The sequence below is a fragment of the Indicator indicator genome, chromosome 22 (assembly GCF_027791375.1).
Source record: "Indicator indicator isolate 239-I01 chromosome 22, UM_Iind_1.1, whole genome shotgun sequence".
Taxonomy (NCBI): domain Eukaryota; kingdom Metazoa; phylum Chordata; class Aves; order Piciformes; family Indicatoridae; genus Indicator; species Indicator indicator.
Genome location: NC_072031.1, coordinates 8824592 through 8968770, shown reverse-complemented (window position 1 = coordinate 8968770; position 144179 = coordinate 8824592). Strand labels below are relative to the sequence as shown.

The 144179-nt window shown below is 40.5% G+C and overlaps 5 protein-coding genes across 8 annotated transcripts; 2 read left to right on the top strand and 3 right to left on the bottom strand.

The window, feature by feature from the left end:
- The first annotated feature begins 16120 nt into the window (after window positions 1-16120).
- GPRC5B (G protein-coupled receptor class C group 5 member B) lies at window positions 16121-23231 on the top strand. Its single transcript, XM_054391253.1, has 3 exons — window positions 16121-17141; window positions 21688-21800; window positions 23187-23231. The coding sequence occupies exons 1-3, from the start codon at window positions 16136-16138 to the stop codon at window positions 23229-23231; spliced, it is 1164 nt and encodes a 387-aa protein (XP_054247228.1). The 5' UTR covers window positions 16121-16135.
- A 13864-nt stretch (window positions 23232-37095) lies between these two features.
- On the bottom strand, window positions 37096-65288 carry IQCK (IQ motif containing K). Its single transcript, XM_054391313.1, has 10 exons — window positions 65240-65288; window positions 63807-63862; window positions 62622-62760; window positions 60669-60766; window positions 55189-55241; window positions 54983-55060; window positions 47828-47912; window positions 41903-42014; window positions 39082-39095; window positions 37096-37167 (listed from the first exon to the last, which is right to left on the bottom strand). Exons 1-10 carry the CDS (start codon window positions 65286-65288, stop codon window positions 37096-37098), a joined length of 756 nt encoding a protein of 251 aa, XP_054247288.1.
- Window positions 65289-66015: 727 nt separating this feature from the next.
- On the top strand, window positions 66016-74580 carry KNOP1 (lysine rich nucleolar protein 1). Its single transcript, XM_054391227.1, has 5 exons — window positions 66016-66036; window positions 66510-67896; window positions 71517-71585; window positions 72053-72130; window positions 74266-74580. The coding sequence occupies exons 2-5, from the start codon at window positions 66511-66513 to the stop codon at window positions 74578-74580; spliced, it is 1848 nt and encodes a 615-aa protein (XP_054247202.1). The 5' UTR covers window positions 66016-66036; window position 66510.
- A 3169-nt stretch (window positions 74581-77749) lies between these two features.
- On the bottom strand, window positions 77750-126327 carry VPS35L (VPS35 endosomal protein sorting factor like). Of its 4 annotated transcripts, XM_054390938.1 has the most exons (31): window positions 126311-126327; window positions 124041-124140; window positions 122963-123127; window positions 122438-122560; window positions 122067-122091; window positions 120963-121039; window positions 120569-120697; window positions 116350-116434; window positions 115341-115400; window positions 113090-113186; window positions 112643-112690; window positions 111478-111571; window positions 111161-111238; window positions 110704-110826; window positions 109979-110025; window positions 107542-107653; window positions 107224-107340; window positions 106840-106893; window positions 106406-106486; window positions 105511-105573; window positions 104411-104496; window positions 103282-103362; window positions 100741-100804; window positions 98460-98558; window positions 97644-97721; window positions 96324-96438; window positions 86216-86355; window positions 85243-85408; window positions 83352-83470; window positions 79033-79179; window positions 77750-78471 (listed from the first exon to the last, which is right to left on the bottom strand). In XM_054390938.1, exons 1-31 carry the CDS (start codon window positions 126325-126327, stop codon window positions 78373-78375), a joined length of 2889 nt encoding a protein of 962 aa, XP_054246913.1. In that variant the 3' UTR covers window positions 77750-78372. The 4 variants fall into 4 exon arrangements, with proteins under 4 accessions (XP_054246913.1, XP_054246914.1, XP_054246915.1 ...); XM_054390939.1 differs by lacking the exon at window positions 97644-97721; XM_054390940.1 differs by lacking the exons at window positions 110704-110826; window positions 111161-111238.
- Window positions 126328-128292: 1965 nt separating this feature from the next.
- On the bottom strand, window positions 128293-141101 carry CCP110 (centriolar coiled-coil protein 110). The gene is made up of 14 exons (XM_054390960.1): window positions 140955-141101; window positions 139513-139641; window positions 136544-138188; window positions 135961-136085; window positions 135634-135817; window positions 134866-135002; window positions 134384-134500; window positions 134029-134130; window positions 133635-133751; window positions 133066-133145; window positions 132417-132479; window positions 131814-131873; window positions 131159-131241; window positions 128293-128651 (listed from the first exon to the last, which is right to left on the bottom strand). Exons 1-14 carry the CDS (start codon window positions 141099-141101, stop codon window positions 128599-128601), a joined length of 3042 nt encoding a protein of 1013 aa, XP_054246935.1. The 3' UTR covers window positions 128293-128598.
- Window positions 141102-144179: the final 3078 nt, after the last annotated feature.

Sequence of the window (144179 nt, the reverse complement as noted above, 5' to 3'; positions counted from 1 at the left end):
CAGTCAGAGTTTGAGAATATGTGAAATGCCATGATCCCTAAAGAACTCACACATGATCCCTAAAGAACTGTATAAATATCTGCACAATCAAGATACCTTCAATGCATTTAAAGATTCTGATCTACCAGATCATGACAGCCCAGCTCCTGCCCTGATGCAGGGCTCCTGGTGCTGCCTGCAAACTGAAAGCAGACTGAGACTGGAGCAACAAACACCTGCCTTCCAGGGATGCTACAGAAGCTGTCTGTGTGCACACATTTGATTTCAACCAGAGACATTCTGCATGTGCACCCCCTGTTTGGATACCATTCTTTAAGGCCAAGAAGTTCACGAAACTCAGTATTTCTAAAACTAAGTTAATAATCTTTTTCCTGTTCATCTTCATCTTCTTAGATCCCAAAGATGGAAAGGCCCTTTCATTCCTCCCTCCTGCAACATAAAGCCCAAGGGAGACTAGAAACCAGAAAGAGCCTGGAAGAATGTGGTCCTCAATGATCAGGACCCTCAGAAACATCAGATATCCTCCAAAGCCCCTTTGAACACCAGACAGATTTCCAGCCTGAGCTCAAACCTTAACAAAATCAAAATTCTCTGTACCATGCAGGAGGAAGAGCAGCTGGCTAAGGAGAGGAGGAAGAGGAAAAGGCCACATTTGACAGGATGCTTTGCTGTGTTTGACAGGTAGCTCTGCTAACAATGATTTCATAAATAGCCTCACCAGTCTGGCTGTGTCTGGTGGGACTGAGTGACACTTCAGAAGCTCCTATCTCCTTGCAGGCGGACTTAGAACTTTATTGAGTGGCTGCAGCAAAGGACATCCTGTCCTACCATAACTCCAGGGGAGGCAGAGGAAGGACCAGTAAGTCCTACTCAGGAAGCAGGAGGGAGCACTCTTGGGCCACCTCTTGCCAGCAGGGTGGTGGCTCTTATAAAGGCTTCCTGCCAAACGAATGTCTCTGATCTTTCACTGCCTTTGAGAGTGTGACAGCAGTGGCATCCTGCACAAAAAAAAAAAAAAAAAAAAAAAGGGAGTGGTATGTCCAAAGTTTTGAATTAGGCACACCTAAAGTTCTCCCCCCTTGGTGTGCTCCCTGAAGAAGATCAAAAAGCTTCTGACCTTGAACCACCAGGCTTTACCTGGAGGGATAAAAAAGAAAAAGACACTTAACTTTCTAAACAAATCCAAAGTCAAACTCTCAGTGACTGAACATGCAGCTCTCTACTTACCCTATTTCAAGGCTTGGCTGCAAGTCAGTGACTTTTTGAGCTGCAGCCAGCTGTGCCTGTCCAAGCCAATCCCTGGGGAGCCCCAAGCCTGGCTGCCTTCTGCTCACTTCTCTGCAGTGCCTTGATCTCTGTATCTGAGCTGTTCCAGCTCCTAGGCTGTGCTCCCTGTCTTCAGTCCCCTGCCTACATCTCAGATCTTTCCTCTGAGTATGCTCAGCACCCCAGAGAAAGGGCAGCCTACTTCTGCTTCTGGAGGTAACACCTGATCCAGACCCTACCCTAAGGAATGCAAATATAATTGGGGTTTAAAAAACAAAAGGGAAAAAATATACTGCCTGTGACAAAGGGCAAGAAAGATCCCCCTCTGAATCTCATGACTTCTCCTGCACTCCACTGCAGTCCAGTCCCAATCATGATGTGAGATGGAGGTGACTTCTAACAATGGTGGATGCTCTGCTGCACATTCCCAGGCATGGCTGATTTTGTCCAGCAGACAGCAGCTTCTTCCAAGCTGCACAGCTCACCTCCTGTGGTTTCCCACTCTCCTCCCCAGCCTAAGGCAACACTCCCAAGGGCATCTGCAAATGGATCATCCTGCATCCCACAGAGGTGCTGCCATAGCACAGGAGCTTCTCTCTCCTTCCTTAACAACCTCAGTCAAAAATGCTTTGCCTTGTGACCAACTCCCAACAACAACTGTGTCAGCTGCAAGCAGTGAGCAAATGTTCATCATCATAACACTGAAATATGAGAGCCAGGAGGGAGTCCTGTTAACCCCAGGATAGCTTTTTGAGGGCAGGGACAAGAGCAGGATCCACTCTTCTCACTGTGGTGGACCTGTCAACAGAAATATCACTCAGTCCAGACAAGCTTCAGGTGACAGAAACTCTATCGCAGCACAAGGAATTTCTTTTTGACCTCCAATTCTCCCTTTGGCTGAGATACATCATTGCATTTGCACAGCTTGAGCAGTCTCTGTTCACTGGATCCATTTGAGACACATCATGTTTTTGCCCAAACTCCATTTCCTTCCTTCCAAAGCAGTAAGATCTGCTTATGACTCAGCCTTCAATAAAACACACAGCAAGGACCATTAAAATGAATGTGCAGTGCAGGGATTAAAATCAGTGTCTACATTTTTTAGGCTAGAATCTTCATTGCCCTTTATTTACCCTCAAACCCAGTATTAACTCATATGTTATGTCTCAGTGGAAAGTAAATCTACCAGCAAAACACCAGTTGTAAAGGGAATCTTTTCTCCAGTGATGAGAGAGTCTCTCCATCTGGTAATAAAGTGATAGACAGGACTGGAGAGCCCACACTCCCAAGCTCCCACTTACAGGGACAACACTCCCCCAACAATCTTCTGCCTGAATAAAGATCCCACCAGCTGCAAGGCAGTGAACTGAGAAGTGTGGGTGGGTATCAGAGAAAGAAGCCAGAGGGTTGTTTCCTTTTTTCCTAGTTTTGCATTCACAGATTTGCAAAGAGCATTTCAGGCAAAGCCTTGTGTTCTCAGGGAAGCTGGAAGGGCTGTGGCTTCTCCCCATTGATGGTTGTGAGAGCTGGCCCAGGGTCTACCTAGCTGTGAAGCAGAGGTTTCCAAATCCTCTTGACACTGAATGGCCTTGAAGTGTTTTCCTCTTTTCCAAGAGTGCACAAGAAGTGAGTAGTGAAGTAACCTAGAGGGGAGGAAAATAGCATTATCCTTCCTGTACACTGGAGGGGACTGAGACTCAGCATCCTACGTGAATCCACCACTCCAAAGCCTTTCATGAAATGCATTTGAAATCTGATCCTAAATTCTTTGCAATGACCTTTTTCCCTGAATTTAGTGGAATTTCACACGGACTCTAATCTCTCTGGTTTTCTTTGTAACCAGCCACCTTCCTTCACAAGAGAGACATCCAGGCACCCACTGTTCTCTGACAACAATGAAAGCTTGTAGCTCTCCAAGCACAGGAACGAAGTGAAGGGAAATAAAGGGAAATGATGTATCCATTTAACACACACACAAAGACAAAAAGAAATAAAAATATGGCCAGTTTGCATATATTTAGTGCTAGGAATTGACTCCAGACACAGTCAAAAAGTATTTCTGAAGTACATGAAATCTTTGTGATGTGAAGTTAAGGGGCATATGAAAAACATCCATTAAAAAAAAAATTCTCCTCTTTAAAGTTTCAGTACAACACACAGCAGTGAGCTTGAGGGTTACTTCAGATGTGCTTTTAGGCAGCAATACCCTTGTGTAACAGCAAGTGAGCTGAGGATACTTGTCATGAAACAACCTCTGTGGCACTGGCTTTCCTTTCCTATCAGCAATCTTGCTGAACACCAGTCATACAGTATACAGTAATACAGCTCCATTACAGAGAAGGAAAACCCCAGATTTTAGGGAGAGTTATAGAAAGTGATGCTCCACTGGGTAAAAAAACAAAAAAAAAAAAAAAAAAAAACCAACACAACACCCCCACACAAACAAAAAAACACACAAAACAAACAAACCAACTAAACAGGAAAGATGCAGTTTTGCATTTCAGCACCAGTTGTACAGCTCAGCTACTCATTTCTGTGTTTTAAACAGAAACAAACAAACAAAAACCAAAACAAAACCAAACCAAACCCCAAAATCACAGCTGAACAGTACAGTTCAGGCAGGACATTAACCTCTCAGGTCTGGGGAAACTCTCCTTGCAATGGGGAGAATAAACCCACCACATTCTAGCTCTGAACTCAGACTTCCTCTTGTGTACAGTGATTGAGGTTCTGGCCCAAAGACTGGCAGAAAATGAGCTAGCAGTGACAACAGATGTGAGGGCAGAACAAGGGCTGTGCTGAAAGAGATTTTTAGAGCAATTCTTCTCCTTTCCTGTAAAAGCTGTAGTATAGATCTCCCGTAAAGGTCCTTTGATTCCTAATGAGCTCTCTTGGTCAATAATAGGTGGCCCTTTCTTAAGGTCATCTTGTATCCACAGCCTCACATGATGAAAATGCACCAGAGAGAGAATGAATAGCTGGTCTTTCCCCCCTCTTTCTTTTCCCCCTCCTTTCTCTTGAGTATTGGTTATGGCTTATTTTGCTCTTGTTAAGCTTACATATTGCCACTGTGATGAGATCTTGATTTCCTTTGCATTACAACTCCATGAAATCTGGACCTTTTACAAATGATGAAGGCTTTCTGGATTCCTGATCTACCTCCATTTACAGTTGCCACCTTGTTTGCAGTTAGATAAGCCAGGAACATGTCAATGGTGTAATTTCTAAAGGCAAAGCTGAAGAGAGGTAGATAATCAAGGATCTTTTATGCCTTTTCTGATCAAAACACTTCTGTGGGTCTGTGATTCTGTGAATATTTGATTAATAACTTTGTTCCTGAGCCCCTGGTGAGCTGCTCCATGGCCAGCAGGTGACAGTCTCAGCAACAGAAAAACCCAGGCAGCTCCCAAAGAGGGGGTTTGTTCTGTGCTCTGCCACGATGTAAACGTTATTTATTTGGTTTTAGACACATAGACAGTCCAGAACAGGGGCCAAGATTTTTCACTGTACATGCCAATAAAGAGGAGGGGCAGCAAAGTTCCTGAGTGTGGCTTCCCACCTCGTTACAAATGAGGACATTAACATTACTGCACTAAAGAGGTAGCAGCACGATTCTCAGCAGCATTCAGAAAAGAAAAAAAGAAACTTTACATCTCAGTGTAGGAGTGAAACCAGCAGACACAAACAGAAGCACTTCTAAATCAAGCCCATCTGAAAGGGAAGCACGCTCAAGCATGGCAGTTACACTGGCTGATACTTTCGATGTCTCAAGGAGAGAACAGGATGTAGAAAATCTCCATCTGTGCTTTAGGTGATTGCAACATTTTCCTTGCAGCAGCCCTAGCCAGGGCTGTGTGCAAAGCCTGGGGCACAAGTGCTGCCTGTGAACACAGGTGTGTGCTTACAGCAGGACTGCGTGGGATGGCCAAGGCGACCTTTGCAGGAAGAGCCAAGAAAACATTTTCCTTCCTTCATCCAGATGCCTGTTACTGACACAGCTCCATCTTGTTTCAAGTCAAAAGGATTGAGTAGATCAGTTGGGACCAGGAGGGTGATTTAAGGAAAAAAATGAGAGCTCACAGTGGCTAGAGGGAGTTTTTCTACTCCATAACCATATCATGTTATTCCCCACCATAAGGCTGTCACTGCAAAACACTTCACTGCACCCACTGCCATCCATAGCTGCTCACTAAACAAGGCTTTAGGTTCTCAGGCAGAAGTTGCCAGGCTCAGCCAGGCTCACCAGCTCCCAATACACATAGATTTTAGGAAATGTTCACATGACAAGGAACAGGAAGCCACAAGCCTGATCCATTTCATTTAAACCCACTTGGGACTTTTCCTGAGCGAAGGTCAAGTATAAACATTTAAAACTGCAATGGTTTGGGAGGTATGTAGCTAGCTAGAGCCTCAGAGAGTGAGCAGCAATAATTCAGTAAGTCACACAGAGGCTGATTTAAGTATCTCTGATGGCTTTCCTTGTGAAATGAGGATTGGAAGGTGTGCAAATTCCCACTCATAAGAATTTCAATCACGTGTGCCCTCTGTCACAGACCATCTTGATACAAATTTGGTTCTAATCAGATTCCACTGCCTGCCTTAGATCTGAGAACATGACCAAGTTTCACTGCAGTTTAAAGCACTTATGCCTTAAGAGTGTGTTAAAGAAATGCATTGAGAAAAAATGAGCCTCACATTGGCTGCACTGTGAACCTTGCCTGCATTGCTGCTCTCGTGTCCTGGTGTGGAGAGCTGTGACTGGTAGTGGAGAAGACTCGTTGCCTTTCCATATATGTCAAGACAGGTGATGGAGTGAACCAGAAGAGAGATTTTATTTATTAGCAAATAGTCAAAGAGTTACCAGTTGGTACAGTGATATAAAAGATGTGTTCTTACCTTGGTTTGTCTAACCCAAGTTGAAAACTAGTTATGATCTGGATCGGGACACTGATGTGGTGTTGAACACTATGGCAGCTTACCCACACTATCCATCCTGAGAGCACCATTCTGCTGTGCCACAGATGCCAGTTCTTCTGAATTACATTGCTCCTTAATGTTTCAGTAATTCTTCCTTTCTCTCCCCTCCATATATCCACCTCCTTCCTGCCATCCATCTTTTGCTTCATATCGATTTCAAGACTCTTTCCTTCTTTCATTTCCCCTTCTCCCCTTCTCCTCACTAACCACAGTTGGCCACTCAGAACGATTTAAGAGAGTTCTGTGGAGAGTGGGCTCTGCCTTTGGCAGTGCAAGGAGCAACGTGTGAAACTGCAACGACAGAGAAACCATCTTGCAGTGGTCACACAAATCTCACCATCTCCTTGATGCTGCCAGCCAATGGGGGCACCAGGATTTGTGTCCTATCCTGAGAAAAAGCAGGGCAAGTATTAGGCAAACTAATCACGCTGCAGGGATTTGTGTAACAAAAAGTGCCTCCAACTGGGGGTCAGAATGGGGTAAATGACCACACACCACTGCTTGGGGCAAAGTCATCTCCTGTCTCCTTATTCTCCTGTCATGTCCTTATCAGGCATCTAGGCAGCAATACAACAGCCTGGTCACTCAACAACTCAGGCACATGGTTTGTCTCAGGGTATTCTTTCAGAGGCTGCTGGACAACAAACTGGTTTACAGACTGCACTGCCTGCATCAGGGCTGGCTTCATCTTGCACCCTGCAGTCCTGTCTCTGCCCAGGGCCTCTGTGTGATGCCTAATACAAATGACAGCAATGCAGGTTTCATAATCGCTGTCATTTCCATGTGCCTACCACTGACCTCTTAATTAAATATTCTGTTTAAATTGCATTGGCACAAGCACAGTCCCATGCTGGCAGGAGGTGTAAAACCAGTCTATGAAGTGAAAAGGTTCTGCAGGACCTGCCCTACAATAGGAAAGCTGTTGGGGAAACACCGTTTGACAGTTTTGCTGCTTGCTCCTGCAGTAAGCATGACACCTCCCTGGCACCCTGAAGGGAAAGAAGAGAACAGAGGATGGAAATTGCCTTTATCTCAGAAAAATCTGAGATGAGGATGACAGTCTGTGGCAATGTGGATTTGGCATTTGTTGATGGGTGAGTGCTATCCACCCAGGGCTGCTGTGATGTGCTGGCTCTCTGCTGTCAAACCCTGCTAGGAGGGCTGCTGCAGAAGGAAAAAAACTGGGGACATGCAGCATGAAAATAGACTCTTTGTTTATATATTGTAAACCAAAAACTGAAAAAAATGCTAAAAAATCTGTTCAATGGCCAAATGTGTGCTGTAGGACATAGAAAGAGTAAAACTTCTGAAAAGTGGTGGGGTTTTAAAGTTAAGCATACTATATGGCCAATCTGAAATAGCTAACATGTATTCTTCACTGGTTTAGAGGTGAACAAAAGCACTGAGCTTACATCTCTTAGAGTCATCAGCTCTGGGCAGTACTGCATGGCAGAAGCAGAGTTCTCTAAATTTCACCTTTCCTTTGGCTTTGCACACCTTGCTCCTTCCCCAGTCTCCTCCAAGCAGTGCTCACATGCTGGCAGTCACTGGCTGCAGCTGCAGCAGAGTCACAGAAAGGGTAGCAGGAGCTGGGAGCACCATGTAAAATCAGGGAATTCACACAGTCCACCTGGGTCATAGCACCTGCTCCCACCAGCGCTCTCCATGTGAGGAAACACTTAAGTTGCTGGTGAGTCAGTGGTTGACTGAGGGAAATAATTTTCCCTTTAATAAAAACATATTTTCTGAGCATATCTTCAAAGTTAAGTACCAAAAAAGTATAATGGAATGGGAGCTGTAACTTAGGCCAGCTACTCTACAAAGTCCTCCTATAATTTCCTGATGATTCTGTGTTCTGTCCTACACATTTTCATGGTGGCTAACACTAAAAACTGCTTCATCAGGACAGAAATCAACCTTATTCAGTAATGGTTCAGAGGGGCATTATCTTCCCCATTCTAGCACTAAAAGGCAAAGGAGCAGGCCATTTCCTTTACTGGTGCCACGGGGTTGTGTTAGAGACACACAGAAGGAAGGGAACAATGACCAAGATTTGCATTTGCTGAAGGGCTCAGTACATTGCTCCGTTGTGAGCGGGCCAAGACCTTCAGCACATGAATTCTTGTGATTCATCCCTCCCTCTGGTCTACCTCTCTGTATCCAGTGCGGTACAGAGAACTCTATGTGTTTATTTATACACAAAAAGGTCTTTGCTTGTTGCTGTAGTATTTGGGTGCTTGGCTCAGAGTCTGAAGCTGGAGGGGAGGTACAGACTGATCCGGTGAATCGGTATTTTTTACTCTCCTGCTAGACTGCTGAGTGACCTTGGGCAGCTCACAGCTGCTTCACCTCTCAGTTTCTGTAAAATTATCCTGTTTTACTTGGAATAGCACATACATATTGACTGATGCAAGGGCAGGGTATTATTGCTTACGTGTGACTCAAATAAAGCCATTGTGTAAAATCCAGAATCAGCAAGGCAGTGAAACTGAGAGTGAAAAGAGCAGAAATGTGAAATTGTCCCTCTGCCTCAGCTGTTCTCCCACAGCTGTCCTGCCTAAACACAGGCAATTACAGCCTGACCACACCAGCCCAGCTCCTCCATGCCAGCCACACGGAGAAGTTCAGGCAGCCCCCCCAAGGCATAAGAAATGACATCTAAATAGGGCCACACACTTTCCATGAGTCTGTGTAAAGGTTACAGTTCTGCGCTGAGGACTGCAGATGTTTCTCCTTGCAAGGCTCTGGATAGGGAAACCTGGCAGGCAGGCAGTGTGCTGCCTGTGTTCAGGAAGGGCAGGCAGCAGGCACTCCCCACCAACACTGCCATGCCAGCTGTAGCTGCCCAGGTTCTCTTCAGCAGTTGAGGTGAAAGCATAAACCCATGGATGCACCACGCAGTGTGGCTGCTGGCCACTGCTGTGTCACACAGATGTACTCTCACCGGGTGACAAAGCAAACAAGTTTCTGCTTCTCATGAACATCATGTGCTGAAGCCAACTGTCTTTCCCTGCTACAAATTAACTCCTGCAGTAGGTAGGAAGCCCTATCCTGTGCACAAGGGTTGCGACTGTGTCAAAGTTAACTGTGGAGAAGCTGGAATGTGGGAGATGAGCTGCATGCTGGGAGGTGCAAGGCAGGTAGATGGGTTACTACCACCACCTTTTCAGGGCCTCGTGCGATTCCAGAGCCTCCTCCTCAATTTTGCTGCATAAGCGGACTGTAAAATGTCACTTCCACAATAAAGAGGCACTTTACGTTCTCTCTTCCAAATGTTTAGCTGCTGTCTGAGGCACCGCAGCTAGGCACATTCATTCAGGGGAGAGGTGGAGAAGGATTCCAGCCCATTGCAAAATCTCCACTGTCACAGGGCTGGCAAAACCTCTCACCTCCCAAAGCCCCGAATGGGCCATAGCGTGCAGCTCCCGTGCCCACACTGCTCGCATGTCTCTCGCACTCACCTGTGCAGCACAGGCGCACCGCGGGTGCCCGAACGCCTGTGTGCTGCTCACGCCTGTCTGTGTGTCCTGCGCTCACGTAGAGCTGCGACCCTCCGTGTGTCCGGCTGTGGCAGGCTACGCGGATAGCGCAGACGTGCCGCGCCGCACACGCCGCTGTCTACGCGCACCCTTGCTCGGCGGGAGCTCCTCTCCCGGGACAAGCCGGGTGCCAGGACACCCCGGTGCTGGAGGCTGCGCCCAGAGCACGCCCGCCCACCCCACAGTCCGAGCCCGCTGCCCCAGGCTGAGCCGAGCCGAGCCGGGGCGGGGCGGTGGGAGGGGGCTGGTCGCTGGGCCGTAGCGCAGCGGGGCGGGGGGCGCAGAGCTCGGCGGGCAGTGTACGGCACAGTACAGCAGCGCTCCGCGCACCGGAGCCAGTCGCTTCATGAGCCGCCGCCGCCGCGGGGGTTCTCGGCGCTGCGCTCGCTCCCCACCGCGGAGCCGCCGCGCCGCCGGTGTCGGGATGTGACTTGCGGCGGGCTGGCGGACAGAGCTGCCCCGCCGCCCTCAGCCGCGGCAGCCAGCGGGTGAGTGAGAGAACAGACGGGCGGGGGAAACGGCCCCAGATCCCGGCTCGGCGGAGCCCCCCTTGGAGCCGCCTGCCCGGCTCCGCTCCGAGCGCTGCCCGCAGAATTATCCTGGTGGCCGCGGACAGACGACAGGCTGGATATAGGAGTGCGGGGGGGGATTAGACGGGATATAGGGCAGGACGGGGGGGCTGGAGCAGGGGGCTGCGCACCGCGGCGGCGACCGTGGAAGAAACCTGGCGAGGGGGGCAGAGGAATTCGGAGGCAGGCTGGGGAAGGAGAGCGGGGACAGGCTGGGAAGAAGACACTGGAAAAAGAAACTGGCGAGAGAAACGAGTGGAGGGACAAAAGAGAGGAAGGCTGGAGCAGGACAGACACCGTACGCGAGGAGGAAGAGGAGATGGCGGGCAGATTAGGGGAGACCGGAGAAGCGGCAGCCGTGTACCGGCTGAGGGGAGGGCATTGCTTGGCTTCGCACCGTTGCTCCAACGCGGCCCCGCGGTAGCTGCAGGAAAGCCAGGCACTGCTGGACGGGAGTGCAACGGCGGTGGGGCTAGAACCCTGTGTCGGTCCCGCAGTGCTGTTGGCTGGTCCCGGGGTCGGCGGGAGGTAGGAGCTCCGGCCGGGGAGGTGGGTGCGCGGCACTGGGCGCGGTGCAGCCCGCAGAAGGGCTGCGCTGCCGTAGCAGTTCTCTCTCCAGTTGATACAAGAGCCGTGTCTCTGTACTGCTTCTTCCAAAGCCAAAGAGCTTAGTACTTAGGTGAACCCTTTGTTTATACCTGACATAATGTTTATCCGAGAGCTAACAGGATTTCCTGCCTGCTGAACCTAAACACCTAGGCTTGCTCTAACCGCTTGTAGCACTCCGTGTCTGTTTGCGGGTGGATACACTTGCAGCTTACCAGCAGTGAGTATCGGCGCTGAGGTGTTCTCTCGCTGCATCAAAAGAAATCAGGTGAAGGAAGCCCATCTGTCGTGAAGCTGTGACATGAACAGAAACAGTCTGAGAATTAGCAAAGAAAAGAAAACCATCGATTGCTATCAGTAGTGCAATCAATGAACATCAGGCATTACAGTCAGAAGTGTTTAGGCACAGGCAATACACGGAATCTGACTGAAGGAAATTGTGAGTACCTAGAACATGAGTAAGATCATTTTGTATATTCAGCATTGCAAACTATTTGTGAATGAAATCAGTACTGTTCCTGCATGTTCTATTTGGAGTGGGGTCTTGCTGTCTTTAGCCGTGCAGCTGCACACAGCATGATGTGCATGATTGTCATGCAGGGGATGTCTAAATCACTGCTGAGTCTTTGCATAGAGAGCACAACTGCACTATTAATTATCATTCTGGAAATACATCTCCTGAGTAGTCTGATGTCAGCTTGGCTGTTGCTGCTCTATTATCAGTCCTGAAGCTCATTCTTTAGATCTGATCAGAAGGAGCTGGCAGAGATCCCGTGCTGTGATTAATTCCTCACTCACTAGCATCTCTCCACAACACTTCGTGGTGGGGGGTGGTTTTCTTTTGGAAATTGTAAAGTGAACCAGTCTTATGTCTGACAGAGCAGGTTACTATTTGTCCTACTATTGCTTTTATTTACTAGACTGTTTTTCTATTCTGTGGTTGGATGTATCATCCCCTATCAGTTGACTAACAGTAGGACTCTAAAAAGGGGAGCAGATATACATCTAACCATGAATAACCTTAAATCTTTGCATGGTTACAGGTTTATTCTTTATATTTTTTCACTAGCTGCATACAGCAGTACTCTTTTGACCAGATAAAAGATAGTTGCAATCTTTGCTCAGAAGACCATAGCTATTGAAAGCCTCATTGATTTTTAACTTTTCGATAACAACTGTGAGATTTTCTGTTTCTGCTTAGTTGCTTGTAATTGTACTTCATAACCTCCTGGGGCAGCTTTGCGTCTACTCCTTCTGTAGTGATTCCACATCAGATAATGTAGGGGACTGACTTTATTGAAAACAGAGGAGTTATTATTGTTGTCATTGAGAGCAGGTTTTGGATCAAAAACTGAGGACTAGATTTGGAAGCTGTCCTGCTAATTGTTTGCTGCTTTTGCCTGAAGTGTGTAAGGCTTATTTGATTCACTTCAAGTGCTCATAATTGCTCTGGGTTCAGGTATGTCAGCTTGGTAGTTTTAATGAAATGCAATTTTAAACGGAGATCTGGGGAAAATAAACCAAATTTCAAAGTTGATTTCCTTCTGTATGAACAGTTCCATTCAACTATGCAAGGATATATCATTGCCACTTACTACATCTGTGCTGGAGTATTTCTATGCCATTTCTCTACTACTAGTGCTGTAGCTCTGGTAATAGAAGTGAAGTGCCAGTCAATCACAGTGCTATTGTTACTGCCATGAGGTTGTATAACTTTGCTAAGAGCTAATACAGACATAAAGAGGTAAAAATACTATTTCTCTACTTGCTGACTTAAGTAACTGCTGGCAGTGATGTGCAGTAATGTGTGTACTACAAAATCTTGAGAGACGCAGGGTTCTGCCATTTTAGCTACAGCACAGGTTTAATAATTAAACAAAACCAAAAAAACCCATATTAATAGATTGCTGTTTTCCAAAACAACTTTCTGGCAAAAAGACTTCATAGTAGGTTTTTTTTTCCTTATGTTTATTGAATCTATGGTTTCAGCTGAAGTTGTGGAATTCCTTTCCCAAACTTGTATGTTGTAATGCTGTACTGTCCCTTGTCTATGCAACTGTCTGAGCTCAGTGCCAAATACCAGTGCTAAAAAGAGGATGTTGGGTGGTATCTTCCCAGAGGATTGATTATTAATATTGCCAGGTTTTCACCCAGTCAGGCAGAAATACATAGTGAACAGATTGCAAACATGGCTATATTAACAGCAGTGGTGAGTTAAAGATTCCTTGTTTGGAGATCTGGAGCCCTGCTTTGCAGGCTTTGGTGTGGACAGGATCTAGTGCTTAGCAAGACACTGGTAGGAAAATGGTTTCACAACAAGAATACCTTTCAGCAGTCTTAGGGATTTCGTGGTCAATATACAGCTGTCTAGGAGCTTTCCAAGAGAACCACTCCATCAGTTCTCCCAAAAATAACTTCACAAATGGAAGTAACTTGGGAAAAGTTCCCAAGTGGAACATCTCTGCGTTTCTCTTCTTATTTTATCTGAATTCTCAACATATTTTGTCACTGCTTAATTCTTCCTTTCCAAAAGAAACTACTTCTTCATGGAAGGGGGAAATACTCTAAATTCATTAACCCCACTTCCCGCCTCCCAAACACTTCCAAAGAGGAAGAGGAAACAAATGATGGGCTGACAGTATGGCTGCTTACCCATGCAGCACAATCTCCATGGAAACAGACTGTCCTAGAATAGCTCAATCACATGAGGGTTACATGACATGAATAAAGTAACCAGAAAACTGGAAAATATCTTAGAACTGGAGATACTTGCACGTAATTCATTACCCTCCAGGTCTGTGAAGAGTAGCTACCAAACAACATGAGTATTGGAACCAATTTAGTACATGCATATCATATAATTTGTAAGTGATAGGATAGTGGAAAATTAATATGATCCTCACTTGAGGGCTGTTAATTGTTTCCAGTTTGGGTGGCATATAGAATGAATTTTGAACAATTTTCCATCTGACCTTCTTTTTTAAAAATTGGCTGCAATGCCTTAGCAGATTCTAGTGGATTTCCTCCCTTTACGTCAGCTGCCACTGACCATTTCACACTTTTTAGGACATTCAGGATACTCTAAAGAGTAACTGGTAGAAGTAGGAAGTGCCTATTCATAGAAGGAATTGCAAAACTACCTTCAGAATGCTTCCTTCTAGTTAGCTATGTACTCATAGGGCAAAGAGATTTATTGAGTGTAACTGTATTCAATACAAACATGAATATATTTAACTGATGATTAGTTTTCTGTCTGCAAATCAGTGTTTTTAACATGCTGTGACACAGACATTGAGAAACCTGTTATCCAAATCTGATATAAACAAGTAAATATTTTACCAATTCACCATAATTACAGCTAGGTAGAAAAATAAGTGAAATCATTAATCATTAGCTGCAGGTCACTGCACTGTTAGAACAGTGCAGCCCTCTCAACAGTGCAAGGATGCTGTCATTTCTGTGTACAGGCAAAGATTATTGATTGCCCTTTTCCTGTTAGTCCAGTCCCAGATTACATTATCTGTCACAGCTTCCACCTATGATATGAAGTTTTGTGGTGAGCTTTTTTTAATCTGTTGTATGAATGAAGACCATCAAGTCATTACGCATTTATATTAGCACATTTGCTGTCTTGGAGCCTAATGGGAAGTAGCATAATTTCTATCATCTGTCTCCTGCTAGAGGCCAAAAATGGGCATCAGTGAAAGGGGAAGGAATGTTAGTTTGAAGACTGAGATCCTCAAGATTTAGCTTTGATCATTACAGGACTGTAATACAGAGGAAGAAAACGCACAGATCTCAGCTGTAAGAGACTCTGCTGTTTTGGGCAGCCTGTGCAAATAGGTTATGACTGGTCACCTTCACTCCAACACCATTGCAATGGGACTCTAAACCTTTTCCAACTGTCTTTAAACTTTCCAATGTTCCCATTAAAGACATTTCTGATTTATGAGATAGCTTTAGATAGGTAATCATTTAGGGCTGTTTGTCCAGCTTACAAAGGAGCTATTGCTATGTTCTCTGCCTCTCGCTGTATACTTAGGCACGTCACAGGAACTCTGTGACTGCTATTGCCTGTTGGCTTGGTGCTTTTCTGCTCTATGGTCATACAATACAAATGGAAATCTTACTCTGAACATTTTCATGCAAGTGAAGGTTAACAGCATCAGGTTTCATATCTGGTGCATGTAGTGTTTACTTTAGACTGCCCTTACAGGGCAGCTTTCACTGGGGCAGGCTGTTCATTTAATGGTTATATTTTTAACAATCTCCTTTGCCCTGCTTTGCTCAATAAAGCAAATGCCATAAGATGCAACGTTGAAAAGCACCTAACCCATGGTCTTGTGAAAACTGAAGTTGGGATTTGTCCAGGTTTTTGGTCCCAGTGGTGGAGTGGGATGTGTTGTGTTCCTAGAGTTTACCATTGTTCACTGTCTGGATCCAGGAAAGCGATGCTCTGGGTTTTGTTGTTTGTTTCCTTTGCATGGCTTCACACTTGCTAAGAAGCACAATGAGTCATTTATTTTTGATAAGTTGATTGATGACACTCCATGTGTACACTATTGTCACAGAAGATGAGATTTTTCTGGCCAACCATTCCCATTTGCAAATGCTATCTAATACCTGGAGTTTGGAAGGGGATGACAGGAATGAATGTTATAACTGCCCATTGGCTGAGCATGGTAAAAAGAATTTTTTTTCTTTAAAAACCCCCACAACGCTTAAAAAAAAAAAAAAAAAAAGTGATTTTGATTCTGCCTTTATTTCAGTAAAAGGAGCAAGGCTGTCAAACAGTCTGATATATTTGTATCAGGCCTAGTGCATATTTCTATATATTTCCATATACTTTAAGCACCTGAATTTGAACAATAAAGTACTGTAGGTCAGGTATTATTTTGCAACAGGATACATGATTTCTTCTGGTTGTGTTTTAGGACATTTGCAGGGACAGTATTTGGAACACAAAAATGAGTCGGTTTGCATTGTGAGTACAACAGGCAAAAGCAGCTGAGAGGGCAGCACAGGGCACTTAGGGGTAGACTCTGCCAGCTGCAAATCCAGTGCAAAAAACCCAGTAAGCATGGGCTGTTGAAACAAGCCCTGCTTCCACTTGCTGTGAAATCCTCCACAGTGCACTGTGGCTAAACAAACAAATATTTTGTTATCTCAGACAGAAAAATGAAAACCTACCCAGCCATCGGTTTCTTCCTCCTCTTCGTGATCAGCTATGGCTCTTCTGAAAACTCCAGTACCTCTCGAGGGTGTGGACTGGATCTTCTCCCTCAGTACGTTTACCTGTGCGACCTGGATGCCATCTGGGGGATAGTCGTGGAAGCCATTGCAGGGGCAGGTGCGCTGACCACGTTACTGCTGATGTTGATTCTGCTGGTGAGGTTGCCCTTCATCAAGGACAAGGAGAAGAAAAGCCCCCTGGGAATGCATTTTCTCTTTCTGTTTGGGACTCTGGGACTGTTTGGGCTGACGTTTGCTTTCATCATACAAGAAGATGAAATGGTGTGCTCTACCCGAAGGTTCCTGTGGGGAGTTATCTTTGCTTTGTGTTTCTCGTGTTTGCTAGCTCAAGCCTGGAGACTTCGTAGACTAGTTCGACATGGGAAGAGTCCATCTGGCTGGCATCTAGCTGGTGTGGCAATCTGCCTGATGCTCGTTCAGGTCATTATTGCAACTGAGTGGTTAATATTAACAATTGTCAGAGATAACAAGTTGGCCTGCAGCTACGAACCGATGGATTTTGCTATGGCTTTGATTTATGTTATGTTCCTGATGGTATTTACCATGGGATTTTCCCTTTTCACTCTCTGTGGAAAGTTTAAGAAATGGAAGAAAAATGGAGTATGCCTCATTATAACACTTTTTTTTTCCATTCTGATTTGGGTAGCCTGGATGACTATGTACCTCTTTGGTAATGCTGAGCTAAAGAGAAGAGACAAATGGAGTGATCCCACTCTTGCTATTGCACTGGTGTCCAGTGGTTGGGTGTTTGTTATTTTTCATGCCATCCCAGAGGTCCACTGTGCCATCCTTCCATCACAGCAGGAAAACACTCCCAATTATTTTGACACTTCACAGCCAAGGATGCGTGAAACTGCTTTTGAGGAAGATATACAGCTTCCTCGGAGCTACATGGAGAATAAAGCCTTTTCAATGGATGAACATAATGCAGGTAAGAATTTATTGTAGAGGACTATATTTTTCTGTAATAGCCAAGAAAATAACCTGTATGAGACATTTTTCAGGTGTTCAAAACAAGGGTCACTACAAATACCATATTCTGCACACTAAGCATTGCTCCCCTTTACAGTTTTCATTCACATATTGCCTAGGGGAGGGGGAGGGGAAGTGGAAAAGAATGCAATACAGAGAAGATGTGTTTCGTTAAAATGATTCTTCTGCATTTTGGTATTTCATTGAAAAACTGAACAGTTTCAAATGCAAAACCAACACTGAAAGCCAAAAAAAATTCACTGGGGAAAATCTACTCTCTATTTGACTTTTCTTTTGTCATTACAGTTAACAACTTTTAATATGAAATATTTTTCAAGAACTCAAGAAGAAAAAAAAATGCTTAGCTTCCTGAACAACAAAATAATTATCAACTATATTTCCATTCCAATGGGATTTGGTGCCACTTCATGACACCGTGGGTGAAAAAAAAATGCTAAGTGGCATATAGAGAAGTTGAAAGGCAGGCTTTGTTCTGAAGGCTTCAGCCTCTGAACAGAGTATGCACAGACTTGAGTTTTCAGGTGATGACTGCTTTCCTTGTCAGGGCTGTTTGGTGACATAGAACACCGTGTGGTGACACATCATTAAAATCTGCAATGGAAATGGGTTTGAGTGATTACTGAAAGGGCCAGCAACAACTGCTTGCTTAAGAGATCCAGAGTGGTGCGGCATGCTTAGCCCATATCAGAAAACACACAGGGATGCCTGCGTGGCCAGTGGTGGGAAGCAGGAGCCTGCTGGTGCTCTGTAGTGCAGGTTGCAGTCTGGTGCTGCCCCACAGTTGGCTAAACGATTTCATTACTGGTCACACTGCTTTTTATTCACTTTGAGAACAGGCCTTTGGTATCCCAGCCAAATAGTTGCCATGTTGCTTTGTCCGGGCACTTCACCTTTCTATTCATTTTTATGTATCTTTGATTTCCTTTGGGTTTGATGTTTCCTCTGGATCTAGAGCAGACAGGGAGGAAAATAGCACTCTTGTTTGGCACAGTGTCAGGTCAGGAAGGCATTTTTCCATGAAGCATTTTAGCAGGAACTTTAAAGGTCTCCTTTTAGTACGGAAGCTTTGAAAAGAAAGCAGTTAAGTTCTGTAAGAATATACCAAAGGCAGTGGTAAAACACAAAAATCACATGCTATAGGAATGGTTATTACTGATGTTCCAGAGCAGCAGAGGCAGCTTCACCATGGACTGTTACAGCAGTCATATTTTATTTTTTTTACTGTCTTCCATCCCCCATTACATTAATTTCATAGTAAGGAAACTGCAGTATGCTTCAGTGGAGCTGTTTCTGACTAAGGCAGACCCAAGAACAAAACTGGACCTTTCCCTCTGTATTATTCCCATTCATACACACCTTTTAAAAAAGAACTAGAAGCTCCTTTTTGATTTAACCAGTGGTTAAATGTTTTAGTGAAATGGATAGATATGTGATAGCTATAAAATCATTTTAGTGTCTATTATAGTGCAATTTATATTCTGGTTTAATCCAGCTGAATCTTGCACAGTACAATACAAAACAGATTTCCTTATCTGATGCCCTGATTAATATTTATTGTAATAAATGCACACTATTCCTATGGCATGTGGGAGAAGCATACATAGCACTCTTAATAAATCAAAACAGATGGATTTTTCCTTTGCATTGGTTCTGCAAGTACAGACAATAAGGTTTGGAGACAAAACTTATTAGCATGGTAGAGACTTCAAGTAAATACAGGTAATATTCAAGTCACATATTGTGGCTGCTCAGGTGTTAATTTAAGTCAGATCACAGTAGTGATGGCTGCCAGTGGCTAAGCACCTGCAGTCTGTCAGCAATTGTTCTCTGCAGGTATGCAGAGAATGTTCTTTTTTTTTTTTCTTTTCATTTAATTAACCCCAATTTGAGAATTGATCAGTAAGAGTTTAGAAATTAAAGGAAGGGGACTTTTTTCAATTATAGTAATGAATGATGTAATACTAATGAATGTAAGCTGTAGCAGTTGTAAAATGTTGGAAGTCATGCTAACCAGGAAGCACCTCTTAGTTCTCTGACTATAATGTTGGTTTTAGTAAGCAGTCAGCTTTAAATAAAAAACATACCTGCATAAATGTATTTTCCATTAATTCTTGTTATTTCCATTAATATTTGCATAAAGTAATTTTGTAATTTTACTCTTCTTTTTGTTTGGTTGTTTTTTAAGATCTTTAAGCAGCGTTTTAAGAGTCTGAACACCCTTTAAACTATGTTCTAGTCCCTGTCTTTCTTAGCAAAATGTAGCTCCAAGTTACACATTATCAACAAGAGCTCTTCTGTTCCAGGAATATCATTAAGCATTAATAAAGCCAAACTATTCTAAAGTCAGGTATTTAAGCATCATTTAAACAACATGCTGATCTGGGAGTTCAGTATTCATATGATAGATAAGTTGAAATCATCTACTTAAAGATGTTGTTTTCACACCTGTACCTTGTGAAAATGTTAGTGAAGTATTTAGAGACCCTAGAAAAGGGGCAAATGGAATGAGTTCTCAGTGCCCTCTGGCAGTGCAACACACACTAGTAGGGCATCTTCTGTAAGGCAAAGAGGATTTGAAAAATATGTATGTGAAATGTAGAATGCTACAGCTGTCAAGAAGCCCAAGCTTCAGCAGCTCTGGTACTCACTGAATTTCCTGGAATAACTTTAAGTACTACAAGTCAGGCTTGGAATCAGTGCCTAAACCCAAGGGTAACAAAATTTGAGGGGGGGGGGTGTGTGTGTTAAAAGGAGACTTTGACATGACATTGGCTCAAATCTTCTTGGCACTATTTTTTTTTAACCTATACATACTCTACCTAAGTAGATGCATTTAATAGTAATGGGAAAAGTACAAGGAAAAATGGTAAAACTGGTATGAGAGAAAAAAAATCCCCAAATGAGTATTTTTGTCTCTTGATTCTTGTGTTAAAATAATCTTAGACTTAGTGCAAACATGGAAGGGAAATTTAGCAATATGAAACTGAACTTCCTGGCTCTTTAAGACAACTTTGACAAGACCATGCAAATCTTGTGTAAATATTTTGACAGTAGGATGCATTAGATTGTGTACTGACTATTATGATGTGTACTAGCAAATGCCAGTGCAATATCATTTGTGTTTAACACACAGTGAGAAGCCAAACTACAAAGAAAGAATACTGCAGCCCCTGAGATGGTTAAATACAAAATTAAAAAATGACATCATTCTAGTTGATGCTTTTTCATCTTTTGTTCTCCCACTGTTCTGCAAAAATCTCTAGCTTTAAAATATAGAGAAAGTCAACAGCTGAGCATTTGCAGGGGTGGATTTCTAAATTTCTGTGCTAAATCAATACTGTTCATCTCCGTGCACAGCTCCCAAAGAGTGGAGTAGCAGTGGATAGAGGACAGGATATAGCAGTAGGATCCATTTAAATCTTGTTCCACACAGTGCAACTATATTGCATCCTGGCCTCGTTAAAGTCTGTGCTGAAATTTTTGTAAACTTCATTTTGTTCATGATTTCAGCCAGAGAGTGCAGAATTGTAATTTGCATTAATGTAGAGAAGTTCTTGCCCCAGGTGCCTGAAGTAGGGGTGTTTCTGTTTACCAGCTCACAGATGAGAACTGCCCGTTGTAACCAGGCAAGTCACATGGATAAATGAGCTCTGTTCCCTGGCCACATCTGAATTCAGTGAAGCTGTTATTTACTCCCAAAGTAAAAGGGAAGTTTGTATTTTCCAGTCCCTGGACTGGTTTAGAGAGAACCAAGCATATCCCTAACTATGCATAGCTCTCACTCAGGATATACATCTTGAATGCAAACTTGTGCTAAAATGAATGGAGAGTGTGATGTATTTCTGATCCAACCATTCAGAAGGACACTCAGTATCTTTGGTCATTTGCCATGGTTTAGCTATTTGCAAGCAATATTTACTTTGTATTTCTGGCTTCTCAGAGTAAATATAATCTGAAACATCTGGGAAATGCTTATATGCTGGTCACGCTGAAGTAATGCTCAGGGGAGGAGTAAGCATGCTTACTGGCTCAAGCAGTGTTTTGGATCCATGTCCTCTGAAGTTGATAGAAAGCAAAATACAGGATCCTTTCACTTAACCCCACAGTACCCAGCCCAGCACTGCCAGCACTTTGCAAAATACATCACGCACAACACCTCAGACGCTCAGTGACTGAGGAAGTTTAGCTCCTGTTGAAATGAGACTAAGCAAATATCAAATATTTGCTTCAAATATTTCCCCCTCCACCCCCCTACTCCACAGCAAACAGCTAATTTTATGTAAAAATAACTCTTCTGAGAACCATCCCCAGCTGTGTATGAGAAACCGGTGCTCAAAAGAAATGCGAGAGCTGCAGTGGCAGTGTGAAAGTTAAAATCAATGGCAAAGTTGGCAATAAGCAAAGTGGAAGGGAGGTGCTGGAGATGCTGTTGTGCTTCCCCAGGCAATGTGTTCCTAAGAATGCCCTCTCTTCTCTCAACGCAGCACTAAGGACGGCAGGATTTCGGAACGGCAATTTGGGAAGCAGACCCAGCGCTCCTTTTAGAAGCAATGTTTATCAGCCAACTGAGATGGCAGTTGTGCTAAATGGTGGGACTGTAAGTATCAAAAAGTGATGATTTAAGAAAGCTTTGATATGCACTGATATATGCAACCACTACTGATTGGGGCAAAAAAAAACTCAAACCCCTGCTTTTAGCTTCTTCACAGCAGGGGGGAAGCTATAAATGAGAATTCAGGCAGCAAATATGCATGCAAGGCTTCAGTTCCCTCTAGAAAAGCTGTAATTACAAAGTTTTTTGCATTTCTTTTCTTGGCCATTCACATTTTGCAGTATAGCTTGAGTGAACCAAGTTCTTTGGTGAGACTTACATATTCGATGGACCTTTCAAATTCAATTCGTATTAAGGTATACAAGATAACTGCTAAGTGACTCAATTTCTAACTTTTTTTTTTTTCAAGATGATTTGAGCCACAAATGTTTACAGACCAGTACCTTAAGTAAGAACCATTGATGCAGACAGTGGTGGTCTCTCACTTATCTTCCATGTTATTACTAAAGGTCTGTAATTTGTGAGCAATTTACAGATGTGTACACCTCTGGGAAAAGGATTCTTAAAATAGGAATACAGAATATTGACTTTTCCTTCTTAGCCAATACTTTGGCATGCCATTTTTTGACAGACCCATTTCTTTCTGCAGCCTGGTTGTTGGCGTAGTGATCTGATGCCAAACAGACTTTTTCTCAGTGTTTTTCACGTGATGTGTAATTTGCACTTGAAGACATTTCATACAGCAGGTACATGGTTGAAAAAGAAGATTTTTTCATCCCCATATTTTTCATGCATACCTACATGCTTCTTAAAAACCTACCCATGAGCCAGTTTATCCTCATGTGAGTTGGGCTTCCTTTATTTTGAATCATGAGCTGATTTCATAACTCAACCTCTACTTTTAAAACCAAATAACATGAACTGGTTTCAGGTCTCTTTCACTTTTTAAGACAAATTTTGGTTGATTTTCATGAACAAGAGTGACTAGGTAAGAGGATTCTCCAGTGTGAGTAAGACAGTGGGAAACACCTGCTTGAATAAAACCAAAAGGCCAGTGCTTTGCTGTCAGTAATGAACAGCATCCTTCTGATATTTGGATTCATCCATGCCTATGCTTTCTGATACCAGTATATGCAGCTCAGGGAAAAGGCAGTTTAAGGATGAGAAGCTGGAGAATTTGTTTGGGGGTCGTTTGTCTGTTTTCCTTTGTTTTGAGGTGGATACAATGGAGAACATCAGATGGTAAATGAGAGATGAATTGTGCATATATAGTCGTGGTAAAGGTACTGTGTGGGTGGAAGATGAGTTGCTTTGTATGACTTTGCTCTGGACCTGCTGTCTGGCAAGGTGTGATGTACATGTTAGCATGCTAACACTGCTTTTTGAACAGATTAGATCTCTCAGTTATGGGTTTGTTATCCTTGTTTCCAGATACCAACTGCTCCGCCAAGTTACACTGGACGACACCTCTGGTGAAAGGCTGTAGGCTGTAGAGAATAAGAATCCTTGTTGCAGATGTTGTTCCCTGGCAGTGTGTCTTTGAGGGAGGAATCCATAACAGTACCAGATCAAAGCAGCGAAACATCCAGGAGCTTTTGAAATCCTACAGAGGATTTTGTCTAAATGTGAACACCATTGAAATGATAATTGTAAAAAACAAAATCGGAAAACTGAAGCTGAATCTAACTTAAGGCAGAAGCAGGCACACCTTAAATTGGAAGAGGAGGATATTGTATTCTGAAATGGAAGATATTCTCTTGTCTGTAACTAGCGTGTGAGGCAAGCCTGATTTTGCTGGTTGCCAGTTGCTTGCAAAATACCCTCCTCTCACCTAAACTTAATGTTGCCACAAGAGATTGCCACTCCAATGTGAAAACATGCAGGATTTCTTTCCATTGTGCTCCTTTTCCCTTCATTTCAAACGTCATGAGAAGTACCTTGTTTGCTTCATTTCCTAGCTGCACTGTAGAGTCACGTAGCACCACGGGTAGCCAAGCATCCTCACTCTGTGGCAACTAACCGACCATTACACTGTAGGCTGATACTCTTTAGAGAGCTGGTGTAGGAAATGCAGTTCTGGAGGGATGAAAGGTCTGTGCACCTTTTGTGTGAGTTATGGAGCTTCTTGAGGCAGAGAGAAGCAGCAGAGGTCCAGCACAGAGGCAGCTCTCCTCAGCTGCCTAGGATCGATTCCCTGTTATTCCAGCCTCACCCCCGGGTGTGAGCCAAGAGCCACGTGCTCTCATGGCTCCAAGAGATGAAGCCATGGAGTGAAGCTTTGGAGTGATACACTCTTGAAAAGACTTAGCTGGGGAGAAAACCTGACATGAGTTTGCCAGAAGGAGTTTGTTGTGGTTGTGGTTTAAAGGCAATCCCCCGTAGTGCCCAAGCCAGAGGGTTCTGTTGGGCTAATCTTGCCAAGCAGGAGAGTGGTGGCAGCTAAGTGCTGACCACCTTCCAGGAGAAACTCACTCAGCAGGAGATGGGGTCAAGACCTCCCTTTCTAATCCCTTTTTCATATGAGTAGTCCCCTTGACTGCAGATGTTTGTGCATTTAAACGTGGTTGTGCATTTTAGTGCCTAGCTAGTAGAATCTCCATGCTGGAGGTGATTTGTTGTTGTTTTTTGGGGTTTTAAGGTGGTTTCTTCCCTACTTCTCCCCTCCTTTTTTTTCTTTTTTTTTTTTTTTGAGTTGATGTAAGGCAGACTTTCTCAAAGCTTTTTATCTTTGTTTTCTCCAAGTTATTTAAAAGATTCCCATTGCCCATTGTTTGTGCCATGGTTTTTCATCATGTTTAAGCAATCATTCCTTCAGTTAACATTTAATACATATCGGACATTGAAACCATCATTGTGTCCTCACTGTTTGGCCAACGTTAACCTTAGTTTCTCCTTGATACTAAAAGCTAATTGTTTTTACTTGAGGGCATAGAAAACATATAACAATTAAACTTTGCATATGCTGTAATAATAATAATAAATATATATTTTCAAACTTAAAAAAAAAGTAACATACAAATAACTGAGTAGCTTAGTAGCTTCACAGAAAGAAGTTACTTGCTGCATACTGCAAAAGAAAGACAAGCTTTTTATTTTTCAAGAATCTTCCTGATTCTTCATGTACCTCCATTTCTACTGAATTAGGAACCTAGTCCTGCAGACTTGTACTCTCATGAGCAGTCCCATCAACACTCCTAAGTACAGAGGCTGCAAGACAAGTCCCTAAGTGTTGCACATAGATAGAGATGTGTATATATATATATATATATATAGGGGGGAAAAAAGTATATATTGCCATTCTTGCCATGATCATCTTACAGGGTTTTATTTGCAAGCCCTTCTTTTCCAGAAGCACTGTTTTTCTGCCATGCATGAGTAAAGGAGCATGTTAGCTCCCCCCTGCTCTTGCCTCCTTGAGGCAAAGGAAGCATGTGCTTGTTTTAGGGATTGCTTATTTTATTTTGTAAGTAACTAGATGGCCTTAGTAACCAAATAGGGTAGGGGTGGGTGTTGCATGCTAGCCAGAGACTTAGAAATAAATTCTGCTTGTTTTAAGCAAAGCTGTGATCAAACAAAAATAGTATTTAAGATCATGCTAGTTCCCCAGAAGATGCATCGCTTGAAACAATAAAAAAACCTATTACCATCAGTTGCCTGCAGAATTTTGCTTTTAAAAACTAATGAAAAAAACCTACCCCCTCATAAAGTTACTGTAAAATCACCTAAGATGACCATGGCATAAATGGTAGGACAGTTTTCTTTTAAGAAGTTTATCATGCTACAACCAAGATGGATGAACTGTAATACATATTTTACAGACCTTGGACAAAATCTGTACAAGATACAGTTATCTTAAGAAACAGTTTTATTTTTTCTTTTCCTAGATGTGATCGAATTGCTAAATAGAGTTCCCAATCCTGCTGCTGCTGAAGCTGTTTGTAATTTGAGGCTTTAAGCAATGCTATGGCCAGATCCTACAAACTGCTACTCACATGACTGGTCTCATTGGGTCAGTCATGTGGACTGTTCACAAAATTAAAACCTAGCAGGATTGGGTTTAATTTGTGGTGGTGAAGGTGTGGCAATAGATTAGGAGGGTCTTTATTTTCCAACTTTATACAATTAGTAATACGCAATTTTTTTATTTACCTTAATTTTTTTTTGTAAGTCACTAGTTTGTGATGTAAAATGCCCCAAATCAAACTGTAATTGCAGAAAGGCACCTTTATGTTAACTTACATTTTTGTTTCAGTAAACAACTTGTTTACTTTTGCCTTTTATGAAAGTTACCTAGAATGTAGAGCATCTGTGAACAACATCAGTAAGCAAGCACAAGCCTTTCGGAGTTCAGTTAATTAGAATTAGCTTTTAATCTATAAAAGCTACTATGTTGTCCCTTGATGGTTATGTGCTCATGGTGTTTCCATGCAGAAAAATTAAATTGTAAAGCATGTGAAAAAAAAAAAAACAACCCAAACTATTAGAGGACAAGATTTATAATAACTGGCTTTTGATCAATGGCTGGAGAAAAGTTCAAAGCCATGCTTTACAGACCCTGCTTTCAGATGAGTTGAGGGTGTTAGGCACTTGCCAGAAAATATATAGCATCTTCAGAAGAACACTCTCAATACACAGAGTTGTTCCTCTAAGCAAGGTACAAGAAATACCACAGAACTAGAGGATTCTGTTCTTAGTCTAAACACAGGCATCTCGGTCGGTTTTGAGCTTAATGCCTTGGGTCTAACCAAAGGCTCTAATGCAAAAGGGAGCATTGTAGCTTTTATAATGAAACAATTGGACTAGTCTGCCAACTGACAGGATTACAAAGCAGGTGCTTTTTATTAATTGATGAGAGCTAAAGCTCATTTTTGATAGATTATCTATATTTATTAAACGTATTAATGTGTGTTTTATAACGTGCCCTTTTTTCCGCTGACTGTTGCATACTGGTATCTTACTGAGTACATCTTCGAAGGGTTTTCAAGACAATCAATGTGTACCATGAGGACTGTACAGGAGTATACAGAACTACAAAGGTTGTAAAGCATGGGCAAATGTTTTATTTTCAAAATGCTGTTCTTAACGAGAATAAAGGCTTTACTATTTACTTACAATGTTTGTGTTAACTTGCTGTTAAAGTCCACCTAAAATTCTTTCCATTACAGTAACCAAGTGGTGCTCCAGACAGCAGTGCCCTGTGGGGTGATACTGAGGGGGCAATTCTGCAATATAAGCTAAGCTAAACTAAAGGAAACCAGCTCCTTGAGGCTAGGGCCACATTCCTCCACCTTTGAACACACTCCCATTCTTACTCTCAGCTCTGGCACCTATCAAACCCACAGTGAGCCAGTCAAGGAGCTGAGCAGCCAAGCTCTTATTACTACAAGTGATTTTTTTTTTTGTTTTCTTTCTTCTTTCCAGTTGGCTCAGCAGTTTCCTTTACTGGCTCAAGTACTAGTGTGTATGGAAAGGAGGGGACAGGATCACACAGCTGGGGTTGAAGAGTGCAGTTTGGGAGTTTTTGTCTTTAAAGGGTTTGATGTTCCTGATCCGGTACAACAAACAGCATCACCAACAGGGAGAAAAAGAGTGGGTACTGGTGTAAAGACAAAGTCTGTGTAAGTGATGGAAGACATCCATGTTGAACCATAAGAAGAGCAGGAAGATGTCCATGTTGCATCACACTTTCATTCAGAACAATTAGACCTTTGTTTGACTTGTATGGAACGAGTAGTAGAACTGCAAATACTTTCTCTAATTGTGAAATTATAAAGCCTAAATAGGCCTATGCACATGAAGACTGAGTTAAAAACATGATGAGGGCTCCCAGGCAGGAGGGCCAAATCTGATTTTGTGTTCTGCTTGCACCTTATGTAGGTGAGTACACATCCACAACATCACTGAAAATGCTATCAGTGTGATCTTAATTTTACACTTTCTCAGCACATGTGCTAAGTGGTAACAAAAGGGTCTTTGACTTTTATCCCTTGCAGAAATGCAGAGCAACCCTGCCTTCAGCTGGACTTGCAGAGGCACAGCATTTCTGAAAATCAGTCTGCTGGGAACAGGGTTTTGTGTAAATTGTCAGGGTCAGTGAAGCTTTTCCAGCTTGTCCTAAGTGAAGATTTTTGCCTTGGTTTTAACACTTGCCTACATGGGAGTGTTACCCCCTTTATTTTATCCAGAGTTTTGTTTCTGTCAGGAAAAGCTTGCAAGTGAGCATTCAGGAATACAAGATAAACACAGCCACAGAATTCCATCTGTTTTAACAGAATTGTGCTCATTTAAACTACAAAGTAATTTTCTTTTGGCAGGCCGGGACCTTATGTAATCTCCCTTTGCTTTACAACACTTCACATGTAAAACTGTAATGCTAGAGTGATACTAAATGAGTACCACAAAGTTTGGTCCATGAGCTCTGTTTTGTGATATTAGTGAGAAAACTAAAATCAAGACCTTGAACGCTTTTATATACTTTCATTCAAATCTTCCCATTTGCTTCCCACTGCAACCACACAAAACAAAATATGAAATACTTCACTTGGCAAAACATCCACTGAAACAAAAAGTAAAAGGACCATACTTCCACTGCAAACACTCTGTTGTTCAATAAATAAATACATGAAGCTCCCCCACCCAACCTGAAAGACCTGTTAATCCTTTTTGCTTTGACACAGCTTCAGCACTCAGTTCTCAGTGCCATCTGTGGGAGTTGTGCATGTGTAGCTGAGAGCACAGTTGTTTGCTAGTGAGAAGTTATTGGATTGCTCAACAACAACCAAAAAAATTTTAAAAATAATTTTTACAAAGAAAGCAGCTCCTTGAGATTTTTGCTTTGAAGAATTTTTCAATTACAAGTCAGCAATGAAGTCATCCAGTTCACCTGGTGCAGAAATATATTCCTATCATCTAGGACAACAAGCAAGGTCAATAAAGAACAGTTTTTCTGTGTCTCAGTGGAAAGAAGAATGTTATCCATGTGATTGCAAAGGGGCTGCCAAATGGGAAAAATCAGGCAAACAAAGAGCAGAGGGTTGCTTGCTGAAGTAAACAATTCTAAATGAACAAAAGCTCTACATAAAAGTACAATGTCCCACCCCCTAGTGAAAGCTGTTTTCAAAGCTCTGTATTCTTTCAGAGTGCTGTAATACAGATTAACCTAATGTTTTTCTTCTGCTGATACAACAGGCTGGGTCCTCACACTGTTTCTGTGATTTCAGCTGTCCTGTTCTATTCTTACTAATTTACAAACTGCCTTTTAACTTATAAAAATGTGATTTTCTACTCCTGGTGCACTTCAGAAGATGCATCTGCACTGTGCGCCTCACACACCAAGCAATGTGTATTAACAAGTTGTGCTAAAGGCAAAGAAAGCCAAATAAGCCCCCCCCAAAAAATCCCATTTTGCACATAAGGTTCAGGAGAGCTGAATTAGCCTTCCAAGGCATGCAACTGAAAACCAGCAAACAAAATCCTCTTGGGACATACCCAGAATACCAAGCTGCAACAGGCCCCTGTGCTAATTTAAGGTGCTCCATGTGCTGCCAACCTGGAAGATCTCAGCTCATAGAATGCAGACAGGAACAGTAATGGATGATGTTGAGGAATACAGACAATCCCTTAGAAACCCAAAACACATCTGCAGGGGCAGGATATGCCTTATGTTCTACAATGGTCAAGGCTGTGTGTGTCCAGTGCCTCCCTGGCACAAGAGTGTTTCAGGGCTTTTGTTTTTACAGCTGGTAAGGAGAAAAATCAGAGTGGATTAAACATCCCACATCACTATGTAAATCCCATATACAAAATGCTAACTATTGTCTTGAACTTTATCTAATATCCCTTGATGGGATGAGGCTGGCCTTTGTAAATACCTCATAAAAATGGTAACAAGTTCCAAACTTGCAGGGCTCACACACAGTGTTTCACACACTACTCAAAGGAGTAGGTGTTTTGGGTAGCTGCTAGCAGTGCTTTTAGTCAAGAGTGCCCATGTCTTACCATAACCTGTGTTACTGAAGCATAACAATTCCAAATCACATCACACTAACCAGGAAGCACAGGTTGTCAGCATGAATCTGGATTGCAGGCAGTTATTGAAATAGTTTTTGACATATACTTGCTTCCTATGCAGACAGAAAAGTAAGATGTCCTCAGGATTCAGATATGCTGAAGGGATGTGGGAAGAAGCTGCCTGCCTAAGTCTGTTCACTAGAAATTTCCATTGGAAAAATGTATTTTTCAGACTGTGATACCTCAGACTGAAGTGATGTGCTCAAAACCTTTTGCAGTGTCTAAGGATGATGTTAATTTGTGTATTAGCATAGCTCCCATGAAGTTCAGAGCAACCTATACCAGCTGCTAATCTCCCCCCCCCCATTTCTCTCAGGCAACACCTATCTGAAAGCAATGAATGGTGTAAATGTCAGCATGAACAACCAGGTTACAACCTTGCCTTTCATAAGCTGAATTTTAACAACATCACTCTGAGCATTTGTTCTACAGAGCAAAAGAAAGATCCATTTCTATTTCCAGTTGCATTAAAAGAAACAATAATAATAGAAGTTGAACTTTCATAGCACAAATCCCATTTTACCCCTCTATGTCTCAGGTCACCATGTGCAGTTCTGCTGGCAGATTCCTATGGTTGCAGAACTGTGATTTTCCTGCAAGGCAGATCATTTCTTCTCCCTTGCAGAGATTTCCTACATGCTGGGGAAAGGCGTATGGACACAACCAGGCAGAACAAACTGCCCCAGGATGCCAGTTAGGCAGCAGATATTGCAACTGTGCACTGCTGGCAGTCTCAGGGTAGTGCCAAGAAAACCACTCACAGGAGGCTTGGATTCAGCTCCCATGAAAATTACAAACACCTTAAAAACTCCAAAATGTTTGTGCAAGAGAAAGTGTGAAAAACACCTGCAGAGAATGCATAATCACTGGCTTAGGGAGGGGCAAGATAAGATTTAAATAGAAGTCAGACAATCGTGATCACGGGCAGCACAGTCACAGTATTTCATGTAGTTTTAAAACATCAGCTCCCATTTAAGTCCTGAGATGCAGAAGAACTGAGGCCCTTAAGTGCTATCACAATGTAAGTTCAAAAAAAAAAAGACCTCCCATCTCATTTATTTCCAATATTGCAGCTCCTATCTCTGTAGGATGTATGGGGGTTTGTAATTCAGAGCTAACATGATTAAACTGGGGTTTAGCCACATGCATGTTCTAAATCATAGGACACTATAACCATCACTGCAATAATAAACACCAGTGGAGCCTGGTGATGAATTTCCTTGGAAGAGAGGTGGGGATTGCTCTGAAGTGGTTAGCACAACTGTTAACTGTCGGGTTTGACTTGCTGCTACAATGAAGTTCTTAGTTTCTCTGCCATTTTCCTTGGAAATGCTGCTCACCTGACATAGTTTATTATGCGTGTGCTGCAGTGTTGAGGCACAGGGGATGGCTAAAGGAAGCTCTGGATGTGAATGTGCTTGGGTTTCCTGCTGCAATTAGCTCCTGTGAGGGCAAACTCCAAAATCTGCAAAACTCCCATTGGACATTTGAGGATTTGCCTTCATTCTATTTGTATATGCATTAAGTTCAAACATCTTTACCATCTATTTTGGATAATAGACACAATTTTCCCTCATTTTAATGCACATTTTGGCTTGAGACATGGTTTTCAGCATAACAGCGAGCCAACCATGACCTACTTTATACACTACTGTATAACACAACTGGTTTGTGACAGTAGCTTATGAAAGGTTTATACACCCACACTACTCTGTTTAAATCATAAGAACTATGAGAATTACATTTAGTAATTTAAACAGTTGAAAAGAGTAATGAAAAATACCACAGACTCGGACTATAAGAAGATGAAAATCCATTAAAGAAAATCTATTGGAATAACTTATTAGCAGGGGCTTAGAGTAAAAAATATATATAGAAAGGAGTTTCACCCTAGCCTCCCAATGAAATGCCAAAGAAGCCTGAACATGAAACTGGAGCCACCAGCAATCTTTCTGAAATAAGATCTGACTTTTAAAGAGACAGTTCTTTATAAAGTGTGTGTAATTTTAGCCTCTTAATATTGGAAGTCAGCATGTCTGCTGTTATTAGTGAAACTTTTCTCTTCAGGAAATCTTCAGTCAGTACTGATAAGAAAATTATGCACTGTGGGAATAAAAAGATATATTAAGCAAACAATCACATAATAAACCAGAAAATATGCCCATAGACATCTCTGCTGCTCATGAACCTGAAATGGATCTGCCAGAGGATCACTCATCAGCAAAGGCTTCTTCAAGATGGTTATATAAAAAATTGACAGGGCAAACCTAATTCTCCAAATCAGCAACAGAGTTCATGAAACACTTAGTCTTGCCTCCATGACTTTAGACAACAACGTCAGGATACTTTTTAATTCACTTAGGATCAAATTAGGGAAGCAAGAGCTGACATACAGGAGAATCCCAAACACCAACATGCAGTAACAGAGATGGGGAAAAAAGGGCTGGAGGATGTCTAGCAGAGGTGTTTGTGCAGTGCACCATGCTCTCCTAGGATTTTGACAGAAAGATTAAGAATTCATCTGGACATATCTGGGTGGCATTTTTTACAATTCAAGGTGCACAAAGAGAAAAGAAGTACTGGAAGGTACAAACATTAGACTAGATGAACAACTGGCATCAACACCTGAGTTTAGGAGAGAGCAAACTACACAGAAGTGCTGGAGGCCCTATTGCTACTGATGATCCAGGTGTCTTCCAAATCATTCAATGGACTGAGATTCATGACGAGACAGCCACAGAAAGGCAGCACCTTAGGGAAAGAAAGGAACCAGCACACCTTTGGTGCATCTGATTAATGCAGGCTTTTCCATGTAAATAGTAATTACACAAAAAGGGAATGGTGAACATACAGCTGACCAGAAATGGAGAAAAATCATTCTGGTGGGGCAGGTTCCCATTAAAAAGCTTTTTGGGATTTACAGGCAGAAGCCAACACAGACACAAAACTGGAATGCCAGATTTGCTGGGCAGCTTCATGAAAACTACACTGCCACCCATTTGCCCCTCTTATTTCTGAACTGTTTCCTACTTGCAAAATGTGACAGGCTCTGTAAAGTCACCAAATTTCAACTGTTACACAGACTAAAACAAATGATCAGGTGGGGTAAAAAAAAAATCCAAGACAATTACATTGAAAAAGATTCCAAGTGACTAATGCCACAGTCTGGGTTTAAAGGGAAGCCTGGGGCAAGTAGCTGGTATGCTCTGCAATGTCACCCACTTCTTGCTAATCTCTGAATCGTATTTTAAGTAAGTCTCCACTAACAGTTCATGGTCTTTCTTTCCTTACCCTCCCTTCCCCTTTTTTTCTTTTCAACCAAGAGTCTCCAGTCCCATTTTGCTACAGGTCTATTTGGAAGTTTTACATTTTAACCAGTGACAGTCTTCTCTCCAGGCTTTTACCACACCTCACAGCTACAAATAGAAATCCTGGCTTTGCCTATCTAAATGACTAACAAAAAACACCAACAGAATGTTCAATTAAAAAGCTCCCCATTTTGTCCCTGCTATCTTGCAAAAGGCTGAAAGAAACAGAAGAAGGGAAACCAAAACAAACAAAAAACCTCAACCAACCAAAAAGCCAACCCACAGTGAAACAGAACACGAAAGAATTTCTCCTCTCCTTAAAAACAGAAAAACAAACAAAGTGGTTATATAACCGAGAAAGATCACCAAATTGCAGTTGTGTTTTGGGGTTTTTTTTCCCATTACAAATCATTATTAACAACTGCAGAGTGAAGGGTAAAAATACAGCTCTGGTACTGGCAGATCAGTTCAGGCTTGTGCTAGCTCATAGACTGCTGTTCTGTGTGAGCACAATTCAGAAGATCACATCTTTTGTAGCTTATCTAAATGATCATCTTTCCTTTTTCTCCTTTTTTTTCCTTTTCAAACATTCCCAAGGTAGCTGCAGAAATCAAATGTTACTGTAATCTTTATCACTGTAATCTTTATCACTCTTCAAAGACGTCTGAGTCTGGGGTGTGGACCAAAAAAGCAGAATCTGCATCATGAGTCTTATGACTTTTATCACTACATTCTCAGCTGTTGGTGCCAAGATTAAACTTTCAGAAACATCTCAAGCATCTTGAATTAGGCTTGATGAAAACCACCACATACCCAGCTATCGGCACTGCTTTGTTCTTTCATTTTCTGTTTTTCTTTCTTTTTTGTTTTTTTTTTTTAAGAAGAAATTTGAAGGTCTTTTGTGTAACTGAAACCTTCTATATGTGCTTTTAAATCAAAAGCAATCACATGTGTGAATCCATTTGGACTGTAGCACTTTTGTTTCCAGAAGCAACAAACCAAATAGCTGTAAATACAGTAACGTTTGGTAAAAAAAAAAAAAGCAGAGTTGAATTCTTTTAATTGCAGTGTCCAGCTGACAGCCTTCCACTTTAAGCTTGTTTGCACAGCTCAGTTTGAAAGAAAATGGTTTGAGGAAATACCTTCAACATGTCAGATCTTCACATCTCTGTGTATATAGATGATAGATTTTATAACAGGTATCTAGACAGTGTAAAACCACAGAATGTGGGGAGGTCACCACATAACAGGAGCTCTGCAGGGAGATTAATTAAAGAACCACAGCCTGAGTAAAAGGAGGGCAGTTGAAATTAGAAACAAATTATTTTGTTTAAAATTTTCCTAAAACATGACTACATTTCAACCACCCTTGGTGTAAGTGGGAGGCTGGGGGAAGAAACTCTCTTATAGAAAAACCTGATTAATTCCTTATTGTTTACTGAGCTGAATTTTCCTAAATAAACCACAGAGGAGCAGTCTTTAAGGAATCCATTAACTATTCAGAACTAAGGCTTTTCCTAATCCAGCATTCTTACCTACAGTATATTTTAGATATGTTTTTTAAGTGTCAAATGTCCCATTTATATAAATCCCCTCATCAGTACTTCCCTTGGGAAACTCCTCAGGCCTGCAAACACGCATGGGGTTGCAGCTTCATTTACAGCCCCATTCATAAGGGTTCGTTAGAGCACAGGACTATACTCAGCTTTATTTGTTCATGGAATGATAGCCCTTTTTTTTTTTCTTTCCCTTTTTTTCTCTGGGTACTGAATTTAACATTTACCTTCCTCAGTTCATTCTGCTCTGATGTGATATGACTGTTTTTCCTTCTCTGGAGACATTCAAAACCCATCTGGATGCATTCCTGTGCAGCCTGCCCTAGGTGATCCTGCTCTGGCAGGGGGGTTGGTCTGGATGATTTCTGGAGGGCCCTTCTAACCCCTGACATTCAGTGATTCTGTGGTATACCATGCAGCCATCCCTCAAAAGGAGGCAGACTCAATTTCTCCTGCCCGACTTAGCTTGGTAAGCATATTTAGCTTCCAAATCCTTTCTCATAATTCAGGTGCAGGCACACCACAGCTGTGTAAGGAGTGACTGCCTGCATTTCCTTGCTCCTTGACAGCATGCATCTGTTCCTGCTCTAGCACTCCTGAAACATGCAGCCTGTTCTGTCCTTTATCTGCAATCTTCTTTCATACTTTCAAGGATTTTCCAGTGTCAGAACACCCACGTTTGAAGTTCCTCAGCATGTTGCTGGTTGCATCTTCCCAAGGGAAAAGATTTTTTCCATGAGAGAAGAATTTTTTTAATCTCTCCATAGAGGTGAATAGTAACTTCTACTGCCAAAGGAGAAATCCAGCTCGAAAAACAAATGGAATGTAAAGGAATATTCCCTCCTGTATCTGGAGGTCAATCCCCCACCTGCTGTGAAGATTACTTTTTGTCTCAGCTTGGTTTAACTGGATTTTCCACACACTCTGTACATTCAGTGCTACAGAAGTACCTTGCAAAGCCAAGGCTCTGGTTGATCTGCAAGCACTGCCAACTAATAGGGTCACAACTTTTGACAAAAAGCCAGGAATATGTATTTCTTTTACCATTTTCCATAAGAAGGATGCAGTTTAGAAGTAAAATTTTACAAATTTTCTGCAAGTATGAAGAAGAAAAGAAAGAAATAAAAGAAATCCATTAGGAAATAAACCATCTGAAAGTACCAGACAGTGTATACAGAACCAATGGTCTTTCCACCAGCACACCAGCAGAGGAATAACCAATGGGCAGTGGTTTTAAATTAGGGAAGAGTAGATTTAGACTGGGTGTTAGAAACAAGTTCTTTACCATGGAGGTGATGGAACACTGGAACAGGTTGCCTGGGGAGGTGGTTGAAGCCCCATCCCTGGAGATATTCAAGATCAGGGTCAGCAAGGCTCTGAGCAACCTGATCTAGTGGACAATGTCCCTGGTGACTGCAGGGACTGGATGACCTTTGGTAGTCCATTTCATTTAGGTGTGTTCAGAAAAAAGCCCAACTGTTTTCAAATTCCTTTCATTGTAATCCAGACAGCTTTTCATTTTCCCTGATGTCTGATCAGTAGTGCATCTTCATGGAAATATTAAAGCAAAACCATGACTAGAGCTGTGTGGCATACCAGCTAGAAAACAAGAAGATGCAGCACATCATGTTCTGTTTCAAATGGATGCTGTAGGCTGCAGATATTGACAAAACAGATATGGACAGCCATAGATAAATACACTCTGGGAAAAGAAGTTCTCCTAAACCATCACTCTCACGGTAGAACATCAGCCTCATGAAACCAAAATCAGGTGTTGCTATGGGTGTGCCACACCCTGCTAAACGTGATCTCAAATAACATGTAGCTTGTTAAATCATCCATTGAAATACATTGACATTAAAGTCATTTCAGTAAATTGGAATAATAAAGTCTGAAAGGAATAATCATATTTTTAAAGAAGTTAAATAAGTAAGAAGCCCCAGCTTGTCTGCTGTTCACTCACACCCTCTGGAGGCTGGGGTTTTATTAGCTGCACTTTCTGCAGGCAATATTTATGGTTTTTTATTCTGTAAAACACTCTGGAACAAATTTATCCCATCAGTTGTCCTATACTGGGGACAATTCTCTTTCTCCCTACAAGTCTAAAGCTGTCAGCCACTAAACTGAGCCCTGAGTGCTCTGCATCTCTCCACATTTTCAGTCTGAAAGCAGAAACTGTTAGGAGTAAGGACTATGACACGTTAAAGACAGCTCATTTGGTGGAATGTGGCCTTGCAGCAGTGCAGCAGTACAGCAAACAAAATGTCAGCTAGGAATGCTGCATCTTTATGAGCTTGGGCAAAGGCTGAAAGAAACACACCTTTTTCTTTGCACTCAAGAAATTTAGCATTAAAAGGGGTCAATAATCATTTATAAAGTGATTTTCATGCAAAGTTTTCCCACTTTCTATCCTAGCACACTTTGAAAACTAGCAATACAGAGTGTAAGAGTGATAGTGAAAGAAGAAGGAGGAATTCCCTGCAAAGGTAAACACAACAAAAAAAAAAAACCAAAAACAAAAGCCAAACAAGACTCTTTAAACATGTTGTGAAGCAGGAGAACCAGTGGTTTATATGAGGCTACACTACAGCCTGGCCTAGCAGAGCAAGCAGAGACACCTTGCAGGGTATGGTCTCACATGACACAGCAGGCAGAGGAACAGATTAGCTGATCTAAAAGCAAGCAGCCATCACGAACGGCCAGTTTCCCTTCCCTCTGTTACTGTTGCACCATTTCCCTTACCCTGGATGCAAGGATTGTGCCACTCCTGGGCATCTCAGTCTGTCAGACTGATCCAGCAGAAAACTAACCCGAGGGGCAGCAGAACAGAGCTGCTCCTTTGTCAGATCAGCCAGCTGAAGCAGTGCACCGTGATCGCTAGTGCCAAGAGATGGAAAGGATGGCAGGAGCCTTGGCCAAGGAAGCACAGGACTGCCTTTTTAACAGGGAAGTTGCTGGGCTGCTTTAGCTGCCCCATAAAAATCAGACTTTTGGTCCCTATTAGAAAAAAGCCTTCAACAGTGTTTCATTCCGGATTGGAAGAAACCTCCCAAAGCATTTCATTCTGAATTAAGTTCTAATGAAAACTAAAACTTTGCTGTTGCAGTACCTATGAACATGTTCTAACACACTTCCTGAAACTTGAAAAATAAATTAAGAATAAATTAAGAATACTTTGGCATTTTTTAATTACAACCAGCCTGCATTTCTAACTTCCTCTTCATATCCCATTTAAGTATCATGCTGGTCAAGATTACACAACCACACTTTGATAAAATGATCGTCTTTGCCTGAAACACCCTTGAAATAAGTTAGACACAGCTTTGTGCTGAGAGCCACAACAAAGCAGAATCTGTTAGCTCACATTAACCAAGTCTCTGGCTGATATTTCCATGGAAGGTATGCTGATCTTTCTGGTAGTGTCATCAATAGAATCACATTACTGCTCGAGTCAGCATTTTCTGAAAGCTGTTTGGCAGCTCCCCCTTCATCCCCTACAGCTAGATTCAACACTGTTTACAGCAGCTAATAGATAGGATTAGAGTCATATACAAGTTTAAGAGCTACTCCATTGTTGTCCTTAATGTAGTTCACTTTGTAGTAAATTGTTGTGTCTATTTAAAAATGGTTTTCCTCTTTTTCTTTTGATCATGATGCTGACGCTTTATTGGTGACATCTGGAGTTTTAGTAACAATAACTGCTTTGTCTGCTTGATGAGAAAGCTCAGTGGTTTAATTAAAGGGGATTAATTGAATTAAAGGAATTATTTAATTGAGTTAAACTAAACAAACAGCAAGACAAGGTTAAGAAGCAGTTGTGTTATGCTGTTTGTTATTGCACGAGGGCAAAGTCAGCTGGGTTAGACTGAATCACTGGCAAAAGCAGTTTGACCTAACCTTGCTGACTTCACAGTGAAATAGGGTTGAACAATATTAATAAACAGCAGAACAGTACCAGCAGAAATGAGAGCAGCTGGAGCCCTAACAAAATTAATTATGGCATCACAGATGAGACAGATAATGAAAACCCCTGGACAGTAACTTCTCAAACTAGTACAGCTGTTTGCAGACAGCCATCTGTCTGGGCCCCAAGGCTGTTTCATGTATGGACACTCTTAAATTAACTTAGCAGAGCTGAGTTAAGGAATCACAAAATCAATGTGATAATATTGAAAGCTAATGTGATCTGGGCAATACAAACTTGTACTGATTTAAGAAAAAACATGTTGAAAAGGGGCAATTTTACAACTTTCCTTGAAGTGATGAAACAGCCATGTGTCCTAGAGTCCTAAAATCATCCATTTGATGACAGGAAAGCTCCAGGAGAGTGATTAAAAGGAAATTTGTTTTGCCTTTTGAGACAATTGGCAAAGAAGGCAAAGGAAATCTTACCACTATGTTACTCTCTAGAACAACAAAAACATAGTTTATGGAAAGATTGAATTTCTACAGAGACTGGAGTTTTTTAATCAGTTCAGCTGCCAAATCACACAGTCAACTCCACCCTTAGCCTCTGCTTTTCTTCACTGCAACATTTTGAAAATGGCTTCACCTTATCCTCTGAAAATGCACTTGGGATTTTCACCTCAAAGATTTCACAGGCATGAAGACTGTGAACTATGATTGTCTAATCATCTGATACAATGTAGGTGTTTTTCCTTACAGTGGTATGTTGTAAACACACAGGTTTATTTCTTAGAAACAAGTGGGAGATGCATGCATTTGTGTGAAACAAAACATGCCTTGAGATGATGTACATGCTAAAAGCCCCTGAAAACAGAGAGTCCAAACCACAAACATTAAACTGCAATCATTTAAAACAAATTATCAAGCCTGCTAGGTCAGCTTCTATCAGCACCTTCAGGAATGCAATTGTTCACCAATTACCACTGACAGAATTAAACACCTATTACAAAGAGAAAAATTTGGCTATTTTTTTTTAATTTATAATGAGATTATTTTTATCATAGCAAATACAAATCCACTGTTTTCAGAGCTTCAAAACCAGATCTATTTATGCCTTCTTAACAGGAAAAAAAAAAAAGCCTATTTTTTTTTCAAAGTAAACTCCTAATAAACCATAGTAAATAGGCTAAGACTTGAAGAAAACCTTAGTTGCTCTGCCACGTTTTCTTTACATATCAGTCAGGTTTGCTGGAAGACAACTGATGTCTCATGGGTTTTATTTTTCATAACTGTTGTACACTGTTACTACTTTGTTTAATCTTCTAGCTCTAAGCTACTAAAGCCAAGAATTCTACTTCACTTGCTGCATATGAACACCCCATATCTATATACACATAGAAATGCAGTTTTTCCCCTGCTGTGATGTACGATTTTGCTTCTCAGAATGAATTCTTTTCAGCTATAAAATATTCCTTAGGCAATTGCATGGGGTTAGTAAATAAATCCTGATCTTCTGCAATGTAAATATGAATAAATGTTTGGAAAATCAATGTAGCCCTTGTAACAAGCTATCACCAGAAAAAAAAAAATCATGACAGTCTTCCAGTTGTGGTATTTGTACTATAATGTATGCTGCCCTGGAGAAAATTCCTCTTGTTCTGAACATTTCATAATTCAGTGAAGCAGTGATCAAAAGGTCCTGCACATAGCACAGTGCAGACACAGAAAGGTGTCAGCTCATAACACCTTGCAATATACAATATTGTAATGGCAAGGCAACTGAGGAGGCCATGATACATAAAGGTAGGGTTTGAAAACAGTATCTTTTCAAAAAGCTATTCTTTTGTGACAGCTTTGATATCAGCTGATAGCTACCCATCTTTCGACTGAAAAAAATTATACCCTGAGAATCCTGCAGACTGAATTCATGCTTAAGCTCACTGATTCTAAACCCTCTCACCCTGCAGGGATACAGATGTCTTTCCTTTCCCAGTGATGTCCTACAAAACTGAGGGCACAGACAGATGTGCTTTCATGTACTGAGCTGAAGAGGTCTAAGCCATTACTTGCCCCTGGCTTTTAATTCCTGCCAATCACTTGGAGATTGGCACTTCCTCAGCCATGAACAGTAATCAGATCTGAGCACATCTCATATTCTGCTCATTTTAACCAAGCTGAAAGTCATTACCTCCCCAGTTCACTTCCTCCTTTGTGTAAGACACAGCAATCATGTGGCAACAATGCTGTGGAAGATTAACCTGCCCCATACCAAAACTCCTCACAGATCCAAACCCGTGGTGCAGTTACACAATCATTAAACCTGCTGCAAGAGCAGCAGAATGAGGTCAGCTCTTTTGGCAGCTCCCAGTTTGATCCTACTGACTGTATGAAGCTGCACCCTGAATGCTCTCATGTAGTGCAGGGCAAAGACTGGCCATTTGAGAAGACATCTGCAACAGTGCCATCAGGCTGAAGTACCATGCAATGCTGACTGGCAGAAGATAATTCTTCCTCCCTTCAACACGTGAACAACATTGCTGAACAACCTCTTCTCACCTCCATCTGTTGGTGTGGTAACTCACACCCCTATGTGTATCACGTTTGAGTATAGCCCACAGAGGCTGACAAAACACAGACTGGATGAGGAGCTAGTGAACCCTCCTGCATTAGCAGACAAAGAGCCTGGGAGAAAAACCATAATTACACCACTGTGCCTGAGTTAAGTGAATGATAGCTTCGCCCCTCTCAGTAAAGCTTAGTCCCCAACCAGGGCAAATGGGAAATGTACTGCAGTGTCTGTTCTTAAAGCAATCTGGACTCATTTCCCTTGAAAATTATACTGAGTTGTTTGAGAGTTATTGTTTTTTTTTTCCCCTCTTTTTAGAACTGCAGAGGCCAGAGGAACTTCTATAAGTAAGTACAGGAAAATGCCAGTAGAACGTTTGCCAGATAGCAATCCCACAGTTCAGAAACAAACAATGCTACAACTCACCTGGTAAATTCAGCATTAAGATGTTGTGTAGCTGGTAGAGGTCTGACCCTGCCCTAGGAACTATTATGCCAGGACATTGTCATAGTTCTCTGAAATTATTGAGTTTTGGCCCTGTGCTGTATTTTTATTTGCCCCTTTCAGATATATAGGTAACAGAGTAAGCAGAGACTGTAAAGAAACAGACAGGGATTCCACCAGCCAGTCTCTTCTCACTCAGGATTAGTGTCCTACTGGGTGTCCTATTTTTTAAACACAACTCAACACAATATTACAGAGAAAAATAATAAATTAAAATACATAATTTAATTCACTTACCTTTGGCTTCCTGCTTAGCCCAGAATTCTTCCACTACCTTAGTGATGTTTTTGACCTCTCTCAGTTGCTTTTGCCACTGCCGTAGCTCTTGTATTTCACTGCCACAGCGGACCTGGGAAAGGGATAACAGAAAATGCAGCTCAAATGATGAGACATTCCTGTTACCAAGATGACCATACAATTTTTTCCCTGGGGCTGTGGCTGGGCAAATACATGGCATCCATCCTTTTTGCTGGGCCTGATCTTAAAGCACAGCCCCAAAGGTTTACAGTACAACTTCTCCAGAAATAAACCCCAGATAATTGACAAACCCTGTGGAGAACATAAATATGCCAATTAGGGGATCATTTTGACTACCAAGGGACTCCTGAGAATGTAATTGCAGTGAGATGCCTATTCTTTGAGTTAATTAAAATCTCAAACATTATGCTGAAGGGTGTTAGTGCCTTTAGAAAACCACAGTGCTACAAAACCAACCCCCTGACCAACATAATAGAGCAGAAGAGGAGCGTGAAGGCTCATACAGCAGGAAATTTATTCCAGCAAACTGATTCACACCTGCTCTCAGCTGCAAATAGGCTTACTGGCAACCCCAGCCACACAATTTTCACAAACAGGAGAGCCATTAATCTGTTATTTAAAGTAATTGGACTGCATTACATGATATCTATTCTTTGTCAGTCAGTAGCCCCTCTGAAGGGTATAATTCTGCTTCCACACAAAATGATAACAGGCACAGGCCTTGCCTCCATTTAAGATTTAAACTGAATCCTTCTATGATTTCTTTGGCACTGGTGTGGTTCCTACCAACATAAGAAAGAGCTCATTTCGCATCAGCAGCCTTCACTACACTGCTACTTAAACTTGTTCTAAGCAGGATTTGATTAATTAGCAGCATGTTGCCAGTTGCCTATCTCAGCATTCACACAATTATTATCTCCAGTGCTAGAGCAGAAATCCAGAATAAATTCCATCCTTCTGACAAGAGCAGGAAGGGGACATGCCAGTATTAGCTTAGAGACTGCTCAGTGATTATTCTCTTAGAGTCATATTCAAGCCAGAAGAGAATTACTAAAAATGGAGTTCCTGTTTTTTTCTATAAAATGCCATTATGTTTTAAGACTTCATGTCCTAATAATTCAGGTTGAAGTTGAATAACATGGTAGAAACAAGCAGCAACAAGCTGGGTTTTCCCTGGATACATTTTAGCTTTCATAAAGATGACTACTCAGTTTTCTAGAAAATTTCTTGTATTTATTTTATTCTTACATGATATGGTAATAAATTTACTCTGTGATTTGAACTCTTTTACTCCATTACACTCTGGTTTTCCCCCACTTTCCTGGGATGCATTAAGAACAAAAGAGCAAGACTTAGTTTTCCAGTCATTAAAAAAAAAAATTAAAGAAAGCAATCTAAATTATTTATCAAATGTATTCTTTCCACCCAGAATTTCTCCTTATAGTGCAGCTAAGGATGTAACAGCCAGTAGCTGAATTCCCACAGCACTTCTCAATCCTCTTAGGGAAGGATAACTTGCTGTAGTTCAGATAGTGCATTGGCAGAGCAGAAATACAATACAAGGTTACAAGATCAATAAAGACAGGCAAGACTTTTACTCAGTGACTTGACATCAGATACCCCCTGGGCCTCTAATAATACCCCATTATACTAATATAGTTCTATATTATTTTCTCTGAAAGTTAGAAGGAGTTCTTAGAAGGCTGATAGGAAATGGTAAAAATTGTTTATCGAGAAGTTGCTGTTTCTAGTGACCTTTGCAGCTATACAAAACCAAATCAAAACCATTTTCTATTAAACCCATCCATTTTCAAAAACTAAAATATAATCCCAAACATGAGATAGTTTCTTTAGGCTTGCAAGAGACATCTTTTTCTTTTACACTGCCATATATCCTTTCATAACACACATCAGTCCTGTTAGGTGGAGGGAGTTTATTGAATGCTTATGGGACATAAACAAGGCAGGAAGACAGAGAAATTACTACCTCTATGTCTAAAAATAAATTTACAAGCATCCATTTACAACTGCAGCTCTGCAAGACCTGTATTTTTGTCTGTCATAGTGCCACAGTGATCTCTGCATGCTGAAAATGAGAATTCTTATCAGTCAAAAGGTAAGAGCAAGTATAGTAGGCTCTGTGTACTCTCCCTAGATAAATAGAACAGTGGAAGTATAGTGAAATGCACAGCACAATGCAGGGTTTGGAGATAAAGGCACAATACTCAAGTAATCCAAAGTGCAGCATTAAATCCAAGCAGTGAGCAGAGCTCCCAGAACAAAGGGACTTTTCAGAAAGTGAAAGAAAAAGGACACAGATATGCCACCTGCAGTAAAACAGGTTAACATGGACTGAAAATACTATCAACATGTTCCAAATCTGCTTAGTAGATGATACTTCAGCATAGTTGTGCTAAGTTCTCAGAAAGCAGGGTATTTTGTAATCAGAGTGCAATTCTGGATTAAAAAGCCATGACCTTGCAGCAAAATCTCCAGCCAAACAATCAAAGAGTCAGAGGTTTTGTCCAAACAACTGATGGGTCTCTTCTGCAGACCAGAAATGCATGAAGCACTGAAGGGGTCTTAACTTTGATTGAATCTGCACTTGCTGTAAACAACAGCAAATATTCGTGTGACCTGCTGGGTCTGAGCCTTTGCTAGCAGCCACAGCTTGCTGGAAAGAAATAGAAATTGTGATAGCAAGAGCACAGCAACACTTTGTCAAACACAAAGATAGAAGTGCCTAAATTCTGATTTAACTTTTGCTCAAACAGTATTTACGTATAAAAATCGCACTGAACATGTACATCGTGCTGTCCAATTTAAAGTCCAGTATTACAAGATTTAGCCACAATAAACTGCTTCCAATGCTAGGTGAGAACATGTTGTGCAACAGTGGAAAGGTAACACTAAAGCTCTGTCCAGAGACATCAGAGAAAATTGGATTCATGCAAAATCCCTTCAGTCTGGAACAGTTATGCAAATTGCAAAGATCAAAAAGACCCCATAAAACAAATGGCACTAAGCAGAGATTCTGCAGTAGAGGGGTGAATATATCATGTCTTATTGGAAAAGCACCTGGAAATTTGATATCTGCCCATGAAGGGCTTTTGTCAGATACTGAAAACTGCCTTGGCCCATGACAGGTGACTGGAAGCTCTCAATAAAAATAGATGGTGAGAAGTGAAGAGAAAGAGTTCTGATGACAGCGCTATGTCAAGTCTTATTTGGATGCTACTCCTTGCTCTCAAAGAGACCTCTCAAGATGACATCTTCCTTTCTGATCTCCTTAGAGTACTCAGCAGTTGTACCTTCCAGTGCTGTTTGTTCTGGAATTTAAATCCTGATTAAACGTGAAATAATTTTCAGAGCACTCATCAACGTCTTGGCATGAAAGACTGTAGCAAGGACTCTGTTGATGGCAGCCATTAATTATTACTACCAAAACAAGTATTCTTCTGAAGTCTGCTTCAGATAAAGATGAATGCTTTGATCAAGCTTTATTACCAAAAAGTTTTCAATATTCTGTACCTATAGCTTTTTTTTTTCCCCTTTACATAGAAAACCCTTTACTTCCTGATCCATTGTTGCTGTTTGCCATATGGTTTTGGCCCTGGCACAGTGAGATGATAGCTAGATGTGGCAGAAACCAGTGAATATCATGGGAAGCCAGGATGCTCAGTCAGTTAAATAACTAGACAGAACACAGTCACAGATCATATCACTACACCTAATATGGCCCTGACCAATATGGTTAACAAAGTATCTCGAAAATGGTCTGAGTCCACAAAAGAGAATTCTTAGAAAAATATCTTGCAGGAGTTTCTCAGACTTTATTTGACATGGTTTAAGAATAAAAAACTTAACAAGGTTCAGATTTAGGATAGCATTGTTAAAGACAAAACTATCCTGCCCACATTTCTGAGCCTTTTATTTTCCTGAAATCCAACAGTGTGTCCACCTTTCAAGCAAGCACCTATGGCATGTGATTTTATGTCCTTTAAAGTGTATCTTGAGAAGAGCAGTGCTGAAGTACATTGGTTCTTTATCACAATGCCATACAAAGTATGTCCATGTGCTTGTGTTCAACCATCACCATGGTATGTAACTTTTTATTTCAAGAACAGTATTGTAAAGTTCCAAATTCTGTGAATTATGAAACACGGTTTAATGAAAAACATCAGAAAGGAGTTTAAAATACTAACACCATAATTTCTGTAGAATGCAAATGGGCATTATTTGTAAGTGTCAGGTTATTAGCACAATAAATCAGCATTAGCTGACAGAGCTGTTTATTTTAAAAGGAAGTCATCTGGATTCTTTGGTAAATGGAATCCTATTTAAGCTTGGAGCTCTCTTCATTCACAAGCCCAAGTTTAATACATTAACCTATGTAGTAACTTATTATTAATGATTTTTATGTTCTGATTTCAATTTAAATTTAATTTTTTCTAAACTCCATGTTCTTTCAGCTCTAATAAGATAAAACATGTAACAGCAAATGTTATAGTCTGAATTATTTTGCATGTCTCCTAGTTTTTACAAGGACAGTTTCTCTTTCATTCCTGGGAACTGGTTCGGAATAATAAATCATGGTGTGAAAATTTTGAAGCTTATTAGCTTCAGTACACAGTAAGGAGGGACAGTGCCCCTCAGAAGCTTTGGTGGGAGCAAAAGGTATCTGAGCAACCTTGCACTGTTCAACAAACATCACTGTTATTGGATAATGGCTGCCTTTGCAATACTCCACTGTAAAGATGCCTGCAGTGATACTGTCACTGCTATTTAGTGTGAGTGCCAATGCCGTTTAAAAACAGAAAAATAAGGAAAGGCAACAAACAGAAAGCATCACAAAAATCTGTCAGTCAAGAAGAGCATTTCAAAGTATTTCATCATTTTTGGCTGCAGAGCATGTTACAGTAACCACTGATATATGCATGCCTGTAAACAGTAGTAAGGAAGAAATGAACAGAGTGTTTTATATCGACTCTTATTTAAAGAACACCTGAGGTACAGAGAGAGGTGTCTCACTGTCCATCACAATGAGATTACTGCTCTGTCTGGAGGCTATTTACAAGCTTAAACTTTGATAAAGGCAGTCAGAGTCATTTATTTGTCACCCAAGTCATCTGAATTTCAAGGCCATTTCTTTCCAAGGCCTGAAGGTGTTAGAGCCTTTCAAAGAAATATTTAACAGAATCTGTTCAGGATTTTCAAAATAACCTATTTTGTACCCTAGAGTTAGCATGGCTGCTAGCCTTCAAAATAACAGTATTAGCCAATTTGCTTTGTATTTATTTTAGGTGCCTTGCTTTTCCCCCTTAAATTGGGGGTTGTGTTAGTGTTGTATTACTAGTACAGCTTGCAACATCTGCTTACCATTCCCCCCCTCCCCTTTTCCTGAGTAACAGCCTTCATGCCTCTCCTACATCTTCTGCCTTGTTCTGGTCTCAGTTTTTTTGTCCTTTTTTTCATACGTTTAAATTTTCTAACAGACCAGTTCTCCTTGTGCATCTCTACACTCCCTCATATAGCCCTGCATGAAGCAAAAGAGCACTGCATCCTCTAGCAACTAGCCAAAGACGACTAAAAAAGCCCCTAAAATTAAAAACAGAAATTCAAAATGTTCATTGGTAATTTGGTAATTGTACTTCTGAAAATCAGATTGCTGTGGATTGTTTGTTGTTGAGGAAAACGGTGAGACTACATCAGTGTAAATGCCTGTGAAAAGAATTGTACTCACTAGGCATAAGGCAGAGCAACATCCAAAAGCCAGTGAACCATGGGGGTCTCAGCAGCTATTTATAGTATCCCCTACTTAAAATTTATGTAAGGATTTTCCTTGGGGCCTTCACAGTCCTACGGTTTTCAACATCAAGCAAAATAATTATAGATTACTCTTACCCGATAGCCTCTCCAGAAGGACTGAATTACTATGCTTGCTTCTTCTTCTGACAGACGGAGAGACAGGGGAGTTGGGGGCCTAGGACTTTCAAAAAATGAAAATGTTTTGTAAGCAGACAGCCTATAAAGTTAAAATACTTTCTTCCCTAACAGAATAGCTTATACATAGAAAAGAGGAAGTTTGTTCAGGAGCTTGAAAATTACCATTTCTTATTGCTCCAAAGATAAAATGTGCCAAGTATCTCCTTTAGAAATATTTTCTATGCTATGTACTCTACAATCAGTTCTTCTTTAGAACAATAACATACAAATGGATATCAAGCACAGAAATCTTTCTTATTTTTCTTCATGGATTTCAAAGTCCCACTATTATGGTAAGGTTTGAGGAGGTGGAAGAGAGAAACAGGCGACAGAAGTATTTGTATAGCAGAGGAGGTTTTAGTGTGCCTGCAAGAATGAACAGACTTTGGACAAATGCTTATAACAATGAGGAAATATTCAATGTAAATATACTTTAGTACATTGATTTAAATCATGATTTCACTTAAAATTTAATTGTAGTGAAAAAAGTAATGCTTGTCATAGCTGCATAAGCATGGATCCACATTTAGAAATGTCTAAACAAGTTCCTCAAATGTTGCTATCTCCCTTTTGATAGCATATGCTCCCTGTTCAGTGGAAAAGTAATACAGACATGGAGTCAGTCATTTTCAAGCAAAATGAACAGTACTTTGAAAGCATGCTTGGGAATTCTGTTGCTACCAATTTGAATGGGAAAGAATGTAAACTACCATTATAATTCAGCTGCCACTAACAAAAAGTCAAATCACTGTATCAAATGCTGCTTTCCAAAAGTGACTTCCTGTGGATGTCGATTTATTTCTCACACACAGTGAGAAGAAAGGACAAGACAACATTCATTTACATAGTTTCTTTTACAATATATGTAATTTAAAGCCAATGAACTACAAGGCAATAATATTGCAACTCATGAAAACACCATTGAGAAACAGTAGATTTGGCTCAGTGTTAGAATGGCTGCTAAGAGCCACTTTGCCTGCATGAGCCACAGATTGAACACAGCTTTCACCTGGAAGACCACAGGATTATAAAATTGGATGCATCTACAGACACACGCAACCCATGCAGGGTCATTATTTAATAGTATTTATACTATAAAAACCAGATATACCGCAAAGAACAGCAATTAACAAGCTCTTTATGCAATCTTTCATTTTCTGGCTAAAACATTACTTCTGCCATTTCTTTTGCAAATGTATTTTACAGTATATCACAGCTCAGGCTAGGAGGCTTTGACAGCTTACATTTTCCTTTCACTTAATTTCATTCATATTAGCCTCTGCCCTAGTAAGCTTCCTATGCTCTCTGACGTCTTTCTCTTAGGGCTTGTCTTCACTGCAGGAGCATTTCAACTTGGAGCACAATCTTAGCTGTTATCTAATGGTACACTGCCTGCCCCCTTTTAGTCTGTGTACTCAGCTCAATTGGTCTCATCATCATGTCAGCAGACTCTGGGCCTACATTTATTTTAATGTAAAAGAAAACCTCCTGGAGGAGGAGAAATAAGACAGAAATAAAAATGAAAAGAAGTCTCTCCCTTAAATGACACAGTTTTAGCTCTGTGAACATTGATTAGCATTTTTACTGCCCAAGGGAAATCCTAAGTCCTGGACAAGAAAGGCTTCCCGAGCTAACAGCTTCCGATAATCAGACCTCAAAAGATGAAGTTGGACTGTGCTGGTTTGGCCGATAGGCTTTCATCCTCTCTTCTATTGTTGATCTTTTTGAAACCCAAAATTTAGAGTGGAAAAAAATAATGAAAAAAACCTATATATTTTACAGCACTTCTATCAAAGACATTGAACTTCCTCTAAGAAGGAGCACAGCTCCTAGCCTGCAAGGACTCCTGCATTTATTTGCTTTCCTTTTCAGATTATCAAAATGTCTACTTTGTAATGCAACACTAAATTTGAGAAACTAATCTAAAAAAAACAAGCAAGACAAGGACTTAAATTTCAGTATGACAACCACTGGCAAATATTAACCATTTCAACAGGGCAACTTTAAAGAAGAGAAGTCAAGCCAGGTCCAGCTTTGTCTGAAAGAATGTACTGGCTTTGGGTCAAACAAAAATAGACTCTGAGCAAAGGCAATCACCCCTCAGCAGTGAACTAGAGTATGTCATTTGTGGCTTCCAAGAAGATTAAAACTGACAGTAAAACGTACACCAAGTACATTCTGCTTATTTGGTCTTTGATTATGCACCATCTTAAAAGCTCACACATTAAATAGATAGATAGATACTCTGAGATATATGTCAGATACAGTTTACTTAAGTTGCACCTGTAAAAAAAAGCATCAGTACATTTTTTTCCCTTAAGTATTCTATTTTACCAAATCTGAATAAAGCAGCCCCTGACCAAAGGAAAGATAAATTCTAGAAAGGTGTTTCTTGCTTTCTGAGCAAACCTGTGCAGATCCTGCTGATTTGTGATACTTACTATTTATATTATATTATGTAGATGTAATTTGGCACCCAGAAGATGTAAATCAGGCTTGCATTAAATGAATGTGTGAAGCACTGAAAAACATTCCAGTTGAAGAGGTCTATCTGATTCCCTCAAGGACAGAAGCTGTGTTTCTCAATGAAATCTCAAGAAGATGAATAAAGGTCCTCCATTACCATTAAGATCATTTACCCCCACCCCACCCCCAAAAAAAAAAAAAAAACAACAAAAAAAGAGGTTGTTCATAAACAATAAGTCACCTGTGGGACCTGACCTAGGTGATTCTGCTTGGCAGGGGGCTTGGACTCGATCTCCAGAGGTCCCTTCCAACCACTACTGTTCTATGATTTATCTGATGTGGTATTTAAATCTGATTAGTTACATTAAACACATAGTGCACTACCACTGTAGGAGCCTCACAGGTTCAGAGGGAAGTACTCCCACAGACACTTTGACATTGAACATTTTCACAGGTCAAACTGAGCATGAACTGAGACCTTAAAGCTCAAAACTCAAATTCTTAAGGCAAATGAAAGAAAAAAACATACTGCAAACCAAACATACCCTAAACATGGCTGGTTTAGAGACAAAGCAGTGAAACAGAGCAGTGTGCAGAACGCAAAGCCTGTAGAAACTGGGCACATTATGGAAAGAAAGAACCCAGTCACCCATGCAAAATTACCCCTATTGGCCATCTGAGAACTGACAATGAAGTCAACTGTAAAGGCAGCTGAGACCAGCAGACCTCACCTAATTAGAATACTGGGGGGAGGGAGAAAAAAGTAATCATGGTCTATGTATCCATACACAGAAATTTGGCAGAGAGACACAATTTCAGATTCTCTAGCAATTTATGGACATATTTATCTATTCCTGTCTGTCTGTCTGAGCTGCCTGCCCACTTCATTAAAGCCATGATCAATTTATTTCCTCTGTACTTGCACATTTCTTCTGGGGGGACACAGATAGATCAAACCAGGAAACATGTCCTGCTGAACTGAGTATCAAACAAATACCCTCTGCAGAGAAAATGAGAACGTGCAGATAAAGAGGTTCCTGTGAATTTATGTTTATTTATAAAACACATCTTCAGTTCCTGTAGCCCCTGCAAAATATGCACACACAGACTGATCTTCCACAGCCATGTTACTGTCATATTCTTAAATTCATGTGACAGTAGACTATTAGGATTTCAGCATTTTTGAGAGCATGGGACTTTTAAATTGTTTTCTTTGTATTTCTTTCATTGATCAGCTGAAGAAGGAGGTTGGGTAATGGTACACCTCTGACACTCAGAATAAAGACTCAGCCTATCTCTGCCAGAGGAGTGAAATTGAAGGGAGCTCAGGCTATAAACATAGCTCCCACTCTTTCCCTGTCCCTGATTCACTACATGAAGCTTAGCTACTTGTGACTGAGCTTCCCTGCTATTCAACCAGAAACACCACTGGAAAATGCTGACAAAAGGCAACTGTGTTGCTCGTTAGCATATTTATAGAAGTACAAAACATTCGAGGCTCTAATTCTGTTTACTTGGCTCTATCAGCAGTCTTGAATGCAGGAATAGGGGCATCAGTAAGTATCTCAGCAAGTTTCCAAAAACTTTTGTTAGTCTCTTGCTAAAGCTCCAGTTTCCTGTCCACTGAAAGGTGCAGCTGTCCTTTAAGGCAACAGAAATGTTTTGTGTTCTCCTGGATCTGAAGCAGACAGTGCTGAGGCTGCTCCTTCAATTGCTTTGGAAATCTGCCTCAGGAACCAAGAATTCCTAATGGATATAATATTTTGTCAGTGCCACTGATAATATGCATAGAAAAACAAGGTAACTATATTGAGGCTTTTATTTACTGATGTCCCAGCAATTTCTGTAAATACTAAAGCTGCAAACAAATTCCAATTCCACAAGCTCCTTCAGCTACAGTAACCAGTAGTTGGAGAAGGTACATCGTTGGCATTCAGAGTTCAAGAAACTGATACAACACTTGGGTCTCCTTATCAAGGAAAAGTAGGCTGCAAGCTCTCATTTAGGAAAACATCACACAGAGAGTGAGGCTCCTGAGACAGTGGTTTTGACTACTCTGAAAAAGAATTGATCTTCAAAGAAAAAAAAATGGAGGCACTGGACTAGAGCCAAAAAGTCATAGCCAGATATGGAACATATTTTAAAAGCTGGATCTTTGATAGAACAAACATTTTTGCCTCAGATTTTCTGGTTGGGTTTTTATTTGTTTTTTATGCATAAAGACTGCTTTGCACTGAACCCTATTTTAACCTAGTATAGAGTTGTAGTCCTATTTACCAGGCCTTTCAGGAGGCTCTCCTGACAATTTAGACAAGTATCTGAAAAGAACACCACAACAGTTTACCCCTTGAATTTGCAGCAACACTTTCTACTTCATGATACCATCTAAACAGCTGGGATGAGGATTGTTTCCCATCAAAATCTGACCATTACTTTTTCTCATCTCTTATGGATTCATAAATCCTGGTAAAAAATGAAAGCTCCTTTACCAATAAAAGCAGAAATTATAATTAAAAAGCACAGAATCAATTCCATTTAAAATGTGATATCTGGCAGCATATAGTAACAAACCATGTAAGACATATCCAGAAGGACTTAATAATTAATTCTCTCTTATTTAATATTGGAGTCTTTCACTTCTCTCCAATGATTACTTCATATGCAATATTTGTTAAGAAATCTGTAATTTTAATATTAAGTTCACCCCAAGAATTTGGTTTTAATAATCACTTTCATAGTTATTATTTTAAAGGCCCACTTGTTTAGAGGATTAAAGATCAAGTGTGTATCAGCTTAAGTAGGACTTTGACACTTCAGTGTCCTTGTGGAGCTGTCACTACATTATTTAGGAGCACAAGCACTAACAGAAGCTATGAGTCATTCAGGCTGTGATTCCACAGTGTATTTCTCTTGTTGGCAAAGCTGACTTAAGCAGTTCCTGCCACCACCTCTACATCTTACCAGCTCATTTGCTCTCCTCACCTTGCCCTGAGCCCTGCATTTTAATCCTTTCTTTGTGCCAACACAGAAGTTTGTCAGGCTCCTGGGTGAACCAGTCTGAAGACATTATCTGTGTTCTAAACAGCTATACAAACCCTCCTCTCACATTTTGGCAGGGAGATTTCCAACCTGGAGGAGGTCCCTGATCAGAATAACCAAGCATCGCACCAAACAGACAGGGTCATATTAGGTCATCTGCAAGCAGGGGGTTGAAAAACAGGAGAGAGCAGGGAACCAGTCAGGTCAGCCTTGCTTCCAAGACAGACAGTGACCAAATGTGATCTCAGATATTTATCTGAGGCACAAATAACCATCCTCACAATTCCATGGTACCAAAACTTACCAACTGATGGCTCTTCAGTATGCTGAAGAATGAGGATGACAGCCTCACTGCGGGTCATAATCACTTTCCAAACTACAAAATTCCCTGCTTTATATGGGAATCTCATTGGCATCACCTAGCGCTCTACAGAAGGAACCTTCTAAGTGTCCCACCAGTGGCAGATCTGAACAGCAGCTGGGCAGTTAGATGCAGCAGCAGGTACCTGAAGGTATTGGAGCTGATGAAATGGGTCACTCTGTGAAGATGTCCATCTCTTACTGCAGAAATCTCCTACACAACTTTGACCGACTGACTGCCTCTAAGACAAAGTTAGCTGTCCATGCCACAAACACCAGCTTTTCTCCAAAGGCCTGTGAATGTCAAGGGGCTTTCCTCTTGCCAGATCAGTGACTCAAAGGTTCTAAGTTCCACATGACACAGAGTCTGAGAAAGCTCAATTTCCTCTTAATGCAACAAAGTAAACATACCTCCAGAGATATCATGAAACGGTCTGGGTTGGAAGGGACCCCCAAAGGTCATCTAGTCCAACTCCCCTGCAGTAAGCAGGGGCATCCTCAACTAGATCAATCTCTAAGTTTTCACTGACCACCAACCTAGCCTCCAATTACATTCTGAAATTGAAAATTTTGTTTAAAATCTGAAATTTTCTTCTTCTGTCACTGAGTCTAACACTTCTCTGCTTTTCCTCATACAACAGCTACATTGTAAAACAAACTGCAGCCTCAAGGACAGTAACATTGCTTTCAAAACTACTGTGTAGCTTGGTTCTACAGGAGTAATGAGAACTGTGGCAGTGAGGCTGCCAAAACAAGTGTTCATTTCTCAGATGCATAGCCACAAATGTCTGTAAAAATGCAAAAATGCACCCTGATGCCAAGGATCATTACAGGTATTTTTAAAACAGATGCTTACAGTCAGAAGAAGAAATTTCTAGACTGTATATCCTCAATGATATCCATAGCAGGAAGCAGCACTGAAAATACTGCTTTACCTCTTAGTACAAAGATACTCAGAATACTGCCAGCCTATTTGAATGCCTTGCACTCTATCTCTCTGTGAATAACTCTGGTACAAAATACCTTGTAACTAATACCCCAACCAAGTTAGAAAGCACCACCTACTTCTTTGTTGCACACAGTAAAGGGCATTTAGAAAGCACAATGGTAACATGTTGAAGCTCTGTTAATTCTTTTTTTGGAATAGCAGGGGAAAAAAAAAGAAGTAGAAAAGGAGAAAAGTTTACTCTTAGGATTGCAACAACTTACTGGTCCTTCAGCCAGTCTCTAACAAAAGGAATGGAAAAGAATTCTGTGAATGACTCGTCTTTCCTCTTTGGGTTCTTGCTGCAACAACAACAACAACAACAACAACGAAAAGACAACAACTTAATTAAAATTTCAGCTATTCTATTTATAAATTAATGTCTTTGAATCATTGTGTACAATTAATAGTAAAGCCATGATTAACTTACTTGTATAACCACTCTGTTAGGAAATCACAGGCAATAAATTTGGTCCTTTTTCTCTAAAGACAGAAGATAGTTTCAAATTACTTATTATCTCTGGATTGATCACATATTTCTACTACTGGAGAGGAACAGAAGCTAAACTGACTGCTCTTATTAAATAAAATATACAGTAAATTTCTCTGTCTACTTTAATATTGCCACTGCCAACAACCAGTGGCTCAGCCAAACTTTTAGAAATATTGTGAAGTGCTTTCAAGTTGAGTCAAAAAAATGAGTGAGGAAAGTTAATGTGCATTATCTTGATATTTGCTGCAGTATAGCCATAATAAATACCTCTGAATGGTGTTCTAAGTTGTATTGGTTCAAGCTGGATGCACAGTTGAGGATCGGTGCTTATTCTGCTTATCACAAACCACACTAACTATGACACAAAGAACAGAATGGAAACTTCAAAGTAAAGTAATAGAAGAGTTTGACTGAACTCCTCTTACCTTAGATGTATTATGGATGTACACAGCCAAAGAGTGAATACTAACACACATGAAGCCCCTGCAGAATAAACAGCAGCTATGTACCTAAGAGAAAGCCTAGCTCCCAGCCTGAAGGCAATCCTTGCCCTGCCAAAGGGAGATTCAACTGCAATGATTATTGTTTAGGAAAACAATTCAAACTAGTCAAACACATTTGTGAAATTGCTAAATGTCATGAAAGAGGTTGGAGTCTTGATTAAAATGTAAGAAATGAAGGTATTACTACCAAGTACTTGCTAAGAGAAACACAATAGGTAGGTAATTAGAAACATAAAGCATGCCAGATTACTTTGCCTCTTATCCTCACCAGTCATGTTTCACAAGAATATGATGCAAAAAGGGCTGGGAGATGCAGACAGTGAGGCAGAAAAAAGTGCTCTACTTGATGCAATTCTTTCAAAGTTTGGGGGAATTAGCACATGGCATAATTTGGAGGTCAGTGTATTACTTCAGCCACAAGTGAAGTGGAAGAGGAACATGACCCAAGATGCTGACTGCCCAGTGAAGAATAAAGGGCAGTCACTTAGCCACGGGGTGACAAATGTGAATTTTAGAGTTAGACTGCATTGCATTGTGACATGATACTTGGAAAGCTTTTACTTTTCTAAGTAAATTTCATTCTTGGGAGACATATACTCTGACTCCCACAGAAAACAAAGAGAACTTCTTTAGAGAAAGAAATTAAAAAAAAAAAAAGGCAAGCAAAAGAAAAGAAAAAGAGAATACTGCAAAATAATTATCAGTCCTGAACCCCATGTGCCTTTATGGTGTGTTTCATGGCAACAAAAGTTTTGGGGTTCATGGAGTGCTCCCTTAGAGTCCTTGGCTGTGAAGCAACTTCAATTTCTCCTTAAGGAATTTTCACACCTGTCATGCTCATACCAGTCACTGTTTTGAGAAGCCAAATACCTAAGCTTCCAGAGAGCAACACTACTGGAGAGCTTTCTACAGGTAAGTTCAGATATTAAATGGGCAATTCTTGACTTGAACAGTATCTGAAAACAAATAGCAGAGTCTGGTCATCTCTGTAGAGCTATTCTCATTCATAGGATGAAACTGGGTCCTATTACTTAGTGAATTGTTTCAGAGAATAAATTCTATACTTTGACAACAAAATTCAATTTAATCTAGCAGTTGTAATTTAACCTCTTTTAAGTAAATTGCTTTTCCTTTGCAGTGAGAAAGAACAATCAGAAAAACAGTGCTGTCAAAACAGTTATCACCAAAGGAATCAAATTCATCTTGCTTTCTCCTTGTTAGATCCAGTGAACTTCTCAGGGAGGAATTTGGTCAAGCTGAATATTTTTTATTATTATTCTGTTTGATTTTTTTTTTGCCAGGAAATGGTTCACTTTGCTAGTGAATTAAATCATTAGTTGCACAGCAGTCAGCATTCATAAAAGGGGAAAAAAATGACATAAATTGACCTGCCTTTGACACATCCCTCCTATGCTACACGAATCAGGATAAACACAGGAAATATCTGCACAATGTGCATTGTTCACTTGCAGATGCGTTCATAAACTACTCATACTCAAAATTAATTTTCCATTTTTTCAGTTTAAATATGATGTGCTTGGGAATAACCATGCAAAAATACTGATGATCAGGAGATGGCAGAGTCATTAGGAAACCTTCCATTCACTTTCTCTGATCTATCATACTTCTATATACAACACGTTCAATGGCAGAGTCTGATACAGCAGCCTCCTGCAACAGCTAATCAGAAAGAGAAATCAGTTATGCTAATAAAAACATTTAAATGTCATTCAGTTTTAATGCTGATTTAAGAAAACAAGTCTTTCCCTTGGAGACATTTGACAGCAGATAGGATAAAGTGCAGGAGAAGTTATGGTAGGGGGGAAAAAAGCCAGCAAGGGAATACATTGGGCAACCTAATAGGTTTCTTTCATCTCTAATTTAAAAATGAGGCTTCTGTAAACTGTTCTCATATTTCTGTCAGTTTGAAGTCTGCAGACATAGCCAACAGCTGGTGGGTTTTCTAGGTTTGGGCTGTTCAGAGTGTTCTTAGGCACTACACAGTGCAAGAGAGACTATTTTAAAGGAAATCAGTGTTAAGCTGTTACGTTTCTGTATCACCTTCCAAATAAGATCTTGCCAATTTCTTTCCTACACAAGTGACTACTTTCAGCACAGCTATCTCCCTTTCCTGACCTTCCCATCTGATTCTTCAGTTCTGCCTTTCCAGACATGGACGAGTACTTCTGGATCTCTTCCTTGAATTCCTTCCTTGGTCCCACGATCTGATCTCTCCCCAATTTCAGTTGCTAAACAAATCTACTTAATTTTTCATTCTCTTCTCATTCATCTTCATTCTCCTTCAAAACATGAAAACCTTTAGGGACTCTCATCTGAACCCCACTCTTCCTTCTCCCTGGCAATTCCCTCTCTCTTCTCCCAGGCTCATTCAACATTGATTGCAGTGAGTTTGTTCCTCTTCTGCTTCTTCCATTAATCTTCCACTGGTTTATTCTGTTGGAGCTGCCCTTTACAGGCTTTAATGACTCATGTCTAGCCAAAACCCAAACCCAGTATTCTGTTCTCATTCTTCATGATTTCAGTTAGTTTAATCACAATTAATCATGTTCCTCATCTGTTCTCTCATTAATTCCATGAATCTTTCTACTCCATGTCCTCATCCTATTTTTTGAAGCTGTCTTCTGGTGTGTTTATCATAGGATCCTTTCTCCTTGCCCCTAACTATCTCTGGGTTTCTAAAGGCTCTGGTTTTGATGACACTAACTGGAACTGATTTTTAGGATCAAAACCAGGGCCTTCAGAAAATCACTAACTATTTTAATGCTAATTATAGCTTTTTTTTTAACTCCTCCAAATCCATGTGGAACACCACATTCCTTATGAAACAGAAGCACAATTAGCAATTACATATTTAAGTCAGATAAGAAAACAGAATGTCCAAGTACAAACACCTGGACACTGATGGGAAAGAACACAAATATTCAGTCATGTGGCAAGCAAAAAGAGCTATTGTTTTACCAGCTATTGTTCAACAAGAGGAAAAATGATATCACAGTGGAAAATGATCATCTGGCATAAGCTTGCTTTCCTAAACTTCCTTCCCCAATAGCAAGAGTATTCTCCAAAGAAGAACTAAAATCACTTAATGTCTTTTTGATAAGATGTACTGATTTTTATGAAGTTTCCATGCACTAGAAAAGAATTGGGTTTATTAGTTCACTATAAAACAACAGACTCAGACAAAACCCACGTTCAGAACAGATACTTTCTAATTTATATACCACTGAAACTCTGCAAACATTTCTTGGATTAAAAATAGATGAAATAACCTTAGATTTGTCCAGAGTTCAAAACTGAACTATTTTTAAAGGAATTATCATATTTTTCTGTTAAGTGCTGGTTTATTGCCCTCAGAAATACATAACATCTATCAGGGTCTGTATTTTAATCCAGCTTTAAGGCATGCCTTTTCCTTTTCCTCTTAAAGGGTATGTGCTACCTTTAAACAAAATATCAATATAAATGTCATTAAAAGTGGGATGAATAATATATATGTTTCATCTGTTCTTGGCTAGGTCATGTAAATATGATGGCAGGAGTGGTGTACAGGGATGCCATGCCACCATGACATGTAAATGAACCATCTTACTGTTCCCCCCATACTAACCACAGACTAGAAATACATACACACCTATATAAATCAATTTATAGGCACACAAGTTTAGTGAACACTGAACAAAATTTGATGTAAGTCCCTGTTATTAACTGTACAGGCTGGGATTTGAAATGCAGTGCTGGGGTGTCCACTCAGGCATGGTATGCTTTGTGTGTTCCTAGCTGTGCCAGGCAGGTAAAGGTCAGGGGCAAAGAGCACAGGAGGTGTTGTGACCAATTGTTCCACAATGTCTGCTCTCAGAATGTCTGCAACAGGAAGTCAGTGTCAGTAGCTGGAGAGGAAGCAGATCGAGACCCGAGATGGTTAATAACCACCTAGCAACACCAAATGCTCCTCACTTCACTGTCATTTTAATCTAGAACATTTTAATCTGCAACCCTAAAAGCACAAACTGTGTTGCTCAGGTGTGTATCACGTATAGAAATGGAGATGTTTTCATTGTCATTTATACGTCATTGTGAAGATGAAGGTAACAGAAAGTTCAGCTGCAGCATAAAAAAAAAAAAAAAAGTTTTACATTGCAAAGTGTGGGTGACAGGCAGAAATGAGGAAAGAAATAGAAAGGAAAAACAGCAGAAATGATGGAAAACCCCACAACTCCCAGCACCTGGGGTTCTGTGAGTTAGGCATTGGTGACACAATGAGCTTTATTTTGCACCAGTTGTAATGCTTTTCTTTTAAGCATTCCCCCCCACACAATGAGGAATGTCTCTCTAGATGTGTTTACACACACATACACTGAAAACAAATGCATACAAATATATGCAGCAAACAATGATTTTTTAAATGTACAGTTTTTATAAGCTCATTAATGCTGAATACTCTGCTTTCCCATTAAATGGAATTTACACAGAGCATTAAAAATCTAAAATACAAAATACACCTCTATGAGGACGGCAAGCCCAGCAAAGGAAATTGAATGGTGAAGTAAAATTCCAGTTCTTTATGGCACCCTCAGATGAGTGATGGGCATAAATCTGAAAGGAAGCCTGTTTCTCTAAAATACAACACTATTTAGGCTAGAAACAACTGCATATTTAAGGAGGATTTGTTGTGAGCTGGAGATTGGCATAATGATTAAATGTGTGCAGTACACAATCTGTTCTGAATTACTGGAGAAAACAACATTTAAGACCAGATCAAAAACAACTCAAGATATATTATTTCATATTACTGTGGTTGGTTTTGTTGCAAAAGATCAAATAAAGAAATACAGCCTGTGAAATAAAAGGCTGCAACTTCCTGCCAATGGTTTGAAATGAGAGCTAAAAACTAACCTCAAAACACTTTTCTTTCTTTGCCCGATGCAGAAGCTCAGCCATTCCAGGTAAGAGCACTGGGAATATGAAATACTCTAAGTATTCTCCAGGAGAACCTGAGCAAAAGAGTACAGCCTTCACTTACAGGTAAGCACTGAGATCTCACCAAACTGTCTTTTTTTGAAACAAAAAAATTCACAAAAATCTAACAGGCATTAGATTCCATACACTATATAGCAGTCATTCTACCAATACCAGCACAGCTTGAACAGATTCACTCAGTTCAGATAGAGCCAGGGATGTGTCTTCTCTTCAGCCTAGACAACATAAACTTGAGTAAATTCGAAACTGAAGGTGCATCAGCACTACAAACTGCAGTGTGCCTCAGAGATGTCAGACTTCACTTTAAACAAGTGAACTTGGACACTAGAAGCAGTTTAGCCATGGAAACAAAAAGCAGTGTGTACTAATTTACCCTGAGAGAAAGGAAAGGAAATGAGCCTGCACTGAACTCAGTGCTGTTACAGTCAGACCACTCCTGGTACCTACCGTCATGCCCTTTGCCAGCTGCAGTAACAGAGTTGGTCATAAAACTGAATTTCTAGACGGAAGGAAAACCAAAGATTATATTCCAGTGGTGCTGTGATTTCTGTCTCATACTTACTTCCTACTTGCCAGATCCCTCAGAAATTTGAACATGACTCCATACACCAATTTTTTTCTACCTGGGAAGGGCTGTCTGGGTTGACATCTCTCTCATGTTTGACTGCACTGCCCTCACATAAGGTCTACACCATACTACCCATCTGCTCACATACACTGGCATCACTGATTTCATTGCAGAAGAAAGCAGCTGCAGTCAGCATCAACAAGGCCCAGCAGTGCTATTGCACATGCTCCACATACAGCCTAATAGCTACATGCTTGCTCAGCTGGGAGGCATAAGCTGTTTCCTTCTCAGCATTTCCTCACATCTCCACTTTTCCTAACAGGACTTTTCACCATCAACTTACAGACTGGGGGAAGTGGAGGGCCTTCTGCCCCTTCCAGTGAAGACACTGCACATGGAAGAACTCAGGTTCACTGGGCTAGAGGGAAAAGGGAGCATGACCCTGAACAAAACCATAAGAGCATGTCCCTCAGAAAGGTGAGCAAAACAAAACCTATTAGGACCCTAGACAAGCAGGAGTGGTCAGCAGGTGAAGTGCTGTCCTTGATTTAAAGCCAGGCTGCCTGCCATGCAGTAAGTATGCAGGTTTTGGTGTGGCAAGTGAAGATTAAATCATAGAAGAGTTCTCTTTTGGCAACACCCCTGAAGCACGGAAATTTCTCTCTGCTTTCTACCTTTAATTGGTTCATATGCTGCCAGACAGTGTTCATAACTGGAAGGACACTACTTCCATACATATATATATATATATATTCCAAGGCTAACCAGCAACAGGAATTCTTAATGTGCAAGAATGAACGGAAGACAAAAAAAAAAAAGCTGAAATACATAATCAAAATTTATAAAATTCACCACCTAGCAATGTAAAGTATAGAAATTGATAAAAATGGAAGGACAAAACTTTAGAGCCATTTCCATTCTAATATGCAATCAGCTGGGCAGAGATAACTTTGCGAAAGCAGTTTTCAAACCCAATTGTCTATTTAGTCTATTGATCCTTGTTTTGCATCATTAAATTAGAGGAAGAAATGCTTGCCTCTCTGATTTAAGTGACTAAATAGAAGTCCTTTATTCAGAGGGGAACTACCTTAACAGCTAGACAATGCTGCTGATTTGTAATGCACCAGCTGAGCTTTCTCACACTGACCAAGTGGCCAAGCCGGTACCTTCTTTACAAACTAGGGGACTAATCATGCAAACTCCACTTAAGAAAAGCTGCTAACAGTTAAAATTCAACAAACCCTTGCCAAGTGCAACAAAAACGATCACAGGAGGATTCCAGATAATATGCTCCTACTTACATGTTTTGGGATCAGGTGGTTCTGGAAGTAGGGCTGCTTGGGGTATGGGGAGCAACTGTTGGATAACAGTATCAGCTTCAGGAGCTGAATGAAATTGTTCCATATGTGAGGGCTGCAATATTCCTGCTTCTAAAGATACCTGTTCAAGATAAATGTAACCCACATAAATACCTCTGCAAAAATGCAGAAGCCAATCCAACAGGAAAAATTCTAAGGTTAGTTAAACAAAGGAATTGTGATTTCTAATTAAATTATTAAAATATTTTAGTGTTTTCTAAGTGCTTTAAAATAAATAATTACACCTTTAAAAAAAATCTGCAATTTCCAGCATAATAAAAACACCCAAACCTAACAGAAGGTATATAGACTTTGCTCAGACTAATATCCCAAGCAGAGTTCACTACTCCAATTTAATAACAGCCTGTAATGAAGACAGTTTCATTTGTGGAAACAGGATAGGTCTAAACAGGCCAACTGTCTGACAATTTAAACTACAACCTCTTAAAATGCTTTTAAAACAACAAAGTATTTGAATAAGATAACACATCTATAAAAATGCCTAATTTAAATGAAGATATGTAGTTTGGGCCTTAACTCTAATGCCCAAAATAATTAATTCTGCTAATCCTAGAACTGCTGAGAATAAAAGTTTAAAAGTGGTTTGTCTTCCTTCAGTTTTTATATCTGCCACAGATCTTCCAAGACTTAACTCATTTGGTCATAATTAGACTTCAAGCAACTCTGATAAGGTTCAATTCCACTGGTCTCAATGGTCACACTAAAGTGATCTATCACAGGTGAAATTGAGGCATAACTCCTTTGCTGCACTTGCTCCCTGCTCCTGCCTATGTCCCTGCCCAGTCTGCTACCCACACCACCCAAAGAAGATCCTTGCAGGCTTCAGAGCCCTGCCTGTGAAGCAGTTGCAGCAAAAACCCAGTGAGATGTACAAGCCAAACACAGCTGGCAATCTATTTTTGGGATAGCACTACCCAAGCTGCTTTAAATAAATGCAGTGATTTGGAATATTACATTTGCTGATTCACAGGAGCTGTTTGCAAAATGGAGTTTTGTTTTCATTTTATGAATAAGCCAACTCTGTGGGTACCTAATTTTGCCATTTAGCTACTTCAAATCTTTTAAAACCAGCCCTAAGCAGATTTTTTTTACTTGAACTATACTCACAGATCCATGTTTGGATTCACGAACATCTGGAAATTGAGGCTGTTCTGCTTCATACTCTAAAAGTAAAAAGTACAACATTTATCTAGAAGACTTTAAAAACCTATTTGTTTTCCTCCTACATGAATATTATTTCCTAAAGGTACTTATTCTAGTTTGAAGCAACACAAAACGTACATAGCAAATATTTGTTTAACGTGAAATCTAGTATCAAAAAACAAATGAGAACTTTAGAGCCTCTTGTCTTGGCTTTACATCTAGTTCAAGGTTCCCAGTGACAGAAGAACCTTTCACTGGGAAGATTTTAAAATAATAAATTCTTTTTAATGTAAGTAAAATGCAGATGCTCGTCCAGAATTAACCATTGATTTAAGTAGCATGTAATACTGCTTTTCAACTTGAATTCCTCTATAAGCAATTAAATCCCCAGGACATTGCCAAGTAGTACTGTCTCCAAAAGCAAAAGCAGTACGTGACCCACATAGATTATGGAGTGAAAAATAAAGGAGGGCGTTAGACCTGATACAAAAATTATTTACAGATTACACAATGCAGAAAATTCCTACAGCCAAACCCAGCAGGTTTGCCCTTCTACCACTGTAATTAGGAGATTTACTGGCATTCCTACTTCTATGTGTAGTACAGGTGCCTCAGCTGAATCATATAAGCACCACTAAAAATGGCCATTTTAACAGAAAATACCTCCTTTGAGGCACTATAAAGTTCTACGTGAGGAGAGCCTCATTTGAGCACCATAAAACTACAGAGCTGGTCGCAGCTTCCCATACAGCCGCAGCGCTCTCAGATGTTAGGAAAAGAGCAGGACTTTTGCTGTTAGAATGGGACTCTGAGAACAGAGGTTCTTTATCCGCTGCATTTGCCTAGCATCAGCAACACTGTCACCGCTCTCCTCTCCCAAGGCAATAACCGACGCCCCTACCAGGAGAACCCCCGAAGCTACACCCAGGCAGGGTACGGATTACTGCGGGGTGCACCAGAGTCCGTGGCACACCGCAGGAAGCAGCACCACACACGAAACTTCGTTTCTCTCAGAAGATGACGGTAATCAGAAGCGGCGTGAGGCGAGCGAGCGGATACGCTCCGAGCCTCACTCGGGGAAGAAGGGAGGCTTTTTAGCACCCGTTGCGGATAGATGCAGCCAACCCGATCCGCCCCTTAGGGCCGGCTTCGCCCCCCAGCTCCACAGCGACGGCAGGGCAACGGGTGCGCCCACGGCTGCACAGGCAGCAGTGAAGGGCAGCCCTGAAAGGCCCCAAGTGATCGAGACGAAGGACGGCACCGGCTACCCGGCTGGGGGGCCTCTGCCCGCGAGGGCGCAGAGCCCAGTCAGAGCGGGGGCCACCCCCACAGAGCCCGCGGCCCGCTCAGGACAGAGCCTCCCCTTCCGCTGGCTGCGGCGGGACAAGCGCTCCCACCTGCGCACACCCGCTCCCACAGGCCCGGCGCCCTCCCGCCCGCCGCCATGCCGCGCCGCGTTGCCGTAGCAACCGCTCGGCGAGTGGCGGCGAGGGGCGGGCGCGGCCGCGTTCCCCTTCCGGGTCGCGGGGTGGCGAGGGCTGCACGTGGGCCGCAGCAGGTAAGCGGCGGTAGGGCGGCCTGAGGGAACGGTCCGCCCGGCCTAGGCGCTCTCGGGGCTCCCTCCGGGCGGCCGCCGCTGGCCGGGGGTGTTGGGGCCAAGCCGGGCGGCGTCTGTGCGTGGTGGTAACGAAGTGTTGCCGCTGCGCCCTGCTCCTTGCATCGAATGAGGCCTGAGCGATCTCCTCCGCTCCCCGCGCCTGGCTGCGCGGCGCTGAGGCGGGGGAAGGTGATGGGGTGGTGGTGTCCCTGAAACTGGGATCAGTCGGCGGGTCCGGCCGCTTCCCTGGGGGCCGGTCTGGCACCGCTGGGCCCAGCGAAGGGCAGGAGCGCACACACCTGGGCTGGCTTTGTGTGCAAGCCCTGAGCAGCGTGCAGATAACAGAGCTACGCTATGGCACGCTTTGGTTTTTATAAAGGGTTCTGACAGGGTGTAGTGCAAGAGGCACTCACACAAATCCTGTGGATAAAACATTACAAGATGATAAATAACTATGAATAAATACGCCTGAGCAAAGTCAGGCAGCGTCACCGGATCGGTACCAAAGGCTTCACTGCTGTAACCTGTTCATAGGCATAAGTGTCCTGAGAAGGGAATCGGCAAGGATGAGAAACTGCAAGCAGAAGCAAATTCAAGGTAATAAATGAGGTACCTTAAAACATCTTCACGTTATGTAGGCAATAAAGTGAAGTTCAGTGTTGCATAAGAGAAAAGTTGTACCCATGTAGAAAAGCACTTTATACAAATACATAAATCCATAAATGTATGTCTTCTCATTTAGGAAAGATTTTTAGAGGGAAGATATTTCAGTGAAAATGTCATGGTTACCAGCTGTCAAAAAGACAAACAGAAAGTGACAAACTAGGACAGCACTTAAGAACAGGACAAAAAATGGCCCCATGAGCACTCCAGTAGGCTGTACTTATAGTGCTGTGTGCAGTTCTGCTTCTCCGTCATGGAAAGCAGATTGTTAAATTGGAAAAAGAGTGCTGGGGACAAGGAGAGGTATGGGGTAGTTTCAGAATAAAGGGAGACAAAATGGGGTAGGACTTGTGTCATCTGTGTGAAGCACAGTGTGAAGCACTAACAACTCCATTTCACTTTTTTAGAATGATAGTAAAGAAAAAGAGAAAAGGTCATGAGGAACCGGTACAGAAGAAGAGAAAGGTGAAAAGCAGTAGGAGCCAGACTATCATTAAAATTGAGAAAGATGTTCAAATTGTCATTAAAACTGAGGATGATGACCAACTTCAGACAAAAACAAAGGTGAAGAAGAAGGAAAAGTTTAAAGAAGATGAATGTTTAGACCAATTAGAACTGAAGAGGAAGAAGAAGAAAAAGAAAAACAAAAAAAAATTTGATTCTGAATTACTGAAAGAAACACGTTCAGAAAGCTTTAAGCATTTGGAAGGCCATCTGGATACAGAACCTCAAGAGGCATCAGAGGAACAAATTAAAATTCTCAAAAAAAAAAAGAAGAAAGTGCATTGTCAGTCCCCCTTATCATTGGAGAATAATCAGAGCGGTGATGTGGAGCTGTCAAGTCATCATACAGATGGTACTAAAGAAAATGAATTTGCTTATAAAAAAAGCAGAAAGAAGGCTGATTTCAGTTTGGATGGTGAAGAAACTAAGAAAAAAAAGAAGAAAGTTTTTTTCTTTGATTTTTCATTAGAGGGCACCCAGGACAGTGAACAGAAACAGTCTGAAAATGTTTGTCAAAAAACACACCAATGTATTTCACAAGAAAAAGCTTTTATGGGCCCAAACTGTGCAACAGCTATGATCCAGAACGATGGGGAGAGTTATGTGAGAAGAAAGAAAAAGAAGAAAAGGAAAGATAAGTCTGACTGCATTTCACCACTAGCAGATAATCAGTACAGTATCTGTGAAGTTCCTGATGGCACCATAAAATTAAGTGACAGAAGAAAAAGGCAAAGAACATTTACAAATAGAGAGGAAGAAGACACTGCTCAGAACTCTACAAGTATTAGAGAGGCCAAGAGGGAAAAGAAGAGAAGCAAAGATGTTTCTTCCATAACATATGAAGATAATCCAGAGTACAGTCACAGAGGTGCTGGTAAGCATCTCCCAGCACAGCAAAAAGTGGAGCTGGAGGAAGAAAAGCTTTCTGGAAAAAAAAGCAGGAAGAATATCAAGGATAATACAGTCAGCAAGAAAAAAAAGAAGAAGATGGAGAAAGAGGAGGAGGAAACAACATACTCAAAAGTTTATTTAACCAATGACAGTGCATTTAAAAGACAAAAAACAACAGTATTAGAAAGCAATAAAAAGGATAAAGAGAGTGAAATGAAGCAAGCCCAATATGTCACAGGGGACACTGTAGATGGGCTATTATGCAATAGTAATCATATGGTCTGTGACAGGAAAAGCAAAAAAAGAAGAAAAGAAGCACCACAGGACTGTGCTAAAGAGCCAGGTTCAAATGCAAATACAAAAAAGATTAAAAAAGAAGACATGGGAAATGAGACACTGGTAAGTTGTAAAGAAGAGGGCATCTTTGCACCCTCCTGCTAAGGAACTGAAGGTTTTTCAGGTCAGCAGTTTCCTATTTTACAGGTTGTTCTGCCTGTTCAGACCCTTAGGTTGTATTTAGGTCAATAGAGGTTTTCTCTGAGTTTTGAGGAGCAGAATCATCTGATTTCAGCATGTAATAGCTGTGAATCATGGCAAAGTACTTTTGAATGCTGCAGTGATCTAGTGTTTAAATTGTGAAAATACAAATATTACAGCTAACAGCAAATCTTGGCACAAAAGCTAATGCATACAGTCATAAATGTTCTCTACCCCTCCTTCACTTGCTCTCAGCAAAGTGGCAACACTCCTACCATGTCATTTAACCTGAGCAAGTTGATGACATGGGCAGCATGAGTGCATCTAACTGTGTCTGTCAGGCTTTTGCTGGAGCTTTTGCTGCTGTTAGTGCTGGAATTGCATCGTGTTAGAAACAAGGGAGGGATTTAGCCAAAGCCTGTTGTCTAACTTGGACTAAACTTTAGGGAAAATCCCAAGAATCCTAACTGTAGACTAGGCCTTTTGCATTGATGTATCAGTTCTGATAGAAAAATAGTAGAGAACAACCTAAACAAATCCTTACTTAAACAAATAAATCCATGCAAGACAGATACGAGAGCCATGCAGATTATACCTGAAGGTAACTGGAACTGTATCCAGCCTGACTCTAAAGGAAATCCCATCCCAGAGTCTTGCAGTATTGCCATTCCTGAAACAAACATGGAGAGGAACTGATGAAAGATTTGGAATATTCCTTGATGTTTGTTTTTTTTTTAATTAAGGCTGTTAAAATTTGGCTTTACTGCTTTAACACACCCCCCCCCTTTTTTTTTTTTATTCCAGTGTTTTAAAGCTATTTAAGTGCCCAAGTTAGTGCCTACATGCCTAACCTCTGCTATCATTGGGAATTAAGCTGTAAGATGCATAGAAATTCAGTAGGTATCTAGCTGCATTTTTATCTGCTTCAACAACTTTGAAAACAGTTTATTGGAAGTCGTTAGGGGCTTGGGTTTATTTTCAAAGCTAATGGGAAACTGCACTCCAGTTTTTTATCAAGCATTTTGAATGCTTGGCTTCTTTAAAAGTCAGACAGCACTTAATGAAGCATCACTGAAGATTTTTGTAAACTAGGGCTAGCTTATAAAGTAGGAGCCCATAGCACTAGCTGCCTCTCAAGCACACTTTGCTTTGTTGGCACTCGTGTGCAGTGCCTTGATTTGCTGTGGAAACAGGGCGTTTTCTGGTGCTGAGTGCTAATAATTAAATACATACTTAAGCTTTCCTGGAGACCCAGGCACAGGCTTTTCCCATAAAGGTTTGAGTCTGGAGTCTCTGTGTGCTCATCAGACATTAGGTGAACAGATGTTTGGGGCTTTGTTCTTAGGTTTCTCCTTCTGACCTTTCGAAGGACACGGTGGTTTTATTACTGGGATTACTTTCTAATTAAATTGACATCACCTTTGAGACTGTCAGACATTATTGAGATTCTTGCAGCTGCTCCACATTCTGTGGAGGCAAGATAAGCCTAGCATTGACAAGTAAACTTGTATGACCCTTTACAATGGAAAACACAGCAAACAGCTTGCAAACAACTGAGGAGAAGGTCATAGGGTGATGCATGTTGTGTTTCTCTATTTGTATCCACCTCTGTCCTTTAATAATAAAAGGTACTTCAGAGACATCTTTCTGAAGATGGAGAAGTCTGGATAAATCAGTTCTATAGAAACCTTGTCCAGGCCAAAAGACACTGCTGCAGTGAATGGCTGATGTCAGTCTTGCATTTAACTGTGCCATAGTCATGGAACATTTTCTAGTCTGTGATGTGACACACTGCCATGTGCCTTGAAAAATTTCTCTTGGGCTTGTGCAGCAAGCACGAGAGTAAGTTCTTAAAACCAGTGTGGAAGTGACACCCACTTCCTATCAGTGATTGAGTATTCTTCTCATTGGATGCCATTACAGTCAACTTGGACAGAGTGAGGAGGAGTAAGAACTCAGCTTTCTTCTTTGAAGGTCTTTGCCTGCAGGTATCATAATATGCTGCCCTCCCATGAAGTGGGGGAAGACTACACTTTCAGAGGGGGTGATTTGCACCATGCAGTAGCCTTCAGCAGGTCAGTGACTTGCAAGGATGGGGGTGCACCCTTCCTCCTTCCTTGTCTGCCACTTAACCTTCCAGCTAGAATAACCAAAATGCTGCAGCTGTTTGCAGAATCCTGTCACAACAGCTCTCCCACTTGTGTTAATAGATCTGAAAAGACAGTACCAGGCCATCTAGAAGTAAATTGGGATGGGTTTTTATGTTGTTTTTTCTTTTCATCCAAGAGAATGAGCTCTCCTTACTGCAGACAAGTGTTCTTGCATTTTAATGGTCCGTGTATGCCTCTGTGTGTGAAATCAGTGTATAAAAGGTAGCTTTGGAAAACAAGGTCAATCATTCATGGCTTTAAATGAAACTGTAAACCCTCAGAAAAGTAACAGCAGCTTCTGCTGACAGAAGTATGTTACAAATCTTTTCTTTGTCTTAGTGTTCCCTGGCTATTTCATGCTTGGGTTACTATGTTAGCTCTATCAATAGATCTTCCCTTTGGCCACCTCTTCCAGGCTGGTCTAAAGCTTGTGGCTCTGATTTACCACTATGCTGGACTTCTTACTTATCCTGTTGCAGTGGATGCCCCAAAATCTTATTTTCATTAGAAATTTCGGAAAAAAAAGCTGAGGGGAATGATCTAGAAATGCCAGTCAGTGGGACCAAAAGCTGATGAAGGGCTGCACTTTGTGGAAGAGTTGTCAGTGTCTGGCTGCTTGTGGACTCTGCTACTAGGTTTCCTCTTGCCATCCTGCCCATCCATTCCCACCCTAGCTGCTCTGCCTCTTCACATCAGGTCCCCTGATCCTTGCTCTCAATGTGGAGCTAACATTCTGTTTGCTGCCACTGCAGGAGATACTTTATGTATGTGTCACACCTCTCCTTGTGCTCTTGGAAGACTAAGAGCTCCATGAGACCATCATCTACTCTGCATTTGTACAAGATAGCACAATGCAGTTCTCTCAGTAGGGGTTTTCCCTTATTGGTTTGTTTAGGGTTTTTTAAGTGGCAAGTGCATCAACATGCCTCAAGCTTATCCTGTGCCTTTATCTTACTACCAATTTTAAAATTTTTAACTTCTTTTAACTTTTGCTCTTTCTGTCCCTTATTTCAAGTATAAATTGAAACTTCTATGAACTGGTTTAATTTGAAATGACCCTGTCTGCAAATGTTACTGTATGTGCCAGTCAGGTTGTGAGGTCCATTTCAATGTGTGGATTTCAAAAAATGCCTTATCCCTTGTTTAAAAAAGAAAAAACAAACAAAAACAACCTCTTCCTTGGGGAAAAAAAGTCTCTCCATAGAAAACACAGGTTTAATTGGCATTTCTACCATAGACCTGACTATTTCTTCTTGCCCCAGAACAGTACTACTGTACTGCTTAGTGGTTTTTCATAGGCAGAGCTGTGTAAATTCTAATTAACCAGAATGGATAAAAATACTCAGACAAGTTAGAGTGGTGGTTTTTTTTCTTTTTTTTGCTGTTTTACAGGGACATGTGGATGATGTAACAATTGTGCAGGAAAAAAAAGGAAACTGTGATGAAGTTAACATAGACAAGGTATGGTTTGCATTCACTGTGCAAGATTTACAGCAAGTCAGCATTCAATGTAGGCATAGAATTTGCCACCAAATCCCTGCTTTGTTGCTTGTCTATGCCAAGATTTCCCTAAATAGAGCTCTGCTTAAAATGTGCTTTACCTTCCATTGGTTAAGTCCGAAATGTACAGCTCCAGTCACAGTCTGAAGCTGCTAAGTAGTGTATTAGGTTAAACACAGGTTTCTTTGCCTCTCATCAATGTTGGCTGTTACAGTGTAGCTGCTGCCTACAGTCAGAAGATTAAACTTACCTGATACGGCAAAATACTCATTTAAAACACTGCTAGAAAAACCACAGTTCTTGTGTTGAAGGTGTAAAAGGAGCACATGCAAAACTCTGAACATTCTCTGAGCACTATCCTTTCCTCCATTTTCCATTCATTTAACACATGAAAGATAGTGGTTTGTGCTGTCTTCTCTGCATGCTAGGTGAGGCGGCAGGCTCTGCAAGAAGAAATTGATAGAGAATCTGGCAAAACAAAGGCGTTCAGCCCCAAAGTGGAACGGGTATGTATGAGCTTGGAACTTGACCTTATGGACATACTGGGTCACACAGCAGGCTGCTGAAAAAAGCACTGCACTGCCTTTTTGTATGTGGCTAGGGTACGTGGCTTGGCACAACAGCCTTCCTTCTGACTGTAAAGCTAAGGCTGTGCTATAGAGCAAGTTAGTAAAATCCCCAGAGTCGATGAGCTGAACAGTGAACTCCAACATCTGGCATTGTGCAGTGCTCTAACTCCCATCATCACTCCTCTAAAGCAGCATTTTCTCAAGTTCCTCTGGAGAAGGAGCCACAACAAATTGCTACAGAAGCATTTTCTGCTTGCTGTGTTGCTTTTTCATCCTAGTCAGCCAGCCTCCTGACAGGTTTACAGTAAGGCAGTGGAAACTGTTGCAGTAGTGTTTAGCAGGGGTAGTAAGATTCAGGAGAGGAAGCTCTGCTAGTAATCCAGAGTTCTTAGTTGTTTTGCAAAAACACCAGTATACCCAGAAATTTAGAATATACCTCAGGTTCCAGAAGCAGCTGGTGTAGGCTTTTACATAGCAGGAAGCAGACTGCAATAGCTCTGGACCTGCAGCTATCCTGTAGTTTCTAAAGCCATTGAGAAAAGTGTCGTCCTTGGCAGAGGATCTCAGTGCTTTGGTGCTGATCTGTTTCTGTCCAGTAGTATGCAGAAGAATAGAAGCTATGTGAAGCTGATGAATTAGTTTCCAAAGAACGAGCTGGAAGTGCTGCAGCAAAAGCTATGTATAGTGCCTGCCAGCAATTCACTTAAAACAATTTGCAGGGTTTGACAAGCCATAATTATTTTTGCATCTGTGCAGATGTCTCCCATTGCAAAGGGAGGACATATTTCTCTGTGTGTGTGTGTGTGTGCATAAATCTGTGCAACAGACCTGGGCTTACACAGCAGCTTGTCTTAGAGCAATTTAAAAATACTAAAGTACTATGGATAGCTTTCTTTTAATAGCAGGTGTTCTGGCTTCTGATAGGCAGTGACACTCCAGCCGTGCTTTTTTGTTTTGTTTTGTTTTTTACCTTTATCTGCTACAGCTTGCCTGCAATACTGGCTAGCATGCTATGTGTCATGTTGGCTGTGTAGTAGAGAACGACAGTTTCATGCAAGCTGCAACTGTTGAGTTGGAAGGAATTCTGGCTTACATAAGCATACCACTGAATCTACTTTTTTTTTTTCCCCTTTGATGTAGCCACCTCAGTCTATTTCATTAATGATCAAACATTATTCCATCTAATATCACCTCCAATTTTAAAGAAAAAATGGGAAGTAGCAGTCCTGCCAAGAATAGTTATAAATGGCTGCACAGCTCCTAGCTGTAGCTCAGAAGTCAAGAGCCTTAGATAATGAAGCCAAAATTTCATAAACTGTGAATCATATGATATATCTTGGATTATCCACAACCAGCTGGATTCTGATTTTACTTGGACACTGCCTCCACTCTCAAAGGAAACAGGCAAAAGAAAAATTTTGAAGAAATGAGCTAGTTCAAAGATACAGTGAAAGGTGAATATAGTAAATACAAGAACACAGAAAACTGCGAGGGAGGGGAAGTTTTAACTATTATATTTAGCCCTGTTAGATAAGAGCGTGGCCTCAGTTTTGTACCCTTGCAAATGTTACTTAAAGCATATGAGCCAGATTGAAGACTCTTCAAAACTAACACAAAAACCTTGCTCAAAACAGCAGCTACCTAACTAGGCAACCAGAACACAGAAAGATAACTGTTTAAAGTGACAGAGTGAAAGAGAGAGAGGATTAAGCCTGAGAGTTGTCTTACAATATGGGAAATGATTGGGCAATGTCTGGCTCTCTGAGCTAGGTAAATATTATCCAGAGAGCAGAAAAGCCAAGACTCCTAAAGACAGAGGGAAAAGAGATTCTGACAGTGAATTCAGCCCTCTCTCCAGGTTATATGAACTGAAATACTAATGAAGACGCATTCATGCAGGGTTATGTCACTTTTTTCACCATGAGAGGTGCTACCCATGGAATAGCTGCTTCCCAGCTGTCAACCCTGTGGCGTTTTGTAGCTGATTCTGTTCTCATGGTACATGGCTAGAAACTGTCTTCCTTGGTCTTGGTATTATTTAATTTTATCATTAACCTTGTTTTGCTTCACAGGATCCAATATTGGGCCAGTGGAGCACAGCTACTTTTCAAAGCTCCGAAAAAGAAATGAAGTTTTTTAGACTGATGGGTGGCTTGAAAAGGGGCTCTTCTGTGCCTATGCAAAATCTCTCAGCAACTACAAACAAAGCAAACATGGCTCTGAACAAGGAAGGGGAAGAGAAGTTACAGCAGGCTCTGAAGATGGAATTTGATAAAGCAATGAACTTGAAGCAACATAGAGGAGCTGGTCTTGGATTTCAACCTACTGCCAACAAAAAAGTACACATAGACAAATATACAACTAGATCTATAAAGTTTGAAGATTAAAACTCTGAGGTAATAAAAGGAATGGAAATTTAGCAGGGACTTTTTTTTTTTTACTTTCCACATCTTTTTACTTGAAATAAAATGTAAAGTGTTTAAGAAATTTGATTTATGAGGCACTTTTAGTACAAGTCTGCAACAGCATACACCAGAGTGTGTGGAGCTGGGTCCTCACTTCAGCTAAACAGGAAGTTTTTGAAACCTTGACAATACTTTCTACAAGGCAAAAGACAGCCTCCTTCAAAGACTGAAGTGGGCAATGCCTGCAACAAGCTGATAGTAAATTTTTTTTAAATGTTGATTTCAGAAACTTGGTTTTAGCAACATGTCAGGGATTCAAAAGGATTTTGGTGTTCTGTAAAGCCTTCCTATTTTCACACTCAGTGAGTGGTACAAAGTGATGGTGTTTTACTTGGAAGAAACACTACAGGTATACCTACAAGTTTGATGAGGGTAAGCTTTTAACTCAAAGCAGTTTCTTCAGTATTGACACCTTCATTGTACTAATGAACAGCACTGAACATCCACTATATTTTAACTGTGCTCTGGCAGTTGTATTTTCAAGCAGCAGCTATTACCTGTAAATTAAGGTAAATGCTTTCTGGATAAAGTACTAAATAGATGGATCTAGACTTCCCAAATTATAAAATGCAAGGTGATTGTAATAATTGGGTTCATTATACATCAGTGTGGATGAAATTTGTAGCCTTTGGCTCCTCAGACCATGTGCGCTTTGTACATTTTGTGCACCAGGCATTTTAAACAGAGTACAAAATGAGGCTGCATTTGTGTGAGTCACCTTCAGACTTCAAGGCTGCAAAGAAGTCTCTTGCTTGAAGTTACCAGAAGAATAGTTGAAAACCTGTCAGGTACATTATTCCTGGCTGTGCCATTTGTTAGGGGAGCCAGTGGTGCTAAGCTGTAGTGTAGCTCTGAAGCAGAAGGAGGCCTTATGTCCATGCCTGCTGTAGTGTAGTAGTGGCTGCCAAGCAGGGGAGCCCCTCAAAATTAGGTCACCATCTTGACTTCCCCAGCTCATTGTTTTTCCACCAAGTCACCTCTGGTTTGATAAGATCATTCTGACTGAACTACTAAATTTCTTGCTCTTTTTAAGGCAACCTCACTCAGCACCATACTCTTCTCCAGTGGATTCCACTGCCCGAACATAAGCTGCCTCTAGCAGAAGACAACAGAACAGCAGCTGAGTCCAATGTATTTGGGCAGCTCCTGAGGGGAAGTGAAAATTATGCAGAGGTCCCATCTTAAGGGACTACCATGAATCTGCTCCCATAATTGGGATAAGAGAGAGATGTTGAACCACGTCCTGCAGGGTCTGAACTTGTCTTTGAGGAAAGCATTTATTTCCTTTAAAGTGTCATTTAAAAGCATTACCTTGAGGTGAGTCTCTCCTGCACAAGTGCTCTCAAAGCTCACTTCAGGACATGGTTTAATGGCCATGGTGGTTGACATTTGGACTCAATGATTGTACAGGTTGTTTCCAACTGGCTTCAGGTGGCCCTTCTGGGCTTCAGCTGTTGCTTTACTTAAATTCAAGTAGTGGAAGTTCTAGTTTCAATACTGATTTAAGACAGTGAATTCAGGGCCTCAGCTACTTGCTTGTCAAAAAAGTGAGTTAAAGGATCAGGTAGAAAAATGTCAACTAATGACTTCATTTAGGGGAGGGACAGCATCTACAGCTTCCTGCTGCAGAGCCACTCATATAGGTAGTGACTTGTTTGCACTGCCCCTGACAAGACATGCCTAAGGTGATACTGGTCCTAGCTTTGCCTTTGGATAAGGACTCTTCCATTTAGATCTGCATAATGGCTACCTGTATGTGCTCAACTCTAGCTTTGTGGATGGCCTGGCACCTTGCTCCTGATAACAGCATGCATGTGAAAATGTTGTAGTTTGAAAAACAAGACATACCTGAGAAGAAGCAGCTTTTTTCAAGCAGCTAAAGTTGGCCTGGCCTGCGTAGTTGCTGTATACAGAAGAAAGAGGAGGTCTAGAGTAAGTGATTTAACTAATTTTGCTCTAACATGGAAGTCAGCCAAAAGCAGTTTATTAGAGTGGCTGTGTTAGCTTCTAAGCTAGATGTTTACAGTTTGCTCCTGATAACTAACCAGAGCTATTTTTGCACTAATAAAAACAGTGGTGAAATATTTAAAAACATTTCTCATGGTGGTCTTGCATCAATAAAGAAACCAAAGTTATACTGTGCTCAAAAGACAACAGGCAGAACTTGGTGTCTGCATGGGGAGGGGGAGTGGTTGTGAGATATGTAAGCCTGCTGTAAGAGTTTCCATTTCACAGAATCTGGAACACCTCCACACTGGGTTTAGAGCAGGACATTTGCCCTCAGAAGGCAATTTCTGCCATACCACAGCTGCTTAGTGTGACCCACTTGGTTCAGAGAGCTCAAGAGTTTAATCCCACTTACCCAGTTTGTGGTTTATGTTTCCAAGACCAACAGGAAGAATCATCTACGTGGTGGTGTTTTGTACGGCTGCAGCAAGAAGGAAAGCTGAATTAAAAGTGGGATGTGATAACATGTGCAGCATTCTTATTTCATTATCTATGTACACTTTAGACAATTATTTAAGGAAAGTCAGTGTAATTAAAATAGCAATGTACTAAGGGTTGGAAAGGTTCTGTATCAAGTTGATAACACTTCATAATTCTCTTGTATTCCTACAATTTTTCTCAGCTAACGCAGTTAGTCTGAGCAGCACTAAAGGGTCCTAGTTCAGTTCTGTACAAATTTAACACAAAATACATATTTAAGATGTACCCTGCTTCAGTAACCAATGAGGAGATAAAAACATGCAACAAGAATGGTTTCATAATGTGAGTGGTATTTGTTTTCAGCTTGCTAACTCCTTAAATACATGGTTCTAGCAAAACTAATTACTTGTTTAGCTTAACAAAACCTGAATATCTCTTAATATCCACATAAGGATTTAGCTTATTAAAATACTTACCACAAAGCAAAAGCAGCAAGGTCTCAACATGGTTCCTTACCATGGGACAGAAGAGGTGAAAGTGACATTTTATTGGGTGTAATAGCAGTGCAGGTAACTGAATTCCACAAGGGTAAGGTGATAAATTTGTATACACAAACTGCCCCAGAACCACCAGATGAACTGTAGTTTGCTTTATTCAGTGACAGTGTACTTTGCATACATTTCCATTTTCCTTTGCAAATAGCACTTAAAGATCCCTTCCATTTTTCAAAACACCACTGAACTCAAATGAAAACATAAAACACGTCTGTGAAAATTCTCTGTAGACATTAGAACAGTAACACCTTGGCCATTTTTCTCTTCTACAAGAACTGACCAAACAAATGTTGGCAACATCCCAAAGCAGAAAGGTGCCTTAAAGGGATTGTTATATTGAAGTGCTGCTTTCCACACAGGAGAAAAGACTGTTCTGCCACTGGGATGTAGTTTGGAGGCTGGGAACTGATCCATGCAGATTATCTTCTTTTGTTACTAAAATGATAACACATTAGATTTTGAAAGGCTTTTGCAAGCACAGAGGTTCAAAATAGCCTTTACTGAATCTAAGCCAGCATTTAAAGTAAGATTATAGTGGTAAAACTGGAACCAGAAACTCAGGTTAAATTATTGCACTCAGAACAGTTTTACCTTTACCTGTGTCCTAGTAAATCTGTCACACTAAGTAAAATAAAACTACACTGAACTCCTCCAGTCAGAATCTAGATCAGTGACTTTTGGCCTTGGCTACATGCTCTCTTGTACAGATGACTGCTTGGAAAAGAGAAGTCCATCAGGTCCTGGACTGCAGAGGAAGCCGAAGGGCCAAGTCTGTGAAGTGACCCATTTCAGGTTGCTTGCTTCGCCTCTTGATGTACTCTAGCGTTTTCACCTGGGTATGAAGAAAAGGTATTTTGAGATTTCTAGTGTCTTTGTCTTTTCTCATTTCATAGACCATCATTTAGTCTATGTGAAGCTGTTCTGATAGACACTATCATGATTCTCCCCTAAATTTCACTGGCTGCATGAGCACTTGTATTTCTTACTCCAGAGCTCATTATGACATAGATCTTAAAGCCTCTAGAGTGCCCACTTTCCATGCTTACACCATGCAGTTCCTCCACTAAATAAAACCCACTGTATTTCTCTTAAAGATAGCTTTCTGTACTGAAAACAGGCTACAGCACTCAACATTTCCAGCTTTTTTAATGTATGAAATGCATTTAAAAGTGACAGAAAGATACAGAGCGCTTGAAATAAGCTGCTTATTCATTAAGCAGCATTTAAAACAATTAAGGGGTTATTTTTAAGCTCATTAAATTATTAATTTTAAGAAAGCAACTTGTAAAGATGTTGGATTTATTCAGATCAGGAAAACGTTGCCTTTTCCCAAATGAGGAGTTGTAAAATATGTCAAGGACTAAAATTTCTCTGCATGATTTGTTTTCCATACCATGGTCTTGGTGTCAGCAAAGCCATGCTTCTGAGCAAGATTCCAGAGATTGACTGCAAGCTGGTTTAGTTTGTTGTTTCGTAGATCCCCATGAGCTAGAATAGTGTTAAAGAAGTAGAGTGCCAGCTGGCTCTGTCGCTTTAGGGTCTGGAATGAAAAAGAAATTGCCTATATTACCACACAGTCATCCCAAACCAGGCTGTACTCACTTTGTAATACACAGCAATAATTACAGACACAAGAGCACAGGCACGTCTTCATGTTCCATTCTAACTGCAACAAGCAATGACTAACTGCAACAAGCAATGACAGTCATCAACCAACCCAAGTTGCTGTAAATAAAATAATTCCTCAAGACTCCTACATCTCACCCCACTGGGGCAGAGCTCTGACACATTTTTAACTCAAGACTCCCTACAATCGCAAAGAAATCACCCTCCCACCAACCAACCTCGCACTGACATCACCATAGCTGTGTATATTTCTTTTCATGTCTAGAGTAATGCAACTTTAAAGCTTTTTCCAGCAGTCTATTCTGCTTTTATTTATCTAACTAAAGATGTTTTTCTCTGCTATTTTTTTCCCTTGAAACTTTGGTTATACCAATATATTTGTGCTATATTTGCAGCTACTTTCCCCAAAATTGCTGAAGAGAGACCACGAGGAGGAGTCTTTCTTCATGGTAATCCACCATGGAGGTGCACCTTCAGCCTCTGTGGAGGAGTTCTGGGGCACCAGTGATCCTACATTAAGCTTAGAGGGTTCTACCATCCTGATTTGGGTAAGCAGAAAGCAGAAGTAACTAAAACGCACCTGCAGATTCTGCCTATTCCTACAGAGTAAATTGTAAAGGGCTAAAAGGATGACTTATTATTAGATGTATCCAAGACATAGTATTTGGTTATACTGCTGTGCTGCAGCTGTCCTTTGGTTTTTGCTTAAACCATAACTGCATCTTACACACACAGAACCCAGAGTGGCAGAGGAGTAATTAACACACAGCTGCCAGATGAACACTTTGGTTAATGAACTTAATGCTTCACTTCAGCCCTTTCAGTTCAAGACTTGCCAGGGTAGCTAACAGACAGCACTCAGGTACAAAGTTACAGGAAGAACGAGGCAGAGATTAGCAGAAGTGTAGTGATCACTGACTTGTGTGCTCCTGACAGGATACCAATGGAGTCATGCAGCCTCTGCCCTTTCCCTAAGGGACTGAAAGTGAATTAATTTCCATTCTCAGTGCCAGCAGAAGAGAGGTCAGGTGCCATTAATCAAAAATGGCACACACTGAGCAATCAGTCTTCCAAATAAATATGGAAAAGGAAACAGCCACACCATGAAAAGAATTGGCTAACTAGAAAAGAGGACCACAGCATGCCCCAAACTGGAAGCATCAGACTGCTACTGTACCTATGTGACACACAGAGGAGATTTATACATGCAGAAAAAAATCTGGCACATCAGAAACCATGCAGATGCAATGCTGAAAGCTGCTCATGGCCCCAGGAGAAGTTCCCTTAAGCACTAAATTAATCACACAAAATTAGTAAGGTGACAGCCTGTGCTATACAGCTACATTAGCAATTTCCATCCCTGTAGCTCCAAAAGCTGTTTGTAGGCTAAAACTCCAACTGTCATTTGGGAGTGTTGAACTGTACTCCCTACCATCTCAGTCTAGTGGTAAGACAACGAGCAGGAATACCACAATAAAAGCTTAAATGCCTAAATATTACTCTAAGTATTCCTCTTGTGTCTTCTGCTGAACACAAACTTCAAAAGAGGTTCCTGGGAATTGCTTGGAGATTTAGGCTCAAGAAGTGGCCCAGTTCAATTATTGGGCAGGATGCAAAAGCAGCAGTAGTTCAGTTTGAGTATTAACTGGTGAGGTTTCCCAGGCAGTACCAATGCACATACAAAATCCAGTCTTTAAAATCAGGCTGATGTTTGACTTGTTTGAAACATATGCACTTCAGAAAGGATCATACTTCAAAAAATGTCTAGAAAGACATTCAAAAGCTGGGAAAATGAGATGCACACTAACTCTCATTGTATTAGAGTAGGTCTAACAGACAGAACTTTGGCATCTAGTCATCAGTTACACAATGCAAAGGGAAGAGAGAGGTAGGCTCAGCTATGTAGTAAATCCCACATCTGAACATGAACACAAACAGTCAAACAAGACTTCATATGTTGAACAGGAATGTTTGTGTAACATGGCACTGACCTCCAACCCAAGGGAGGTATCTATGCCAGCATGCTGCCAAGCCTGCTGACATGACTGAGACTGAATTGTGGGTGGCACTCCAACTCACAGGATATATTCACAGGCAGCAAGGAGAATGCAATAGCTCAGCTATTTGGCAGCCACATCTATCATGGGACTAGCAATTCCCACACCAAAAAGAATTGCCAGCCTTCTAGACAGCACGTTTTCCATGATCTTTGGAAAAAGGCTGATAATAATGAAACAAAGAACAAACTACATCAGCCCCAAACATGACCCCCTTGTGTCCTAGCCCCTCCACCAAAGTGCAGAGCAATGCCCACATTTCATACAGTGTAACAGAAAACCCAGCATCTTTCATACAATGGGTCACAAAATTCTGGCTAGCAATTCCAATGGTCATCCTTTTCCAGACACCTACATCATAAGGATGCCTTGAGCCTTCTGTTAGAAAAGCATTTGTGCATTTAGATAGGCTGCTTCTCTGAAGATGCACCTAGCCTGCTGCTGTTCCCATGTATGGCTTTGAGTAACTGGCTCTGATCCCTAAGAGTCCACCTGTAGCAGCACAGAGCTCAGCATGGCCTGTAAGGCTGCTCCAAGGCACTAAACAGATCAGTCTCAGCCAAGTCTCCATGCTGATACTGTTTGCTAGTACTACATGAACTATCTAGCCCAAAATTAATTCCAGTGCTACTGTGATGATGCTGGCTACATCCTTAAGACCCAAATCTAGGCATTCCTCAAGAAGGGCAGCTTTGCCTTTCCATAAAAGTTCTCACATAAACCCTTTGGGAGCCTTTTAACATCTGCTAGTTGACTGGAAAAGATCACAAGCTGCATGGGGCACAGCAGGTGCTCAACATTCATTACACAACTGTCCTAACAAGGGATAATGAAACATCTAGAACAGCAGCTGATGCAAATTCATTTATAATAAAAAGAAACAGTGATTTGAGAAAGGAAATAATATCTGAGAAAACAGCAAGAATTAAGCTGAAGCTGGGAGCTCACATACCACCCAGAGAATCTGTTTTCAACACTCCACTCAACACAGCAAGATGGTCAGAAAGTGCTTTCTTTTGGATACAGTCCTTGAAAGAGTAGTCCAAAACCTGCCTCTAGAGTACTCAGTCTCAGTGACAGCTTCTGTTGGCTCAGAGTGCAGGAACACACCTGTAGTTACAAGCAGGCTGAAACATTTTACTCCTAGCTCTATACTGGCACTATGGGAGGTTAATCTCTATTTCAAACTCCTTAATGTATTTTTAAAGCTTTCAGTATTCATAGTGCTGCCTGCATCAGTTTGATTTTAGCTCTAAAATTAATCCCACAAAGATGTGCTCCATGTGGAACCTGTGGTTCATGGAGGTCCAGACTATACTTTCCAAAGCCATACTCAATAATCTTGCTGTAGGCCATTAGCAGAATTCAGATTTATTTATTTTGGTTTCCACCACTTACCAAGTATCTTACAAACATGCAGAAACAATGTTCCAAATTAAACTGTTTCTAGTCTTTAAACTCCACCATCACACCAGAGACAATGGTGTAACAAAATGATTCATCTGGGAGTTATCCCACACTGAATTTCCACAACCAAATGCCCTCAGTTAATTGAAAGCTAACTCTATCCTCACAGAGCATCCTGTTTCCATAACCACACTACACCAGGCCTCAGGGTGGTTAACTTCAAGCTAACTCTCACCTCACTCTGCTGCTCTGCTGTCGTCATCCTGTACTGCAGCAGAGGCACCTCCTTTGGTGCACTGCCACAGTCGCTAGCACTGAGCACACCAGAGGAGCTTCCACTGCTTGTCAGTTCTCTCAGACTATCCATGTACAGCAAACAGCTAAGAGGGGAACTTTACCTGCATCTTAAAAATGCATTACAGTTGCTACGGGATCTCTTGTGCATCGCTAGGTCTCTCCACCACAGGCCTGCCTATGTGACTGACTCACCTTTTAAACAAGTAAAATTACCTCATTTCCTCTTGTTTTAAGGTTCATGGAGTGCCTGGTCAAGAAGGTGGTCCATTTATTCAACTCCAAGCACTTTCAGTTTTGTATTGAATCAAGCTGAGTTGCAACATACCTCTTCTTTCCCAAGGGTTTTCAGATGATCCAGGATCTGTGCTATCACTGTTTCACACAGCTTATTAATTTCTGCCAGGAACTTGGAGTCTCCACCATACAGAGCATCATTGGAATCAACTGCAGAGATGAATTCAAGCTTAGGTCTGGCTAAAGAGCTCTGCATTTGATTGCTACTGAAAACACCAGCTATTGACAGCAGACTAGATTTGAAAGTTGTAAAATTACTCTCCTCCATGAAACACAAACAGAACAATCTTCTTTTAAGTGCCCACCACTTGGTTGCCTACCATGTCCTCTTGAATTTAGGAATAAAAACACTGAAAAGAATCTTCTAGCTTAAGGCCAGTCTTGTATTCCCAGATGGAGCCAGGTTCAAGATGTCTGCCACAATTAAATGCAGATTAACATATAATGCCAATTTGTACTTTTTTCCACAGAGGCAAGACTCCCTGCTCCCATCAGTTTAGAAGAGTATGGGCACCATCCTCAATGGCAGCAGCAGGACTGGGCCAGTTTGTGTTTTACTTAGGGAAAACAATAAGAGTTTCCAAGGAAAATGCATTTTTTTTTTCTTCCCAAAAGTAAAACCTCGATTACCTCAAATTCCTGGAGGGAAATTCAGGAAGTATATTTTTAGTTTCAAAGACCTTGAAGGTTTTTTGGAAGGAGGAAGTTCTTGAAGTTTTTAGAGCTTATATATAATTGTGATTTTAAACAGGTATATTGGTTTAGTTTACAATGTTTACAAGAAATTTGCAAGTTTAAGTGTAGTTTGAGTAAATTAGAGCACATATAGGATAAAAATGGTTCCCCTGTTTCCAAGTAAACTTCATTTTAAGAAGCTAAGGTACCATGGTCCACCTAGAAAAAAAAACCATCATCATCATCCAACTATAGGGGAATAGTTGCTTATAGCTCCATGCTTCTCTCATTAAAATCTAATTCATTTAAATTTCTCAGCTTGGGATTATGCAGCTATTTTGGTCATAGGAAAAAGAGTGAAAGGAAAGCAGCTAACCCACATTTCCTTGCAGAATTTGAACAGCAGATTTACTACAGAGTAGTTGTTCAACTGACAGGCATTTTCTGTGCTGCTAACTGCAGGAGATATTGTGTCATGGTTGGTAACTCTGACAGACTATTCACCAGAAGAACTGCAGGATATATTTCAGCCTTCCTCTTTGTGAAAGCCCTGTGCAACTAATAGAGAAAGCCAAAATAGCTTGGCCTCTCAGACTATACTAATCTTGCCAGCATGCTTTAGAAGCCTTAATTAATACTCTACCTTAATTTAGTAACCTTTCTATAATAAGACATTTTAGAGCCTATAAAACAATTATTACAAAAAGACTACAGCCATTTTCTAAAATGAAATTTTAGAATTATGATAATTTTTTTTTCTAGGGATTCTGAAGATTTTTGTAAATTGCCACCACAATTTCCAAAAGTGAAAGCCTGCCTTCAAAGCAGCAATTAAATCATTTAAATAATGAAGACTAGGCACTACGTTCTGAAAACAGGAATTGTTATTAAATGTCAATGAAACACCAGCAATAAGTAGAAATCAAGTTGATACCTGGACTAAAAGAAAACCTTACAAATATACAAAATCCTAATATTTACTTGAAAAGTTCACCTTTATACTATTTGCAACATCACCACCAGGAACAAACTAAGTAAAGGCCTCTGCAGAGATTACTTTCCAGAAAAGACTGTACATCTGCTTGGGAACCTCCTGTGATTAAGTTACAGTATCTGGCCTGCAGAGGAAAAGAATCCATTCTGTAAGACTGACTACTGCTGAGCTTCATTAACTAGGTCCAGTGACAAAACGCGTGGGTAACACAACACTACAAACACAAAGCTCCAGAGCCACCCTGATGCATTACCTTTATCTACACGGTAGATGTATGCTTCTTGAGTCATTGCAGACAGCAGATGCAAAACATTAGTATAAATCCTGACTTTGTCATCACTGTTATCCTCCCAGGTATAATCCTGGATCACGTTTAGTAATCCTCGCACAAGGAACAGCACTCCTTGCTCTGGATGGTCCTACAGAGAAGGAAAAAAGACAAAGTCAAAAGCAACACTACACCCACCCCAACACAAAAAGAGGATTATTTGTGGTCATTTAGAGGAAATTACAATATAGATGAAGCTGACAATTGCTTTTCTTAAGTGTTTCCTGCACATCCTTCTAAACTTTTGTTTCAGTTTCCTTTCAAAATGCCCCTTTGAGCCATAATCATAAACTTGATCCGGCAGCCTCCATAGAAATTGGAAATGCCTTGTATTCTACCCACAGGGGAGTAGTACAAAATTAACTGGCAGCTCCTTAACAGCTAAGCCTCTAAAATTAAACACATTGGGAAGATTTTTTTTTTTATTATTGTTATTTAAATAATGTCAGTAAGCTGACTGGTGAGTTTCAGAAGAATAGCTACACTGGGAAGGCAAAGTTACAGACAATCAGCAATCTTTTTATATGAATAACCCTTCTGCAGGTATCAGACTTAGAGTGCTCTGCTAGAATATCCCTTTTCTGCAAGGATCTGTTAAACAGTAAGTGATGTTCACACAGTCAAGTGATGGTGAGGTTTAATTCTACCCGAATTCCAGTGAAGTGCAAGGTGCTACTGAGAGAGGCAATGCTGGACCTTCACCTCCAAACAATTGTTCTGCCTCTCCATTTTGCACTGGGGTGAGTGATTCTGCAGTCAATGAGCGAATCAGTTCAGCTGGCTGGAAAACCAACCACTGCATCTCTCAGTCCTAAAAGCCCAATCTTCTCTGGATTTTTAAACAGGAAAGACAAAACAGTCTGCTAGTCTACGTGCTCTTCATACACACCCAACTTACCGGAACAACCAATAATGTGGAAAAAAAATTACAAAGGAATTCCAAGAGGAAGGCATCGGAAGGTCGCATCTTTCCATCTACACTGATCATTTTTGGCACTTCAGGAACAAGGCTCACTGCAGCTTTGAAAAAAGCATCAGCTACAAAACAAAAACACAGTTGCTGTATTATCACTCCAACTGTGATGGCAGTCATGCCTGTGACCCAGTGATTGCTCCCAGTTTGTTTCAAACAGACTACAGAAAATGAGCATCTGCTTGACTGCCAAGAAACTCAAGACTCAGCAGTCCAAAACTATGAGAATTAAATGATGCTGGGTTTTCAAAAGGAGTTACCACATCACTTGAGACTTCTGAAATTTCAATTCTGCTCTGCTTACCAAGAAGACACCACTGTTTCAAATATATTACATACAGAATAACAATAAAAATATAATAAAAAAATCAGCAGGATTCCAAATTGACTTAAGAAATTGAGTCAGGAGAATGAGGAAGCCGAAGGGGGAGGGTGGTAAGATGATGCCATTCTGTTCACTAATTCCTTCACAAAAGGCTATTAAAGTTTTAAGGAAGTAAAACCAACGTCATTTCTCTAAGCATTTAGTCATTAAAAGTAAAATACTAATGTAGCACCAGAACCTGAGGTATTATTGCTGGTTACCTAGATGATTCTTCCCAAGAACCACAAAATACAGAAACCATCCATCACATTATGGCCTTGGCAAAATAGTTAAGAGATTTTTTTAATAACTCTTTCTTATGTCTCTAATGCTGAAAAACAAACAAACAAACAAAAAACCCAACCAAAATACTAGAGCATTCATTGCTCAGTTTATTAATAGTCACAAGTTAAAACCAACAACATTTTCCTTCTTAGCATATACAGGAGGTATTTTAGGGTAAAACTTCACCAGAAAGTTTCTGACAGCAACATTCTTTTGCACTTTCTTGGCTACGTTTCGGAACACCAGCTTATCCAAATACCATTCCAGGTGTTCAGCCACAAGCTTCAAAGCACCCTTCAGAATTAATGCTGTACCTTTATTTTACAGGAGCAGAAACTGAGGCCATGAAACCAAATTTTAGCAAAGAGAAAAGGAGAATTTTTGGTGAAAGCCAAGAGGCAGCATTGGAATACCACTGCCAGGCAGGCATGGGCATTTCCAGCACTGCTGCTTGCTCTGGAAAATTTCATTTGAGCACATAAGACTCCAAGCAAATTTGCTAAATATAGTACCAACTGCTATCTAATTTAAGCTTATGTGGAATACCAGGCAACATGTGCTTTGGAAAAACTGTAATTCTTCTGACTCCAATTTCTTTTCAGCACACGAGTGAGTGCTCAAGTCCTCCTGAATACTTCAGTAGTAGAACACAGGCCCCTTCATGCTGTCAACCAGCATGCTTCATTTCATCCTGCACATTTGGTTTTGAGCTGAAAGAATGGAGTTTTTTTATTTCAAACAAAATGTAAGTTTATACAGCCAACCCAAAGGAAGGTAAGTAATCTTTCTCTGAGCTGTATTAGAGGATGGAAAGCAGCAGCAGATGTTCATTCTAGCACAAGCAAATGAATCGCTGTCACTTCCACAGTTGTTTCAGCAGGAAAAAAAAGTGCATGCCCCACATCACAATATAATAAAAACATGAGACAAGACAAATGAAAAAAATGTTCTCAGAAAATACTCTGCATACCAATGTAGCCAAGTCTGTGCAGAGACCACTCCTGTCTGCTGAAGTTACTGCACAACGGGGCAGGAGTGAACAGCAGTTGGTCTGCACAATGGAAGAGAAGAGATGCAAAGTACCTCACACCTTAATTTACTGCCTGCTCTCCCATCTACCACAGCCCTAGACATTCACCTCTAAACTTCTGCCACAGCACAAACCTGAAACCTCTTCACTACAAATAACTGCAATTTGATTCATTTTACTCTTCTTGACCTCCTGCCGTTGCTGCGAACCAGACCTGAGCTGCATTCTCATCTGGTGGAGCACCTTCAGAGCTATGAGCAGGTCTAATGAGACAGCTCATAAGAGCAGCATGCCCAGCTCCTCTGCAGGCAGCTGCTGCTGGGAGTGAGGAGAGACCCCTCCACACCACAGATGGCTCACCCATGCTGGGACAAGCTCCTCTCTGCTTCCAGCTTTTTCTCCTCTCACCATGGCAGTCACACAGCTGCTGCCTCCCTGCTGTCTCCATGTGGCTGCTGTCCTCCACCACGGGGCTGTGTTTCCAGGTCACTTTGCAACAGCCTCCCCCACCCTGAGACTGTGGCTGTCCCAGCACAACGGGGAGACTGGGGGGCTCTTGCACCCAATCTTTTAGTTCTTCTTCCTGTCTTTGTTCCCTCTGCCCCCCTCACAATGCAGCAAGGCAGCTAAAATAGCAACAAAGCACAAAAGCAGGTAGCTGCATTTTCTGTTTGAGAGCTGGGTATTTCACTTTGGTAGATCCAGAAGTACTGGCAAGGGAGAACATATTCATTTTTCTCCAAGTTCAACCAGTCTGTGCTAACCACAAAATTATTCTTATTGGAACACTGAAGCACATTTATCCCAGGTATGTGTGCTTTGTATCAGCAAATTCACTTTAATGCAAAGGTTTTATTAGAGACTTGGCAGAAAACTTAAGTGTCCTCCAAACACCCTGTTCACTTAGAGAGCTGTCAAGAGTATGCATCATGCTCAGTGTGGAGGAAAAGTTCACTAAATAGACTGTCACAGATGTGCTGTTTTCTTTGTAACTATTAAATAAGCATCAGTATTTAATTCTGAATTACACTAATTCTGAAGTTATGCAGTGGTGTTTTCTCTGAATCTTTTAAAAGCTGATTTACAAAGCTGCCACTGCTGGGATGATTCAAGAGAAAACAATACACCTGATTTTCCTGGCCTCCAAAAGGTATAAGGGAACACTTAAAAACCACTGAAACCCACAACAATGCCATGTTCTTATTTTAAAAGTGCAGGATGCTGCTTTCTTATCTGCCTAAACTGCCATACTGCTTCTGAAGTAAGCCACTGTTAAGTTGGATAAGGGGAGAGCAGCCTGTGCATTACAACAAATCATCATGATAAAGTCTTCCCAGACTGCTGTTAATATGTAGTGCAGTGCTCCGAACATGACATACTTCATGCTTCACTGAATTCATCCTTTCACAGCAGCTTCTTCATTTTGGTTCACCATAATCCTATGAATCTTTCCCCCAAGCATTCATGCTGACCTTAAGGCTACAGAAACTAACAGTTTGGGTTATCCAAGTCAGCACTTTCAGTAACACCCCTCAGAAAAAGCAGCTGAAATTTGTGCTCAACGCTTTGCTGTTGCCAATATTCCTAATGGCACCTCCACATCTACATGCAATTATACGTGCACACAAATATATGTACCTCCATGTATTCCTATAGATCTCTCTGCATATAACAATGTAGGCAGTTAAAGTTTCAGAGAAGCAAAAAAACCAAGGGGGAACAAAAGCCATTAGAGCTAGTGAAACAATTAAGCTCCTTAAGGCCACCTTCAAAGAGCAAAAGGGAGAGTTTGACATACCCGCACAAGCTATTTTTAGTCACAGATACAATTACACAAGGCTAAGTTCACCCAAATGACAGGACTAGGGACCATATGCAGTCTTCTGCATTCCACCTCACCTTCGTGCCCTACAACGCTGTCAACAACTCTGAAGATGTGGTTTTCACTTGACAGATGTTGGTAATTTAGTGAATCCTTTTACTCCAGTGCAAAAAATTAATTAGAAGGAAGCAGGGGTGGTTGGGGGAGGGATTGGTTGCCTTTTTTTTTCTCTGTTAAATAAATGACCACATCACTGTTCTAACGACCAAGCCCTTGCTAACATTTGTAACTCCTTCTCCTGACACTGGTGAGGACACTGTGAAAGTTTTGTCACATTGCTGCAATGTGTTCCCTTGAGCTGCTGAATGTTCTTTGTCTTAAAATCCTCCACACATCACTTCCAATCCAAAAGCTACAAAGAATTATTTGAAGTAACAAAGATGAAATGAGAAAATGAATGCAGTGCTGCTTCATGAACTGGAACGTACTACATTAATTCTTACTATTTCATACTAATTCATGCTATCAATTAGGTGCAGATAAAAAGGTAATTATGTGGATGAAGCTGGCTAGTGCTAGTTTTATGAATAGCTTGATTATAGATTGGTACCAAAGCCTTAATGCTTCCAGCCAAAGGCAGGCAAAGAAAGGAAGATTTGTACAAGGAGATCATACAGTATGGGCAAGGGCACTAGATACAAGATATTGCATTCTTAGGCTGTAATAAGTAAATGCAATGCAAAAACACCATCCCACCCCCTCAAAAAACCCCAAAACAACAAAAAGCAATAACTCAACCACAAATTTCAGCCCACCTCTCTAAATTCCATGTAATCCCTAAAGGCTGTGAGGTAAAGAATCATCATCAGTGTTTAAAGAGAGTTTCATTAGTAATACTGGAAACTTTGACATTATGGATGTTATAGCTACATGCTGTAGTTTCTTGTGGTTATTATGAGGTGAAATAACCTACATTTTAAATGAGCAGAGTCCAGGAAAAAGAAAACAAGGCTCATACAACATTGAGGAGTCAATATGGTTTTGCAAAGAGAAACCATTCCTCTCAAGACTCTCAAGTTTTCCAAAGAACCACCAAGTTTGTGCTAGGAAGTGACCCATTCAATGCAAATACCTAGACTCTTAAAAAAAAAACCACAAAACCAACATTCACCAATGTCCTTCATACAAATGGTTCTTAAAATAACTAAGCTGACAAAATACAATGAGGAAAGTCCTCCTGAGGATTTGTAGCTTAATAAAGGATGGGGTGGATGGGGCAAGGAGCAGGAATAAAAAGTTTTCCCAGTGGAATGACTACCACGTTCCTTAAGGTTTTGCAGAGACATGTCCTTAGGATGGGCTGGGAGGTGACAGTGCTTGCAGACTAGTCTGGAACATGACTGCAAAGCATGGCAGATGGATCTCATGATTCTGAGCAATAAAGCAGCAGATGAAATCTAATATTAGTAAGGCATGTGGGGAAAGAAATGGCCCTTGGTGTAACTATAGAAAGTTAAGCTCTAAACAGACTATTTACACTCATGAAAGATCTTAAGAGTCATTATAGATGGTTTCCTGAAAACTACATCCTTAAACAGCTGGGGAAAAGGCAAGGCAATTCCAAGAATTATCAGGACAGTAATGGAAAACTGAGGTGTCATTGTAGCATTCATACAGCTCTTGGGCACATACACCTGGAATGCAGCCCTGAGCTTCCTTCCTGCTTCCTAAAGGAAGAAAAGATTTCCAAGGTGCTAAGGCACAGAACCGTTTCCTTATTAGAAGAGAATATATTGACACAAAAAGTAAGTTCTTTAGGACCTCATCAACCCCATCATGAACAAAAAGAGCCAAGAATAATCTATTTTTTTCACAGGAACACTCATAAGTCAGCTGCATGCACTGCAAGACTCAGCTAAAAATTAAAAAAACATATAGAAAGAAAGCCCTAAATGGTAGATTTCCAAGCAGTATGTAGCTAAGGAACTCACTGCCACATGCAGTCACAAAGGCCAAAAAGTATATATTTATTAAAAATTCAGTTTTCTAAGGATTGGTCCATCTAGGTCATTAAATACTGTGGTTCATATGCAACCTCTGTTGAAGGATGTGTTTAGAGCACCTGCAGCTGAAAGCTAGGAAGCATCACTCTGCATTATTGTTTCCTGTATATTCCCTTAGTAGATGCTGCCAGACACTTTCAAAAGCAGGTCATAGGCTAGACAGACTTGAGGAACTGACAAACTAATATGAAATACTGGTCTGAAAAGCTTACAGAGATAGAGATGTCATTTCTCCTAAATCGTATGGAAAAGATACTGGTTGGGATATAGAGAGGAACAAGAAACAGCTCTGTGAATGGAAGAAGTTTCCAGCTGTGGAAATCCCAAGTAACAATAAGGTCAGAATTTGAATCAAATAAGGCATTAGCATTACTAATAAAGAAAACAGTATCTCATCTGTTTCTCCCAAAGCTACTTTGCTGCCTTCAAGGAAAACAGTATTTCAACAGGTAACAGAGACAACATATATGCATCTCACTGAGAAAGCCTCTTCAGGTTCTCATGTCTCTAAATTCTTTTCCTCAGATTGGCTGTCTCTGTATATTCTATGTATACTCTTCAGATAAAGATTTTAGGAGATTAGGAGGGAATACCAAAAATTGAGAAAATACACTAAAACATTATTAGACTACGATTAAAAACTACTGATTTGATATTCCATCCCATGCTTTCTCCAAAGTGTGGCTGAAGCCTGCCATATTTAGAAAACATTTGCGGGAAAGCAACATTTTCTTTAACAAAAGACGAAATTTCTTTTGCAATCTACTAGTGAAAGTGTGTTTCAGCTACACTTGAACAGAACAAGCACCTAGAAGCACACTAAGCACTGTGCTTTAGAACTGAAATCTGCATTTGCTAAACAAAATAAAGATCTTGTTGATCTGGGGGACAAAGACTCTCCATTTGTATGAAGTTTTATGTTTGATAATATCCCAGTGCAATTAGTCAACAGAGAAATGACTGAATGACTTGATTCACTCAGCATGCTACTTCTGAGGGGAGGCAAGGATTGCACAGCCTTCAAAACAAAAATGCTGCTCAACACACATCACCAGAAAGTTGTGTCACCTCTACCCACCTGCTGAATGCTGTGGCCAACAATTAGAAAACCCTACGGTCTGCTCCTTGACAGGGAAAGCAGCAGGAGAGGAAAGGTGCAGGTAAAGTGATACCTCTATCTCAAAAAATCCCTAAGTGACACAAGGGAGCATGCATGTAATCTCACTGTAGTTCAAGCACTCCTCTGCCAGCAAGCATGACTGATGAGAATTTATTATTCTGCACTGGCAGAGCTCAGCGCTCTGTGGCTAGGTTGGAAGAAAACGGAAAGCACATCTCTAGAACATCTAACATCTTCCTTTCTAAGGCAGGTTCTTCACAGGCTCTCCAGAGCTACAAACTGTGCATCCAGGACTAAATCACCTAAACCATTCTGAATGTAATTACAGATTCATTCTATTTAAAGCCCTTCTTGGAGACAAGAGAGCCAATGGTCAAGTTTAATGCATGTCAAACAGCACAGCTGGACAGCCAGCCATCAGTGTGTTAATGCTGGACCTTTCATGAGTCTGTTAGATTCCTAGTTCTGGCCACATTTCATTGTATTAAAGAAGATCTATTCCAAGAAAAATTACTATTACAGTTTCTTAATACTGAAGTATTTGGGTGAGTTCAAAGGAGCACCACACAGTTGCTTTGATTAATGGTGTGGCAAATCCCAGCAGGCTCTGATTTGATAGGGGAAATATGAACAGCAGGACGCTGGGACTGATGGCCTGGTACCCTGGAGACTGGGAATGAGGCACAACCCAAACCCCTCCAGTTAGAAGCAGATTAGCTGTGGCTCTCCAATTGTTGGTAGTTTATGAGTAAAATCCTCAGCCTGGCAAACATTATTTATTTTACTGCCCCACTCATCCTCTTTATAAAAAGAGGAACCTTTTCATTTCCCTTTACCTACCTTAAAAGGTAATTTTACTCCCTTTTCAAGTTAGATACATTGGCATTCAGAGAAATCTTCCTACTGTCAACAGAAATCTATCCTGTGAAATTCAGTTTTGTTAGATGTTTAAGTGAAAACTCAACTGACTGAATTGCTAGACTCCCTGTGGGTACTCCAAATTACAATAAAATAAGGGAAAAAATCCAAGAATTTACCTCACTAAAACCAACAGCTGGAATCTCTAAAGGGAAACTGCACACACATGCATGCCCTACTGCTGACTGAGCTCTCAGATCAGGTACATTACCTTTCAGTTTTATCTCTCTTCCCAATTTTAAACTGATTAATCTAATTCCAATCAGCATAAAATAAAGGTTACACATAAGGCACAATTTCACTACCTAGCCTAATACTGTCATTAATTGCACTCTTAAAAGCTCTACTTCATGCTGCATTGGTTTTAGTAGATCAGTGTCTAATTGGCCTCAGTTAACACTCTGGATTTAAATCTGCTGTTCTGAATTAATCAGTGCTTCCTCACATGCATTCAACTGAGATATGGATTAAACTGTGTTTAAAGTAACTTCCAAGGACACATCATCTGACTACACCACATCAGAATATGCAAAAGCAGTTCACAAAGTGTCCCACGACTGGTGTCACTGTTGCCTAACTGGATAACACATGCAAGTGACATGGCTCTGAATACAAATTATGCCCAAAATAGCTTTTCTAGAGAAGCAAAAAAAAGTGTGTAACAATAAAACCTCGGTAAGCAAAACGAGTTACTGAACACCAAAGTTTTGCACATGCTTCAGTTCAACAAAAGCTGAGATGGACAGCTTCTGTTCCCCTCTCTGGCTGGTGGGTCTAAAATTCAGGACACTGTTAACACCTATGCATTTTAGATATTTGAGTTCATAATACTTGAGGATCCTATTCATTGTTTAGTGAGTGCACTGTCTTAAGATGTCAAACAACAGCTGTGTACATTTATAAACTGCCACTGAAAAATCTGGACCATTGCTGGGGCCCAGGAGTCTCACTCAGAGAAGACTTTCATCACTAAAACAGCAAAAAAGAAATTCAGACGTTGAATCATTATTAAATCACAGAGTTGGTCCCACCACAGGCAAGCTGTCATAACCCAAGACAGAACACTAGAGGAAAACTGTTTTGGATTTGCATCCAGCAAGAGATGCACTGCAACACAACAAGAACAACAAATACTGATAGAAAGGAGAAAGGGAACTGCTCAATTAAACAAAACACCAGAGCCCACTTTTGGTAAACCCTGGTATCTACAAAAAAACTGCACAATACCAATTGCACAACAACAGAGTTTGCAGATCTTTTATTTACGCAACGTACTTGGACACAACAGCCAGCTCTACTCTAAATCCCTCTGCTTTGCTATATGGGCAACATCAGATGCAAAACAAAGAAATACAGCAGTCACCCTACACTAAAAAGTCTTCATCAGCATCCTAAGTCAGCTTGTTTGTGCAGCTGGAACTTACTGGTAAATACAGAGCTTGGAAAACAAGCTCTCATGAAGATGCAGAGTGATAAAACAAAACATTCACAGCTACAACAAGAGATGTGGCAAAGTAATCAATTTATTACTTTCACAGCTCCACTGAAAACACATTAAGGAAAAGCTTTTCCCATGGAAAGCAGCCATTTAAAGTCAATATTAAAACTGCAAAACAAAGCAGGATGACATCACTTTAAACAGGAAAAGAAAGATACTGCAAATGGTTAAAAGTCTGATAGATGCCTTCCATTTGTGACATGAGCAGGACCAACAATGTATTAAAGGGTGATACAGACTTAATGCTCATTCTGCTGCCAGAGTAGCTCAAATGTCTTTTTTTTCCCCCCAAAGTATGTTTTTGTCAGAATTTCCACCTACTTTAAACTGAGCTAACAGGATGGCTGAAATCTGTACATAGGCCCTGGTCCAATCAATAATTTAGATTAAAAAAAACAATGTATTTTTCATTCTTCACATTTTCTAGTATTACTCCATTCTTTCACTCTGATACACTGGCACATTTTCTTAGCTAAGCATTTATCATGCACATGCTCTGACTGCAAGTTTCTGGTGTCATTTACCTAGTTTTTAATTCTTTCCCAGCTTGCCACAGGGTTTTGTCAGCCTGTGAATTACCACACAAATGAACTAATTCATTTTGCCACAGTGAAAGTACACCATTTGTGATTGGAGTGCTTGCATAATTATGCAGGAGAAAAACATTCTCTGCTTTCCATAATTTCTAAATAATTTATGACAAGCTACCTCATAGCTGTGACTATGTCAACTACAGTCAGCTGTCCAGGTCATTGAGATCACAGGATTACTGTCAGAATTGAAAAGCTGCTTAAATGTGTCAAGTTTTCACTGTAACACTGCTGTATTTTAATTATATCACAAATACAAGACTGAGGAGTTCAGCCAAGTTACTATTCACAATTAGAAATCTTTCTGAAATAAGAGAACCTTTAAGTAGATAAAATCCCTTACCTTGTGAAAGGCACTGATTAGCCAGAGCTACCTGTCCAGAGTGTAAATACAGGTTGAGTCGGGTGAAGATACTGCTCAGTGATGGAATTGTAATGAAGCAGAAGGCAACACAAGCCTAGAGCAGATTTAAAAAAAAAAAAGAAACTGAAGAAGATTCCCATCTTGGAGTTACAGCAGTCATTACTGATTTTATACACAATTAGGAATCAAAATCTGTAAATCAGTTTTGGGGAAGACTTTCAGTATAAAGCAAATATTATGTCCAAAACCAGCAACTTCAAATTTCCCATGATTATTTCAGTACTTATAACAATATTTTTTACTGCTGTTGTTACAAGTAGATTAGCTCAACACTTTCTTAAAGAGTTCCTCTCTCCTGGGCTAACCAACTTGCAGCACAAGTTCTACTTCTATCTAAGTAGAAAGCAGACTACTGGGCCTCAGGGACAATCCATTTGCTAAACTGGGCAAAGCAGGTGCATTGTGTGTGCATGGTGGGAGGAAGCAGCTCTAGTGCAGCATGATGAAGCTTTAGACCTCCTGGAGCAGCCCAGATACCTAGATGGACAGAGCAGCTCCCAAGCATAAGAAGTTGGCCAGTGTCACCCCAGCTATCCTTTGTCTAGACATCATGCACCGGTGCTGTGAAACAAATCTATTAACAGTAGCATGTGCAAACACCTTCCCACCACACAACCACAATTAGTTGCCACATTTCAGGTGAGAAAAAAAAGGAACACAAGCAGCTTGCATAGCCTGTGCATAGTTCATCTGCCCCAGGAGTGTTGGACTTGATCTCTAGAGGTCCCTTCTTACCCCTACCATTCTATGATTCTGTCACCACATCTGTATTGACTCAGAGGCACAAAAGCCAAGAGCAGAAATTTTAAATTCAAATACAGCTTTCAGCACACCTGCACTGATATTATGAGACAGAAGTTCAAATCTACTCTTTTCTCCCTATCTCTCCTTCCTGTGACTGAGTTACACAGATATTAAATATTTTACTCAAATGTAATTTCAAAGGCTGAGCTTTCTCAAATTCACAGAAACACCTCTCCAATGAACCTTCCTTTAGAAAGAGAGTCAATCTTGCTGCTCTTCCTTAACATAAAACTCTTCTTAGACACTTTCGGTCTTGGCTTTTATTATTTGTTTTTTTAATGGCAGCATTTGGCAACGGTAAGAAGAAGAAAATCAGAATACCAATAGTGTGAAAAAATACTAACACTGGTTTTGCAAAAATTCTAAACTTAGGTGGCAGCAGATAGTAGTATCTGCTAAGAAGGCAGGCTCAAAGTTTATTAGAGTAAGACCTACCTTGACAAACGCAGCAGTCTTTCTGGAATGATTTCCTTTCATCACTCTTCTTGTTTCCATTGCTAGCTGGTTCACAGACTACACATTAAAAACAAAACCAAATGATTTATTAGGTCAATGGCAAGTTTTACTGCATGCATTTAGAGAACACAAACTGTCAAAAAGGACCCCAATATGGTGTGCCCTCACTGTACTATTTGTTTTTCACTTGGAGAATTTTAGCAACTGCTTTTTAAAGCAAATATGACTGTGCAGGTTTGTGAATTTATTCAGCTGTAGTATTGTCATCACCTCCTTCCTGGTGTAAAAACAATGATTTCTAGCTAAAACACTTTAAAAACAAAAACCAAACAAAACACAACCAAACAAAATACTGAAAGGATTTAAGAGAAGATACAGTGCTGCAAAGGAATCTGATGTAGCTAATGCTCATCTGACATGTGGCTCAATACAAAAGAGATTAATCTTCCCTATCGTAGTAGGACTCTGCCTGTATCTGCAGCCAGACACACTCTAATCTCTTAGATGGAGGGTTATAGAAGACAGAACCCAAACTTTGAATGCACAGAAGTGCTATTTATTTTATTAAACATGAAATCTCTTGCAAGAGTGGCAGTTTTCTTTGTTGCAATGATACCATGCACGCCTGTCGAGCCAGAACTTCAGAGAGTTTCGGGTGATAAAGTGAGAGATGAGATCAAAGTCTGATAAAAAGGCTTCAGACTTACTATGACACAGAATAATCTGGCCAGGGAATGGGAGAACTGCAAATATATTCCCAGTTATTAAGAGTATGTAGATAAAACAGTAGCTTACATGAATCAGCTGGATTAGAACAGGCTCCAGATTGCAAAACATTGACCTGGCTTCAACATAGAAACTCAGCTGTTGTTCAAAGTCACGGCCAAATGAAACCTAAAACAGACAAAACCCCCTCAATTTTACCTTTGCAGGCCATTAACTTCAAGAAATACAAAACTGCCTGTGGAGAAACCATGGGTATGCAAAAGTCAGAAATCCCATATAAGAAAAAAAAAAAAACAACCCAGTATTAACGACAAAATAAAAACCTGGAGAATCTCTGTGCTTTTCACTGTCTGTGTTCCAAAGGAAAGGTTTCAGGAAATCTTGAAAGCCTCACAAGGGGTTTTTAGTCTATACTCCACATCATAGTCTACTTCACAGATCAAATCTTTATCAAGAATGCATTTAAATCCTAGATTTGTGAAGTATTTTCAAAGCTAACTCCTGATTCTTCACAGAATGGGGACAAAGGCTTGGTGCACTTCATATTTCAAAAGCAAAACAACAAAGTGAAAAAACAAAACATGACAGAAAAATAGAAATAGCTCCATGAAGCTGTCTTCAGATTCTGGTAACTTCTCATAGACAAAGAGAAATTAGCAGGAAGAGAAGCAGGTTTTCCTTGAGTTTGGTTAATAAATATAAGCTTATATAACATGGCAAAAGCCTGCAACCTTGCATGCTAGCAGGAAAGAAGTCAAACAACCACCTTTGTGTGGGAACACCCCACTTCCAAGCCTCTAGACTTGAAAAGCCCAAGTGCTGTCAGCTGGAGTGTCTCAGCTGTCAATTAAAAGCCAAGGAAAAGAAACAGTCTCCAGGCGGTCTACATTTACGTATTCAAATGGATTTTTTTCCTAATAGAAGTAAAGGTTGCATTATTTATTATTTCTCAAGCCATATGTAAAAGAAGTTTTTACAGAATTAAAATTAAAATTGCATTGGATCTGCACAGAAAATGATCAAAAGGAACTGCACCACAACACAAAGGATTGCTTCTTATATTACAGGCTTTGCCTTTCCCCTGTTCGTGCAACTGCTCATTCTTGAGTCTTAGGAAAGTTTTAGGAGTCATCTCAGGAAAACTTCTCAAAAAATATAAATGTTTCCACAAAAAGCTGACTGTAAGGATGATTGTCACAACTGCTTTGGCCTTCACATCTTAACGTGTGCTGGTTTGAAATCTCTAACTTGGCATTTTGCTTCTATTAGGATTTTTCCCCCCCAAAGCCAAGACTATAAAGCCACATCAATGTGGGAAATCCTCCTAAAGGATATTATACAACATTATACTGCACATAAAGCTTAATAAAGCAAAATGACATTAAATAGCCTATTATTATAACTGAAGAGAAAGCAACCATCCAGAGCTAAATTCACAGAACTGCAACAAAGGAAAAAGAGGACAAGTAGAGACAAAGGCTGTCAGCTCTGAGTATGTGAAAGACAAGCCAAGCACAGGGAGTACCTGGTTAGAGAACAAAAAGAGCTTTGGAACATCTCTCTTAACCAACCTGACATTTCACACTCAACAGACAAGAACAAAAGATTCTATTATGATACAAGGGAGGGAAGAGTTAAAAATTACTTTTGAGACCAAACAATTGGAGTTTTTGTGGGACTACTAATTTGATACCAAACACCTTCTCTGTGAATGAAAATGAACAGAGAGAATAACACGGAATCACAGAATGGTAGGAGGGTTGGAAGGGACCTGGAAAGATCCCTTAGTCCAACCCCTCCAGGTTATATTTATTCAAGGTGAGGCTCAACAGGGCTCTGGGCAACCTGATCTAGTTGAGGATGCCCCTGCTTACAGCAGAGGGAGAGTTGGGCTAGATGACCTCTGGAGGTCCTTCCAGCCCAGCCCATTCTACAATATTTATGGTTTTCAAATCTAGCATTGGTTCCAGATTGATATAAGTGAATCACTCCCATAAATCAGTGAGCTCTCTGAAGCTGTAACAGGCAAGACTTCAACTGCTGTTTAACTTTTCAGTACTTCCTATGTTTTACATGAGATTTCAAAACCCAGCAGAAAACCTGATGAAATAAACAAGAGGTGCACTTCAAACTCTCCCACTGCACCATGGCAGCTTCAACACTATGATATTTATTTCAGCACATGCAGACTTACTTCACTAAAATGCACAGGTTGGGGTTTTCAATGGTCTTAAGCAAGTCAGACACACAGACTCTGCCTCAGCTACAGAGGCACCTGTTTCTCATGGGGATCCCAAAAAAATCCCAACTATCAGATACACCCCAACAGCTGCACACAATTGCCACTCACCATTTTTATGAATCCATTTATCAAAGCTGCTAACATTCTTTTCTCATCCTCAAGTGTCAGTGCACTGTAAGGGAAAATTTATATGGTAAGTGCTAGAATATTGCTTATCTGTAAAGGTTCAAGGGACACATAATAATTTATATAATGTAATATCCATATGAAATATTTACTGCACACTAAAACCACTAAGCTTATCATTTTAGTTATAAAGCAATAACCCCAATTTTAACAGGAATATCACCAAATCAGCCATGCACCAGACTAAAACATTTTAAGACAAATGTTAAAAATTGCTAAGAATGCCTTTAGATTTTACAGAAACTAAGTCTGACATGAGAAGTAGGAAGTCAAGTTAATGTTCCTTACTGCAGCAACCAAGAGGCCTTCAAGTCCTGAGTTACAGCATGAGAACTTAAGTAGGAACTGATCATAAAACCAAAGAAATTAGTAAATCTATTCTCAGAAGAAAGTTACCCTGTTTAAGAAGAAAAGCTTTTCAAATACACTTTAAATAGGATATGTAATTTGAATGTATTTAGTTTAGAAACAACATTGGTTTGTTTCATTTGGCTTCTGAGGGGGGTTCTTTGAGGGATTTTTGTGGTTTGGGGATTTTTTGGTTCTTACCGTGGTTTGGGTTTCGTTTGTTTTTGATTAGTTGGGGTTTTGTTTTGTTTGTTTGGGTTTTCTGTTGTTATTTGTTTGTTTTTAAACACTGCCACATAATGTAAAAAATAATTAACATCCCCTTGTTACTCTGCTGCTTTTTTGATCTTTTAGTAAGAATCAAACTAAGCTTAGATGTAAAATTAGTTTCTTTTCAAGATTATCACAGATACCTATTTGTGACACTATTCTATAGAAAGAGTCCAAATCTGATTTGAAACAAATTTACATCCCATGAAAATCCAATAAGTCAAACCTGTTTCACTGAAAATGGATGAACAAAAAGTTCAGCTACAATTAACTAATACAATTTAATCCTTTTACTGTTATATGCTTTGACCTTTAGTATATCAGTTACCAATTTCCCAGCTCAGACACCAGATGGGAAGAGAACAATAGTTTTATTATACAAATTCAGTAAAGGAGGAAAGAAAATCTCAGCGTGATTAGCTCATTAGTGCATTGCCAATCAAAAGAGTCAACTGATGGGCCCTGAGAGGCTCAGAAGACTTGTAATGAGATCTTCAGGTCAGTTATGGGTTTCCAGTTCAATTCTGAATCAGACCCCTACCAGTCTAAAGGCTGTTATCCTCCAACAGCTGTCACAGGGGTCAGAGAGCCCCACACAATGGTTTGGCAGTTTCCTGAACCAGGATGTAACAACAGACGTAGGAGTTACTGTAATATAGTTGGAATTTATGATGATTTGCCAATAAGAGTTGACAGAGCAGAGCTGGCTTAGGGGATTTTAAGGATCCCAGTAAACTATCAAATTGTTTTGGCAAAGATGTCAGAGGAAGCACCAAATATGGATTGACATACATTGCTTAATTTTTTTTAGTAAGCTGTTCTAGCTTCACTGTATTGCTCCATCTCAAGGCTGAAGTAGCTTTTAGTGTGAAATACAGCCAAATAAAGTGTTCTAACCCCAAATAAAGCACTCTAGCTGGTATGAATTGCAATTACATGCCAAATGGAACTTCTTCATTGGCAATAAATCTCATATTCATGGCCTATCAAGTCTGAGAAAGTTAAATTTCCTTTAGAGTGTCTGCCATACTAAGAGGCTCTGGGCTCAGAATGCCAAAAGAAACCTTGCAAGTCTACTCAATCCAAACCAGAAGGAAAACAAAAAACAGGAGATCTTTGCTTTTAAAATCTAAAATTTACAGCACTGTGCTTCTGTCTCTATTCAATCAGACACAAATTTATGTGTGATTTTTGAAACCAGAAATGTTTTCCACATTGCACAACTGCTATTCAGTGTGTGTGCAACAGGGCATCCAGGATCCCTGATGACCTCAAAACTCAAAGTCTAGAGGAAAAGAGGAGGAATAAGGGAAAAGGCATAGATGGTTCAAGAGGTTGTCTTCTATTCTAGTTTCCCCTACTCAAGCTCCTAGAGATCTTCCAGGTGTCTTTTTAAAGATTTCACTCTCCTTTGTGAGGGATGAAACAAGTGGCCAAAAAAAAAAAAAAAACCAGGTATAATTGAGTATGGCAATTTTAACAGCAACATATTCACTTAAATCTCAGAACTAGTTTATTATTCACTGCAACTCAGAGTAAATTGGTTCCACTTTGAAAATTACTTTTTAAAGATTGGATTTCTTGGTGTCTGTGCTTCACGAGAAAACTCTACAAAACCATTGCTGCTTTCCCTTCAAAATTCTGCTCCAGCACTGAAAACAAAGCAGTCATTAAAGAGCAAATGGTATGTGCTGCCACTTCACTGCACTGCTCTTCCCTCGCCACTAATTGGATTCATGTCTTAATCCACCATGAAACAAACAGCCTCAGAAATGTGAACCTGGACACTAAGCAGCCAAACTTTTCATAGACAGCAGTTACTAGCATGAGTCAAGATAATCTTACTTCACAGAATCATGCATCGTCTTGCAGATATGCAGAAGAGCATTGAGTATCACAGGATCCTTTGTAGCCTCCTGCTGATGCCTAGAAAACATTTTAGAAACAGTGATGAGAAATCCTGCTCTGTTAAATGCAAAACAGTGAACAGCGTAACACCAACTTAATGCCTAGTTCCAGCTGTCAGCATTGTGTGACACTACAAAAGTTTTATATCCATCATTTTTAACCAGAAGAACTCCAAAGATCATGTGGTTCACAGATGCACAATTCCCACAAATGTCAGTCAAGGAATATTATCTTCATACATGGAGCTTTACTGCCAAGCCACAGAATCTGACTTCTTAAGGGACACAACAAGTTAGATGTGTGATACTGAGGCAACCTAAGAACACCAAAACAAAGCAATCCTAGATCTATCGAGAAGAAACAGAGTTTCTCAGCTACTGATGGACAGACAGGAAGGACAAATGGCATGTTTAAGTACACAGGCACAAGTGCAGTGGAACAGCACTAAGACACTTCAGGAGCTGCAGCATCTCTCATACAAACAAAGGCCAAGAAAGCTGGGACTGTTTAGCCTATAGAATAGAGGCCTGGGGAGGCTGCTTATCAGTTTATACAAATACCTGAAAGGAAGGTGGAAAAGCAAAAAAAACTGTTTCAAGAAACCTGGTAATTATTTGAAAAGGACTGTGTGACTTTCACAATATTTGAAGATGGAACCTCATCTTCCAAGTTTATTTTCAGCTGTGGAAACACTGATTTTTTTTCCTACCTAATGGACTTTGTAACAAGAGACTGTCTCTTCCTCCACTACAGCAAGGGAACAGTTCAGAGCTGTCACAGCAGTTGGAATACAAAATAAATTCGAACTAAGGCAACACAAAAATTAAAAAAAAAAAAAAAAGCTCAGATAACTATTTTGCTAATCCACAGCAAATCAGCATTAATATGATTACCTCAATTTCAGCTTTCTTTGACAAAATTGACATTTTTCTTTTTCCCCCCTCCATAGCCTGGCACAACTTCACAAGGTAAGTGGCCTATACACTGCCTCACCTTCCCTAGCCATTTCTCAATACATTTCCCCAGCCCCTTCAGAGTGAATTTAATCTCAATATTCTCCACTTACTTAATAAAAGATTCCATAATGCACTTGCAAACTTCCACTCTCACACTTTCCTTCTGGAACATATCCAGAAATGGCAAGAATTTCTCCTGAAAGTACAAATACATAAGTAATGATGAGGTATTTTACACACAAGACAATCAATATTTTGGATAAGTTTTATAATCACAGCTGGTTTAGTTAAAATGACTTCCAATATTTTTTGAAGACAGCAATTGTGTGAAACAAATGGAAAAGTGCAATTGGCTGAAAGATGCATCAAATTTATTGATTGAAGAGATCCAGATTAAAACACAAAACACAGAACTGTTTCAATCAAATGTTGCAAAGCAATCATATGCTTGATCATGACAAATTCAAGTATCTATGGGAAGAAAAGACAGGATATTAGGAACTATGAAAACAGGCCAGATGGCAGCAATCATATTGCTTGTATCCAGGGCAACTTATGAAGGTCCAAGACATTAAAACTTTCTTCAAAGATAAGGGTTTATTTGTTAAGACACTGAAATACTTATTTTCTGCATCATCTCAAGAATAGAGCAGGGGTTGGGTTTTAAGAATTATCAGAGTGACTTGTGAACAGGATTCCAAATCCACAGGATCAGTCTGCAATTCTGCTCTTCAACTGCTTTCAGTACTTTGACACTTGCTGTCTATCTCACAAGAGGCAGAGAAAGAAGAGCATAAGAGTGTCTGACCCCTCTAAGTTTCGCTTTGTTTCAGTGCCAAACTCAAGCCTCAGGACAAGGCATGTTAATGATAGACCACTACAAAGAAACAGCTATCAGCAATTACATGAACACATAAATAAATGGTGTTTTATCTTCCATTGATTGTCACCTATGCCATAGTGACAAACTTAGAGAATCTAAAAGCCTATGAGAAAAAATAAAAAGGCATAGAAAATTGACATTAGAATAATGAATATTTAAGTAGTAAGCAGCAAAAAGCTTCCAAAAGCTTTCTGCACTTTATCTATTCAATAAAAAGTTCTCTCACTAAGTGAGCTTGCAAATAATCTAAATATCCAAGTCAGGTAAATTCTCTTGCAGAAACATTGCAAATTAATTCTTAAAAACATATTAAACAGTATCACTTACCACTGAGAAAAGTAGAGAGAAGTCATTTATGTAGGTAATAACTTTCTGAATAATTGACTGCAGCTAAAGGGAAAAAAGGGAAGGAAAAAAAAGGAAAAAAAGAGGAAAATGATTGTAATACAAGTTAAGTTCAGACTATCCACAGCAGAGATTATTCTTCTCTAGTTATTCATAGAACACTGGGTTGGAAGAGACCTCAGGGATTCATTGACACAATTTCTTTTCCCAAAGCAGGATCAACTACAGCTATGCTGTTCTTAGCAGATGTTTCTCCAACATGCTCTTCAGAACTCATTTGAAGAGAGGCTGACCAGCCTGCCTGGCTTTCCTTTGTTCTTTACTGGTTATAGTTAGGCATGTTCTCCAGCTCTCTAGACTTTTAAAAAAACAACAAAACCAAACAAAAACTCACCAAACTAATTTGCTTCTTTCACAGGCACTTTATCTACCCTCCAAATAACCAAAAAAACCTTCTTCTAGAACCTCGTCAACTAATCCACATCTCCCCTGGCATGCAGTCTCAAGAACTGGACACAGTAATTCACTGAAGCCATAACAATGCCAAGAAGAAATGGATTATTTTATGGTTTACCTCTGATCAAACAGCCTGCCATGATTGCTAATTTTCTTCAGCAGAACACCACAGCTGATGCAGGAATTAACCACTGCTACTTCTAAATACATAAATCATTCTAGTTTAACATTTCTCTGAACTGAAAAAATTGATGTGCTGGGGGAAATGGAGGAACAAATCAGAACATTACACTGTTCCAAAAGGCTTCCCAAATGATAGTGTTTAAAATATTTATTTCTGTGGTAAGAGACATCAGTAATTAATTTCTTCTAAGAAAATTCACATTAGGTTTTTACAGATTGGGCAAAATAAATTCTTTACCTGTGGGTAAGCCTCCTCAAATGCTCGATCAGGAGTCATGTGCTTGATAACATCAGCCAAAACTGTATTGACCTCTCGCTTCTGTGTAGCAAAAAATGAGGTTACAAAATACAGTTGTAAAACCAGCACTTAAATTGCTGAAAACCAGGTGGATAATTTCTTTCCATTTGCCAAAGCATCAGCTACTACAGAGCTCCAGTTAAGCAATGACCTTTAGCCATAGCTCCAGTAAATCCTTAAACTGGTCCATCTGCCATTAAAACACACAGCACTAGGACGTGGTGGTGACTCCTTCAAAGCCGTATCTATTATCCTTACTCATCTTCCATGAGAGGGATACATTTTTTTCATTGCCTCCCTATTTTTAACTGCTAATAAAGTCACTTAGTCTGCATCACAAAACCCTCCAAGGAAACAAAGCAAATTTCACATACCGTAAAATGCCTGCAGGTATACTCCACCCACACTTCAGCACAGTTGATGTAATCCTAGAAATACAAGTGTCCTATGGTTATCAAGACCTGCAGGGCATTAGGAGAAATACACTTGCAAAAATTACACTTCAAGAACGAACTCCTCAAGATCTAGCAATATTGACAAACCTCTAAAACTTGCTTATGCAGAATTATGTTATGTAGAATTAAGTTACACTTAAGCAGAGCTGGGGAAAGCAGGGATCATATGAAGACATTAGAAGGCATCCTATTTTTTGGCAGCTGTGTGGATCTAGAAAAGGTAAATCATGTCACAGAAGGTAAATCATGAACAGCTGGCTAAGCACAGAATCAGCAGGGAAATAGGACAGACAAATAATCCACCTGTGGGTTCTTCAGCTTCGTTATAACCTTCCAGGCTTCATTTAATATTTGATGGCGATCATTTTCAGGAGGATCAGCCAACGCCAAGTTTAACCCCAAGGAGCGAAAGAGGAGATGCTGAAAGTTAATGAGAAATTGTCAATTAAATGCAGAGGATGCCTGTCAGTCCAACACTGCTCTAGGAGCCACACCGTACAGTTTTATGCATCAAAATACCTTTTATTTAAATGGTGTGCAAATTCTGTAGGGAACTAAGAGTATAAAGAACTCTGTCAGGCAAGGAATAGGAATTCTTACAAATTGCATACAAAAAGTTACCTTTGGGAACCCAGATTCATCACACTCTTTGATCATGCCAATGAAGTCCATAGATCTCGTGGCAATAAACTCTGCTCTGAACGCTGACATGACTGAATTCAACAGCAAAGCACTACAATGAACAGAACACAAATCAATACAGCTCAACAGCAACTAACATTTTGTTGTCCCTTCATTTACATTAATCTGAACTTAAGACTGCCAACTGTCCAGGATCTATTCAATATTTTGAAGGAGGGAATAAAGAAGGAAAAAAACCCCACGAATCAAGCTTGCATCAGTGAGGCTTAAGCTAAGTAAAACCAGAAAACATTAAACCACTGAATAAAGAAAAGGTAATTCAAGCTGCAGAATATTTGTTCCACACCAGTTTTTTTAAGCCACCCCTTTAGCAGAAGTTTATTAGAAAGATCAAGTAAACCAAGAGTGGCTGACATGCTTAGAAACTTACTCTCTCTTTCTAACTACAGTTCAGCAGTATACTTTGGCAGAACAAATCTCTGTTGAAGTTTTTCTCACTGAATTGAACTCTATGTGCATTATGAAAGTCAGATTTCTATCAGCTGCATTGTTAAAATTAAAGTAAATCAAAAGAATCCCCAGTCATTATCATATGATAACCAGCAATGACACCTTTAGACATGTCCAATTAATAATTCAGACCCATAATTGTATTGGTAGCCAAAGTTACTGATAGAAGATTGAACTCATTGCATCACTGTAAAACCCAGTTTACTGCTACTGTTATGCAAACAGAGGAAACAAAATCTAGTCTAATTCAAAAGGCAATTCTTTTGGGCAAACTCAGCCATGAGGTAGCACAGAAGCTGCCTCACAAAAATACTGTGCCCTTCCCTACTCTGAAAAAGACAGTTTGAATACAGGGCAGTTTACCTTGAGGGAAATTCTGTGGAGCACTTAAAATAGCCCAGCATGCTCTGTGTTCCTGACTGAGCATTAGTGGTCTCATTGCAATTTGACTGGAATTTGCATTTATCATTAGCCAAGTACTTCCAGTTCACTGGCTACATGCTTTGCAATAGAGAGGGCCAGGCTGGCTGTCACTTCTCACTTAGATGGCTGCAACGTAGTTCATGGAACACACTGAGGTTATTTAAAGATTTATATACTGATGCTTTCTCCTTTGTAATATTTTGACAGTCATGAAAAGACAAAAAAAAAAAAAAAAAACACAGAGCTCCACTTTAAAAGAAAACCACCACACTTTATAGCACATTATTCAACTTTCCAATTAAAATAAAAAGACATCCCCAAAACATTTCTTTCAAAACCCCCCTGATTATAGTCAACATTTTCTCCCTCCTTCAAAGAGCAAACAGGGGCAAAAAGTTGAAGCACCCAGCCCACCCTTACAACAATAAATGCTAAAAAAGTGATATTTTAAAAATGAGTTCCACAAAACAAATCAACATCTACACAAAATCTTTAATCCAGCAGAGTATGTGGATTATCTTTACCCATATTATACACCCTGATATAACAGCATCTTCATACCACATTTTTAAACCACACTTTGCCTGCACTCCTTAACTCAGTCACAGAATGCTAATGCTGCCATTCCACAGTTAAAGTGGCAAGATTTTTTGTTCCTCAGCCACTGCAGAACTGCACTGTGCAAAGCACATCAGAAAAACACAACAGGTAGCTGAAAACTTTAACAGAACTCAGTCCTTCTACCCAATAAAATGAACTGAGATTAGTTCATCAGCAAGACAGATTGCTTTCACAATATCAAAGTATATCAGAGGTTGGAAGGGACATCAAGAGATCATTGGGTCCAACTCCCCTGCCAGAGCAGGATGACTTAGAGTAGTCCGCACAGGAATGCATCCAGGTGGGTTTTGAAAGTCTCCAGAGAAGGAGACTCCACAACCCCCCTGGGCAGCCTGTTCCAGTGCTCTCAGCTTTCACACAGCTCAGAAAGCACATCCAAGACTTTCAGACCTTCTTCCTGAACTCCTCACTGAAGGTGACTGCATGCTGACTTCTAGGAGACATTTGGGATAATTTTCATTTTAAAACCCCCCAGCTGCCTAAATATTGCCATTTCCAAAGGTGTCAGCTGCTTTAAACATCCCTTGTAAAATGCCTGTATGGGTTGGCTGCAGTCAGGGGCGGCTAAGGAGAAGGAAGAGAAGGAAACTAAACGAAGCACAACCAGGAATCAGAGAGATCGTTGATGCAGACCATATTACATGTCCCAAACTTTGGCTTAGGAGCCAAAATGAAGCAACCAAGCCAAATTACTTAACTTTTGCTCTACAAGTAATTCATCATATTTCAGAATTCATCTCTGGAAAACAGATGTTCATAATCATGATTTAGTGAGCTCAAAAGAGAGAGAGATTTTTATTACAAGAACTCATGGGTACCCATTACAGACAGTAATGAGTCTTCTGCATTGTGCAATACTTACTTGTTCCCCAATTTTTTGCATCTCTCCATCATCTCAGTAAGCAGAACCTGGAAGAATTACTTATTAAAATCAGTGAGTAGAGACCCTGAAAATAAATTCAGCTTTAATTACTGTAGCTGTTTTAGTTACCTACCCAATACATTCCAATAATCCTGTCTTATCCTGTATTTACTACACAAGAAAACAATGGTGCAGTACAACATAAACCACACCTACTGTAACAGGCACAGTGGCATTTTAATCAAAACCACCACTTTAGGAAAGTCAAATTTGCAATCTTTTAGCCATGCCATTTCTCAAAGTAATCACTATTTGCCAGCCAGGTCAATTATCTCTGGCAGGAGAGGTGAAGATGACCAACTTTCTGCCACAGAATGCAAACCAGGCTGACAGTAAAATAGCCTGTTGATTAGGTTAAGCAATTACAAAGCTGCAGCTCACTCAAATCATTTTTATATCTCTGCGACAGGAGAAACTGATGAATTTAGAAAATAAAGATTAAAACTAGCTAAAGGACAGCACGAAACAAACAGGAATATTGCCTGTGAGTGCAGGCTGAGCTTTGTGGAAATGAACATTCTTCCTGGATAGAAACAGAGCTTCTAGGCTATTTATACTTCCTTTCACACCCATGTAAGTGCTGGCAGAGATGGGGGTTAGCAGGCAAAATTAAACTCTTCATCCCAACACTTCCACTAGTATCAAGCATTACCACACTTGCTTACTTCAGGAGCACGATATGCAATGCACTGCAAAATCCAGTCTATAGCAGGAGAATATAGAGTCAGATACAAAGGAATCTCCACACATTGTTCTACCAGCTGGTTCTGAACTGTATCCTCATGAATCTAGTGAAATAAAAGACAAAAAACATGTTTCTGTATTTAACAGGAGCTATGATAAGCTGGACAAGGTTTGTGTACGAATGGAAACAACAAGAGACAAGACATGAAGATATTCTGAAGCATTCCTTGCATGCTGGGAAAAAAAAATATCAAGTTCATAACATACATATTAAAGTATAGAAACATGTTGAGTAAAGCAGTTTCAGCTTTTCAGAATGCATATAGAATTTCCCACACTACATCTGGGCACAGGAAAATTCCTAAGTCTAGATTTAAGAATCTCAGGATTAAGGAGTGTGTTTATTTGACTTTGCAAATAAAACTCTTGTTCACTTACTTGTTTAAATGTTAGAAGAAAGTCAAAGAAATTTTTGTTAAGGCTTTCTTTCAGTTGTGGTGCCACTTCCATCCCAACCTGTATTAAAAGAGAAATCAAGATTTTATTTGCATTTATCACCTACAATTCAGCTGTAAGAGTTTCTTAAAAGAAAGATCCTCCATTATTAAAACAAAAGAGAAATCAGTTTTTTGGTTTGTTAGAAGGAAGAGGCAGTCTGCTGATAACTTCAGATAAAAACAATGGTTTTCCTCTAGTGGCAGAGCCAGCTGTAGTGAATCTTTGGCACAGATTTTGATGTTAAATGAATAGCCTACCCTGCAAAGGTATGCTCTGGCATAGACTGCAACCAGTGGATCTCCAATTCCTCTGATCATAGATGTTAACCTTGGGAGACATTCCGAAATCCCCCTGTTGAGATTTTTTCAGAAATGAAAATGAGATTTAACAGCTGATAACAGAATTCTATCACCTACAGAGAACTTCAGTAGCTGCCTTGTAGACTGGCAGTTGAGCATGAGTTACAGAAACACCAGCCAAAAGAAGCAGCATTCCAGCTTAACATCTTATTTCAGAAGTAAAATTTAATGTGTACAGCAACAGGTATGTAATAAAATTGCACTGTTTCCCATTAGGAATAGTGGGAGCTGGACTCCCACAATCTCCAAGGGTCCCTTCCATCCTGTGAGATAGCCAGGTTGGACACTGGGCTTGTAAAAGACAAGCACAACTGAAAAACTCCTCCTCTAGTCTGGAGGAACAGCAGAGCTATAGAAAGGCTGTAATTCAATGGGAAGAAAGCAGAAGCTTAAAATGGAACTGGCAGAATTCCTTCCATGTCTCATTTTCCCACAGGTCCTCTTTGACAGAGCTATACTAGTGCCTGGAGATGAGGCCCATCAATTCCAGTAAAAGAACTGCATTTTAGGGATAATGAAGTTGTCACTATAGTAGCAATTCAGCTTACAAGACTCATGTAAAAATGTAACTGAAAAAGGATGGTTATATGTGAAGGAACATTTTCAGTTCAGCAACTGACACTGTTTGGCAACACAGAAGGCTTACACCCAGATTTTCAAGAGATAATGGTTTGTTGCTCCTAAATCATTTCCCCAACTCTCTCTCTAGCAATACCACACATCGATATTTTCCTTTCAGTTTTCTACCCTGCCACACTCTTCACCTTAACCATCTTGCTCCCCTCTGCACCACCTGAAGCTGCTGGGTTTTAATTTGCAAGCTCCTGATGTCACAGTCATCCTTGTATTCCAGAACTGCAAGCACTACTGCATTTCAAACTGGCATTCTCATTAAGAACTCCAAAACCTCTCAGCACAGGTTCTTCTCAGAGGTTTTTGCAGGTTTTAGGGTTTAAGGTTCATTCTATCTGTCATTAACCACAGAATTTACAGGTTTAACTCCTTAAATTAATTCCTAAGCTTGCCCATTCATTTCCTTCTCACACTCAGCAGTTACTCTTACGTTTTGGATAGGAACTTATTGCACTTCAGTATTGCTGCTTCCACGTAACTAAAATGAAGGCAAGTTAAGGAATAAAAGAAAGATGCATGCCATTTAAAAACATAAAACCAAACATACACCAAACACAAGGAACTATTTCAAGCTCTTCTGTAATAAATCACAAAAATCCACAAAGTGTAGTGAGATTGATCTGCAAGATTTTTGTATCAAAAGTTTCCACACATTGATTCTACTCTATCACTGCCAAGCTGCTCACAGCCAATAATTCAGCACTTGTGTTTACTTTGAAACATGACTCAAACTCAAAACACACAGCCTGAAACGCACAAAACAAAATCAGTATAAACATCAGATTGCTGTGGGGCTTACTGAAACAAACGTCTTTATTTATGGCAAAGCCAATGGGAAACCAACAGACACACTCAGACTCTCACTTGACAAGGATACAATCTGGGAATGAGTTCTCTGATGGAAGCAATCTTGAAAAACCAGTTTAAGCAAGTTTCTTTAGCCGTATCGTTAACACTCTCTGGAGAAAAATTATCTGGGAAAAAAAAAAACAACAACACAGAAACAGTCACATTCTTTCTGGAGAAAAGTTACTTTTCATTCTAGGTTTAAAGTTGTGTTCTCTTTCCTTTCAAGGAGAGATCAGGCACACCATGATAAACTAGGCAATATATTTGCTTATCAGCAATCTTGTGCAGCAGTAAGAATGAAGTACACACACAGCAAGAAGAGGTAACTAAAGCTTCTATCTTGCATTAAGTAACATTTCAGAAGCCAAAGTCAAGCACTCAAGGCTGATCTCAGATCTGCTACTTAGAAATCTCACTTCTGCCTCCCTTCAAAAGCAGAAGCTATGAAAATAAAAAAAGGAATCTCTAATAAATGCATGTATATAACTCTAAACCAAATGCACACATATAAAAGAGATGAAGCACTCCAATTCTTTAATGTAATTTTTAAAGACTATTTTTTTAATACTACATTGCAAGAAGTAGGAAATACTAGACACTGACAGAACACTTGGTTTTGTACACTAAACATCTAACACTGCAGCACAATTCTCTCCTTGTGAGCTCTGGGACTATTTATGTCAGCTGCCAGCAGGAAAAAGCTGCCCCCAGCAGGGTGGAACAGATGGGTTAGGGGGACAGTGGTCTGGTCAGGCAGGCACACAGTTGCATGGCTAACTGCCTCCTCTTTCTCTAGATTGCCTGGAACAGAAGGCAAATAAATATCAGCTTCCTAGGATCAACCCAGATCTGAGGCAAGATGGCTGGGAAGGATGAGTCCCTCTTCTCTCAGTGATAAAGCTACACAATCATCTTCTGCTGTGACTGACTGCTTATAAACCCTTGTGAAAGAGGTCAAAAATACCACTGCTCTCCCATCCCCAGCCCCAGAAGGTGAGAAGCTCCTGCTCCACAAGCAAGTTTCCAACTTCCAAGACTAGAGAAGTCACACACTAGATGCTGAGTGCAGGGAAATGCTCTTTCTCATCTAGGACCAGTGGGGTTCTCATCCGACTTTGTTTCACTTAGTTCCCACAGCATGAGCAGGGGGGGTTGGGCCTGAAATCCCCAAGGGTTCACACTGCCACGCACAGCAAGCACAGCACAGATTTTCCTTCTCCCACCCACTTTTATAGCTGCTTGGGATGTTCCCACCAGCAATGCCCCTGGCAGCTGTAGAGCTGCAGCATGAGCTCTGCTCTCCAGAACGGAGGTAACTGCCCATTTATTGTGAGAGGCTACAGGACCTCTCTGCCTTCATTAATGTTTATAAGAACAGTTTGTCAGACCTGCAACAACCAAATTTCCCTTAGATATTTATTTCAAATTTAAATATTTGCTGGTTTCAAGCTTCTGGCTCAAATCCCATGGATTTAACTGCAACCTTACGGAACTGCTGCATTGCCAACTACAGAGTAAGAATGTTTCATATTTCAAGGACATGCACTTAATATCCTTCAACTTGCAGTGAAATCCCTGTGTTTCCACAGAATGTTTCAGTGCCTTCCTGAAGAGGCTCTTCCATATATATTTGTACTGAACATGTCAAATTAGACTTCTATATTGTGCTGGAATTTCAACTGAAAAAATAAAAAGGGCCCAAGTTAGAAAGATTATGCTACCCTGGTAAACTGATCACCAACTCCATGACAGCCTTCTGCTTCTTCCAAAATTCTTCCCTAACTAAAGCAAACTTATCCAGTTTCCAGTGTAGCAACAAAAACATCTACTTACCAAAAAATTAGACTCTCAGCTTTGCCTGTTATATTTGTACCCTTAACTTTAAACTATTAAAATACAATAATTCCATGAAATACTTATGCTTAAAAAAGAAAATAGGAAACAGTCTTCATCTAATTTGGCCATTCATGTTTAATTCTCCCTCTACTTATGCATAGTGCTTTGTGATTTCACATCTCAGGAGGACCCAGTTTACATTTAGTACCATCAAAGCCACAAGTACATTTTAAAATCCTCAGTTAAAAATGCAAACTTGCATAAGCACTGTGAATGGTGGAAGCTATAAGCAATCTTTACTCTGTTAAAAACTAAAACCCCCTAGATCCAAATCAGAACTTTTTTCATAGAGGATACAGTAGCACAGGTCCTGTTTAAGCTTTCTCAAGTGAGCTCAAACACTGCTTTTTAACAGAGGCACAGCAGAAACAATGTTAAGTTACCTGCCAAAGAGACACGGCTGTCCATACACATTGACAGAATTCTTTCATACACTAGTTTCCCTGTAAGAAATAATTTTAAAAATCATTCTTAATGAAAGGTAAAAGACACAACTTTGTTTCAAACATTCCCTCTCCAGCCTATGTCGGAATTAGCTGGAGAGCACTCCCTAGAACACTAACAGGATGCTGCCCTCTACTGAAGCTGCAATGTTAACTCTGAATTCAGCACTTTGCAGGCTATAAAACATTTATCTGGCTCCCTTAAGTGCAGGGGTAGCACACAGGTCAGATTTCTTCCAGGCCAGGGAAGGACAGCTGGTGTCCTGTCTTTGCCGAATTTGGGTATTATGTTATCTTCAGCAACTTTCAGTTAAGTAGGAAAGAGAACAATGAGGAAGCAAGACCTGGAAAAACAATTGGATCTGTGTCATAGTATATCCTGCTAAACCTCAGAATACCCTTCCACTTTGAATGCAGTTGTAAATCTTTTCCACAGCATGGCACAAGAAGAGAAACACATTGAGTGGGTAACAATTTCACTTAAAGGATCATTTAAAAATTATAGATTTAAAAATTCAGTAACTCCATTTCAATCACTTCACAGTCCCTATTCAGCTAATGAACACTTTCTGACTTTCATTTCTCAGATATAAATAGAGTGAAATACTGAATCAAAAGGCTGCCAAAATGAACTTTTTTTCCTTCATTTGGGCAATTTTAAATTTCAAAATGCAGAGATCATCATTTCTTCCAAGGTTTTGTTCTAGATATTCATTAATACATAAAGCACAGAACTACAAAATTATATATATATATTTTTAAGACTTCACTTATAAGAGTTTTTGAAGGTTTGTACCACTGGTATCCAAATATTTATGCTGAAGAAGATCAGTGTTAAAATTGAGAGTCACTTCAAGGACTTCTTGATAACTTTGATGCTTTCTAATATTGCAAAAAACTCTTTTTCATCTGATTAACAATTAGAAATTCTGGCACATCAGATACTTACCAAAAGTATCGAGGATGTCCGTAATTAAAACAAATTTACTTGGATAAAACCGGATTACTTTTGTGTCTGAAAGAAGCTTAGAACACTAGAAAGGAAAGAAAAGAAAACAAAGAAACATTTTTAGAAGACAACACAAATTAGTGTTTTTACTCTAGACAGGGTGGAACAAACAAGTGTCTACAGATGGAAAGAACCAACATGAACAACTATCCTGCAAAAAGCATGAGAAGCTCTAACATAACACATCATCATTCTCTTTGTATTTCTCAGGTTGTTCCTCACTTTCAGCAGTGCTAGTCACAGATCTGGTTTTCCCCTACACTTGTAGGGGAATTGCAGAATTTCAGCTGACTGTGCAGATCTGTGCATTTGTTCAGAGAGAAATTATCACCCAGAAACATAAAAAGGCAACTTTTTTTTAAGGTCATTGTCCAGTTTCTCACCATGTCTCTAAACTTCCAAAATCAAATTCAAAACCTGATATAGGCTAAACCAAGAAATGATTTTAAAAGTTCAGCTTTTTAACACATCTCTGCATCTCATGCAACGAGTTGAAACGTTTTGGAAACAGCTCAGCTGGTCCACAGTCAGCTCCAGGGAGGAATCTGTAATCAGTCACCACCCACAGGCACCCAGCATGGCTGTGGCAGTTGGACTACACTGATGACTGGTGCAAAGTCACATTTGCAAATGTATTATCCAACTTAGTTCTAGTGTCATTCAATACAAGTCCAGGAAGGAACAATTTATTGTAGAAATTCAAAATACACAGTGAGGAACTAATTTGTTTTAAAGCTACTTAAGTAAGCTGTACTTCTGTTTTTACCAAGATGGTGCAAAGACTACAATCTAAACTGCCAGTCAAAAACTGGAACAAAGAATCCTTTTTCACCTGAAGAAAATGGGCAAATGAGTGACTGGGGAGAAAAAGGCACTTTTTATGCAAACCAAACATGGCCTTTGACCACAAGTTTTCTTTTGTCTCTATTTAACATTGTGTGCTGGTTTGGGGCCAGACAGATCCTCTCTTTCCCCGAAAGGGACAAAAGAATGAGACTCACACAAACGGATTGGAGAGTGATGGAAAGTTTAAATGGAAAAGCAATTGGTGAAGCTACAAAAAAAACTACAAACTACAAAGCATAGTGACAAAGAGTATCCCAAAGCGTACAGAACCCCTCACAGAATTCCCAAAGGCTTCCCAGTCCTTCCCTTCTTCCCACCTGAGGGTAAACCCAAACCCCCCAGGGCTCTTTCTTCCCCCTCCCGCTGCTAGGCAAGTCTCAGGCTGGCCAGGTCTGAGACTGCTCCCCCCTCCATTCTCCTCCTGGCATTAGGCCTAGGCAGGACTAAGAGGCCTTGAGGATACTCCCCCGGCATTACCCGATAAGAGAAGACATCTCCCAGGGGAGCAGAGAGGGAAGAAAGAGCCCTGGGGGGTTTGGGTTTACCCTCAGGTGGGAAGAAGGGAAGGACTGGGAAGCCTTTGGGAATTCTGTGAGGGGTTCTGTACGCTTTGGGATACTCTTTGTCACTATGCTTTGTAGTTTGTAGTTTTTTTTGTAGCTTCACCAATTGCTTTTCCATTTAAACTTTCCATCACTCTCCAATCCGTTTGTGTGAGTCTCATTCTTTTGTCCCTTTCGGGGAAAGAGAGGATCTGTCTGGCCCCAAACCAGCACAGATTTTTGGTAGCAGAGGATGGTTAAGCAGAAAGTTGTTAACTTAGCTGCCAAGGTCAGTGTGTTATCTTCAGCCAGAAGAGAAGAAGAAAACAGCAGCCAGACAGCCCAGCAACTGCCCCCACTGCCGAACGCAGAATGTGCAGAGTGCCCACTTTGTTTTGGGTAATAGTTCTTAAACATTTCTATCTATCCAATGGAAGTGTTTAGAACAATCGTTATTTTGCTTTCTTACATCCAGTAGTGACTTATTTACATTCTTTCACTTTCTCTGTTCTGAACTTTGCAAGGAAAAATTAAAAAGACAGTTTCAAACCATCACACATTGACAAGTACAAAATTTTGTGTGATCCTAGTTCTTTCTCTCTCCTTCACCAGGAGACAATTCTTCAATCTTAATGAAATAATTAAAGTTCAACTTGTCATGACATTCCAAATATCCAGGAGGCAATCCTATGCCACATAAGACTGCTTTATTTATACAAGAACATCATAGCATTTGAACATGCTTAAATGAGGACCTCACTTGAGTCTTTGCTCTTCAGAGAGGAATGTTAGAAGGCACTAAAAAGAGAAGTGAGGGCATTCACATCCTCCAACTATAAAGCACAATCTTCCCTACTCCATGTTAAGTCAATCACCTTCAAATAAAGGTATTTCAGTAGCTGTTTAGGACCTACACACACACACACCATGAATACTTAACCACTTTTCTTAGAGCTCACAGAGATAATCAACTTACTTCAGCTTACTCTAAGTAGCTTAGCTTATTCTAGCTGGACAAGTAAAGTATCTAGGAAAAGGCACATTATAAATTCAGACCCTGCCTTGATAACCACAACTCCTCCTGCACTTCTCATACAGAGAAAGGAGGCTCCACCTCCAAAGTGCAAATGACAGATCTTGTGGAATTTCATCATTACTTCTTAAAACAAGATAATTCTGGCATTAAAATATAACTGCTTTTTCCAGCCCCCCCAAAAGGCCAAACCTAGTCCTCCTACTGCACACTAATCAGCATGGGATGCTAATACTGAGAGACTATGTATATAAGCACAGCCTGATGGCAAGAAGAGTGCTTACTTCTTGAAATTATGCTATTGACTAGGAAGAACCACAGCAAGGAAAGTTCAGTCAGGTTTCTACCCTGTCCTGCTTTGTAAGTATAGAATTATTCTTAGTTACTTATAGTATCCTTTGTGAAAGATTTTTATATTCATGTGACTTACCCAAACACTTATTTCATTCTTACCCAATCTTTCAGTTATCTGCAGCATGAAGTTCAAGTGCCAAGTGAACAATACACAGACAACACTTTAAGAGATATCAATCTAATGCAGCTTTGATACCACTTCCCTAAAAGCAAGCATCTTTGAAGGGACACTATTTCAAAAGCATTTGTGCAACCACTTGGAATATAACATATGGAAGCATAAAAGTGTAGGTGACTACTGTGTGTCAGACTATTTACACAGCTATCCCTGCACTGTAAATACAGCAGGTCCATGACCCTTTTCTCTTTCTCTGCACTTTTAATACTGTGTTCTCTGTCACTGAGATATTAAGACACTTCACAATGCTACATATGGATTTTTTTTTTTGGTAAAGAATAATAGTGCTGATTTCATAGGATTACAATAGAACATTAGTTCACTTCAGGTTAGATACAATTTGTTTATCTTTTTTCATTTATGTTTCATTTCCTTTATTGCCTTTACCACAATTTAAGATGAAATTACTGCAAACAGTTTTCACAAAAGTATCCAGCATGAGGAAAAAAAAAAATCCTGCCTTTATATAACCCTGCTTGATGACTATTAGCATTACATCAGTTTTACAGCTCTTAAGGATGTCATTAGCTCCTCTGTCCTCTGATGCACTCTGCCTCTGGCTTTTTTTTTTAAGACCACGCCAAACAAAAGAGCAATTAATTGTCCTGCTCCCCTCACAACCCATCACCCTAAACAAGCCAGAAGAAGACTGATGAGAATTTTAAACAACAAAACCACAAAACACACATACAAACACAAATCTAACAAAAAACATCCTTGACCAAACCAAAAATCCCAAACACTTAAAAATCTGGAGTCTTTTTCTGTACTTTGCTAGGGTCCTAAATCAGATAATCCAGCAAGTCTGGATGGCAAAAACTGACATTCAAACAGTCATTCTGGTGTAATTTGGGATGTGGGGGCTAAGGGGTAGAAAGGGAAAAGATAGGAAATTACATGATGCTTTAGAAAGAGTTGATATCACATGATAACTCTAACCAAGTAAAGTTTCTGCACCTGATATTTGGCTGCTCTCTTTAATGAGAATTCCATCCTGCCTACTCTAGACAAAAATCAATTCATAACAAAGTTGAAAATCCAACTGTTGTCAGCAGTCATAAAACTCAGAAATAAATGGGTTTCAATGAAGAGCAGAAGAAAATAGGAGAAAAACAATAGAAACCCCTCTTTCCTCAGGAAAGAAATCAGACAAGCCACACCACCAAGCTCACTAGTTCTGTCCAGAGCAAAAATGTAAAAACTCACCTGGATGACTATTTTCAGAGCTTTTACTTTCTGATCAGAGGACCAAGCATCTTTTAAAGACTGATTCAGTTCTTCAATTCGGTTCATGTAATCCTGCTGAGTCAAATTCAGTATCTCTTTCTGTGACCCCTGGCAAAAAAAGACAATTCTTACTTGATAAGCAGAGGAGGGATGGAAGGAGAGTGCTGACATTACAGAGTTATATCACCAGGGGAGGGGTGATTTATGTTATATAGATAGATTATATACATATTTTTTAATATATTTGTCTAAACACTGCATAAACAGATGCAGAATAAGGACATTCTTAAAAGGTTTCATGAAAGACTTATTATTTCACAAATTTATTTCACTTTTAAAGTGGTGATGTAATTGGACCAGCAAACTTTCTCACCTCTTCCAGATCATCCAGTTCTTCTAACCTTGTCCTCACTTTTTCAGAAACTGCTGAGCCAGTAGTTGTAGCTTTTCCTGTAAGGATTACAGGTTTGAGTTTCTTTTACATTTAAACACTTGGACTTGTAAAAGGCAAACAAAGCTGAAGGAGCTTGACAGACTCAGACAACTAGTCAGGTTCCATGGCAGAAGACAAGTTTGATCCATTTGGCAGCTACTCCTGAAGACATTTAAATGTACCTACAGTTGGTTCGCCCTGAACAAATGAGCAAAACTGACTACGAATGGATTTTCCCACAGGTTTTGCTGGTAAGAAAAGAACCGCTGGCTAGAACCATAGGATTATTGAGATAGGAAAAGCCCTGTGGATGTCTGTGTCCCACTCTTCTCAAAGCAGGGCCCATTTCAAACTTCTAACAGATTGTACAGGATTATGTCCAGCCAGTTGAATGACAGCTAAGGATAAAGTTTTTACACCCTCTCTGGACATCCAGTTTCAGTGTCTGACGATTTTCATTTTTCCTCAGAAGCTGAAATGCTGCAAGTTTACTCATGTATAAAAATTCTAATTTACTATGCAATCAGCCATAACTACTTAGCCCAGATTTGCTTCACTAGAAAACATGATAAAATATTTAAGATTTGGATCTTTTTTGAATGCTCAGCATACAGATGAAATATTTTTACTTTTATGTAAAGAGAATAAGTGAACAAGTTCCCAAGGGACTTGTTTGCTTTCCCTTCCAGCAAGCAGAAGAATTGATAAACATGATCCGAAAAACATCTTTGCTCACTTTAAATGGAATAAAGTTTTAAGCTACAGTGGGAGGCACTGAATTTCATTTCCTTCCACAACACAGAATCACAATTTCCTTCGCCTACATAGCATACAAGACAAGATGGTTGGACAGTTTCCTTTCAACAAATATTTTAAGCAAAAATCCAGCTGAAGTCTTATTCCCAGAAAGAAGCACCATAGATCCAACCAGATGTCAGAATAGGGAGAAGAGAGGAAATGACATTTCAACTGTTCTTGACCACAAACCTGTCACTGCAACCTACATCAAGCAAAATCTGCTACTGCTAGAAAGGAACTGCTCACCTTTTTCAGATGCCATGTACAGATTCTGTGGAGAAACAGAAAAAAGCAGACTTTTAGAAAACATGCACTTGTTAGCCTTCCATAAATGCACATGGTAATCGAGCCTCTTAATCATTTAGAAGTAGACATCAGACCACAAGTTATTTGTATTGTTACAAAAAGACAACTTAATGGCTTCTAAGCGTCAACAGATTTTGGACTCTGCTCCAATACAAACACTGTAAGTGAGAGCTTGTGGCACAGCTTTCTCCAATATTAACATTGAATTTAGAGGACCAGTATTTACTCAAGAAATAATTGCAGAACAGCAACACTGAAAATCCCTTAGTGGTCTCATGCAAATCAATAAAACTGGAGAAGCTGCCACTCACAATAGAGAGCTTCTCTGTCGTCGTGTATCTGGCAAGAATTTCACCACGTTTGCTTGACCACGGTTCAAAGTCACTTCCCACTGCTGAGCTGTCATCTTTATCCCGCTTCTTTCGTGTGCTGTCCTATAAAGGGAGTAGGAGTGCAAATGTTACATACAAATCTGGAAAGAGAAAAGGCTGATAAAGGTCAACTGAACGTTTCAAGTGCTTACTGATCTAAAAAGTCACAATATTAAATAAAAATTTAAATGACTGTCAGCACAAACCATGCAAATAACAAAGTCTATTTTGTTCTATTCATACAGTAGGCTTTCAATATGCATTAACCTCCAAGCTGTTGAGACAAATGTGTTTTATTCAGGTTTAGATTTGCAGCTTTTCTTGTGGGTTTTTTTTGTTTGTTTTGTGGGGGGGAGTTGGTTTGTTAGGGAGGGTGTTTGGTATTTGCGGGGGGGTTGTTTTGTGTTGTGTTTGTTTATGTTTTGTTGTTGTTGTTTTATTCAGTTAACTGCCCTTCAGTGTTACCATGGTAGCAGTTGTCACAGGGTCTGCAGCTGCTGCAAATAGTGACAAGGGATCGGTACCATCCAACACACTGCTCAAAGGATCCATCACAGTACTAGAAGAAGAGGAGGAGGTAGAAGAAGTACTTCCTTTCCGGTTCATCTTCTTGGTCTTGGATTCAGTAACCTGAAAGCAAAATTTAAAACTATCAAACAAAAATATTTTCTGTTCCTCATATTTTCTTTAATAAATACTCAAAACACATACTACATCAATTGTGCTGTTGCAGTGAAAGGAAGGATTCATCTACCAGAAACTCTTAAGAATCAGCATCACCATTTTAACTGAAACACCTGAATCTGGAGGCACTCTGCATTTTCTTTTCTTTTTTTCCTTCCAGTTCTGGATCTACAGATCTGTAAGAACAACCATTCTGAATGTCTCCTCTATTTTACTGTTTTTCTCCCTCTCCTCCAGCCTCTTCCTTGCTATCTGATTTCCTCTACCAGTCTCATCTTTACTTTTCTTGTACAATACTCAAGCCTGAAACATCAAATCCATTCTTAAGGCCCCTGTCTTATCTCCTGACCGACCTTCCTGAGCAGAAGCTGCTGTCCATTAATCATTCATTAGTGTATGACTATCATATATTTGAAGCTGGATGTTTTTGTACACCCACATTTTAAAAAGCCTCTCATACATTAAAGAAATGATAAATGTTCTAAAGCATACAGCTGACTGGAAGTTAACCCAAAACCAAATCTTACATCATGCAAGGTTATTTGTAATGCAACAATTTGATTCTAAACTTATCCATTATTCAGCATTTAATGCAACCAAGAAAACCCACAACTTGAAATGCTATATTAGTCCAAAGGAGACTTCTTTTGACTTCTTAGGAGCACCAGCAAATTTCTGTAAAGGGCAAAAAACAAAATAAACCTTGATCCCTCTAAAGTAACAGGCTACTGACACAGAAATGAACTTCACCTGCACCACCACCACCTTCTAAATCTTTTAATGTTAAAGGAGTGGAAATAAGAAGGAAGACACAGTTTTAATTCATATTCATTTTCCAAAAGTACAAAACCAAACTCACTGTAATGGGTTTTAGTGGATGGTAGTCACCAAAATCCAAGGGTACAGATTCCAGTTTGCATAATTCAGATTCTGAAGCATAGTTTCTTGATCTTGCATGCCTTAGAAAAAAGCAAGAGTAAAGGGGAAATATACATGTACATAAATAATTACATACTTAGAAGCAGAGAAACATATTCTATGTCTATCTAGGTACAAGCATATCTACAGGAAGAAATGTATGTTGAAAAATAAGTCAATGTTAAGACCAAAAGTTATCTACTGAGATATATAAACTAAAACTGAAGGAATTTTACTTCCATTCAGCTGTATTCTGCCTCTACAGCTGGATTCTCCTCCATTCCATTTGACATCAAAAGGGCAACTGAACCCAGCATTTGAATGTGTGACAGGCTGATGGAGATTATTAACCACATTTTTTAAACCAAGTGAAAGAAAAGGTAAGTGTGAAAACAGCAGAGAAAAAAAAACAAAGCGATCATGCAGTTTTTAAAGAGTACATCTATAATATAGCTGTTCAAGTGATAAGGCAGCTTGTAACACAGCTAATACCAGGACAAGTTCAAGCTTGCTCTGACATTATCTTCCACTTACTCTCCAAGGAAAGGAGATTAAGCATTCCTTTCTGGGCCACAGCTGTGCAGCCAACTTCTGACAGTAAACAGATATAAGACCCAGGCCAAGCTGAGGTTTCGTCCCCAAGATCTTCCTGCAAGCACACGTTTGCAGGTGCTGTTTTAACGGTGGGCTTAAACTTTTGTTTACACACGAGCATTACTGCAATTGCAACCACTCTATGCCTTCAGCACTTGCCCAGATTGCCAACCTTTTTTTCTCCTCCCTGGGACTGCTGCACTTTCTCCTTACCCCCAAATTACTGAAGCTCTTTCAGCACCCAGCCCTCCCTGTGAGCCCAGGTGCCTCCCGCACGCTGCACACAGCCAGCCACCGAGCAGCAGAGGAACCAGCCTGCACCTGCTACCTCCGCTTCTCGGTACACACCACCTTCAACTGGAGCCAGGGCTTGCCCTAAAGCAAAGGCTTCAGAAAGCTTACAGGGAGCACAGGCCATGTAAACCAGGAAAGAACCACTTTACACCACCAGATATGCATCAGTAACTCAAGGAACTTCAATCCCTCTATAATTTTCTTAATTTGTACACTATTAGTGCAAGATCTTTTTATTCAGTGCCAACATGTGCTTTTTTCTCACACAGATGATCAATCTACAAAACACCTTTTTAGCATCCAACAATGCTTTAAAACAGTGACACTTGAACTATTGTGTATTGCTAGAAATTGACGCTGTCTCTTTAGTCTGCAGCTCGTAAACACCGTGCCTGCTTCTAAAGAGCTTATGAAAAACAACTAACAGTAGCTAAACTGTGTTAGTAAACAAATTGACAGTACGGAATCTTCACCCCGGCTGGCGAGGCGGGAAGCAGGCGGGAGCTGCCTCTCGTTGCGAGCCCGGAGGGACCTCGCCTGGCCGCGGCGGGAAGAGCACTGCTTACCCCCGCCGGCTGCAGGGAGGGGATACGTCCTAAAGAACACAGTGGGACCAGACCAAACGCCTTCGGCCCTTGAGCAACTTTCTTGCTCCGTTCGGGGCAAATAAGCCCACTGCAGCGCGCAGAGACCCGCGGCTGTTCTCTCCCTCCCGGTGGCAGCAGCGGTCCTGTCCCCCAGCCGCCTCCCCAGCAAACAGGCGACGCGCCCGGCTCCCGCCAGCGCTCTCTGGCACCTACGGACCCGCAGAGCCCGCTCCGGCGTGGGAACTCCACCTAGCATCGTGCAGGGCTCTACCACCGCCCCAGCACACGGTGGTAACCAGCGTGTTATAGAACTCATTTCTGTATTCAGATTTCTCCAGACAACCGCCGAAGGAAACGCCAGACTGCGCTCCCAGGCCAGCCGGGCTGCGGCACCCACCATCCCGGCTTCCCGCCGCCAGTCGCAGGCGGGTTCCAGTCCCTCAGGCCAAGTGGCCCCAATCTCCGATTTCGCTTCCTGAAGGCGAGGTTTCCCCAGCCCCACAGCCGTCGCCCGGCAGAGGGCTTCCCCTGCCGACACACCCGGGCATCTTCCTCCCGTCCCCACCTCAGCTCCCCCGCTTTTAGGGGTGCCGAGGATAACTGCTGCACTCACACAGCTGCTGGAACCCGCAGCCCCCTCACGGCCAGCTAACCGCCCCTGCCCTCCCGCAGCGCAGCCCCGGGGGCCGGGAGCAGCACGGCGCCCAGCACCCCTCGTCGCCCCGCAGAGCCTCACCACGGGAAGGCAGCCATCTTGCCGCCCGCTCACATGACGCTGCGGCCGACCAGCGCCTTCCGCCGCCATTTCCCGTCCCGCCCAGCCGCTCGGAGCGCCTCACCTCAGAGCGGGGAAGCGGAGGTGAGAACGCTGCCGGCTGACAGCCGCAGACAGGCGGCCGCGGAAGCGCCTCACAGTGCCTTTTTGGGGGGCGTTGTGTAAGTTACTCCACTGCGGGTAACACCACAGCCAGAACTGCTCAGGAACGGGTGAAAAGACCCTCCCGTAGAGTAGGAAGTGCAGTGAACTGTGGGGTGAAGTGCTTGCACAGGCTTCCTTGACAGCATCAAGTGATTTTTCAACCCAGAAAAAGAAAATAAATGCAGTTCTTGTTAAAGTTTTAAAGTTTATTGTGCAGTATGTTTTAAGTAAAAAGCAAGACTGGTGAAAATGAAAATACAAAAATAAATAGACCTTTATCATGATACCACAATTCCACACAAAATAAAAAGATAAATATGTATAAATACAAAACATTAAGTACAAACCCAAATTCTGGCACTTGTCAAGAGAAAGGCCCCATGAAAGTTAAAAAAAAAACCCTTGTGCTATGATGTATTACACAGACTGGAAGCATGCTTAAAGTGATAGAGGTTCAGATGTGAAACCCAAACAGAATGTAAGCATTCATTTTTACTAACATTTAAACTAAACCTATTTTTACATCAACATACTACCTATGGTAATAATAAATACAGCACATAAAACATCCTCTGAAAAGATCCACCTTTATCACTGATACATCAACAGCACATTTGGTCACCTGGGACACAGGTTACTCTTCTCATTGTAATTTTTTTCCCTCTCGAGATGTTTTCCAACTCCCTAAGGAAAGCTGAGATTCAAATCTGAGCTTTGTGAGCTTGCCTCAGGCATTTTCTGTATTGCATCTAAAATCTTTAAGATCCATAGCATTCCCATGAAGGAGGCAGTAACTCCACTGGTGTAAACACTTATATTTACATCATTTAAAGGCGTTCCACACACAGACCCCAAGCTTTCAAATAAATGCCACAGCAAGGAGCCACCGAGCAGTGTCAAAGTGTTTAGGGAGCATTTCTGCCATTTTCCAAGTATGCAACTTGGGTAACTTGCTGCACAGTGTAAAACAGGTTTCAAACAATGTCACTAGATGCAGAGGACAGACTTGGTGGCAGATAAAAGCCACAACTAGTGCCTCAAGCAAGTCAATTCGCTCCCCCCTGCCCATGAAGATACACTTCTTATCCCATCATTGATGTTTCTCTTTCACACTACTCAACACAATGAAGTTTTGGGTCAGTCTTTTCACCTTTAGATCCATGTCAAGAAGATACAAAGCTCCTGAAGTTAAAGAGTATTGTATTGTATCGATATGGTGACAGTAACAAGCTGCAATTCGTTTCACACTCTCTAGTCAGCTCTCTACCACTGCTGCTACAGAGCAAGAGTAAGCACTGCAAAGCCTTACACAGCCAAGCTTTTCTCTGCTAACATCATGTCTCAAGTTTATCAAAAGGAATTACAGAATTCTGCTCCCCCCTCAAGCTGAAGGATAATATCCATCAGTAGAAAAGACCAATGTAGAATATGATAATGATCTAAAATGCAACAGACAGCACAGGAAAAAAACAAATCCTAGGACTCTTCCAGCACAGTGGTTTGATCCACCGTATGTATAAATGTGCAGTTCTGGTGCAGTCCTTGAAAAACCATCTGTCTGCCCATCTGCCTGGATCCATGTCTGTCCAACTCAGGAGAAATGCAAGACATTTAGGCCATTAGTATTTAAATTGAGGTAATCTCATCCACACAGAAAGTACATTCAAAAAAAGCTGCTGACAAATTCACTGATGGAAGAACTCAGTTTTGTTTGAATTCACTTTTTTTCCCCCCTTATTTAATTGCTTTAACTCTATGGTATGAAACTAAAATATATATACATACAACTTATGCTGGCAAACATACACAGAAATTGCAGGTTTAAGTAATGCAAAAATCTTAAGTCAGAGTGTGAAAAAAAATAACATTGCCCTGTGGTGGTCTTTAATTAAACAAGATTATGAAGCTTATGTGCACGCAGTAGTATGAATATGTAATAAGTTTTCACATGCACAAGTATTAGAGCTTCACAGCCCTTTATTACTTCAAGGTGATTGTATCAATGTGTCATCGTCTGGAAGTGACAAAGTATGTTTGCAGTGTTTGCATTCATGCTGAGAATGCCATCATTAACAAAGCCATTTATCCCAGGGAGTGCTGTCTTCTTAAATTGTCACAACATTTGGCTTCTTTCTTTGGGTTCTTCCTGCATATACTCCTAGAGATGAAGTGGAAACATTACCATTTTACAATTAGCAGTGCTGGCTTTTGTAACAGGATTATCCAACAAAAACAGATGACAATATTTTTAAGCACCATTACATATTCAGTGTCTACTTTTAATAATGTTTTCATTTTTGCTTTAATGTTTTCATACTGTTATACCCAAAATGCCTTACAAAAACTACCTATAGATCTGATAGTAATGACTTTTTATAGTATTTCCTTCCTCAGTGACTACACTTTTCCTGCTACTCTAAAACATTTGCAAGCTTTTAAAAGAGAAGTCTGTCCCATCACTAAGACAGGGATTAAATGACTGATAAATTTAATTATGCCATGTACTACTTCTAAGCCAACTAGCAATTAAAAAAAAAATCATACAAGTCAAATATTCAAGATAACTCCTTCCTTTTCCCCAGCTGCCACATGAAGAAACCAACAGAGTGTTGCAGCTTTCCATATGTCAATATACACAACCAGAAATAAAAATGCACTGTAAGGTCATCAGGCACAGCCCTTATAAAAAGAAACCTGCTCAAGTATGAAAATACCAATCATGACAAAAAACCCTCTCCACATGGAACAAACATTGACATATATCAGTTTAGAAAGCCATATTGCACTATGCATAGCACAAGTATCTTCCAGTAACATGGGCAGTAGCACTGCAGGCTGCTATCAAAAGTAGCACAACTCAGCATTGGTTAGGTTCAGGCAGTCCTGGAGCGTCCAGCAATGTGAGCAGACATTGACAACAAAGCAGTGGAAATCCTACTGCGAGGTGCAGAACAGTGGAAATGGAAGACAGCAATGGAAAGAATGAGCAGGCAACGAAATGAACAGGACTAAGTGCCATGACTTGGACAATTATGACTAACATCAAACTAAGGGGCTGAGCAGAGCAGCACACACCGCAGATTGCTCTCACTGCATGTTTGATGCCAGACATAAATGCAAAGAACACTGTAGATCATTACGAGCTGAGCATGGATCATATCATATTGGGGATGGCACCCAAATCTCAAATCAGTGCCAGACTGGATGCTGACACCACCCCTACAACCTCTGTCATAGTGCAGCCAGTAGAGGTCTTGATTATTTTGTTGTCCCTGTTCTTCAGCACTCTCATTTACCAGTTCATACCAGACATACTTTTGCAAACTTGCAGATGAAAACCTGCCTTAATGGCTACCTCTGGTTGTTGAAATTATATGGCTTTGTTTTCTTCTTTATACTTCACAGAGATTATTTACTACCTTTGCTAATTTTTCTCTAGTGTCACTGGTTGCAGAACAAGTGCCCTGCTCCACTTTCATGGTGACAGCACTGCCAGGAGAACTGGCAACTGCAAAACAAATTAACAAATGGTGGTTGCAAACTCATCACTTGCTTTTCTAGTTTGCCCTCCTTTTTTTTCCCTCTTCAGACCGAAATGCTACAGATGCACATGCATAGCTTCTTAGTATGTGTCCTCCTGTTGCCACTTCTCTTGCTTCCCAAAGTACTCTGAAAAGGCCAAACACTCTGGGAAACCAGTACATTAAATTACATACACTCTGCTCTAAAACTCATAGATGCTCTCTGCCAGCATTGCTCCAGGGCAGTGATAAAAAAGAATTCCCCTTATAGGGAGATTTGATACTTAAGAAAAGTAATTCAGATCACTATGGAAAGCAGTTGAAATCCTGCTACATCATAAATTTGCCTTATTGAGCCTAAATATTCCCTAGTTTTATATGTGACTTGTGGAATACTTCCTTGAGAACAGTGTAATGAAGACCATAAACAGTTTTTAAACCTATTTATCACATTACCTTTTGATAAACTAAGGTTTGGCACTTAAGAAATTAAAAAAACCCAAACTTGTGTAAGATGTTTCGTTAAGTATTTTATTCCCTTCATGCATGAATGGGCTGAAAACCGAGAGGTCTGGCACTACTATGAAATGTTTTTAATCAAAGGCAAGCAATCAGTAAGCTCTGTATGCAAGTACAGAAATATTCCACTTTTACAATGTCGTCATTAAGACTCAAACATTCTGCAAGATGCTACAGCACCATACATACAGTTTTAGGTCTGTATGATGACTGAACACCCACTGCTAAGTCTGAAACCGTCCTTCCTGTCCTTTCAACAGGCTTAGTGTTGCAGATAAGTTGTATACAGAGCTAAGAATCAAATGCCATTAACAATCTAATCCAAGTTTGGTTTGACTATTAGCTTCTCAAACAGTTTCAGGGAATAGATCTGGCAAACATTTTTTTGTGACCGGGCATCTGGTGAGTGAAAGCAAATGAGCTGTGCAGTCCATTCTATACACTGTGTTTATAGAATTTGGAAGTGGATGGTGAAGTTATCAGCAAGTGTTTGTTTAAAGAGATAAGTTTAAGACATAGCAAAGCAGGTGCACAAGTAAAGGAAAATAATATATTGCCCATTTACTTTTTTCTAGATAATAGTAACTTACTTACTATAAGATCCAAGCACTCATTTTCTACACACCTGAAACAGCCTTGTTAGACACTCTGCTCTCTGAGGCCTTCTTTTTATTTTGCTCAACCCCCTTCACTGAGGTCTTAGGGGTGCTAATTAAATATAAAAGGAGTTAATAAGTCACTTGCAATAAAGTTGAAAGACTGTATCTGAAAATATACACACTATCAAACTCCATTTGGCATGAAAACATATTTACAGTGTCCCACAGAGCCTCCTCCTGAGCCTGTGTACAATTCCTATTGACATTATTAGGGCTTACATAGATACATTAAACAGGAGAAAATCTCCCTGTGAACAGACTTTAAAAACTCTATTCAAGAAATTGATTCAGTTCATATACTGTGGCACTACAGCCTATATATAAAACCAAACACATTTCATCAAAGTGGAAGCAAAGCTTCATGGAATGAATGTTACAAATAGAAACGTTGGGACACAGTGTAAATGGAGACAATACATAAAAAAAGATGAGAACACTAAATATTTTCTTGCAGTATAAGGTAAAACAAAACTTCATGACTCTCAAAATACTGTGAGAAGCTATTATTCATATTTTGAAAAACAGACACCCCAGTATGTGTAAATATTAATCAGAAATCACTGTTCACTTGCTCATGGCATTTATTTTTATCTTTAGGCTGCAAAGATGCTGTGTTCTTACCCTTGTCTGCAAAGCAGTCTGTGAACTGGGGCATTCTGTCCTTGGTTTGGTTGAAGCACGCTGTTAAAACACAAATTAGTGCTTTTTAACCCTTTTTTTAATAAAATAATCTCCCAAGGAAGGTTGACTTAAGCATCAAATTTCACAGAACAGATTTCAGAAAGGCTAATGGTTTCTGAATTGCAGATGACATGCAGGTAGAAGTGGTGGGAATTAGAATTTCAGAATAGGATTGCTTCTGCTATTTAAAACAAACAGAAAATGACAGATGAAAACTGTCATTACATTTGATTACACTGCAAAGCAAAGGGTATTAAGAAAAGTAAGAGTGTCAAACTGAAGCTTTAGAGATACTCATAGTGTATCTCAGAGAAAAACCTTGAACCTGAGCACAGAGATTTAAAGGCATGAGAATTGACTCTTTTCTAATTTATAATGAGCTAATAAATCCCGTTCTTAGGCCACGCTAAATCAGGTTTCATTACTGCCACAATGGTGGCAGGAATTGGGCTGACTGCTGAAAAGCCAGCAATGCAGATTAAAGAACCTAACACTAGAAGAGAGTTCTTTGAAAGCATCCTAAAACAAGCAATCTTCACTCACCGGCTTTCAGGAGTTTTTTGTTTTATGATTATTTTTTTACTTGGCATTCCCATTTCTGAAGCCCTAGGGAAACGAAATATTGAAACATACTTAAAACCATAAAAATCATCATCTAGGTCTTGAACAGAAACAGTAAAACACTCTCCAACAGGATGGACATCTGCATGTATTACTGCCAGAGCAGTACTACAGATTACCACTTTTTTATTCATAAGCAAATGTGACACAACTGTTTTGCAAGGTAATGCCTGCTACTATTCCCTAAAAACACTTTGTCAGAGATATTCCATTCAGTATCTCTACTGCTAGGCACTTCAGAATGGTTGATAAAATAATTTTGAGAACGTTTTACAACTTACAAAATCAGCCATAAGCTAAATAGTCACCACTGGAATATAACACAAATGCACAACTTAGAACAAACATTTAGGATACTTCTTGTTCATACAGGAGAAAAAAGTAAGATCAAACTATTATTAGCAAGGCTCCACACACTTGAAGACAGTTTTTTCTTTGCATTCCTCCTAGGAGAGATGTTAGTTTGCAAAAGCTCCAAAAGCTACTTTTTTCACTAATTCCAATGCCTACTGTTCCTACTCATCCTCTTGCATCCTGTCTCACACCACCACTGAGAAAGAACTGCACATACTTCATGTACTTTTTCCTGTCCAGAGATTTCTGTGTAGCCGTTGAAAGTGTCACTCTCTCTCTTGGACTCTTCACTTTATCCTAAAAAAACAAAAGAACCAACAATAACATTAGTTACTGCTCTTACTGAGCCTAACCCCATCTGACCTGCCCCTACTTAAATAATTATTTTTGTTTAAAACCACCAAAGAACAAGACAGGCTTTCAGTACTGTATGCATTCAGGCTACATCCAAGAGTTTTTTTTCCTTTTTTAAAATTGAAGGATCTTCCTTCTATGACCAGATTAAAAACGTTTGTGTGCCACAACCAATCCTTGTTGCAGACTTTTTGTTATTACTTTCACAGCATTTTTCATTCCAATCTTCATACACCACACATTAAAAGTTTCAACACAGTGACGCCCTACAGCACCGACCTCTCATTTGAAGAAAGTTCCCCACAGTGGCATAATGAAACAACAATTTAGATTTACAAAACTTCTTACTGCGTGAGGAAGAATCTCTGAAAAGCAAAATGATTCAGTACTTAAGGCCTTAAAGCAGTCAACGTTCTCTTCAATCCAACACACCATTTGCCTGAGCATCTTCTCTTTCCGCACTTCACGGTCATGACGCAGAATGTTCATCCTTTCCGAGGCCTCCATCGTGAAAAAGATGTCGTGGATGTCATACAGGGCTGCTCGCAGCTGGCAAAAATAATTACCATGTTAATAAAACATTCAGTCCAGTTGACACTTACATGGTTTTGGTCATCAAGCTCTTCTTGCTTTCAATCTGAACAAAACACTTGAAAAGATAATTTCTGAAACCTCTTTTAATGTGGCAGGACAAAAATGGAATCTTCGCAGCCATAGTTTAAGGTTTTTACTTCAAAGAAAGTCACTGTGAAGGTTTCTGTATTTGTGCTGCAAAAGCAGAATGGCTAGGGAAGGACAAAGAAAAAAAAGATTTAAATTGTGTCACCTGAGCCATTACTCTTTCATGAAGGGATGCATCTTGAGCTGAAACACTTCCTCTTTTTAACGGGGCTTCAGACTGAAAATTTTTTATGAACTCCATAGTATCCTGGAGAAGACAGGAAAGTAAGATCAAGCACCAAGCATTCTCCTTCACAACAAAGCAGTCACTACAAACTGTACACATGGGGGACACATTCTTTGTTTTCTTGGACCTTGTGACACTAAGTGATGCAACACTCAAACATTCATGTGACAAGCATTCCCACATTCTTCTGAAAGCAGAAAACGCACTTCAGCTGTCAACTGAAGACAGGAACAAAAACAGGAGAAGATGCAGAATATAAAAATGCTGATCTTACTTTTACAGTTTGCTTAAGATGCTTCAGTTTTTCTGTCTGCAGGAGTCTACGAGTGAGAAATCCCTTTGCCACAGCAGTGATCTTATCAAACTTCACTTGTACCTCTGGACTGAGAAACTTAAAAAGAAAAAAAAAATTTCTAAACATTCAAAAAAAAAAAAAAAGGCAAGAATTGATGGGTATTTCTCAAAACATAAGTTTTGAAGTAAGAAACAAGCTGTTGATAAATGTTTTGGCTAGACCAGAAGTACCTCTCCATAATATCAACTTAGCAGAAGCAATATATTGCTATATGATTATTTTGTGTACATGAGAGAAAAAAATGTCCCACAGAGTTCTCATGTAATCAAAGTCAGTATAAGAAGGGACACTCAACTTTTCTGTGAGATTTATTGCTGAACAGCTATTGTAAAGTTATCAGTGTCTTACAAAAACTAGAGGGCTTTTTCAGCTATAAAGAAATCTTCTTTTTTTTTTCTTACCTGAGTCCATCTAGTTTTGATCCTGTTACTTGGCCTAGATACTGAGGTTTTTATAACACCACTACCTGATGGTCCCCAGAGAAAGAAGGAAGTTTCACTGGTTGAAGTAAAGGTGTCAGGTGTAGCATGAGCAAAACCTGCATGAAAAGCAGAACGTAGAGGTCAACACAGGCTTTTGTCCATAAGAACGCTCTGTGTGTAGACACATAGCTCAGAGGTAGCAGCTCTGTTTACAAGGTCAAGCAGCAATCTGAGTATTTCTGACACATTTCCTAGAAAAATTTGCTAAACAGAAGAGAAAACATTCCATAATGTTCTGGAACAGATGAGAAGTGTTCCATCAATTACAACTGTACTCCCTTACAGCTGAGAACCCTTGGCAGAGCCCCTCTAATCTTCCTGGCCCCCTGCCAGGCACCTGTGTGGCATGTGGATGACCCTTCTGTGCCAAGATGCAAATCCACACCCTCATCCTTGATCAAAGAGTTTACTCTTAGCTTGTTTTCCTCAGATATGCCCTATAACACTTACGTAACAATACATGGAACAGTCCAAGGACAGCTGAAACTGTGCTCAACGCCAGCTAAACAAAGACCCACCACAGAAACTGCTTATGCATGCTGTCAACAGCTGAAGGCAGCAGCTGTCCACATGTCCTGACCAACAAGTGCCCTAGGACAGAAGGCTGCATTTCGCAGTACAGTGGGGCAGCTACCTCAACCAAGCACTGCAGAGCAAGATACATCCCATTGCACCCCTCTGTTTTACCAATGCTGGTAGAGTTTGCATTATGGACTGTCTCCAGCTGAGACTGCACACTTTCCAGCAAGCCACTTTCGCTTTTTTTCCTCCACTCCAACTCCATCCTACTGTTAATATTCACTTTGGAAATTTCTATCTCTGTTGTAGCAACCTTCTTTCCTTTCAACTTTCTCTCCTGCTCTTCCAGTTCCTGCAAAAGAAAGAATAAGCTATGAGAGGGTTTTTCTAACTCTGCACAGCAATGGAATATACATTTTAAAAGCAGCTGTTTCTGACAAACTGCAATACCATACACATGCCCTCTGCTTAGAATTTTTCTTCTTTTTACCTTACCTTCTGCAATTTCTCCTGTTCTCTCTCTTGTTCGGCTATCAGAATGGACAGCTGTTGTGCATGCTGTTCTTCAAGTCTCTTCCTCATTTCTTCAAAGGCCAACATCTTAGTTTTTAAAATATCTTCTGGGAAGATAAATTACAAAGAATCAAGCATTAAATAATTTCTTTATGATCTTTGCCAGACACGTGCTTATAACAGGAGTAATTTGCATTATCAGTAAAAAAACAAATATCTTTGCAATACACACTGGAAACCTGCTCAAACACCTCATCAGTTACTGCAGTCCTTCAAAATATTTGCACTTCATATTTGTGGGACAAGCACAGGAATGCAACAACAGCCAACACCAACTGAACCTGTATTAAAACAAGGACACCAAAAACATCTAGCTCTAAGAACTGTACACCTACACTTGCTTGAGTGAATTAAAATATTTATGTCACTTCAGCGTAATTTAGTAGAGACACAACACTGATGTAACAGAGACACACCAGTGACTCATCATCATTGGGGTTTTGTCTAGATTTACAAACCCAGAAGTGAGTTTAAGAAAAACCCTCAGCTAGAGGAAATCTTTTACCTTTTGCCATACTATCAGGGGCTGCATTCTTGGTAATGCAAACTGATCCCACAGGATATTTCTGCTCTTGCAACCACTGCTTCTCTTGTTCTTCCACTCCAACTGCTATGATGCAAGGACTGCTTTCTTTTTGGCAGCTGTCGGTGTCCAAGTCAAGTCTACGTTTTACCTTTTCAAAACTGCTCTCTAGGAATTGCTCCTTTGCTGGAGAAACACTTGGAGTGTCCACCTGCTGCCGCATGGCCTTGCTCTGCATTAGCAGTGGGGATGGGTTTTCTACATCATAAGATTTATTGAGTTCCAGTGGAGAATTACATTTAGCATTTTCTAGAGCACCCGGTGGTTTGGTTTCATTTGCAGTTAGGAGCTTCTGTGCTACCGTAGACTGACAGACAGGAAATGGCTCGCTCAGTTTTGGAGCCACAATGTTAGTACTGGTCTCCACTTTACAGGGCCCTCGGCTGTCCAGCACTACCTGTCCTTCCACTGTAGCTGACAACGTTCCTTTGCTTTCCAAGTGCCCAAAGGAATGGCGATTCGGTTTGCCAACTCCCAGCCCATCACAAGGGCCCAAAGTATTCCTGTTGACACCAGGAACTCTGCTAGGGCAGACCATAGTGAAGTCCAGCATGAACCTTGGCACCGATTCAGACACGTTATTTTTATCAGCAATATCTTGCATGATTAAATCCATGGCTCTGCCCTTGCCTTTGGGACTCAGCTCGTAGGCGTTCACAGGGTTGTTTATCACGATGTGTCCCATCGACAAAGGCCTCGGGCGCCTCCGGTGCATTTTAGGGCTCATGCTCGGCTCTGGGCTGGGCAACTTGGCGTAAGAGCCCATGAGGCTCCTGAGAATGCTGCTGTCACGATCAAACGTACAAGTCTTTCTGACTTCCTCATCCGAATCTGAATCCACCAGTGGGGGTGTTCCAACTCTCACAGGTATGTCCACTTTAGAAAAGCTGGATGAAGCGGACATATTTGTGTTCGTTGTATGAGTAGAGGCACCTTGGAGAAAAGTATTTGATTTACTAAGACTGGGTTTATCAAGTGTCAGAGTGGTGCAACTCCTGCCTGCAAGCTTTCCTCTTTCTTTCACAGAGTCAGTTGTTTTAACACCATCATTTTCTTTGTCTGAGTGACTTTCACTCATACTTCTCTTTGAACTACTTTTTGAGCTACGCTTGGCTTGCTCTTTCTCTATATGCTCCCTCGATTTTTTTATCAGGTTCTGAAGACTCATGACATAGGGATCCTGGACTTCCTCATCTGCTGGTAGCACTCCTAGTCCCCCTTCCTTTTGCAAAGCATTTGACACAAGCTTATCATGCACGTTGTCAGGAGATGCAGCCCTTGGACAAGGTACCTCTTTTGAGACCTGACTCTCACTTTGCTTTGAAAAAACATTTTCTTCTGCTGCTTTAACTACTTCTGTCACATTTGATGTCCCCTGCCCAATAGTATCTGATGGCGTAAGTTCTGGTGTCTTTTTAAGCTCTGTGGGACTATGGCTTTTAGGAGAACATGCCAAATTGGCATCTGATAGAGCTGCCAAGTCAGTCGAAGCTTCTGAATCTCGATCAGGGCAAGGATTCTCAGCCTCTTCCATGTTTATGTCACTTACATTGGGTCGTTTCCTGATCTGCAAATACAAATAGAAAAAAATCATGTATTTTCAATGAAATCTCCTCAGATTCCCATAAGCTTTTTAAAAAAAGAATGCTACCATGTTAACACCAATGAAAGTTTTCAGTTCACCTGTTACTAGTTTTCTGCATGTTACTTACAATGCAAAGCTCTTTGCAACGAGAGAGGTTTATCAGCATTTGCACTGCTACCAAATACCTGAACGCAAAGATTCTCTTTTTTTTTTTTATAAGGTGATTTGGATATATTCAAATAATTTTATGGCTTCGAATTATCTTGCAAGATTCCCCTTAAAATATTAAAATATGTTTATATTAAATATGAAATGAATGGAAACATTTCAGCATAAAATATAAACTAACCTATAAATGACTAAGAACAAATAAACAAAACTCCTAATAAAAGCAGGGGAACTACAAAATCATTTCCTTACTCATCCAGAGATGGTTAAATACGAGTTTTCATTTGTCAGGTACTTGGAAAACCAACTTTAGTTGAGAATTAAATACTACTTCTGGCCAGCATTTGTTCAAAAGAACTTTCACAACAAAACTATGCTGCAGATTATATGTTGCAACTCAGTTATCAAGGAGACCTCTTGGGGAAAAAAACAAAACAAACTAATTTATTTTTGTATTGAACACATGTTCCTGGTCTGTTCTTCAAATCCCAAGCCAGATGACTGTTGCCATGTACACTCAGGCAAGTAATGCAAACAAGTAGGTTTTGTTCGCCACCTTATTAATGCAACAAATCCAGTGTTCTCTGTACTTCTTTAACCTCTTGGTTAAACATTGTTACAACTGTTTCGAAGACAAATAATATTGCTTGATTGATATTTAATAATTTCAATTTAAACCTCTATTAAATTCAATAGTGAGCAGCAAAGGAAAGAAAATAGTTGCAGAAAAATGATGATGCACACAACAGAACTACAGGTTGTTGCAAGGGTGACTTGAATAAAGATCATTGCCTGATTAACCTACAAACCTGCAAACAAAGCAAGCCAGCTGCTTTAATCAGGGGGAGTTCATTTGTTTTTACAATCTAGTTTTTTCAAACAGTTACAAAAGCAACAGTCAGTCATCTGATGTGGTTGGTCTTTTGCATATAATAAAGTAAGCAGTGAAAAGCAAATGTCACTAAATAAAAAACTATCAGGTCACAGAACATGAAACAGTAGAAAACAGTTTCTGGAGAGTTAAATGCTGTTAATTTCATATTTATATTGGTGAATACTTAAAGCCCAGCACTTTCCCAAAACGTCTACAAAGAGAAGTTTTATGTCAAGTGGTAAGGAGGCTCTGGACTAACACTACCTGAATATTTTCCAGAATCTCCTGCACTCGATCCAGTAAAGCACTTTTCCGTGAGTTCTGTCTCCAGGTCTCTAGGTCCAGTGCTTTCTGTTTATATTGCTGGATTTCCTTTCTCTTCTCAAGGCTAAGCTGCAAAACAGAGTGCAAGAAATGTGGCAGAATTACAGAAAGAAAACCAACAGAAAACGGTAGAATAACAACCACCTAAGCTAAGACTTTGCACACATTTGGAACGTCAGCTTCTTTTCAACCAATGATGCATTTTTTTAATTGAAGATGCACAAGATGTCTTCTTGGCACACATGCAAATAAACAGGAATTTAAAAGATCATTTATTAAGCATTTGCATGACTTTCTAAATAATTTGCATGAAGAGGTACATGCTGCAGTAACAACTTCAAATGACACAGGGCTCAGACCACAAGACAGGGCTTCCCTAGGAGACAGGAGGTTTGAGCGTCCTGGAGAATCCTCTGTGGCTGATCTTCCTTCCTGTATTCAAACCATTAAGCTCCATGAAGCACTAGCTTCCCTCTTGAACCAGAAATTAATTTCACAAGACAAAAATGTATGCAGGCAGTCTTCTGGATCCTTTCAACAACCACATTCTGAAAAATCTTCTGAGTTACTGCTTTAGAATATGTTGTTTGGATAGAAGTCAAAACTAGGTCTACAAAACTACATCTACAAGACAGTTTCACCAAGTTCTACAAAATTAAGTAGTCTCAAATCAAATTATGCATTTCTCCTATGAAATCTTAAAACACCCACCCATGTGTAAATGAAAAACACTACAATGCATCATTTATTCTCCAGTGTACATTTGCATCACAGCTTTCAGAGCTCCTTGTTGCTGGATCTCTCCAACACTCCTCATCACCAAAACAAGGAAGTCAGCTGCAGTATTGCACAGACTACCAACAGACTTCTGTTGGCTCTGTTTGCATTAAGCATGGAATGACTTAACACAACTGATGGGTTGCAAGCCCACGTGAGAAGGAATTTACTTAACAGCTTTTCACCATCTCAGTACTTCCTAGTTGCACACTTTTTTTTTTTTTTTTTTTACACTTTTAAACAAACTCACATCTTCAGTATTTGGGATGTCAACATGGTTTTACATGAAATTAGGCCCAGCAATAACATCCATTTATTTAATACCACAAATATTTTTACTCCCCTTGTGAAGACAGCAAATTTCAGGAAATGAAAGCCAGTGTAGCTGGTGTGAACAAAAGTAACTCTACCCCTTCACTTTGTAAAGTTAACACTAGGGATGCTTACAATGCACCAAGCAGCAGGCCAGATAACACCTCACACAGGGCTGTACCTTCAGTAGAATCATTACATGTGAGCATCCAAGCTACTGCCAGCAGCACAGAAAGCACACCAGAGAAGGAAAAGAAAGCGGGGGGAGGATAAAAAACCAAAAAAATCCTTACCAGAGGGGAAAGCACAGGAATGCCATGGAATTGAATGAGGGAGATACTTTTGTGCTGAACAGTGAAAGGTGTTTCTCTTTTTATTGCTTCTTCTTGGATTCTAGAAAGATGCTTCTTACAGAATATTTCATAGTCCTCCATCTTCATGTTAACTAAGCTGCAAAGAATACTAACATTATTCTTCCCTATATTTCGAACACCATGAAGAGAAAACACCACAACTAATTCTGTATTGCTATATTCTAAGAAACAAATTAAGTATTAAAAAAAAAAAAAAAAAGTTTCTCTTTTCCCATGATTAACAAAAGCTGCAAACCTGGGGTTTCTTTTCCTATATAAAATCTGCATATATATGCAAAAAACCCCAAGATGATCACAGGAACACAGACAAGAAAGCAAGCATTGAAATAATCAGGATTTACAAAACTTCACATGCTACAGATAATCTTCATTTCCATCACAGGCTAAACCTTTTAAGATCTCCCACCACCATCACATAGATCCTATCAACTGTAAAACAGCAATAAATAAAAACTGGTGCCAAATTTAGAGAATTTTAAGAAACAAATTTTAAGAAACAAAAATAAAATCAAATTAAGCTGGCATTAAAGTGAAACCAGTCTCCGTATTTAGGGAGCTGGGAGGAATTTGTGCACTGCTCCCAGGAGCCTCCTCCTCGGTACATCCCTGTATGAACAAACATGAATGCATCCACAGGCACACAAAAAAATACATTACAGACGTGTTTTCATACAAGATCCTATACATCTCACACTGCCCATCGCTACCGGAGTGACAACTCAGAACCCAGCACCACCTGCCACGGCCTGCCAACGCTTTTGTTCCCCTCGCACACCTTCGGCTGGTTTCTGCCTTCCTCTCGCCCGCACCGGGCACACCAAGCCCTCCCCGGGCGGCCTGACAGGACGCACGCTGTCGGGCCGGGGCGGCCGCCTCGCCTCGCCTCTCTCCTCTCCCCTCGCCTGCCCGCCACCCGCCTCCGGAGGCAGGTAGCAGCGGCGGTGCCGGCCTAGGCAGCGCGGCCCTCACCGCTCGGTGCCAACGCGTCCACCACAGCCGCTGTTCCACCGCGGACCCCGCCCGGCGCACAGCCTCCGAGACCTCCGCGCTCCCGGCTAACCCCTCGGTACCTGCGCAGGGCTCGACGGCCCAGCGCGACACGGCCCGGTCGCTCCTGCCGCCGCGCAGCCCGGGCGCCCGGCGCGGCGCTGCCCCGCCGCTCCCCGGCAACCACCCGGCCCCCGGCACTACAGACCCCAGCGCGCACTGCGGGCCCGCTCCTCCCTCCGCGGGGCGGGACACAGCGGGTGCGGGCGGGCTCCTGTCTCGCCTCCAAAGCTTAGGGAAAAAAATGACGGATTTGGTCTACGGAGGCACGACAGCTATGCTGTGGTGAGAGTCCACCTGCAGTGCTGCATCTGATTCTGCATTCTGAAGCACAGAAAGACATGTACCTGCTGGAGCGGGTCACGCAAATGGTCGGAGAGCTGCAGCACCTCCCCTGCGAGCACAGGCTCAGAGAGTTGTGGTTGTCAAGCCTGGAAAAGACTCTCTAGAGAGTCGTTTTAGCAGCCTTCCAGTACTTAAAGGGGACTTGCAGGAAAGATGGAGGGGTCTTTTCACCAGGGAGTGTGGCAGGACGAGGGTTAATGTTTGCAAATCAAAAGCAGGGAAAGTTAGGGTAGACGTTGGGAAGAAGCTTTTCACTGTGAGGGTGGTGAAACACTGGTACAGATTTCCCAGAGAAGTTTTGTATGCTCTATTCTTGGATGTATTCAAGGCCAGGTTGGATGGGGCTTTGAGCAGTCTGCTCATCCCCACCCATGGCAGGGGGGTTAGAACTAGGTGATATTTCAAGTCCCTTCAAACCCCCAACCATTCTATTATTCTGCGATCTACAAACCTCTTCATATATCTGAGCCCAAACATACCAAGATTATCACATTTTGGTCAAGCTCCCCGGCAAAGGTAGACCCAATTCTCAGAGGTATGAGATAGGTCTGAGCCCATTCTGGCTTCTGATTTCCACCTGCAGGCCTCCAAGACAAGTTCTGCTGGCCAGATGAAGTCGGTCCTGCTTTATCACATCAAATATCATATGGCTATGTAGGCAGGACCACAAATGTGCCACCAGCAGGTATCAGTTTCACTGAACACGCCATGATGAGAAAGATAAACACAAAAGCCTGTCAATATGCTCTTTGAGGACAGCATCACAGTATCACTGCAGACATCCTATCCCTCCTGCCTGGGTGTCAGCCAGCTGCTGCTCTGGCTGGCTGGAGAAGCAGGTAATGCTCAGCCCCTAGGCAGGTCAGGTGGAAAATGCACCCTCGTTTGCCAGCTCGGCCAAGGGAAAATTAATTTGCATTTATGGAAACATCTACCTCCCAGTGAGAATATAGAGATGTTAAAGTTCTTGTTTCAAAAAGCAGCTCCTTCATCTGTTACCTCTTCAATATGTTAAATACTATTGAGGAGCATTTCAGATCTTTAGCTTTAATCCTAACAAATGCTGTCATTTATCAAAAGATTTTTAAATATCTAAGGCATTTAATTAAACATTCCTGTGTAACCTGCCTGCGTTTATTCAGATACACCTGGCAGAAGCCTAAAACTATAGGCAGAAAAGAATATGCGAGATGCTCAGAACCATCTGGGACAGTATGTGACAAATATTTACCTCAGCTGTTTAAATAAATAAATAAATACATAAATAAATCCAGTTTAGAAGATTTCCTGGTGCCTGTTCCACCCCTGGTTGGTAAGAGATCCTTACTTACAAAGTAATTTTCCCCCCATCCTTCCCACAGAGAACACACCTATGAAAGGTCCAAATCCTCATTCAGATCAATAGAAACTGCTGTTTTCTCTGCTTGCAATTCTGTTTCTGAACTAAACATGTCCACTACCTTCAACCTTCACCAATTTCACTGTCTTGCTGACCTTTTCTCTGGATTCTTCCCATTTGCTGACACTTTTGAAACCCACACACGTAGTTAGCTCTGTAATTTACACTGTAGTTAGAAATATGTAGAAATTCTATAGGAAATACAACAGCTAATTGGAAATCGATATGATTTTTCGAATTTCTTGGCTGGCGTGGCAGGATAAAAGCCTTGATGCTCTCCGGACACTCAAGTCTTCTGCCACTCTCTGGGCAGCGGTACCTTCCCTTGAAATAATACCATATGATTTTCGTCC

Coding starts and splice junctions, on each gene's coding strand:
- GPRC5B (XM_054391253.1), top strand. CDS start 16,136: ATGAAAACCTACCCAGCCATCGGTTTCTTCCTCCTCTTCGTGATCAGC. Junction 17,142..21,687: donor AATGGATGAACATAATGCAG/GTAAGAATTTAT, acceptor CTCTCAACGCAG/CACTAAGGACGGCAGGATTT. Junction 21,801..23,186: donor TTGTGCTAAATGGTGGGACT/GTAAGTATCAAA, acceptor CCTTGTTTCCAG/ATACCAACTGCTCCGCCAAG.
- IQCK (XM_054391313.1), bottom strand. CDS start 65,288: ATGGCGGCGGGCGGGAGGGCGCCGGGCCTGTGGGAGCGGGTGTGCGCA. Junction 60,767..62,621: donor ACCACCTGATCCCAAAACAT/GTAAGTAGGAGC, acceptor TCTTTTGCTCAG/GTTCTCCTGGAGAATACTTA. Junction 47,913..54,982: donor AGAGACTGGCTGAAGGACCA/GTAAGTTGTTGC, acceptor ATTTTTTGAAAG/TCCTAGGCCCCCAACTCCCC.
- KNOP1 (XM_054391227.1), top strand. CDS start 66,511: ATGATAGTAAAGAAAAAGAGAAAAGGTCATGAGGAACCGGTACAGAAG. Junction 67,897..71,516: donor ACATGGGAAATGAGACACTG/GTAAGTTGTAAA, acceptor GCTGTTTTACAG/GGACATGTGGATGATGTAAC. Junction 72,131..74,265: donor TCAGCCCCAAAGTGGAACGG/GTATGTATGAGC, acceptor TTTGCTTCACAG/GATCCAATATTGGGCCAGTG.
- VPS35L (XM_054390938.1), bottom strand. Junction 116,435..120,568: donor CTCTGAAAATAGTCATCCAG/GTGAGTTTTTAC, acceptor TTTCCTTTCTAG/TGTTCTAAGCTTCTTTCAGA. Junction 107,654..109,978: donor TGCAAAAAATTGGGGAACAA/GTAAGTATTGCA, acceptor TGTTCATTGTAG/TGCTTTGCTGTTGAATTCAG.
- CCP110 (XM_054390960.1), bottom strand. CDS start 141,101: ATGAAGATGGAGGACTATGAAATATTCTGTAAGAAGCATCTTTCTAGA. Junction 136,086..136,543: donor CCCTGATAGTATGGCAAAAG/GTAAAAGATTTC, acceptor TTATCTTCCCAG/AAGATATTTTAAAAACTAAG. Junction 134,131..134,383: donor ATCTTAAGCAAACTGTAAAA/GTAAGATCAGCA, acceptor TGTCTTCTCCAG/GATACTATGGAGTTCATAAA.